At 45.5% G+C, this 121,896-nt stretch overlaps 4 protein-coding genes across 5 annotated transcripts; 3 read left to right on the top strand and 1 right to left on the bottom strand.

Annotated features, from left to right (window-relative positions):
• The first annotated feature begins 307 nt into the window (after positions 1–307).
• On the top strand, positions 308–34,177 carry LOC146207965 (uncharacterized). Its single transcript, XM_084577868.1, has 6 exons — positions 308–346; positions 3,576–3,713; positions 27,563–27,717; positions 29,670–29,746; positions 31,183–31,263; positions 33,985–34,177. Exons 1-6 carry the CDS (start codon positions 308–310, stop codon positions 34,128–34,130), a joined length of 636 nt encoding a protein of 211 aa, XP_084433994.1. The 3' UTR covers positions 34,131–34,177.
• On the bottom strand, positions 13,938–17,225 carry LOC146207966 (uncharacterized). Its single transcript, XM_084596948.1, has 4 exons — positions 17,083–17,225; positions 15,408–15,481; positions 14,720–14,791; positions 13,938–14,151 (listed from the first exon to the last, which is right to left on the bottom strand). The coding sequence occupies exons 1-4, from the start codon at positions 17,205–17,207 to the stop codon at positions 14,000–14,002; spliced, it is 423 nt and encodes a 140-aa protein (XP_084453074.1). The 5' UTR covers positions 17,208–17,225; the 3' UTR covers positions 13,938–13,999.
• An 8,888-nt stretch (positions 34,178–43,065) lies between the features above and the next one.
• LOC146207964 (uncharacterized) lies at positions 43,066–64,361 on the top strand. 2 transcript variants are annotated; one of them, XM_084591678.1, is made up of 5 exons: positions 43,066–43,584; positions 52,065–52,358; positions 56,165–56,462; positions 59,043–59,211; positions 63,641–64,361. In XM_084591678.1, exons 2-5 carry the CDS (start codon positions 52,084–52,086, stop codon positions 63,814–63,816), a joined length of 918 nt encoding a protein of 305 aa, XP_084447804.1. In that variant the 5' UTR covers positions 43,066–43,584; positions 52,065–52,083; the 3' UTR covers positions 63,817–64,361. The 2 variants fall into 2 exon arrangements, with proteins under 2 accessions (XP_084447804.1, XP_084447803.1); XM_084591677.1 differs by lacking the exon at positions 43,066–43,584 and adding an exon at positions 49,550–49,777.
• A 32,086-nt stretch (positions 64,362–96,447) lies between these two features.
• Positions 96,448–121,132, top strand: LOC146207963 (juvenile hormone acid O-methyltransferase-like). Its single transcript, XM_084591676.1, has 4 exons — positions 96,448–96,525; positions 104,951–105,581; positions 111,322–111,487; positions 120,863–121,132. Exons 1-4 carry the CDS (start codon positions 96,461–96,463, stop codon positions 121,039–121,041), a joined length of 1,041 nt encoding a protein of 346 aa, XP_084447802.1. The 5' UTR covers positions 96,448–96,460; the 3' UTR covers positions 121,042–121,132.
• The last annotated feature ends 764 nt before the right edge of the window (positions 121,133–121,896 follow it).

Genomic DNA, 121,896 nt, shown 5'->3' with positions numbered 1-121,896 from the left:
CGCTCAGACGGGGTAAAAAAAAAAAAAAGAACCGCGGCAAGGCGCCAGTCGAGGTGTTTGACCTCTGGGAGCCTGCTGTGCATGGTGCAAGCTGGTGTATCATACGTGGGTTCGCTTGAATATTTATTTACACCTTTTCAATGTCCATAGAAAACTCATGGAGTATATTTTTGACAATAAATAACATAAAACTACGAGTACTAATAGAGGTGATCTGCAGTACTTTTATTGCTCAGGTGAAATCATACGATCTGCAGAAAAATTGAAATTATAAACACTTTTTTTCTAAAAAGGGTGACTGTCCCACATGTTTCAGTATGTAGGTGGCTCTGCCCTCTTGACAGAGGTTGGTCATCTTGTGGACAGTTCGGACATAACAAAACAAATTGCAAGGGTTCAACGCTGTTGAACCAAATATTCAGCGAAAGCATTAGCGGCGGGTGACCGAGCGTTCTTCTCTTTTTCTTCTTCCTCAGCCCACATATAAAGCTCCGCTTTAACCAAGCCGTATGCACGTGCCTTAGTGGCCTATAGGGGTAACGTGAACGCCAGAGTCCTAGCAGGCTGATTTTGACATAACCGTCTCATGTGAAACGAGGGACCCAAGTTGGCAGCTCCTGCCAGTCGATCTCGCTTTTGTGTCACGTAGGGTGTGACGTCACGAGCTGCGCCGTGACTGCGACCGCGCTACGCCAACCGCTTGAGTTGGTAGCCCAACTCCCACCCTGGTGTCACGTGGAGTGTGACGTCACGGCGTCACGAGGGTGCGGCCGCGCTACGCCGACTGCTAGTCTTGGTAGCCCAGCTACGGTAGCCCAGCTCTTGCCCTAGTGTCACGTGGGGTGTAACGTCATATTGTCACGTGGGTGCGGCCGCGCCACGCTGAAGGCTCGAAACATAGAGTAGTATTGCTTTCGCAATAAAAATAAGAAATTGATGGCCGTGAGGAAGCCTAACTGCATGAGGAGCTCCTGCAATCCGCTGTGATGCTTTTAGGGGCTTACTTTCAGAAGCTCGTTCTAAACCTGCTTTCTTCGACACTGTCTCGGCTTGATTGAATGCTGCTACTCTCAATCCTCAGGGAAGAGACGCCACCGGACACCAAAGGTTAGGCAGAGACGTCTTTCGGGACGTAATCATTCATAAGTGAAATACATTTTCTTATTTACGACAATGTAAAATGAAATTTGCGTTTCTGTTGCCAGAAATGGCATATATTGTACCTATATATTGTGAACTTCATCCACATCTGCGTTTACTCATCATCACCCTTCGTTTCATGGAATTTCATCCTAATTTGTGAATCATCATCATCAAAGTGCTGTGTGTTCGTTCTTCGACGCCGTTTTTGGCTGTGCCATTAAAGCTCGGTCTCCAAGCTCACATTATTTATTTTTTTTAGAAATAGTGTCAATCCCACTAAGGAATTTTACAGGGGTGGGAGCTTTTTAATACCTTTATTGCAGGCGCGAGAAGAATATCAGTTCAAGAACGCCGGCTGCTCACATTAATGCGTAGACGCAAAAGTCGGGGGTTGTTCGTCAGTTTATGGCTGTATTCTTCGACATCAAATCAATGAAACATATGCCAGCCTTTTTCATACGCGGCCAGCATAGGTGAATTAAGGCAGCTCGGAGAACGCTGCCGCCTTTTGCGGTAAGCTCAGAAAAATGTCCCTCTGTGTCTATGGAACTTGAAGAAGCAGGATGAAGCTGTCGGCCTTTACCCTTCTCACTACCTTTTATTTAGTATATGTATGGCCCTTTTTGAAGGTATTACCTAACTCCGTTTTACCTTATGTGGAACGGTGTGACTTATTATGTTTAGTTAATAAATCAGTTTCCAACAATTCCTGCCCATATATTTGCCTCTTCGTGGACATTCAGTTTTAATTCACTTCTTTGCGCAATTCGGCTTTCGTGCTTTTCTTTTTGTTGGCAAGCTTTAAAAGCAAAAATTACCCTACGTCTAGTAGATAACACGGTCTGAATGTAGGTATACTTGCAGGAATGGAACGCTGATGTTCGGATTTGACGGGCGAAACAGCACCATCGCGTCCTCCAGGATCTTCATGACGGCGGTGAGGAAACCGCAGAGCATGCATATGCCAAGAAATGAAAGCCAGCAAAGGCGAGCTTTACAGCTGCACCTCCTCCAGAGCGAGTGCATGAGGGGCAAGAACTCGTGCAAAACTAGTCCTGCCCCTTGACAAAACAAGGAGAGAAGTGCAGACGGCAGGTGCGGCACCGGCAAAATGATAACGGCAGTGTCGCACTCTTTCAACCGGTGCATCTGGTACAGCCAAATCGAAGAGACCTTTAATCTCTCATACAGAAAGAACCAGGCATTTTACCACAAATGTCTCAAGAAAGGCAGTTTACCCAATTTTGACCAGTGCCAGCAACAACTAACTCCTGTGCACCTTTCTCCACTGTACAAAACCCTCACAAATACAAATGCACTGTTTTTTTTTCTCTCTTTTTTTTCTCTCTTTTTTTTTTCCACATCTTAACTAGAAAATCTGAAGCTGATGCGGGTAGCCGGAGGTTTCTAAGTACTAACATGAAGCCAATAAAACAGTCATCCAAGTAGATGCCACGCTAGCATAGAACCATAGGGTCGCATGTTAGAAAACTCGAAAAGCGAAGTGTATGCTCTCTGCTTCTTTTTCTGTTCATCCGTAGTCAATTTTGGTCGATCATAAAGATTGTCTCTATGGAGGGCATTTAGGTCCAGGAGAAACAGTGTCAAAGCCTGAACAAGTGTGATCACGGGACGGCTCGTGGAACTTCGTGTCTGTGGTTCAGCGCTTCACAGCATTTTTTTCTCCCATATAAATTTATAAGTTGTTGATAACAGAGGAGCAATAAAGAATGACAATGTGTGTCATGGCTTTCTTCTTCCATCAAAAGTACTCTACACAAGACTCGATGACGGAAAACTATATACTCAGGTCGACCTTTCATCGGCCCCGAAAAAATGTCAGGACCGATTCCGTCCTGAATTTGTGGTGAGAACAGCCATGGCCAGAAAGTAAGAAGGAAGAAGTAAGTAATGTAACTAAAAACAACTTCACGAACTAGTTCCAAATTCTGATTAAACCATTAGCTGACTGTCTCACCATGTTTAAAAACACCACATAAACTACGATAATAACATCAGCCATAGGCTCAGTTACAAACTTCTGTTTCTCTAGCTTTTATTAGCGGGCTTCTTTTCGTCATATACGTTATGTTGCTATACCAGCCCAGAAAACGCATGGTGAGCGTCCACGAGTATTGTCGCGTTTTGCGCGTTGGCGGTACTTCTATTTTCAATGCATTATTTGGAACAGGAAGGCAAGCAACATTATTTGCAGTTTAAACATGTGGGAACAATCTCCCATCGTCCCCTTTAGGGTAGGCTTTCCCTCGCGGTAGTTATTCTAGCTATCGCGCAATGGCGCCAACATTGGTGGTTAACATTAACTATCGAGAGATGGCACCAGCGTCGCAGCAGCACAAGCGCCATCCCTGATCTTGTCACCGCGCACGCGGGCAAACCCAGGTCTCTTCTGCTGGAGATTTCGATGCTAGCGGACGCATCCTCGCGCGACTTCACAGTCGCCGGCGAGGCGAAGGCCTTGTGGAACTTTTCCTGCCTGCTCGCCCTCTCCGGTCTCGAAGTTTATCCCCTGCCCTAGCGTTGGCGAACATTCGCCTGTAGCCTTGCTGGTGAGTCAGACGACCTGTATTCATTAGCGTGTTTTATTGCTAGCTGCCGCTGTTGTTACTGCAGCAATGAATGCCTGTTTATTGTCAGCACGTGTTGTTCCTGTGTTCCCAACAGCAAGGCCTGCAGTGGTCGGCATGCGCTCCGTAGCGCACGCGACCACTGGATGGGGTCGGCGGTTCGGACTGTCTCCCTATGTAGCGCCCAACGTGAGGCCGCTCTTGGAACATTGCACGACTGTTTGTTCTTGGCAAGGGACGTTCTTTGTCCGGGCATGACAATTGCTATGCCTAAGAAAATTTCGATCACTAGGCTCTGAGGCATGCTTTCTTGAGTGCGAGGTGAATTCCGTTGTATAGCGTGTTTGAACTTTTTGACATGTTCAGCGCATTTTGTGTTGTTCCCTTTGGAGAAGTTTATTAAGTTATAAAACCACGTGGTACACATCGAGGGAGCGCGAGGCCTAGCACCCGCGTAGTCGCCAAGCCAGTAGCGAGTGAGTATGGAAGCCGTGTGTGGGGTCCGAGTTTTCTGTACATATTTTCTCATCTATCTCTTTTGCGACTCAGGGAGTCGCGGGCTCTGGGAGCCGAGTCGCCTGGGGCCACGGGTGCCCGATGAGCATGCTGGTATTGCATCTCGGCACCGGGCGTGTCAACACCGCCCGGAACGGTGGGCGCCGACCGCAAATCCGCTTCGTACGGTGAGCGGAGTAAGACCAACCCACCGTGCTGATGTCTCCTCGTGGCTGTGTGCACGTAACCCGTTTTTCAGAATCGTTGTTTCGTTTTTTTTATTATAATTTTTTTAAAAGGCGGTCTTTGTCGTAGTGGTTGTTAGGCTGGAGGCTTTCGTACCTGCCTGGACCGCTCCAGAAGAGACAACCGCCGGGCCCATGCGTGGTGTTGTAGAGCAGGAGCACATGGCTGACCGTTTCTTTCCTTTTTAAGTATCCTCGCACGAACTGAGCATTCTCATTCAACTCTAGAAAGGGCTTTGTTCACTTGAACTTTCATTTTACAGCCGCCTGACACGTTTTGCTAGCGAGTTTTGTACGGAGCCACGAGGCCCGTGCGGATGCCGGTGCTCCCTCCCATGACTTTCGTTAAAGGCATGCGGAGAGCGTTCCGGCAGTTATGCAGGTTCACCGGAGCTACCCCGCCTTACTGGCCTCTGTTTCCTGTTGTGGCGTGCATGCTGCTGCTGCTAACAGTTAATCCTTGGCTTTACAAGCGCCAGCGGATTTCCGTTAGATCCTGTACTTGAGCCTGGGGATGAGGGACTCCTCGTAGTATCCTTCCGACCCCCAACCACCCTCTGTACAGAGGAGGAAGAATGCTCTTCCTTTCAGCCTCTCTGATTCGGACACGCCCACTTGCTTGCATGGAGGCGCCTATGACTACAGTACGCAGGTCACTTATATCTACTTGATAACGTTTCTACGTGTCCATTGGTATTTTGTTTTGGCGTGCCCTTCGGTGCCGCCAACAATCCATCTTTGTTTTTGCAAGCACCAGCGGATGACCTGCTGATCCTGTGCTTGAGCCTGACGGCGGTGGGAGCGAGGGTCTCGTCGGAGGGTCCTGCAGACCCTCTACCACGCTCTGCACAGGCCGGCTTTCCCTCTCGGCCAGGGCATGCTTTCCACGGCCGGTCTCGAGGGAGAGACCACTTCTCTTCTCTTACGGCCTCTCCAATGGGGTCTGTTTCAACCGCCCGCCGCGCCTCGGTGGGGTCGCCACCGCCCCACTGCTGCTCCTCCGCTACAGCCGTTCGCACGCAAGGGAAACGCGCGCTCGCTTTTAGCTTCGCCCGCGTCAGTTGCAACTGGCAGGTCCTGACATTTCGCCCCTTATGGTTTATACAAAGTCCGTCATCAACATCGAACATTTATCGTGTACGAGGAATAAAATACAGCCAACAATCCGCTCACGTGCGCGCTCCTTCGTCAGTGCTGCCGTGCACGGTCGAATGAAGCTTCGGGTACACTTCAACATTTTTTACCTCTAAGTTCTGTACAAAAATAAATTTACCAGGCTATACAATCTGCCTTTGAATGTTTTAAGCAGGTGTAGCGCAACCTGACGTGAGTGCATGGTGAAGTGTTGGGTGGAGATTCTGTCAACCGCGCTACCGTTTTCGTTTATATCAGAAGAGGCACCGGCAAAAATTCATGGCGCGTCTCAGATTCAGAGTAAATAACAAAAATTTACTCATATAGTAAAAATTTCACCTGTCTAGTAGACTGGGTTTTCTAGCTTCGTTCAAAACGTATCAGTCGGTTGAAAGACCGAAGATGTATATGTAGTCTCGCGACTACTTTTAATCAATGAAATGGGCATAAACAGTTAAGCAGAATCGAAAAGAGCAGCAAACAATAAAAAAAATTTCCTTCAAAGTTACACATTGCACTATATATTCATCAATTCATCAAAATGCGACCTGCGTCTAGAAAATTCAGGCTCAAAATCTTCCTACACGGCTTGTGCCCGTAAGGAGTTGGTCTTTCGGTCTTCTCTGTCACTTTCCTGGTATAATTAATTGAGAAGAAGATTTCTGAGAAATTTTTCAAATATCAAAGAAACAGACCTAATAACATAGCTGTTGTAAATTCCTTTCTGGCAACTCAGTGTTGAGTTCTGACATGCTGACTGAATCAGGATCTTAAGTTCTTCGAGAACATTTGTGTGCAGCAGATGCACGGCAGCTTTTTCGAAAAAGAAAGGTTTGCCCAATAGGGCAACAAGCTCTGGTTTCGGATAATGCAGTCCACTAGAACATTGTCCTCGTAGAAGAGCGTACTACATGGGGCTGCAAGCGTCAGACCCGAAGTTGATTAACTAAACGATATATCCAGCGACGTAAGGTGAACCGGAATATGTGACAGTGGAAAATGGGATGGTAAGAGAGGCCATCACTTCCTTCCGTGCCTTGATTTTGCTCTCAGATGAAACGTCCGTCTTGACAATGTAGTCATGTGCCGCTAGCTGTTACGGCCATTGCATCTGGCATATGTCATTCCCTTCAGCACATTAACCTTACTTTCCCGAAGGGAGCCTCAATGGGTCGCTATATAAGGCTTGAAATGAGTCTTCAGTGAGAGTGTCCTTCTTTAACGCTTTAGAAGTTTCTTGCATACTTTCGATATAGCAGGTGAACTCATTTGTAAGTCACTGCATCGAGTATCACCTTCATCATTTATTGGCCTTTTTTTACCACTTCGAGCACAAGTGGTGTCATGAATATCAACCATTTTTTGTTTTCATATTAAGCATAATATCATGTAAAAAGTTCATTAAAACAATGTTTATTTGCAAAATTAAAATAATGTTTATAATACCACACATTGCCAAGTATATGAAACCCTACAACGTTTACTTTGACTGTTATACTAATACTTTATATCATGCAAGCATTTTGCAATTTACATTACATTTTTATGAAATTATTTTCATCTTCGGTGCTACATGAATGGTTTCGCATCTAGCGCTGAAAGACGGTTTTGCTGTTGCAGACGAGTTGCTGTCATGTTAGCCTTGAAGAAGCTTCGATGTGATCACTGCTCATTCAGTTTTCTTCTTGTTCTCATTCGTGTACAGGCTTGGGAAAAATTCGGATCAAAATGAACAAAAGTACCTACCTGTGCCGCAATGTATGCCATGCTTGTCGAACGTTTGCTGAACGACAGTGTTTTTATATCCGTTCACGTGTGGTACGTTGACGACATGCCGCTGCAGCATCTACCTTCTGTTCTCTTTAATTTCGGGGCTGCACTCACCACGAAACTCGCGAGCGACAACACGAAACCAGGCAAAAACCACCCGCTGCCGCTGAAGCTGGCGCGGAGCGAGCAGTGAGCAGGTCGCGCCCCTTGCGGTGGCGGAGAGCGTAGCTCAAGGAGAAAAGTTCCCATTGTTCCCGCAGCGATTGAGAAGGCCGTAAGTATAGCCGTAAGAAAGAGCACGCGCCCTCTCCCTCAAGACCGGCCGTGCACCAGCAATGGTGGTTAACATTAACTATCGAGAGATGGCGCCAGCGTCGCGGCAGCACAAGCGCCACCCCTGATCTTGTCACCGCGCACACGGGCAAACCGAAGTCACTTCGGCTGGGAAACTCGACGCGAGTGGACACATCCTCGCGCGACTTCGCGGAACTTTTCCGGCCTGCTCGCTTGTCCATTCAAGGAGTTTATCCCCTGCCCTAGCGTGGGCGAACATTCACCTGTAGCCTTGCTGGTGACTCAGACGACCTGTATTTATTAGCGTGTTTTATTGCTAGTTGGCGTTGTTACTGCAACAATATATACCTGTTTGTTGTCAGCACGTGCTCTTACTTTGTTCCCAACAGCACGGCCAGCAGTGGTCGGCGTCGCACGTGGTCACTGGGTGCGGTCGGTGGTTTGGACTGTCAACCTCGATTAAGTGGACAAAACGCATTTATCCCCCGATTAGAACCTCATAAACATTAGACAGAGAAATACTAGCACATCTGTGGCCCGAAATCAAGAGAACGTTTGGTTCCCCCTAAATAAAGTTTTTTTTTTCCTAGCCAATAAACAGTGTAAATATCGAGTATTAAACACCCATGTAACCCTTAAAGCTTTGAACAGGAACGAAGAGTCGCGCGTGTCATGCCCCCGCTATGAACATGACCTTCGCCGAGGGAATTCGTGTTATCATTGGGATGAATGGGTCCCTTTCAGGGAAGGTACTTTAGCAGGAAATTTGCTGGGAACCTTGCCTGATCATTATTTGTTCCACGTCTATTGTACATAGCAAACCACTTTACTTCATATCGTATGACACGGTCTAACGTTATGGTTAGCGGTCCTCACATTTTCATTGGCACGTCTACCGTGCAGGGCCGGAATATAAGTTGGAAATAAAGACCATGATCAGGAAAATAATATTTACATAGTGGTAATGGCTGCCTTCCTCGTTAAATTCTCTGCAGAGTCCAAGACCTCCGGTCACGAGGTCTTGTACATCGACTGCCTTCGCTGTAAGGTCATGAAAAGTGCTGGAAGTGGGTACTTATGTGGATTTTATACGTAATGGGAATCAGTTAAACGAGATTGATTTAGAGATCCCGTTATCCAAAAAAATTTCGCGTCGGTGTTGTGAGCGTAACATCAAGGACATGGCTCTGGCACGTGGTAGCTGCAGCTGACGTGGCCTTGCTGTGTTTGGTCGTATGGTTGTGTTACGTCTTGTGGTCGCATTCTGCAGGAAGGGAAAACTCGGGCTTCGCCTTTCAGTGAGATGGGATCGTGAAACCAGATTCCGGCGTTCCAGGAATCTTGAATTGCGAGTTAGACACGCCACCCGCGAGTTAAACACGCAGGCACGTTCACACAACTTGGTTAAATTTTTTTGCGAAAGCAATACTATTCTAGATTTCGAGGCTTCAGCATAGCGCGGCGGTAGCCACGGCTTACCCGCGTGACACAGGGGTGAGAGCTGAGCTACCAACTCAAGCGGTTGGCGTAGCGTGGCGGTAGACACGTCTTACCCACGTGACGCTGTCACGTCACACCCCACGTGACACAAAAGCGAGATATTGGCTTCCAACTCAAGCGGTCGGCGTGGCGCGGTCGGAGCCGCGGCTCAGCTGGCAGGCGCTGCCAACTTGGGTCTCTCGTTTCACATGGGACGGTTATATCAGAATCATCCTGCTAGCACCCTGGAATTCACTTTACCCCTATAGTCCACTGAGGCTCGTTCATACGTCTTGGTTAAAGCGGGGGTTTATATGTGGGCTGAGGAAGAAGAAGAAGAAGAACGGTCTGTCTCCCACAGCTAATGCTTTCGCTCAATGTTTGGTTCAGCAGCGTTGAATTCTCGTAATTGTTTTTCTATGTCGAGTTGTCTTTGACGTATTACGGTAGCTTGCGACTGTACGTGAAGGTCTATGAGTGATATAAGAGACCCACAAATTAAACGATTAGTGAATAAAAGAGGATTCGTGCATGGGCGTCGTTAGCGCTTTCGTGGCGTACCCTTAAAGAAAGAAACCTGAAATAACCTACATATTTTTGTGCAGCTTGAAATTGGTATTAGAAAGTTGGGAGCAAGGTTATACCGCTCCTGCCAGAAGTTTATAAAATCTCCGCTATTTTAATGTGCTCCATTGCCTAATTCCTATAAATTGTGCGATTCTATCCGTTACTCATTGATTTTCTTTCCTGTCGCTATAGTGCCACACTGCTTCCTGTGGGTGCGCCCGACGTCCCTACGAGACAGCGTGGCCCAGTACTGCCACTTCGTGTACGACCTGCTGTGTGGTGTATCGGCCAAGTACACTATCTCGGACGCTAGCTGCCTTAACCGAGCGGCCTGAATCCAGGTTGTTTAAGCTGCAGGTAGATCCTGATATCGCACTGACCTACACGTAAATAGATAAAAGTTCTTCCGGCGAGGCTGCCCGAACTTCGTTTCACGAACAATGTGATGTGTGCCGTTCAAAGCATTAAAGAAGTACGAGGACCAAATTTTTGGTTACGTGCTTTTCTTGCGAAAACAATACTGCGAAAGCCAAAGCGAGACCTCAGGTGGCCGCATCTAAGCCATAGAGAAACAAGTATGTTTCTATACGGCTAAGCCGCGAAGAGGCCGCTACGCAGTGAGGAGGCGTAGCTACAATCTCCTCATAAACAATCAGCTTGCTGTGACATTTGAATTCAGGTTACCTCTATGCCACAGGTAGGAGCAGCCTACTCGGGTCGCTCCTTTCATATGGGAGGGTGATATCAGAATCAACCTGCCAGAACAGTTTGCATTTTCGTTACCCCTACGACACCCATGCACGTACGGCTTGGCTCAAGCGTGACTTTATATGTGGGCTGGTAGCTTACGCTCTCACGTCATACCCTTAAACGATGAACCGAGTGTCCCCAATAATGTAGCACCTTAGAGCACTCGACTGGTGAGGAGGGGTATGAGGGATCGATCGCGGTCGCGGCGACTGCTTTTCGAAGGATATGAAACGCAATAACGCGTTTGAGTACAGTGCGATAGTGAGGGTTAAAGAAGTTCAGGCCACTAATTATTCCCCTACTTATTGCCACTGCTTATTCCCTAACGCACTGATAGTGCGTGATAGGAGAATAATGTAGCAGGCAAAAGAAGCTTCTGTCTTTTCTTTCACAATTAAACCAGGATTAACTAAATATAAACTGCAGCCAGCTTTTATAATTCTTTGAGATGGTGTGTATGAAATTTACACATCTGTAATCACGCCGGCACTGCCTGTTGTCGCAAAATTATCTACAGCTGAAGTGAATTTTCCAACCTGATCTAGTTTCAAGGACAGAAAGGTGGGTATTTTGTCAAAGATTGGGAGAATTGAGACATCAAACACTGCAATTTATTCATTTGTTCGCCATCTTAAATTTCTAGAAAAATTACAGTGGCAGGAGAGATCATTAAGACATGGTATTAATGGCAGGAGAGACCATTAAGACATTATCAATTATATAAGAAAATTTATATCTTAGAAATCGTAAAACTAATTATGACCTCGTAGCCACCGTTCTGTTTTGCCGTGCAGTACGAGAGACGAAAACGCAGGATAAAAAATTTACCAGAAGCCATCCTCTCCGAAGAACAATCCTTCTTTGCATAGTAACCACAAAAAATTTTATTGTGAAATATAAGAACAAGGACCTCTCCGTACCACTATTGTACTATGTACAGGTATCGCGACTCTCTATCTACAGGCGCCCGCAGACTTAACACGAATGACGGAGAGCGTGGCTCGCACTGCCGCCAGCGCCGCGAAGCGACACTAATCGGGTTCGAGATAATGCTCTCGGCCTGTTTATCGCGGATGACGATAGCTGGTGCGCCCTCGCTTTGAATAATTTTTTTTTTACCATGCTTCATCACCGCATTGAAAGAGCGCTCGTTACTGAAACTTTTTTCGACTTTCATTTGATGAGGGATGTCGTCCAGTGTAACTTCGGGCTTGAGACTCAGGGGCACGGTGCGTGTTGTTAGATCCTTGTTTGTGACGCCCTGCGTTCGCCACTTTTCTCTGGTGATCTCGTTTTGCCCACCTGTGTGGCTTCACTCGCCTGGGCAACCAAGTACATGATTCTAACCCTGGCAACCCAAAATTGTGCACCAAGCTGCCGCAGCTCTCACGCTTCGTAGGAAGTACGGGACACAATTTTATGCAACATGTAGTATTATTCCTTGTCAAACCTTATAGGCTGCTCTAGTCCGCTTTTGCTGTGCTGCTTGTTTTTGTAGCGAAAGCTACGCTATTGTAGGTTTTCAAGCCGTCGGCGTGGCACCGTGGCAAAAGCTACCAACTTGGGTCTCTCGTTTCACATGGGACGGTTATGTCAGAATCAGCCTGCTAGGACCCTGGAATTCACGTTACACCTAAAGGCCACAAGGCGCGTTCATATGGTTTGGTTAAAGCGGGGCTTTATATGTGGGTTTGTAGCCTACGCTATCGCGTCATACCTCTTAAGGCGGAGCATGAGTGTCCCCTATACCTAGATGCAATAAACACCTTTACCACCACCACTTAAAACACCGGTGAAATTTGATGCGTTCAACGAAACGCTGGTTACGTTTGATGCATCGCTCGGTCGCCCACATTCAAAGCTTTCGTTCCACACTCGGCTCAGCAGCTTTGAATCCGTGTAGGATTGCTGGGAAACGTATCAACAACCTTAGATATGCGGATGATACCACTTTAATGGCAGAAAGGGAAGTGGAACTCAAGAGATTTCTGATGCGCGTACAAGAAGAGAGTGAGAAGTTTGGGCTTAAACTGAATATTAAAAAGGCAAAGATCATGGCAGCTTGCCCTATCAAGTCCTGGAGCATCAAGGGACAAGAAGTGGAAGCAGTGACAGATTTTCTCTTCTTGGGCTCCAAGATTACCCCAGAGGGAGACTGCAGCCATAAAATTAGGGGACGCCTGCTTCTGGGAAAGAGAGCTATGGCTAGCCTTGACCGCCTAGTAAAGAGCAGAGACATTACACTGCCAACCAAGATCCGTATAACTTGTGCTATGGTATTTCTAGTTGTGATGTATGGATGCGAGAGTTGGACTGTGAAGAAGGCTGAACGCCGAAGAATTGACGCGTTTGAATTGTGGTGCTGGCGAAGACTCTTAAAAGTTCCGTGGACGGCCAGAAGATCAAATCAGTCGATATTGTCGTCCATAAACAGTGACTGCTCATTGGAGGGACAAATTCTAAAGCTAAAGCTCAGCTACTTTGGTCATCTGATGAGAAGAGAGGAGTCGCTGGAGAAAGATTTGATGTTGGGAAAGGTTGAAGGTCATCGGAGAAAGGGTAGGCAGCGAACGCGATGGTTAGATGGCATCCTCGAGGCGCTGCAGGTGAAGTTATGTGATGTTAGGAAGATAGTGAGAGACCGGAAAGCGTGGTGTGATATGGTCCATAGGGTCACGAAAAGTCGGACACGACTGAACTGAACTGAATTTTTTCCTTCCTTGACTACGACACAGCATTTATTTGTAAGATCCGCAGGCATCGCATGAAACTCGGGAGGTGCGCTAGCGCGGGAAGCTTAAGGCGTAATTTCAAGTTTCCGCGGGGGAAAAAAAAAAGAAACTGCAACGCCTGGGCCATGAGTGTGATGGCTGCCGTATCCGCGAGCAAAACGTCAATAAGACTACGTAACGAGTGAGCTGTCTGCGTGGTGATCCGGCCTAGTCGAAAAATCACCCCAAGCAATCTGTGCACCAGCTATCGCCAAGCGCCCTAAATTAACCGAGAGCATTTCCTCCTACCCGATGACTATCGCTTCGTGGCGCTGGCGTCAGTCTGAGCCCCGCCTTCTGTCATTCGTGTCAAGTCTATGGGCGACTGTACATATAGCATGCAGATACCGCGACGTAGTCTATGCTTCATTGACGAAGGGAATGAAGCACTGCACCACTGACGAGCTATGCGTTTAGGTGTGAATCAGAGCGCACTCATTTGCCATAAAGCGCAAATAAGCACTGTAGCGGACACGTAGTTTCTTTTAAGCTGCACTTAGTGCAGTGTATTCGCCTACCGACCACATGTTATCAACCTACGTGATATACCCATGTTTGCTTTATTTGTTTATGGCTCTTACTAGGGTTCACAACATTAGATTTTCTGGCCATATTTAAATGACCAAGCCTTGACGTTTAAACAGACGCACAGTGATAGATCTTGATGACAGTCCAAAATAGAGCAGATTTTCTCTGTCCCCTTTTATTTTCTGCACACACGCGCGGAAAGGTCTTTCCGCGGGGAGCTTTCAGGCGCATGCTGTTATCCCTGCTTCTTGTCGTCTCCAAGACAGCTGGCGTCCGAGACTTGGTACGTGTGCTCAGTCCCGCAGAACAGGTCGTAGAGGAATGCGCAATGCTGGGGAAGTCCATGGCGAAGAGAGCGCTCGGTCACAGAGAGCGTGCATTTTGGGTCTGCGATGGTCAGTGCGGGGCCGTGTTACACCAATGAACAGACTGCACCTTCCGTAGAAAAGGTACGGAGTATATGTTTCTATAAACTCCCATCTAAATCAAAAATTGCGCACATTGTTTGGCACGTATCTGGTTATTAGGCACTAGTAGATTACCATTGTCATCGGTCAGAAGACCTGTGCGCACGATGTCCCATTTTCATCGGTTACGTATGAGTAACTAAAGAGAGCATACACCGCCGAGACTCCGCTACACATCTACGATAACTTTCACTGTTTGTGCCACATTACGCGAACACTATCTGAACGCTACCGTTTGATGCAATGCACATTCGGTTCAAAGCAGCCTGGTGATAACAGCATCAGCAACTGTTGAGTTTGCGCTACATCCTCAAAGGATCTCGTACATCATTTTTCCTGTACTGTACATCTGTACAACTGCGCATTCGTGGGTCCCTAGCGAATATTTCAGTATAAAACTCGGTGAACGCCAAATTTGTGAGCGCTACAATAAAATTATTTCATTGGAGATGTTGGTGTGCAGAGTCAATTCAAGGAACAATACTTACCTCTCTGACTCTTAATAATCCTGCAGTATCTGCAGTCCACGAATAGCAGGTCGTGCAAGGCCGCCTTAGGGTCTAATCAGAGAAGGGAATGAAAATACAATTTATATCATTGCTTTAAGATTTCGTTAAGAAAGTTTCTGAAGCTCGTCGACCATGTGTGCGCGTGCAACAAAGCTGGAAATGAACACTAGAGCCTGCCGAGTAAAATAAACACATTTCGTGGGAGTGCGACTTTCCTCAAGGTGTTCTCCAGAAGAGAGCCATAGGAGTAGCTTTCACAGGAGTCGTTATACATTGACACAAAATCAGTCTAATGCGAAGTCCGGTATTCAGATCATCTGCTTTCACCGAGATACTTGCAAAGGTGAGCCAAGGCACAAAGCCCACTCAAACAGCAGCTACAGCTGAGTGTCGTCTCTAGAATCTCGCAGTACGAGCAACTATAGCACGAGAATAAGAGTATATTAAGCTTAGCTAACAGTCGGAAATCGAAACGAGCTGAAAATAAAAGCAACTGGCATTGCCAGGGAATTGAGAATTGAGGGTAGAATAGAGATTTTGGGCAATATTTAGATTAATTCTTATCTTTTGCCCCTGATTCCCTACATTCTGGCCTCAACTCCGGTTCTCTACTCCCATTATTTACTTGTATTCCTAGTGAACTGCCTACTGTGCAGGGTATGCTTACCTCCGTCGAGCTGAATTTTGATTATGTTTTTGCCTGTTTGTCCTTGAGACGACATAAATGCAAATGTTGCGTTCCTGCAAAGATCCAAGAATCCAATGTCAGTCTCACATCAGTCAGTAACAGCCCTTTTTTGAAACAGCGAGATACTTGTAAAAGAAGCAATCGCAGAAATATAATATGCGCTTAAGGACTGAGTAAACGTTATTTTTTTTTTCGTATTGTAGGACAGCACTTCAACGAACGTCTGTCCTTTCAGGATCACCTGGCAAACAACGCAAGCTACCTCGACCAGCGGCGAGCGATGATGATGGTGGGTCTCTAAAGATGAAAGAGGTTTAAGCTCGCGCACTGCGTTCACAGTATTTTTTTTTTCAATTTTTAAAGCCGATGATTTAAGCCAGAGTATTCACATGAAAGCGTGCGGTGGAAAGAACTTTCAGCCGGAAGCAGAATTTTCTTTCTGCTGTCTGTTATGCTCATCTATATATCAAAATATAAAATAACGTCTATTTGATTGATACATTACTGAATATAAACCTGGCTAAATTAGTAAATATAGGCCTGGCTGAAGTCAATGTAACATTTGCTTTTAATTTAAAGGCGCCAAAATCACATGCATACACACAAGAAAAGAAAAACTGGACAGAGCGCAACTCATAACTGATTTATTTTGCAGAAAACACGTGCATATATACCACTGCCGGCGCATGCGCAAGGAACACATTCAGAATCCTGCAGTACACGTTAAGCAATGCTAAAGAAACGTTTTCTGTGCCTTATACAGATTTATCGACGTGTCGCTGACGTACAAATTGCCTTTTACCGATATAAAACGCTTCAATTAGTTCTCTGGCTATCGTATTACCACTCCTTACCAGAATGCACACATACGAAAAACAGCGTTCACAAATACTTGAAGGGAGGAAAGTGGTATGCTTCGGTAAATTGGGGCCCTATTTACTTTGCTCTACGTTTCGTTCATGTTCCCTGATTCGCTCATTAACACATCGCCCGGTTTGCCCGATGTAGGAACAACGGCAAAAAAGGGGAACTTCATAAACAATCCCTTCGGCACATTTCATGAATGGTCACCCATGCCTGGCACCACAGCCTCATTCGTTTCCTTTTTTCGTTCTTTTTGCTATTCGAGGGCAAATGCTTCCGAGCTTCTGGGTGGCCGAAATGACGAGTGGCACTCCATGCCTACTCGCAACTTTTTTCAGGTTGTGGGCAAACTTGTGCACATACGGCACGGCCACCGGTCTCACCTCTTCTCGAGCGACCTACTCCCTTTTTTCCACTGCTTCTTCTTCATCTTCCGTAGGAGGTGCTCGGCGACCTGTGTCACCGAGAAGGTTATAAATAATCCGAAGGCAAGGTGAGACAAGCGTAGACTGAATGAGCTACTCGGAGCCGGAAGCATGTTAAGAAAAGATAAATAATATCTAATGCTGCCCCCAGCGCCTATTTTTGAAGCATTGCTTGAAAAAGATGACCAGATAAGTGCACAGTGAGGACTCTATTTGCCACAGGTACCTGACTACATTGATGATGCGTTATTTCGCCTTTAAATCTGTAAAAAAAAAACATGCTCAAGACATGTTACGAAGTGTCTGGTGATGAAACGACATCGCAAATGGGTGTCGAGATGATTCAAATAGAGGGAGGCGCCTACCTTTCTTGTCCGGTGCCGTAGCGGAAGCGGAAGCGAGCTTTGTCGTTAGCCACCTCGCTTATCTGGGTGTCCCTGAGGCAGCGGTCACCTGGCCCGAATTTGCCTTTTTCCGCGTTGCGGTACATTACGTACCAGGTAGTGCCTTGGGACGTGCACTGCGAACAGCATTGAGTACATGGAAATTATGAACAATCTTTTACGCAATACTCGACAAGGGCTGCGAAGGCGCCGCCAGTGTAAGTTATCACATTTTGAATGCTTTGAAGCCTGCGGCTATAATATCGAACAACTCGGAGTGACTAGCCTAATGAGCCACCCGGAACTACATTCGCTTTGTGCGTATCTGGTGCGTACGCGTGGTGTCTTTGGCGAAAGCGCTGCGTCAGGAAGCCTAACCGGCTCCCCATTTCCTGCGTCGTCGGAAGGGCAGGCGCCGCCAGCTTGGGCATCAACGTTAGTATGGAAGAGTAAAATCCTGGTCCACCTTTCCGGAATCCTAGTATCCCGGGTTAGACAGGCACGTTCATGCGGTGTACTTAAAGCGGGGCTATCCCGCCTAGCAAATTGCGCAACATACCTCATGGTTATCCCGATCAGCGTGCCTGTGGCAGGCGGCGCCATTTGCATCTACCACATAACAAGATAAACTACGCCAAACTAATTCCTACGTAGGATCCAAGGTGTAGCCGCTTTAGACCTCTGCAGTTCTTTTGTTCATCGCACTCATCCGCAACAGCCTGTCACACAAATGGCAAACAACTATCTCAAGTCACTATTAGGTGAGAGCGGGGAGAATAGCAATAGGAATTGGCAAATGAACGCCTAGCTTTTTGTATTCCTAGAACTGCAAGGAACAAATATAACACTATTAAATGGTATCGTCCTAGCATCATTCTCGGTAGATGCGAAACACCCAGCCGAAGCAAAATACGTGAAACCGTTATGGCCTTGAAAGGAATGAGACGACCTTCAAAAATCGTGATATTACGCGGTCTTTAAGAAATGGACACGAAATTGGTTGCATGGAAGCCTGGACCATCTTTCTGCTCCTATCAGAAGGCCACATACCAAGTAGAGCCAGACTCTGCACGGCTTTGTTCCAAAACCTACTACATAATCATCACATGTATAGCTAGCGTTGAGTGCAGGATAAGTCCTGTTCAATTTCCTTGCTTCGTCGTAACCTCGGTCTGTTTCCGTGTCATGATCCATACTCGTTTGCCTGTCGAGAGTCATGGGATCTGGCTCAAATCAGGAGAGTTTGCGTAGGTAACTGTAGATCATATCGCACAAATCCTGTTTAATTGTCAATTTTCTGCACACGTAACCGTCCTTGCTTCTCGAAAGCACTGCGCGGCTTCCGTTACAGAAGTTCATGGATTTTTGTCTTCTAATATTGCCTGATTTTCTTCACCGCTATGTAGGTAGGTGTCGTTAGGGAGACCAACTCGCTTAGTGACACATGCTTTGCGCCACTCGTAAAGTAATATGTGTCCTTGGTACGCTAAACAATCGTTATTAGAAGTAAAAAAAAAAAAAATTACGAGGGTTCAACGCTGCGGAATCAAATATTGAGCGGAAGCATTAGCTGCGGGTGACCTAGGGTTCTTATTCTCTTTCTCTTCTTCCTCAGCCCACATATAAAGCCCCGCTTTACCCAAGCCGTGTAACATGCCTTAGTGGCCTATAGGGGTAACGTGAATGCCAAGGTCCAAGCAATCCGATTCTGACATAACCGTCCCATGTGAAACGAAAGACCCAAGTTGGCAGCTCCTGCCAGCCCGTGTGTCACGTGGGGTGTGACGTCACAGCGTCACGTGGGTAAGACGTGGCTACCGCCGCGCTAGGCTGAAGGCTCTAAACCTAGAGTAGTATTACTTTCGCAATAAAATCTGGGGGATACCTAAGCTCCGCCTTCAAGGTTATGACGTGACTGCGTTAATGTCTCCCATTTGCCAGCTCCCTTCGCTATTACACTTTCGCTCACATGCCCATTGCTGCTGGGTATAATTAGGGAACTTTAAATCAGTGTATCTATTGATACATTCTTACTCATTAGAGCACAGTCGTAAGCTACCACATTATATAAAACTACCCGATAAACGCAGTATCAACCAACCCTTACAAAGTGCTTACGTAACATACGGGCCACGTGCTTAACTCGATGGGGATCCATGGTTGCTGGAAGGCTGTATTCCCGTCTCACACTCCCACTCGAAGGCGAAGTTCGAGATGGCAGCACCTGTTAGTTCGACCGTGTCACGTGGTCATCTGACGTCACGCAATCCAACAACCATTAAGTGTGCTACCATGTCACCTGACAACCAGCACTTGCTATATTCATGCCCTTGAATCCTGATAATGATAGAAAGTACAATAACCATGACAAAGATGATGGTTTTAATGACTGAAATGAATGTCAACAAATGAGCGTCATTTGTAAAGCACAGTCGTAAGCTACCACATTATATAAAACTACCCGATAAACGCAGTATCAACCAACCCTTACAAAGTGCTTACGTAACATACGGGCCACGTGCTTAACTCGATGGGGATCCATGGTTGCTGGAAGGCTGTATTCCCGTCTCACACTCCCACTCGAAGGCGAAGTTCGAGATGGCAGCACCTGTTAGTTCGACCGTGTCACGTGGTCATCTGACGTCATGCAATCCAACAACGCAACCCAACATCCATTTCATGACTGAAATGAATGTCAACAAATGAGCGTCATTTGTAAAGCCAACCGCGGAGGTGCAGTGGTTACGGCGCTAGACTTCTATGCTCTAGAATGTAGAATCGCATCCCGGTCGCAGCGGCCGCTTTTCGATGGAGGCGAGGAGCAAGGCGCTTGTGTGCTGTTCGATGTCACAACACGTTAAAGAACTCCAGGCGGTCGCAATTTCCGGAAGCCTAAATTGTGAAGTCTGTCGTAGTATGAGTCCCATGGGCTGTTAATCCCCCTAAACCAGCCGATCAACCAAAGGTAAAGTGCTAGCTTTATTAGATATTGCCTGAAGTACCTTTTACTTCAGGTCGTTCTCCTCAAAGATGCCGTGGAAAAACCTGCCCCTGTGCGCTTAGTGTGAGCTGATCCCATTGAAAATTAGAGCCCCGCACTTCCTGCAATCAAAGCTTATGAACAAACCACCAAAATGCTGCTGCGTTAACTTTAAAAATAGGACGAAGCTTGGCGGCATACGAAGAAGGAGAAACAAACAAAGCGCAGTTCGATACCAGCGACAGGAACAGATTTAAACGTGGCAATGTTTCAGCTTTCGCGGACGTTCGAAGGAATTTCCGGATGTCTTGTAATGGAAATCTGCATTTGAACAGGGTCGTGACGCTACGCCCACACGACCACAGGCGTGTAAATCAAGCACCCCAACATGAGCACAAATTACAGCAGTGGTCATGTTAATAGGTATGTCTTCACTGATCTGTAGGGTCGTTACAATTCGTTATGACTCCTAAGAGTGTAAGGTAAATTCATTGCGCTGAAAAGAATGAGGGCGCCAAGCATCAACCAAATCCTTGCTCCTGGGATCGCAAGTAACCACGTTACCCTTAGTCCATCGACATCACTTTCAATAGACATGGTTAAAGGGAAGCCTTGTGTGTATTATCGTATATAAATAAATATTTTGCTAGTCTCTTCACTGTTTGTTTTTGCAAAGAATTGGCGTACTTTGTTTAGGAAGCGGAGCTTTCAGTTGAGGCACTGTCGAATCTAAACGTGCTTATCAACATTTTCGCATTACGCACGCGGACGCTATATTTGCAGTCGTGAATATATGCTGCGCGCAAGTAAATGCTTCCAGGTGTGCACTCGATCAGCAAGTGGGCAACGTTTGCAAAACAGCGCAAAGGCATTCCCCACGCAAGCACATAATCCGAAATGTAGAAGAAAATTGATTTCACCTTGCTGATGTCCTGGTAGATACCAAGATCGGGCCTATCATGCAATAACGTATCAGGATTTATGCCGGCGAGGATGCAGGCGAAAGTAGCGCAGGCAACTGCTACAACTGCGAGAACTGACGTCATAGCCAAGACAGTTAGTACTTCCAAATGCAATAAAAATGATTAAAAATTGACGTTTAAGCTTTCTAGGTATGAGAAATGACGCAGTGGCGTGGAAGTTGGAGCTTATAACGGTGCTGGCAACGCGCTTCAGATTTTATACCGTCCACAAAACAATGTTTTCACTAGCAAGCGTTTCGGTAAGGTTGTTGAACCGCGATGTCGTCTCATCTGCTTAGCACCAGTGCAATTCGTGTGTTTTGCACCACCTGAAATCGTTTTGGCGCCAATGGCGCAAGTGGTGTCACTAACGATGCCTGCGCACTGTGTGTACGCTGTGTGCGCCCAAGGGCGGGCTCTGACGGAGTAAAAAAAAAAAAAAAAAGAAAGAAAAAAAGAAAACGCCGCAAGGCGCCTGTGAGGTAGTTGACCTTTGAGAGCCTGCTGCTCATGGTGCAAGCTAGTGTATCATACGTGGGTTCGTTTGAATATTTATTTTTTAGCGCGAAAAATCACTTTTTCTGGCGCATTAAAAGACGTTGTCCGCGAAGGCTAACCTAAGAGTTAACGCTCTGCTTGTTCCTCAGGGTTCAAATTTAGGTTACCTCGCGGACAAATACGGAGGAGTCTGAATATATTTTCGCAACCATTTTCCGAAAGCTCTCAGTATTAAAAACGAGCGGGCTGAAGTAACTAAAATTGAGAGTAAACTATATTACGTCAGAGTTAACCATGAGGTTTTAAGTGAACTATGTATGCCCGGGATAGCTTGGTGAGGCAGTGATCAAAGTAGAAGGCGGCAAGCATATGTTAAGACTCAAGCATTCCTGTCTTAGTGCAGCTGATTTGAAATCAACAGTGGACTGTATCAGCAGCATTTTTAGTGTGTCTGCAATTTGAAGAGGCACTCGATTCTCCATGGGTCAATACAGTTATCGTTGAAACAAGGAGTGAATTTCCCCCCTAACTAAGCCGATAGATTTACACATGCCGTATTCGTGGCGGAGTTGCCCCACACAGATCAGGAGCTAATCAGTGGAAGCTTCGCTGCCTCAACGAGATTTGTTTAGACGTAATGCTATCATTAGTAAAACGGTCAGCTGGATGAGCTGATAAAGACTGCTATTGGAAAAAGAGCGCTAAAGACGATTGCAAAGAATGAAAAACCCACAGAGTTATCCTTCAGTATTTTCAGCTTATTGTTTTCGCCATTCCAGGGATGGCAAGAGTGCCCAGCGCGCTGTTACCAGCACTTAGACGGTCATGGCCAACTTGAATACATCGCCATGCACTTAAGGTCCTTGTAGTGAAGGCAGATATGATAAGGCAAGCAGAAAAGAAGCATCGAAGCTGGCGTGTGACAGACTGCCGCAGTAGGTTTCACGATGTTTTCCACTGAAATTTGCAAATCGCATTCAATTTATTTGTCGCAGTACTCATGTAATATAATTAATTAATTATTTAACTAGTAATTTAGGTAATTACTTACTCAAGTAAGTAGTAATAGTAAGTAAGTACTCAAGTAAGCCAAGTAATTTGTGTTGGTATGGAGTGGTTAATCAGCCGCCCTGGATTGGATGCGTATAACACGTTTTCAGATTAACAATAGCATACAGTTACCGGAACATTCTCACCGGCTTGAGTAAACGTGAATCAAAGCCTGAATTCCTTCCCAATACACGTTTCTGGCATACAAAGTACAAGTGCTCTCTCTACATCGAATTCGTCAGCTTCTTTCGCTAGTTTATAATGTTTCCTTGCCTATTTCCCTCATATTTCTTACTTATTCTAAAGCCTCACATGATTGTTTGAAGGATTTGCACAGTAAGGCCACAAAAAAAGAAAAATTTGTCAATGATTACGTTACTTCTTGATATGATATAAGACCGCAGCTCATCTGCTGTTTCACCTTTCTGATATATTGAGGAAAAGATTTCGAACAAGACGTGTACAATTACATACAGCTTTTTTATGTCTCACACATATTCCTTCAAGAAACACTCCACTAACAGTTCTTGACTGTCATGAAGGAAGCTTTGTGCTCAGAGAAATGAAGAGAGCAATTAGGTTATCGGGAGATCGCTAGAGGCAGCGCGTGGACCCATAGGAACTTTGCGCTGCGAAGAGATAGCAGCCACTGACTGATGCTGCTGACCCTGCTAGCGAGTCAGGTCAACGTGGCTCTGCGTTTCGGCTTGCATGCACCGTGCCCGCACCGTGATCCGTTGATGACGAGCAGGCGCTTCAGCAACCGGAGAACACCGTCGCCGCCCCGTAGGAAGAAGGGAGGGGGATACACGCAGCGGTGAATGGTGGCGGCAGGAGTGCGCGCTGCAATCGGAGAACACGCGTGGTCGCCGGCACGGAGGAAGGGGGAGGCACACGCAACGGCGAACGGTGGCGGCAGGAGCGCGCGCGGCAACCGGAGAACACGAGGAGGGGGAGGATACACGCAGCGGCGAACGCCGGTGGCTGCAGTAGCACGCGCAGCGAGAACACGAGGGGAGGGGGGAAGGTACACGCAGCGGCGAACGGTGGCGGCAGGGGCCAATGCCACCTAGAAGTACTTCAGAAACGCGCTGCCCCGGCTGCGGAGCTGGTTACAAGGGGAAACAGCGCCGACGACGCAAAGGCAAGAAGGCAAGAACGGGCGCAAAGAGCTGCGCTCTAAAAAAAAAAAAAAAGAGCAATCACACTTAGAGTGTCTCGTTTGTCATTTCGCTGCTTTGCTACTGCTCACAGCAGCAGTAATCGACTGTGATATGCAAACCACCTGTTGTTAACGTGTATTCGTGCTTAGTAAGATGGTTCGTGGTTTATTGTTTATCAAGTTTAACGTCTCAAAGTGACAGCTATGAGGCGCCGTAGTTAAGGGCTTCAGCAGTTTTTTGACCCTCTGGTGTTCTTTATTGTGCCCCGACATCGCAGAGCACACAGACGCCTTGCTTTTCTCCGCCACAAAAAAAAAAAAAAAAAGAGCGGTCGCCACGGCCGGGACCCGATTCCGCGTACTTCGGTAGAGGAGTAGAGCGCCCTAACCATGCGCTGGAACAGTTATATCACTACAGCTTGCTGCAATCAATGAAAAAAAAAAAAAGAAACTTCCTGGAACTCTAGTCATATTTCTGTGTGTAAAGTTCTGTTTCTTGCTCTAGATGTCATAAATTAATAGGAAATCTGTTTTATTGATTCAAAAGTCATAAGTAAAGAAAGCACAAAAGGTCTGGAACCCTTTTCATATTTTTAGATAAAACGTTTACGCCAATAAAAATGGGAGAAACTAGGACAGGGGCAACTCTATCACCAAGAAGAGAAATCTGTACTAAAGCGTTCTTAAAACAAATATACAAACTGTACGCTGCTTGTCACATACGTCTCTGTGCACGTACAATACGTTAGCCGAGTATCCGATGTGTCACAACGGTTGCCTTGCAGGTTTCTCGCATTAACGGTTTTGCGTTAGTCCTTATAGTTTTTATTATTTATCATTGTGCCCCAAGTCGTCACTTGTATATTTTTTTCGCCGCTTTAAGATAATCGACCTCACTTCCGGTTCATCGTACCTGGCTCTCACACTATGCCACGTTTTCACGAGGCAGAGTGCGACACCAAACACTCGTCGCCAGCTTTCGCCTGCCGGTAGCAGAGACCCCCAAATTTCCCGTTCGTTTTTGTACTTTGTTTTTTTTTTTGAACACTTTTCCGTGATGCCAGTGATGGATATATAAGCGCAGCAGCGTAACGAACTGTGAGCATAAGAGCGAGGACCTTTCAACACACCCTTCCTTGAAAAGTAAGGTAATTCTTGGTTTAAGTCAGGCCGCTCGCCACGTCAGCAATGGGCCTCCGATTTTTCGTTCTGCGCTGGATCTGCGTGGTAGCGTTCGCGCTCGCTGCAGAAGCTTGGCAAGAACCTTCGAGTCTGGCGCCTTACCAGGACGTCTCCAAGGTGAGAAACATCGTGCAACATTTGAGGGCTGAAAAGCGAAGCTTAATAGCATTGACGAAACAGGATACACACACGTGACTCTAAAGCACCAAAAGCCTTTGCGATCGAGTCATAAGAATACGGCTCCGTCGGAATTTACTATAGTGAGCTTGAGCCGAAGTTCATTATAAATGGCCATAGCTTCGTATACTGCTCCTACAGACAGATTTGAAATGTATTTAGGGTTGTTAGATTTGCTTTAAGGTTTAGAGCAAATGCTGCTATTTCGACAGCATATGTGTCACCATTCGTGACTGATCGCGATCGGCTTCAACTCCTCGTATATTCGACAGCGAACAGCTTTCCCCTTAACAAGCGATTCTTAAGCTTAGATCATCTCGTTCAGTTTTAGGGAGTACTCCCATGTGTAGTTTGCTTGATCAGGAATTGAAAATAAGAAGGGTGCGTTCCTTTTAGTGAGCGAATCTTCACTTAGAAGCCCATTTGAGAGCCGTGTAAAAGCGACTAGCTTATATCCTTGATTACTGCTTACTGCGAAAGAAAATTGAATCGTCGTGTCCATGTACCGTGCTCTTTGCTGGGCATGCCAAATAAAGGCCCGTCGCTAATTGTTACCGGATTCAGGTCGGAAGCACAGTTCTAGCAACCAGTAGCAAGCCCTAGATCTCCTAAACGTATTGCCTGTTAAATGTTCGTCTTCTCTGCTTATTCAAAATTGGCAAACTCGCGAATACCACAGCCACGTATATCCCGGACGTATAATGCTTTTCAAAGTAACCTCATTCAACTTGTGTGGTATTGTAAAACTATGTGGATCATCTCTGTAATGCAGCTTTGATACTTGACATACCCAGACGTTTTGCACATTTGCTTGGAAAAAGCTTTGAATGTAAATGTTCTACATATTGCATAGCTCCACGACAAGAATCAATATATATAAATATATATATATATATATATATATATATATATATATATATACACGTTGTTTTGCCTTCTACTTTGTGTTTATTTATCTTTCCCCTGAACATATTACATTACTAATTTATGTGATTATCAAGTAAAAATTAAAAAAGGGCAAAGTACACGCGCACGCACGCACGCACACACACACGCACACGCGCGTACACACACACACACACACACACACACACACACACACACACACACACACACACACACACACACACACACACACACACACACACACACACACACACACACACACACACACACACACACACACACACACACACACACACACACACACACACACACACACACACACACACACACACACACACACACACACACACACACACACACACACACACACATACATAGTTCTTTCTTTTGTATCGAAGCCTGCCTTATTTTTTGTGAGCGGAGGACAAACATCAATGACAAAATTCTGCTATGCCTCGGAAAGGTTAACCATTTCTATCACTATGTTTTTAAAAGTATCTAAAGTGATCCTACATTTGCTTCAAAATTAACATGCGTTCATATTCCTGGACATAAACTTGAATAATGCCGTGCACTTGGATCCTATGGTCCATATCAACTGGTTTGTTGTTCTCACGTTCTTGTCGCCACTGCAAATTGACGATACGTTCTAAACTAGTGCTGGAGCGGTGAATGCAGTGGCGACTGTTGGTACAACTAAATCACACTACAAGCTGCTTGAAGTTTTCGCGGGCACGTTTTGTGCAGAGGTTCGCCTATAGATTGCATGAATGTTGCCACCGTGAGAAGCGAACAGCTTCAAGAATGTGGCATTACGGAAGGCAGAAAACAAACGTTTCATCGGTCTTAGCACGTTCAGGGAATTGACGTTTTCCCGCCTTCTTTTCCGTCATGCTCGGATAGCAGCCGCTGAGCGGGCTTGCACAGGTATTTATGCTAGGCATGTATACATAGGAGTCGAGTATTCATAAGGTGCACAACACTGTGCGCCAAGTTCGAATCCGAAACAAGTTTGAATTTATCGAGGCGACCGACAGAACGACAGCGAGTTTTGCTAGTTCCATTAGTGAGAAGCTCCCAAAATTGCGTCATGGCTAACACCAGTTGAGGACTTGTTTCGTGCTGTTATTTCGACTGAACTCGTTAATGATTTGCCGCCTGTCGTTTCGCGACTCCTTCAGCGGACCTTTCTTGGATGCCTATATTGTTATCGTACAGGATGATCTGAATCTGAGCTAGTTGGTTCATGATAGTGTGTAACTACATCCTAACAGTAAAAACACACAAAAGAGAAGACAATGCTAGTTCAGCCTCGTGTCGTCTTGTCTTCTCTTTTGTGCGTTTTTACTGTTGGGCTGTAGTTACACACTAGTTATCGTAACCGGGATGTACGTTTCGATATTTTCAAATACGAACAGAAGGCCTCTTATAAATGACCTTTAGAACTACTTCTATTTGCCCTTCGCCACTATTTAACGTTGAAATCGGTGCATTTTATGCTCTACATGATACCATATCTGGTCTTCTCCGTACCGCGACTCTCAGTGCGGTTGGGAGGGCAGTCCGTGGTACGTGCTCTACCGCAGTGTGGAAGGAAGCCAGTTCGGCAAGGACGCCCGCTGTATCAACGGTCTCCAGGTGACGCCGCTCGTCAACGACACCGCCCGCATCCGTTTCCGGTACACGCCCGATGGAGAAAAGTGCGTGGCTTTGCTGAATTCACTTCGCTTTTGCCCGTCTCTTCGCCTCCGTTTTGCATCTGGAACGAATGCGCATGATACAATTTCTCACAAGTCAGCAAGTAGTTAGTGGCCAGAGCTGGTGAAGAACTTCGATACAAAAATGGTACACTTGAACTAACTGGATATAACGGGTCGCGAAAGAATTAAGGATTGCGCTACTGCATGTAAAAGATCTAAAGATCTGCATGTTGTGTACTTGATCATCAGCACATCTGAATTGCACCCACTAAAAATCAGAATTAACGCTGTGCCCTGCGCTAGTGTAGGAGTATATTTTATTACATCGTGAAGCAGCTAATTGGCCAATACGACTGTTCACTGTTAACACCAAACTTGTACGACACTGCAATCACACCACATTCTTGTTCCAAGAAGACTTAGCGTTGATATGTTGGGATGCGCTGTCGCTAGCCGACAGCGAGTGTCTGTGGTGGGGGTCGCTATCTTGTTTCTTTGCAGAGACGCGACAAACGATTACGCACGTACACAAACGATTTTAGAATTCAATAAAACGGTTCGGTGTTCAATCGTTTCTGTAGATATTAATTATCTTGAATCAACCTTATTCACAAATTATGCACTAACAGGTTGTACAGTCGAGCGCAATTTGAAGGTTATCGCGCGAGCGTCGACTGGAAACATGAACAGCGCCATGGCCCAGAATTCTCTGCCGAGGCGAGGGAGGTATCAGGCCAGCTTCCCTCACTTTTTTGCAGTTCCTTCAGCAGCCGTCACTCCCTGCTGGGCTATCAGTTTCTTTCTTTCTTTTTTTTTTTTTGGTTCTGCGAACAGGCAGTGATCGTAGTGCGCACGAGGTATCCTTTGGTATTATCTGAAATTGGACACTTCATCGCAATAAATGGGAAGCTTAGAATACAGAGTAAGGGCGGTGAGTTTGTCGCGTGGGTGACTGTTGTTGTTTGGAACAGCGAACGAAGGAGAGAAGAGTGCGAAATCATGATTTTTCCTGTTCCGAACCCGGCCGCCAGGTGCCTGGAGTACTAGGCTGGTCGACGCTCGCGCGATAACCTTCAAATCGCGCTCGACTGTACAAGGAAACTTCATCTGAATAACCTCTAGGCCTACCAACACATCTTTCGGTGGTCAAATTGCTCTCATTTGATAGGGCCCTTTGTCAAATAACGTGTTTCCCAGAGCCAGGCACCAAATTTGAGTAAACAGGTCTGCGTGCCGTTCTAGTGAGAAAGAGGCGTACCTATACGGACGAAGAAGCTCGTCGACGACCCCGTTGTTAAGCGTCACGCGCGCAAGGTGACGAATTCTTCGTTCAAATGCATCGCTCGTTTCTGTATGCCAGGCGGACCACGTGAGCATGCGAGCTTCGTGATAACTTCACGATTTCCATAGGGGCTAAAGCAGCCTCAAGCCAATGTGAAGTGAAATTTGGTTTCCTCGCAAGTAAACAAACAAAATGTAATTTGAATAAAAGCCAAGAAGGCCGCAAATGAGGCATGGCCTTACATAACCTACGGAGAAGGGACTTGGGAGATTTGAAAATGGTTTAGCTCAAATTAAGAACAACGCAATGAGCCATGAAAAGGAAAATGCTAGATGTCGAGCGATGAAGGGGAGCAGAGTGGATTTGGGAATAACTTCAAGAAAACGAAGTATGAAGTCGAAATAAAGAATATTAAATTGGCTTGGACAGGTATGTAATATGACGAAAAATAACCAAACTAACCAAAAATAAATAACCAAGAGAAGACAAGCATAGCAAGGGGAGGCAGGTATAATTAGGTTAGTACTAGAAAGTTTGCTGGTGTAGAGTGGCCGAAGCGGTGTCAGGACTGGGTTAATTGGCGAGGTGTGGATTGTGCCTTTCCTGAAGTATTTGAAGCCGCAGAGTGTTCTCATTTTTACGATTAGTAAACATGAATCGCATTTTTCAGGTATGCATCGTTTCATGTAAGGTCGTCCCTCCCAGGAGGTCCGAAGAACATTCTAGAACTGAAGCTAGAAGAAGAAGGTACGTGATTTCTGTTCAAGTTACCGTGTTTGGAAATGCTAGCCGAATCCAATTGTATTACTGCGACAGCTTTCCCCCCAAAATCCGCCGCCGACGTTGCCGGCGTAGACATTGTGGGATACATATTTAGTCGCAGGCATTTAAATCTTATTTAACTGCGGTATGGCGAACGCTTTTCGTGCGACTATCTGCACTCATGTGACCCTTTTTCACTCATTTCCATATTTTTATTTCCGTGTTTTCTTTTTCTCTATTTTCTTGTTATTTTTTCCATTTTTACTCTTTCTACTTGCCTTGTTGTGATTGTTTTCCTCATTTTCACAGTCTTTTTCTATTTTATTACCTTTTTCCTCTTTTACTCTTGACTGACTGTTTTCGACGTTGTAACGCAATGACGCGGCCTGACATTATAGCTCTGCAACGTTTTTACACGTTTTTTTTTTTGCATAATTTTGACGTTTTTGCACTCCTAGGCCACCACCTAGGCACGCACGTAAGGCATTGATGCCAGATAGTCTTTCATATAATGTGGCGAACTACGACTGCATCGCAGTGAGCTTGGGTAAAATTATGGGGGATACTTAAAATCCACATTTAAGTGTCGTGTACTACCCAACATATTAAGCTCCGTTTTTAAACCAAGCCGTGGGAACGTGCCTGCTTGCCCTATAGGGCTAAAGGGAATGCAATGGTCCTGGCAGGCTGATTTTGATATCACTCTCTCATATGAAAAGAGAGCCCCGAATTTGCAGCTCCTACCAAATCGAACATCAGGGAGCCCTAAATGTAGTCCCTATGCTGCCATGTCAGCTGCCAGTTACCCCCCGCCACTGCCATGCTCGTTATCTTTCGTTCACAAGGTCAAAGCGCTCACACCAGATTTTAGGTGAACGTTGTCTTTAACCCAATCGCGTTTTATAAAATAGATGTGCGAAATTAGAATATCACTGATTTGTTCATATTCAATTAATGAGTGTTTTCATATGTCAGTTGGGAAGATGTATCAATTTGTATATAATTTTCAAGTACTTTGTTTTAACAATAGCGGCCACGCATGAAATTTTTAAACTTGTATTGCATTCCTAGTTTTTTTTTTCTTTCTTCTATATTGTGTTCGCCGGTTTTTCCTCTCTTGACTGCGTTTGTTGTACCATAATATCGTTCATAAGTTTATACACCCATCCATAGGAGGTCCCGATACAGCCTTGAGCTCTGGGACCTCCTTCTGTATTATTTATGGAATACCTGTTTTCATAAATAAACAAACTTCTTCTGGGCGAGTAACAAAGTGCATGTACTACGTGAGCGACTATCGGCAAAAGCAGCCGGAAAACGGGAGGCATTAATGATTTCGCTTCATTGCCCTAAATACGGATCTTACGTGTTCCCGCAATTTTTTCAAGCTGCATGATTGTCTTCACACTTTCACTGCGCAGGTTCCATGACTGTGCCGTTTGATGTGCTTTACTCGGAGTGCGGAACTTGCCAGGTTATCAAGTATGACACACCCGACCGCCGTGAGTGTCTTGTGCTGAGAGTCGGCTGTTTATCAGACGATCATATTGTTATGATCTCATCACTCGATCGTTATAATCTGACAGTTCAACATAAAATATGTGACAAAAGCCTTGCCCGTTTATCTACAAACGTTCTTCTTTCGTGCCTTCTTCGTTCAGCCTATACCATGAAATTTTCTTATCTCTCGTCCCCACCTTAATTGCAGTCGCCTTTTGCTTTTTGATTTTTTTTATTCTATTAGCATAATAGATTGACATTTTTCTGAACTAAGATGAAATGTCGAGGGTTGGATCGTATTAATATTTAACAAAAAATGCGAGAAAGAACAATAGAAAGTAATACAGCACTTATTTAAATAACTGTGACAGCCGACGAATTCCTATCAGCTATGGACGTGCACTTCTCGAGACAACAACTAAAGAATTAAAATCGCTACCACGGCTCACGGTTGTAAGGCATGATATCGTGTTTACACAACGCGCCATCTCACCAATATAAAAGCAGGTGTTTGTGTACACGACGAGGGCTTTTTATTTCTCTTTAGCAGTCATTTCGCTACACACACCCTAAGCAGGTTTATACCTTTCCTTCTTTTCTGAAGGCACACATTTAATTTACATCTAATTAATTAGTACTATGTTGACTGGCATATATTGTTACACTATAAGGAAGAATGACGCCGCATAAACATTACTGTGCGCATAACGATACTGAATATTTAGGCCTCCGCACTATTCTTAAATTGGTAAGCATATTTATAACGTATTCTTTAAAAATACTAAATTCCCTTTTTTTCAAGTGTTCTATAGAACACTTTCAAGAATTTCTAAACTAAGCAGTCCGGAATAGCAAAAACAAAAGTATTTTTAGGAATGAACGCATGGCCACCTCAGGTGGAATATATTGAAAAAATATTCGAATCACATATCTAATTAAGACCGAATAACGGCTTTATAATTAAGCCTTTTCGATGCGGGCTGTCGATGAAATGTTCGGAGCCGTGGACAAAGTGATGCCATATCAGTGTTTGAAGAGCAGAAATTTTTAATTTTCAAAGTCCTGTAGTGCGAAGAAATACAGCGCTTTTTACTTACAAAAACGAACCTTAGAGGATTAGACGTGCAAGACGCTCGGTGGTAACGAAACGTCCGCTGCTAAGATATTTCGTGAACTACGGCGTTCAAGTGCAAAATCAGGCACCATTGTGACACGTCAAGTGTACTGTATTGCTTCATCACTTGGTGCAAAGAAATACAAAGTATTCACCACCTTCGCGATTATTATTCTTCGGAGCCATGTAGGGAAATGAAGTGCATTAGGTGGCGCTGTACAGCTGGCAGTTCGAATTTGGCGCCGTAGTCGCAACATCAAGTAAATAGCGGATGTAACGTTCCTACCGAACTTCCATCGTGTCAGGTGCGCTCAGTGGCATTTATGCAAACAACAACAACAACAACAACAACAACAACAACAACAACAACAACAACAACAACAACAACAACAACAACAACAACAACAACAACAACAACAACAACAACAACAACAACAACAACAACAACAACAACAACAACAACAACAACAACAACAACAACAACAACAACAACAACAACAACAACAAAATCGCCTGATTCCGCAGTGCTGTCGGGCTTTAAAAGTTGTTTTTTTCCTCTGACAAACAGATTACGTTTGTCTTGTTCACGGCTTCGAACTGCTTGTTTATTGTAACCACGCATGCAAAAGCGCTGGCTAAACAGTTTAGTGCATTTTAGTTAGTAAGCCACGTAATAAATGGTTTTATGCACTAAACTGCATCCGCCGGGCCCGAGGGTTCGTTCTTGAAAATATTTCTTTCCTGTTTAAAACTCCAGATATTCGAGAATTTTAGTGTTCTCCCAAACACCCGATACGCGACAAGTATACAGATGACGCAATAGTGCGCGAAGTTGATTCGAAAGATATGCGAACCTGACTTCTTAATTGTTGAACTGTAAATGAGAGGAGGGCCATGAACAGTTTTCTCTATATTTGCTAACCAAATAATTTCTACGGCAACTGGGAACAGTTTAGTTTCAGGCCTCTTATGGTGTCTTCTTTCTGCAATGATGTGCAGGTGCGAGGTTTCAGCTTGATTATATCACGTCAACTTGCCCATCAGTTTGTGTTTTTGAGTTTATTCCGCATCAGTTGGTTCTTAATGCACGCGGTTTCCATTTTATTGCAATCTTATACCAGTATATTTTCTGGCCATCTATATTAAGATGTTACTTTCCTACCGTGTCGCCTACGGCCCATTCGCATGACTTTTCAGCAAGAACGAGCAAACTTGCATCAGCATACTGAAACAGCCGTGACGAAAACGAGAGTTGAATGACACTGAGTGGATTGCTATGGATTGCAAATAAAGTGAGGCCTCAATAGAGCCTTGCGGCACTGCATAATTGACTCGTAGCGCATTATGTGTTGTGCTTATTCCTAACTGTAAAAGAATCTCTGGTCAAATTTACTAGTCTCCTAAAATATCTTTGTACTCACCTTTTCCACGAGAATCATCTGGTCAAAAGTATAGTGAAGGCTGCCGGCATGGCCAGAAATAGTGCTAATGCAGTTTCTTTACAATCACTAGTGTTACCAACATGATTGAAGCCTCCTAGAACCATGCAGTGATTTACTTATGGTGTGCGGTTCCCACTTTTTGCAAGTATTTTTATGTGCATTTTCAGGCCGCATCTGCATGCAGTATATCCCAGCCGAGGCCTTCGACAAGGATCTCACGCACTGCCATTTTATCTACAACCTGGAATGCGGCCACCTACCTAAGTATCACATTTCGGACAAAAGTTGCCTCTCACAGGTATTTAGTGGATGACCTTGAGCATTGGCACGATTACGAAGCAGTGTAAGCTACCAGTCAATAAAATGGTGATACTAGCAGCCAGTGTACTTACTCCATTGATTCATATCGGGAGGTGTTACATTTCTACATCATCGAATGAGTGTCATATTCTTAATCACCTTCTGTAGTCAGTTCTCCAATTGTCAATACAGCGAAGGGAAAAGAAATATTGTCACAACCAAACGACAAATACTTTTTTTACCGGCTAATCGAAGTATGGGATTAAATACTAGCGAATACCTGGCAATGTCGTATGGCTAAGTTAATTTTGTCAAAGGAAAGTTCACATTTAATTTGACATCAGCACCCAATGTGTGATGTCCCGGCTATAGACCTCTTTTCGAGGTAGGTAGCAGAAATCACACACGAAATAGGGCCAGTAACAGATTTATTCAGAGCTGGATACCCCCGCTCACCCGACGGTCTTGAAGTGGTGATCCGGTGCTTGAGGTGGGAGATGATGACCATAGCTGCAGGCAGCGTTGATGATTACGGTTTACACGGCGAGCTCGATATACGCGTCGGCAGGAATAGCGAGCCGTCTTCATATTTTCAGGCAGTCGTCCCTCGGAAGACGAGGCGGGGTCAACCTGCCCTAGCGCGTCTCTCGTTCCTCTCTGCCCCGCCGTCCTGCCGCTTTCTTTGTCACCTCGGGTCCTTTCTTCCCGTTCTCAGAACCCTCGCAATCCTCGCAACACCGTCCATGTAGTCGTCATTAGCCCGTCATGCCCGCATTCCAGCGTGTCGTTTAGCGACCCTTCTTCGCATGCGGTTTTCGGACAAAAAAAAAGCGACACGAGCAGGCAAAATTGTGGAGAGGTCGGTGGCTCTCGGATCCCCGCGCTTCCAGGACACAAAGTTCCGGCATTGGCAATTAGTCATCACAAATGCAAGGCGTTCGCTTCATTTTTGGCGTGTGACGTCAATAACATTGATCTCGTCGAAAATGGTCAACCAGAGGCTGCACGAGAACAGTAATTTTACAGCAAGGGATGGCTCCTTGTGCATCGTTATATGTTCGCAGTCATCAGACGTCCGTGGTGGTTGCTTGTCGCTGTGCATTTAGGAAACGTTATAGCAGCCGACCCGTGTACGCAATGCCTCATAAACTCGAGCGTAACTGAATATTGATAGAACTGTATTATTATACTAATACACAAACAAGGGGATGGGAAGAACTAGGAAAATTATCGGCCGTGCAGCTTACAATCAGTTGCTTACTAATTATTTACTAGATACTCGCTGAAAGAATTAGGGAGACCTTATATTTCCCTCAACCGCGCGGCCTTGCTAGCTTCTGGAATGGCAACTCAAAGATAAATATACACCTTCGTACAGCCTTTAGAGAAGTGCGCGGAATATTGCGAACACTTATATCCCCATTATCACAATTACCATTAGCTGGACCGTACCAAGTGCAGGGCGAAGGTCTCTCCCATTCTTAACTCTGCGAATTTATTACCCTGCGAAATTAACCCAACATACAACAGTTGCATCCTACCTGTACTCACCTATGGGGTTGAAACGTGGAGGCTAACCAAGAGGGTTCTGCTTAAGTTGAGGCCAACGCAGAGGGCTATGGAACGAAAAATGGTAGGGGTAACATTAAGAGATAGGAAGTGTGCAGAGTGGGTCAAAGAAATAACTCAAGTTACTGACATTCTAGTGGAAATCAAGAAGAAGAAATGGGCATGGGCAGGACATGTAGTGCGAAGAGAGGATAACCGCTGGTCGCTTAGGGTAGCAAACTGGATTCCAAGGGAAGGAAAGCGTAAGGGGGCGGCAGAAAATTAGGTGAACGGATGAGGTTAAGAAGTTCGCAGGGGTCAAGTGGATGCAGCTAGCACAGAACCGGGTTAATTGGAGAAATATGGGAGAGACTGCCCTGATGTGGGTATAGTCAGGCTGCTGCTGCTGCTGCTGCTGCTGCTGCTGCTGATGATGATGATGAAATTAACCCTGCGAATTTATTAACCTCATCTGCCCACCTGACTTTCTGTCGCATTCTGCAACGCTTTCCTTGCCTTGGTATCTAATTCGTTACCCTTTACGAGCATCGGTTCACTATATGCCTCATATAAATCCATCGTAAATTACCATAAATCATCTGACTCACTCGAAATCTTAGCATTCATGTTGTAATGGAAGAATCAGGATGTTGAGCAGCCGCATGCAAAAGCGCTCTAATATGTAAATAGTTCCTCTGCAGCCTCCGTACAACTACACAGAGAAAATAACAAAATCTCAATATGCAAGGTCAAGGGACACGTCATCTCCAATATTACTCATCGCACGTTTAGACGACGTATTAGAAAATCTGGACTAAGAAGATTTGGGGATAATAGTTAATCGAGACTACATTCATACTGTTTCACTGACTAACGACATTTTTTTGGCACGCGCCTTAATGAAAGGATTGCAAAGATGGATAAATAATCTGAACAGGGTTGGGCACAAGCATTAGTACGCAAAAACCCGAAGTGCAGTTAAACAGTGTGTGAGGCGAGCACTAGTTTACGGAGTATATCTGCTCAGAGCAGATAGCGATCACAGATCTCAACCACGATAATAAAGCAAATTTAGGACTCTCAATATTCTCTTCAATGAAGACGCTGTAGCGCCTTTAATACCGCCTTTCATTCGGAAATTTTTTTTGGCAGTAGAAAAAAACGCACAGAATTTGGCAAACTGTTAAACGTCTTTAGTTGGTTTGAGTTCGGGGAAAACGAAGGCACAGTATTTGTCTCACTTGTCGGAGACACCCAATTGGAATTGGAATACAATTGGAAGTACATATCGAATCGCTATGTCTCCAACTTACTAGAATATGGATGCTAAAAGGGAAGCAAAATGGCGTGAAGTCACTCTTAATGCTGCACACACATACAAAAAAAAAGGAAAAAAAGAACGTTTGCGTCACAATTTTTGTACAAAATCTCGTGCCTATTTTTTTCCGAGACGTTATTCTCAACTATGAGTTACTACGATGGCGATGCCTTTTCGAGGGAACAAGCCTTTTGGGTTATCGCGTAATAAGGAAATGAGATTGCAATAGAGTGTGCTTAGCAGGTACTCTCAGGATAGCAATGGCAGTTTAGCAGTGCACTGCAAAACAAGAGGTTGAACATTGACGGGCACTAAAGCTCCACCTTTAACGGTATGGCACGATAGCGTTAATGGCCATTCTCAGCGGGCCCTACAGTCATGTACTTGCTTAATCGCCAACCGCTTAATTATTATACGCCTCTCTTATTTCGGACATATTCATTAGCACGCCTTTGTAAGCTACCCAGCGATGTGGAAGACCACCTATAGCATAGACACCTATAAAACACCACTCGAGTCCCATCTCTTCCTCTTATCGGAAAGGAGGAGCCTGAGATGACAGCACTTGTCATCTAATGTGGTGTCGTGATATAACACAACCCACCAACCAATCAGTGTCCGCTAATGTTACCTGCCAACCGCCAGCTGTCGGAGCCATGTTGGGAGTTTTTCGCCTACAACGCCGACGACTCTGACGACACCGAAAAAGTCGGCTTTTCTACAGAACGAGCCTTTTACTCTGCTGTTTTAATTATATCGTTAATAAAGGCTTGTTGGCAGGTGCCATGGTTGAGCGGTGATTGTCTGCGGACTGAGCGACATCAAAAAAAGAAAAAAAAAAAGCAAAGGGCCTATAGTCGACTGGATTTGTGGCAGATGACATAGCCAAGCCCTGATTCGTAGCCCAGTTCGTGAAGCTACACGACGTGGTCGAGTTTGCAGGTGCGCTGGCAGTTGAGAGATGGACTGGACACGTGACATGGTCGAGACCGGTGATGGTAGGTTCGATCCATAGCTTCGCATAAGGGATGAAATATTAAAAAAAAAATATATAGACAAATTGGCTGAACAAGCAACAACAATCGGCTTGAGCCGGCAATTGAATTCCTCCTTCTGCGCTCTCGCTCCAGGGCAGGTTTGTTATGGTGAACGTAGTTCGATTCGGCAATACCGGAAATTGATCTGCTCTCTCTGCGCTGTGTGATTACACTCTCCCTGCTGTGAGTCTTTTGGCGCCCGACGTATCTGTTATGTTTCGTACTAAAACGATATGCGCAATGATGGGGAGAGGGCACACCCAGCAGACGACGAGGTGTTGGCCGCCGTTCGCCCATGAATAATAAAATTGATGGACCATTGAGGTGCAGTTCACTTTGCCGTCACCGCGTGTCCTTGGGTGGCGGCTGGCTTTTGGCGAAATGGAGCTACAACGGGCTGTGATACAACTTTGTTCGGCCTTCCATAACAGCCGATCATGGCTCTGAAATATTGCATATATGGTAGTAAGTTTAGTAACCGTTGCAAAGACACATGGCAACAACTGGAACCTGTTGGTCGGTCTTCCCGGGAGAGACTCCCAAATTCGGCAGAGCCGATGGTGCAGAGCACCTACCTAAGACCCGATCCAACCAAGAACACCCAACGAACCTTCGGCAACTTCAGTTTACACCTCGGGTTCACACCCCTTGGCCCGAGCTATCCAATCAATCACTGGCCATAAGCGGCTTGATTGGGCCAAGAAAATTCACCCTCGCCCCGTGCCCGGTCACCGCTGTCTCCAGCGCTCTTCCGACACTGAAACAGTACAGGCAGGTGACCCATGGAGCTTCTTCTTTTTTTTTCTTTTTTTTTTCTTTTTTTTTCTTTTTTAAGTTTAGGGGAGGTTGACCCTGTGAGCACTCGCGAAGATGTTCGTTCCCACGCATCTGGCACGCACCTGTCTGACCATCCGCGGACGACACCTGTCTCCTTCGCTTCTACACAGGAGTGATTAAGAGACGCTACCGACGCTTTGCGGCGCATTCCTTCGAACGAGATAGGGAGCGGCTCCCGCTTCCCATTCAGGAACTCGAAGGGGATTAACTAAGCAATGCGCCGCCACCTGCGCGCTAGGCGCCGCTTTACTCCCCAGCCTCTTCTTGTCGACTTCCAGTCTACAGGGCAATGTACGCCCCCGCGCGCACCTTGACGATCCCTTACAATGGTCTTAAGGACGCAACATACCCATGTAATTTGTTTATTATTTTATATATTAACATAGTAGGAGCTCCTTTAAGCAATGGGTGGGTCATTCTTCTGTTCTGGCTTAATAGATTTTTCCAGGGCTCAGTGCTGCGAAGATTACGAGAGAGCAGCGCAAGGGTGGTATATATAACAAACAGAAAAAAAAATTAGCTGGTGCTTAGCTTTAGTTAAGCCTGGAAATTGCGAAAGCAATGTCCGCTTGGTTACGCAAAGTGTTTCGCTTGTGGTGGTGCACATTGCTAATCTCCTGTGTACCCACGAAATGAAAGCATATTCTTTAGACGTCTCCAAACTTTATTATTCATTCACAGATTCTTTTTTCTGTAGCCCAATTAACCGCAGCAAGGCCTGCGAGCTCTTGCACCTTGTATGACGTCAATCGCGCCGCCGTTCGCAGGTGGTCGACCGGCCGTGGAGCGCAGCTCTGAAGAGCCGACTTGGTCCCCCATCTCTCGCTCTGGTATGACGTCAGTAGTCACGTGACTGACAGCCGCCGCCGCTCGAACGTGGAGCGTAGCTACGGCGCGCCGAAGAGCCGACTTGCTACCCTGTCTCTCGCTCTGGTATGACGTCAGTTGTCACATGACCGACCACCGACCGGAAGGGTAGGCTCCGGTACGGCGAAAAGGCGAAACCTGGCGTAGTATCGCTTTCGCAATAAAAGTGCAGCACTTGGTTGACTTTCACCTCCACAGCTACTATTTCGATATGTATGTGCACCTTCAGGAAATACAAAAGTCTGAGTTAGTTACCTAAGCAATGAAGCCTTTCTTATAACTTCGCGCGCTCATGTGTCTTGCTTCAACGCAAGATTAGCGTGTTGTAGTGTTTGGTAAATGGTACCAACTTAGGTTGAGTGTCCCTTTAAAGAACGACGACAGAAGGCAATGCACCCTATATTATGGCCAATAAAGGCCATCCGAAGGTGGACGTAGGAGGTCGAAATGAATTGTTTGAAATATTGGGACCGCAATTTGATTGTATAATGATTTAATAACATGGGCTTAATTAACGCTCGTCAGTGCTGCGTATGTTATATCTTAGCGCACCTTTGTGAAATGAAGTTTTGAGGTGTCTGGTATTTTCCGATTGAAGCCTTCAGATGTGTGCAGCAGAAAAATGTGTTTGACACGTAGGCGCTTTTGAGTAAAGATAAAGAATAACATTGTTTACGAATCAACAGCCGAGCTTGCACATAAATAGATCTCCCAATTGGACGCGGTGGCGCTGCAGATTCGTTCACGCTAAAGTCCCTCGATGAGAACTATCCCAGGGGCCTTAATTCACGCAGGCAGCAGGTAGACATTCCGGCCATTATTTGTTGAGGGCTTATTGAAGTTTTGATGCTGCGCCAAGTCTACTTTTAGGGTGGGTCAAGTCGGTTTTGAACGTGGGTCACCTCAATTTTCGAATGGCGCAAAGTCAATTTAGGGTGGTGGGTCAAGTCCACTATTCAAACCGTCTCATATTTATTGAACCTTAAGAAGGCAATGCGATAGTGGTATCCTTGGATTCAATGAGCGCGGATTGAGGTTGATGAAGACGGCGACATGCAATGCACAGTGCGAGAGAGTGGTAGTCCCCCCTAGAGCTCGGCACAGGTTTCACATAAGATTCGGGGTAAGCTAACCATGCTAAGATGTTAAGTAGCGCTAAGACTAAACTAGAGGCTATAAATTATGTACAGTTGAAGTTCGTGTCCAGATCGTAGTCCGGTAGGCATGCGAAAATTCATTAAAGGGCTGTTCAGAAGATCGCTTGTATCCAAGAGCCTGGGCCGAGGTGATAAGAAGGCTGCACATGAATCTAAGGAACCTGCCTGTGTTGTGTTTCTTTCTTCGTGTTTGTATACGTTACGTCGCAGTTCTGGGCTACATACGCGGCCATGGGGGCTCCACAAAACAATCCAATCTGCTTACGACGCGTGGCACGCGTGATCTGAAGACGTGGCTATGAAGGAGTTCCCTCGTGTGTCCTCGCGTTGTAATAAAATTGCAGAGGGTGAGAAGAACGCTCTCGGCAAGGAGTCGAGAGATGGGATCAAGTCCGGTGCTGCTGACTGCACCACTTGCAGACCGCCATCATTTGCCAGAGAGTATGGACCGAGGTGGTTCAGAGCATGGCACATCGTTTGGGTTTCGGCAGTAAAAACAACAAACTACACAGTAGAGGTTCGATTGAATGCTAAAATTAACGTGTGTCACAAGCAAGACAGTTGCTCATGTCGATACGGAATCCACTTAAAACCGGCAACAAGTCATAGACAGAATAGAATCGTTGCTTCGCGCTGTGCTATGGTAAGCGGAAAACTCATATGTAGTCCAGGGTCCAGTATGTTGACGAGAAGTTTCAAAAAAGCCTGCGAAGAGTATAGGCTGTGGGAAATTTTGACATTAAATGGTCACATTGGGAGGCCCACGATAAAAGTATTCAAATCACGCGCCTTTCGTGCGCGCGCATTTCTCAGAGAGAATAATTTTGCAGGTCCTCGGTGTGCAATCACGTAACACATGGGTGACGTAGCCTGTCATGTACACGTGTCTCGTGGTTAAATTGGTTCACAGGAAAGGAAAGGCGCAGTAACTGTCACACTTGCTCTGTGGACACCCGAACCGCGCCGCAAGGGAAGGGAGGAAGGTGGGAGTGAAAGTGGAAAGGGAGAAAGGGGAGCCGTAGTGGAGGGCTACGGAGTAATTTCGACCACCTGGGGATCTTTAACGTGCGCTGACATCGCACAGCACACGTACGCCACTTCGTTTCGCCTCCATCGAAACGCAGCCGCCGCGGTCGGGTTCGAACCCGGGAACTCCGGCACAGTAGTCGGGCGTCTTACCACTGCACCACCCCGGCGGGGCAAGAGTTTCTTTTTCTTGATAGAGGCGCGCTGCTTAGTCAAAGGGCGCGATGGTGGAAAATGTAGAGAGAGCGCCGTTATTGTGCGATCGCTATCTTTTGCTGTCGTTATTTTTCTTCCGGTGGTTTTTCGGGGTGACTGGTATTCAAAGCGACGCAGGGACTCGGAGTCGTGAGTCTACTTCTTCGCAGCGCGCAACAGGGATTGGGTGTTTGGTTTCCTCATTGTAATGGAAACGTGCAAAGGTGCGGACCGTATGCGGGGCCTTGAAAACCTGCGCATGAGTACCTCAGTATATTGATTACCTGCGCATGAGTTATTTGCACGTACGTGCGCCGACAATGTAGTTTTGTATGGCGGAAATCTTCTCAGAGCATGTCAAAGTCAACGTTAGTAATTAAGCTGTGAAATTATACAAGATATGTTGCTTAGCTTATGGTTATACAATTTTCCGTCACAATTTTTTTTTTTCACATAATAGGTGTAACTTAATTAGGGCGCAAAAGCGCCCTGTTGAGCCCTATCTCTAACACGTTGCTCACAGAAGCAGTCAGAACGTTAGTGCCCCCTAAGCTGCTGCGCAGGCCAAATCAGCCCATGCCTCACTGTTAGGAAAAAAAAGGTAGGAAGGAAGAAAGCAAGCGAGCGTACATACTGCTCTCTCTACACCGTCACTGGTTTGAAACCGCGCTGTCTGCGTTGGCTAGCCTGCCCGCCCCACACTGCTAAGCAAAAAAAGAAAAGAAGAAAGCGTGCGTGCTGCTGGGTGCTTTGCTCGCAGGACGGCTGAAAGCCCCCCCCCCCCCCCCCCCCCCCCCCTCCAGCGGGAAGCCGCGTTCCGGTTGCCAAGCTCTATCTTTTATATCCTTCCCGCGGATTGGTCTTCAGAGTTCAGAGAGATCTTGCAGCCACCCTCTTACGCTCTCCAGTAAAGTTAAAGCAAAAAAGTAAAAACGCCAACAGGACACACAAAAGTAACCTATACTTCGTCTCACAAGACAGTTTGCAGCACAGCGAAAGGTAGAGGCACCCCGGTCCAATCTAAAGCCCCTCTATAGTCCAATCAGGATCACGAGCACTAACTACAATTGTGCTTCTACGCGCCTCTCGCCCCCCAAATTGGCGGGGTGATAGTGAGAGCACAATTCTCTATTATAGTGCGCAGAGGCAACAGGCACTTGGGAGCACAATTGCAAGGACTCCTCTGCCTTTCTCAGTGCTGCAGATATCTTGTGAGACGAAGTATAGGGGTGTACGTCACTTTTGTGTCACGTGATTGCGCGCCCAGGACTAGCAAAACTATCACCCCATTTTCTTTCACTCCCTATCGCGGTTCCCGTTTGCCACCTCCCTTTCCCGCGCGGGGAGAACCGGTCTTCCCGCGATTTGCATAAAAGTGAAGCACTCTACCGCCTCGCGGTCCTCCGTGCCTCGACTTCTTCCTGGCTCTCCTGCTACTGTCGGCAGTGGCCCGCCCTGACCTCAACTACGGACGGCCGCCATGTGAGAAACAAACCCATTTCTTTTATCTCCGACCTCGGCCTGTCTGTGTGTCCTTGGGCAGAGGAACCATCCACAAAAAGCCCCACTTGGTGTTTTAATTAGCACAAACGTGGTCGATTTCTCTGCCAATTTGGAAGCGTGCAGCCAGGCTGGAGGCGGGCATGCTTTGTTTGATGAGGAGCAATGCCATTTAAGATCAGGGTTAGCGTGAATGATCCGGAGCTGTGTACCAAAGTAATGGGTACAGTGTTTTTTATTTGTCTGTTGCAGTGTGCGTTTCTTTTAGTATCCAGCGGTTACTGTGCAGGTTTTGCTTTGCGTTTTTAGTACAAACACACGAATATGTGTCTTATTAAGGTTGTCGCAGTGATTAGCCTTTGTGATTAAAGCCTCATGATTTGTGATCGGTCTGCTCACGCGGACAAGGTTAGAGGTTACGACTGAGACGCGTTGAGTCAGCGTTGGTGTTTCAGCGTCACTTTCGTCAGCGTTGGTTTCTCCAGTCGTGCGCGGCGACAGGGGCCAATCGGCGCAAAGCTAGATGGCGATCGCCGCCGCGTCGGCCTCGGCACGCTGTTTTTGGGCTTCGGCTTCATGCTTTTCGGCTTCCGCTTGCCGCTTTTCGGCGCGTCGTTTTTAATTACGCTGATGCCGGGCGAAATTGGCGTTCTGCGTGCCGTACCCGAGGAGAAGCGACGGGGCCCAGTCGGGATCCGTCTCTTCAAAGAACTTCGCCAACTTCCCTAAGAACGCAAACAGTGGGTAAGTTAGGAGAGAAATAATCGCTTTCGGCTGTCAACAGCCGAAAGTGATTATTTACCTGTAATGAAGTGCGCGCCGCAGACTCGCAGATTGCGGTTATCCGTGTCCAAGTCGACGCGGCACGTTTAATGCGCGCCAGCCACAAGCTGCGTCGCTTTGAAGTGAGCTCCTTCGTGCGCTCGCACTGATTCTCCACGATTGTCGGTACAGAGAAGTTGCTGTTAGTTGGCTGTTTTGCTCCTGCGGGTATCATTGCGGTTTGAACAGCCAAATATCGCGCACATGACCGCGGTTCAAACGCTTGCAACGACTGCGGGAGAATGGGAGGTTCATAAGCATGGCGAACTCATACCCGGAAACCCCTTTCCGTGACATCAATGCAAGCTATATATATATATATATATATATATATATATATATATATATATATATATATATATATATATATATATATATATATATATATATATATATATATATATATATATAGTCGCTCTCGAGGAATAGTTCGGCCTCTTTCGGCCGGCCACAGTTTTCGGTAAAGAATGCCATCGAGAACAGAGGTGGTGGATAAGGTCACCGCTTCGAATGCCAGTACATCTGGGAGTGAATCTGGAGCCCGTGCAGGTTCCCGACGCGGCCGCCCTAATGAGACAGATGACCGAAATGTTTTCGGCCTTAACCCGTTAGCTCGGCTCGGTGGCTGGCGCCATCAGCTACAGTATCACGCCCCCGGATTAAACGTAGTCCAGTGTTTGACGGAATACCGTCTGGCGAGGAGCAAACATTGTAGAAACAAACACACTCGCCAAAATGTTAAAAAAAAAAGGAAACACGACATTTCGGGGCCCGTACTGGTCTATTGATCACATAGAGCACTGCATGGAACGACAGTGGCCTAATTACGGTTAAAATTGCGTAGTGTTCGAATGTAGATCTCTGGAAGATTTCCGCGTGGCGTGTTAAGAGCATGCTTCGTGTTATGAATATGAAAATATTCTGAAAGAAGGCGCGATGATAAGGTTTTCTCTGTGGCAATGACTGATGCTTCGTCCCAATCAATGATGCGCCGTGTTCCGCCAAAGCATTAGATATGCAGCGGCCGTTCATGACGTCATTCTGATCATCTCTGAGCCTGGGCTATGCTGAAAATATTAGAAAAGTTCGGGGTACGTAAGATTCATGGGCAGTACACAGAATTAAAGCACGCCAGGTGTTGTTGACTCTCCATCTCCAGGGATGCAAAACCGGCCTCGAATCCACTAAGTTGGAAGCGCCAACACGTGCTTGGGGACTGTAGCGATGGCTATGGAAGAAGGTACGTGCTACCTGCGCAAAGGCTTAACAATGCGGAAAAGCGTCCCACTGTACAGAATATGGAACAGAGAAGAATTTTTATTTCCTTCATGAACATAATAAATAAGTATCCAGGAGTAGATCCCGCAGTCAGGCAAACAAATTGGGACCTCCGGTACATAAACTACACAAATGTGTTGAAAATGGTATAGCACTGACAGAAGTTTATTTTTTCGTTCATTTTTTAATTAATTAACCTTTGCCTTCCATATTGCGGCTAAGTTAGTGGAATTCTACAATGCTTGTTGAGTTTCTGAGTAGCCGCACTAAATTTTCAGTAATGCACATTTGTGATGGCCGTTAGAAGCGCAGGTTAATATAACTGTTAAGGCTTAATTGGCCAGAACCAGCACACATTAACTTTCCGATTAAGACAAGTGCACGAACAGCAACATTTTTTCTTAGCTCACAAAAGTTTAGACGATGCGCGTTTAGGATCAAATGGTGCCCTTTACTGCTGCTTACAATATATTTCATTTCTGTTGCATAAAATTAACAAATAAAAGGCAGGTGGTTGAGAGTGACATGAATGGGCTTACCATAGCTCGGAACCACTCGGGACAGTAACAGGCAATCATATTCGCAGCGAGCTATTGATCAAAATGAAAAAATGTCCACTTTGTTTGAAATGAGCTTGCGTGCCTCCCATAAAAAATTTAAACGGTATTATTGACAGCAGTTGCTTGTCCGGACGCACACTTATTACAGCTGTGGTACAATGACACCGGAGGCCTTTTTCAAACGCTTGTTTGTTTCCGACTAGGATGACCATGAAACATGAAACCTGCAAGCATGCTATATGTACGGAATTTACCGATTTCACGCCAATATTGTGCACGTCTGAAAGAAGTCAATCAACAGCTTGTGCCACGTGGTTACGGCGCATACACAGGTCCACCCTGTGTTCAAATTCTGCTGCTCATCGTCCCTATCGGGAAGGCTTGCACGCCATAAGGTCTCGCCCTAATCGATTGCAAGCGGTCGCCAAGAAACTAAACAAAAATCTTTGTAAAAGACAAGCTCCACGCATTACCTTCAAATTTAGCTCGAAAACTCACAAAGACCACCAGTTTGGATTTCTAGAATTAGCATATTTCCGCAATTAGCATCTCAGGTGCCCTTTAATCCAGGTAAAATTTATTCTACAGCTATTGTTGCCAGGAGTCTTCAACATTTTGCCTTTTCCTGGCATAAAGAAGCGAGAAGCGTGGCCGCGGGCGCTACCGCCTGACTTGAAAAGTCGATGTTTCTACGCCAGTCCACGGCGAAGTATGCTTGAACCATTTGGCACAAATTGAACACAGCTCACATGTAACCGGCCATACGCAGGATGCGAAAATTCGTGATTGCAAGCTTGCCGAAGGCGCTTTACCAAAAGCCTCTGTTCCATGAGACACGTGAGTCTAATCGCTGACTCCCATCTGGAAAAGATTGCTTTGATCCTTGCGTAACGTCACTTTTTTTTTCTTTTCGTAAATGAAGTGACATCATTTACCCCAAAGATGGTTATTCAAAAAGCTATTAATGCAGAATTCTGAAGCTTTGTTCATAGCCTACACATAACTTGTTTCCGTATCAGAACACCTCCATTTTTTTTTCGCAAACTTGCCATATGGCATACTATATGAAAAATCATGTAAAGCGTTCTCTTACAGAAACCGGAGAGGGCTTTTGTTTTTAGTGTTTTCCGTTTGGAAATTAGGGAAAGACTCCTTTCTCGTCGCCGACAGTCCTACGCCCTTGTCCCTCCACAAGTCCACAGCAGAACACAAGTCCACAGTTTTCGACCATAGTTTCTTGTTCTACCGGCGGCCTATAGCAGCAAGCTAAAAATATTTCTATTTGTGCCACTGAGCTGTCGACAAAATAATATACCAGAGCACCAAAAATGACATAATCTATATGACACTCTAAGCCTACGCACATCTCATTTCAGGAGTGTGGTTGAAGGCTTTGAAGGAAGCCTCACTCGAGGCATCGACAAAGTTAAAACACAAGGATATAATCTAACATTTGGCTGGGTTTCATGTCACGGATTAGCGGTAATGAGAGATCCGATGATTGTGCTGCGCGTTCTGGGAAGAAGTGAATAAAGAAAATGCGCGGTGCCTACAAGTATTCTTTCAGGTTACTGCAGCCAAAAGATTGACGATACAATCGAATAATAAATTAAATATTACACTGCACCTGCTAAAGCCCATCGCAGGGAAGTGGAACCCATGCACATATTAATAACATTTAATTGAGGCAATTTTACTCCCTTTCTGCGTTAGACACGCATACAAACAACCTGACACACAACGTCTTGCTCAGTAAACGTGGGAATCCTTTTTTTCAAAAGATGTGGCAGTTAGCTTTGTGTTAGGGTTATCTAATTCTACGTGGAACGCGAAAAGATAAGTAACAAACATTTCTTTTATTTCCGCAATGAAAACATTCCTTTACACTTCAGCTCGCATTTTTCACAGTCGTTGAAATTTAACCAGATTTTACTTCCTAAAATATGCAAGGATCATGATTGAGGTGGAACATTTTCATGCCTTTTTTTTCTGTCAGCTGAACAAGCTTAATAGATCTTGCATCTGTTGCTTGATGGCTTCAGTTGTATTGCAATACACACTATTAATAACCTTCCAAATGGAATTCTATCACTCCTGTTTCCTTCTTAGTATATCAAAAAGAAATCAAATTGGGATCGCTGCAAAAAAGCTGTCAATAGTCCCTGAAATTGTTCCGTGTTGAACATGGCTGCCCAGCCATGCGATCTCATCTCACGGCAAACATCTGGCGTACATATTGAGAAAACCACTCCACCGTAAAACACTGCAACGTCTAATGGGAAAGCGATTGGACCCATGTAAACACATTGCACAATTCTGTGTGACCAACCGTGGATAGACGACAGCGAAACTAAGCGTCCGCGGGTCGAGGTAAGTCGGACTGACACTTTTCAGTTCCTTTTCATGCAAGCGTTAGTTCTAAATTGGGATTTTCTCCGGAATATAGTGCAAGTATAAGATTTATTTTCGCCCCACTTGGCTGAATCTAAATGTCTATATTACCAGAATCCCTCAATGCTTGGTGGTCATGAAACGTCCATCGAAGTTTATCATCATAGAGTTAGAGCCGTTCGCTACAGTTGCTCTATTTGTAGAAGTGCATAGAGCTGCCGCAGAGTTCACCGGCCAGTATGCGCAGCTAAATAATCCAAATTTTATACGTTTGTCTCAGTGGCTTACGTTACAATGTGCTCTCGCTGTTAATTTTCAAACGGAAATTGTGGCTTCTATTTTATAATTACTCTAAAACAAGGACGACGCTAATTTTTTAGAAATTTATACATACTGCAGCCCCACGAAGGGTTATTTCAGGAGTAGTACATACAGAAACAAGACAATACAAAAAAATATATATAAGGCGTAGTGGCACATGTTAAAGTACAGAAATCTAAATCATCTTAGAGAATGCAAAAACAGCTAAACAACATTGTCTTTACAGGCATAAAATTATATACCGGTAAAACTAACTAAGCCAGGTAATCAATTCTAATGTTCAATGGTACGCGAAAAAAAAAAAAAAAACGGTTTATAAAGTTGCTGGTGTGACAAGGTAAGGTGAGAAATTAACGTCGTGATATCTTCTTGTAAACGCTGGTTTTGCGCGTGTCAGATACGATAGACTGTGCTGTTATCGGCCTTCCTGGTTTTGATTTTGAAGTAATCAATCCACAGCTATATCCCTTTCTTTTTTTTCTTCTTGAGTTCGCACGCGCACACAAAAAGACGTTTTCGTGCAGGTATAAAAGGGTCGTTTATAACACTGGCTGCTCAGAGCTCTGTGGAAATGAGATATCGACTGTAGATAACCTCGCCTTCCTAGCCTTAGCACAAAGCTCGATTTCCTAGCCTCTTGGCAAAACTCGTACAATAATGTTGGCATCGGTTTTCGCGGTGCGCATTGTCGAAGTCGGGTTTGTTAACCAGACAGCCAATTTAGTCACCAATGTCTTTAACAATCGACACGCAGTTTTCACCTTGCGTCGCTGGGACACCTTTCACTTTGATGTTGTTCAGACGTGAGTATTACCCAAGTTCAGAAATGCGCTGCGTTAGCAGTTGGTTTTCTCCTTTCAGTGCTTTGTCTTCTTCGGTGAGTGTTTGGTTGTGTTTTGTTATCGTTTCATAGAGGTCATTGAATGTTGCTGTGGTTGTCTTCATCGTAGTCATTTCATCCCGATGTGGCTAAATTTCCTAACAAGTTCGGTACAGGCATGGTTCAAACAGGCATGGTGCAGCTGCAGCAGCAGAAAAAAACAAGCCTTACTGTAGCAACCTAAATAGTGGTACACCAACCTGCACAAAGCAGGTGAGACAAGTTGGTGGCTGTGTGAGGCTGCAAATATTGAGGGGTGCTTGTCTTGTACACTGTGGTAAATCTGCAAGATTGATGCAAACGCACTTTTGGGAAACACTTGATGCCCGGGTAAACATTGTTGGCGCCGCTTACTATCAGCGCTTCCAGCTAACTGTAGCCGCTTTCATCAATGTGCCCAATACTTATAGTTTAAATTATTTTGTCCAGCACTGGACTGCTCGAATTAACTAAAACTGCCAAATATAAAATTCGGCACATTTTCCATTTGAAAACAACCAGGTGCCGCAATCAAGCACTGGAAAACCGTTCCTCTTGAAAGAAAGGAAGAAAGAAAATAGAAATAAATACTTGTGATTTCAACCAGTTAAGGGCATTGCTTCAGTTTATGCTACCGCGTGTCGTTAAGGTGCAGGCGAGTGAACAAAATAGAAGATTCATACTGAAAACAGCGCAAGAAAACCAGGGTTAGCTTTAAAGATTTTTCGCTACTTAGATGACTACATCGTGTTCACTCACAAGAAAAGCATCACCAAGAGGCTAATAGGCGTATTGAAGGTTTTTAAAGAAAGCGCGCTAGGACTCACATTTACGGCAGAGCTTCTAAAAGATGGGGCACTCCAATTTCTCGACTTAAGACTTCACTTAGAAGCGCACCATGTGTGCTGGTTATACTCTCCTCGGTCTACCAAGTCTCTCTTGAACTACAAGTCTGGTCATACAAAACTGGTAAAAAAAAAGCATTATTTTTTTGAGCCTTTAGTCCGCCATTTCTAAATCCTGTGAAGATAGAATTAATGCGAGTGTGATGTGTCGGGCTGCCCGATATAAGGTCTAGCGGTTACCCCTCCCATTTGGTTTCTCGGGCATGTGATAAATATATTGCATGGGTGAAGAATGGCGATAAGCCGAAACGGAAATGAAAGAAGTTTGCGGTAGTGCCGTACACTCATATGGCGTTGCGCATGGGTTAAATAATGTTGCAGGAAGATACAATGTTGACGTTGTGTTTTCAGCACCGAGCAAACTTCACCGCGTGTGCAGGCAAGTGAAGGTAAAAGCGAAGGGAACATTCAGAAAAAAAAAAGAAAATGTGTGGTTGCCAGATAAACCATCAGAGTCGCTTTGTACCATGCAGTGGGAGGGGGGGGGGGTGCAGGATGCCTTGTAGTTGAGGAGCGGTTTATATAGGCTAGACGGGGCGTTGCATAAATGTTAGTTTGAGTGAACGTTACAACTGCCGGTCCAGTGATTCTTCATCCAATCTCACCCATCGTTGGAAGAAAGGTACATGCACTTCTCTTTCCTCTAACACCGTCATCTTCGCCAAGCATAAAGATAGGTTAACACGTGAAATTATAGAGGCATTTCGTATTCGCGATAACAGTGGCGGGTGTATCAGCGATCCTTCTATCACTCCCAATGATAAAGAGTTCTCTTATTTATCCGGAAAAGACGTCTAACTGTCTCACGTGTACACGCCATGGCCATGGTGTGTGTCTTGTCAGCATCATGTTTGATTAGTAATTTTTATTGTCTTTCTTTGCTTTTGGCCTTTTCCTGGTTAGGAAAGCATTTAAAGAACGTTTTCTTCAAATAAAAAAAAATCAGTTGTGAGTCAGCGCTTGTGTTGTCTTTCTTCGTTCGTCTCGTTTTCCCTCACTGTTTTCATTATGAATCAGTACCAACTCTCCTAAATCGCAGCCTTAATTAAAAGACAAGGACAGTTCTCTTCGAACTACATCAATTTACTCTCAGCCCCACCGCGGTGGACGCGGAATTAGATCTCGGCTGCTGCGGCGGCTTTTCGATGGAGGCAGAAAGCAAGACATCCATGTGCTGTGTGATGTTTTTGCACGGAAAAGAACCCCAGGTGGTCAAAATTTTCGTGACCTACGTCGTCTCTCACAGCCCGAGTCGATTTTGGATGTTAAGTTTCATAAACCAATCCAAACCAATTCACTCTCCCATTCTTTCTTCTATTACGTTAGCGCATTCAAGAATTCAAGAATGTGGGCATCGAACCACACGAAGCAAGTGTCGAAAGTGAGGAGCCTGCTGAATAATTGGCATCTCGGCACAGAAGCCTACCAGGCACTTGAGACATGCGTGTACAAAGAGAACCTCAGAGCGCTCAACATGGTCCGCTTCCTCGAGTCGTCGGGTATGGCAGCCCGTGCCAGACGCCAGTACCTGGACCTGGGCTGCGGACCGGGAAGCTTCACTAAGAAAGAGCTGCTACCTCGACTTCAAAAGACGTGCAGTCGCATCGTAGCGGTGGACAAGTGAGTCTTCGAAAATGGCGATACCTCGCAGATAAGCATTCATCTGTAGTTAGTCTGCACCTCTGCTCCTAACGAAGTGAAAAAAAGAGGAAGGGGAGAGGGTAGTAGCTTAAGTAGTCTATCTACTCTTGCTATTACTGCCATCTGTGTTTTATATTTTTAACATTTTAACATTTTTTAATCAAATGCATAGCATTTCGCCGCAATAAACATAATTGTACAACAGTATAGTTTGTCTTTGACGCGCACATGACTGCTCGTTACATGTAAAAGTAAAAGCTGGTCTTGAAATTGAACACTTAATTGATCCCTGAAAGAAAAAATACTTGGCTGAAACAGGTATAAACTTAGTTTTACGATCGGCATGAACCAGTGGCAAGGTGGGGGTGGCGGCTGATTCGCTCTGACGCTTTCTGTTCTCTCGCTCCACAAATTCGCTCGCTCCTTCACCAATTTTGTTTCGAGACAGAAGTTCCCAAAGTCGAACCCCCGCCCTTTACACGTTGTTGCAGGAATTCACTGCGCGCTACACCTGTCTGCTACGTTCGGCTTCTCGCTCAGCACTGAGCAGGAGACAGTCTTGCTTACGTCTACAGCAAGCCTTGTAGTTGCGACGAACGCCTCCCCCTTTTAGGCACAGAGCTGCGATGCCGTCCACGCACCCTCGGTTTCCGGTTTATACACCTAAAGTTTATACTGCTCCTTCGGTCGAAAAGGTGACAAAAATAATCTGTGACCTCGCAAAATAGTTCTAATATGGTAATTTGTCGATCTAATGATTGATTGTTGCGTGATAGGCGATAACGAGGTAATAAATAATTAACTTTTTAATTGATAATTTAAAAATGAACAATAGAAAATGTAGAAAAATGGAGCTCAAAGGTGTCAAAATACTAGGACTCTGGTGAAAAATCTCGCATCACGCCAAAACAATTTTTGAATCTCTAAATCCGGTATAAATTTCATACCGGTGTGACCTGTCCTGTATATGTGCAAACAGCATTATACCGGACCTTTATACCATTATACCGGCCACGTATAGAGCTTAACGAGACAGACCATGTCTGGTATGGACCTCAGACTAGACGCACCGATCCGGATTGCAGCATACACCAGACAGACCATATGGATCTTAAACTGGACTGACCGGTCCGGTATTGAGCGATTACTGGACAATGTCCGGTCTGCAACTCAATCCGGGCGTGCCGGTACAGAATGAACCTGACGCCAGATGGATGGGTGGGTTATGAAGCACTTATACCTGCAGGCCATGTCCAGCTCAGAACACAAATCGGACGAACGCATCCTGCATAGAATTGATACCTGACAGAGTATTTACATTTCTCACTTCAAATCGAACCGATCGATGAAGCTCAACAAGAATGACTGTTTCGGAGCATTCCTGCCCGATAAATAAGCAATAAGCATAAAAATATGCGCAATATACTATCGGGTCAAAAGTCCGTGGACCACGAAAACTGCAACCAAAACGAATAGCCTTTCGTATCGGCCAGTAGTTTCGGAGCATACTTGTCCATGTCAAAGTTGAACTTAAGCTCTTTCGTACGTGATAGAGGAAAAGGTGATAATCGTAAAATCGCCAGACGTGTGGTCCAGAGACCTTTAGAGCCGATAAAGTGCTAGTACTGTTTTGTATATATGCGGCACGTGTTTTTCGTTTTCACAAGTACCTCGAAACTAGGAAGATATAGAAGTGTACCCTATCATGTACATACGCGCATCACATTGCTTTTGCGCACCATTCCCCGCGAGAATATGCGTTTATTACAAGCAACAATCGCTACAGCTCGTCCGATCTTGTGGTGTACCTCCTTATCTGCGACTGAAGAAGAGCTTTCAACGCGAACGTGCCAGGAAGAACATAGCGTTGCAGCAGCGACAACAAAAATATGCTCAAGCATAACTGGAACATATCGCTGACCACCAAAATATACATTGCTAACAGCATACCAGGCGACGGTTCCTTGGGTAAAGTTTACTTATGCAAAACACTCAGAAGGAAGTGCGTTCATTGGCGTCGCTGCTGCGTTAGCAGCAGATGAAGCTAAAAGATGCAATGTTTACGCATATTATTGCGCCAAGTATCTTAGTATGTAGCAAATACATATTTCACGCGTTCTAAGATGATCACAAAGCATCTAGCACTACTAAATTATGATATCGAGAGATTCTCCAGCGAAACCCTGATTCCTTTAAAGATACGAGACATTGCTAAAAAGATCCAGCGTGTTTATAGGGCAATCGATCATCTGCGACCACAATTTCTATAACAGAGATAAAGATACACAGTGCGAAACAGCAATATTAACTAGATAAGGAGAAATATGAGCAGCGTAACCAGCAGTCTGTGAAAGTCTTATGTGCAATAAAGGACACTGAAGTCTCCGTGTAGTAGTGGTTAAAGTACCGAGCATAAATAAGGAAGGACCGTGGCGAGAATTCTGACATATGCAGCAATGTTTTCACCTAAAGTTTCTTCTTTTTGATATGTATTTCAGTTGTTTCATAGCTCTGAACATATTTTCATATTGTGGTGTCCAGCGTTTCATGCCCCATACCTGTGTCTGTGTTCATAGTCACGTCATGCATTGCATTTCTAGCAATCGATCGGGACGATCGCTCGGTGGCCCCGGGTAATGCAACAAAGATGACGAAGCGGGCAGTGGCGCGGGGCAGAGCGCTCGCGCCAGGCCCGCTGGCCATTAAAGCATATTTCATCGTCATGTCATCACGTCATTCCGTGTCTGTTGTGTCGCCGTGTTCCATCGCTTGTCATGCCACCACGTAACAATATATTTGAAAATGCGTCTTAAGGTGCCAAATTATACAGAATGCAAAGTCCATTCCTGATGCTAATTAAGATGATGCTAATTAGGAAAATTGAGAGCGTGTGATTGAGCGATGAATTCAAATAAATAAAAAAAGTGAGAAAAATGCATTGAAAGGTGTCAAATTGCTCACAATAGAAAGCCGATATTTGCTGATGCTGTGTATTCGTGCATAAAAATTTAAAAATGGAATAAAAAAGAAAATGTTGAAACAAATACACAAAAATAAAAAGTTAAAAAAATGCCGTCCGCGCGTGTGAAATGCTATCGCGTCATACCCTTAACGACGGAGATTAAGAGCCCCTAATTATTTTGTTTCTCCGGTCGGCTGTAGAACTATATAGTGTTTTTCTTGTCAAGCTCTTTCCTTTCTGAGAGGCAGGCTTTCAGCTATGCGATGATGAAATTAATGCACAAAGCTAGGAACGGGGTAGGAATGCGAGCGCGGAAAGCGCCAGGCAGCACTCGTACTAGTGACATTACTCGAGAGCCCCGCGCAGCGTCGACAAAGAAGGGCGAGAGCGATAAGGTGACATTAAAAATAAGATTGGTACGCTGTACCTGTGCTGGGTATTCTTTTCGAGTCGGTGAAATAACTACACTTAAAATCAACACGAAATGCCCACTAAGACAAAGCCCAACAATCAACATAGAAAACGCCACGTACGCTGTAAGAAACTAATTGCGGATGAATATTGTAGAATGTAGAACAGTAAATAAATTTTAGCAACAAAGCACCAGCCAGGTCTCAAAGCCACTATGTTTGATAGGTGTGCTTCTTCTGAAATTATGCCCAATATGTAGCAATGCATTTTATCTTCATTCACTTAATTTAATAAATGATAACACTATCATAAGATTGATTAAATAATAAGTCTGCAGTTCTGTAAACGACTAATATTTTAAGCATGGTACAGCACCAACATAATTTTGCTCGTTTTCGCTCTCTATTCAAAGGTGCCCTCTTACCGTGAGCTACGCCAGGACCAACTTCGCTGACCATCACATAGTGTACGACGTCCTCGACGTGGAGCACCCGGATATCGAGACTATTCTGCCAAAGTACGGCGCGTTCGACCGCATCTACTCTTTCCTGACGTTCCACTATGTGGCCGACGCGGCTAGGGCTTACGCCAACGCGGCCAACCTTATGAAAGAGGGAGGCGAGTGCCTTGTCTCCTCTATCGTCAGCGCTGAAGCCATTGACGTTTGGGACGAATCATATCAGATGAAAGAGTGGATGGGCCTGATTATCGTGAGTGCTCACTGGTAACACTTTCTTCATGATCACACCGAACACTAACCCCCTGTAAAATATGCTACGAAAATCACCATGCAACGTTTTTTTACGGGTGAAAAGTGACGTAAGGACATTTCGCCAGACGCGCGTTTAAGTTTGTACATATAGATTCCATGTGGGCGAGTTAGTGCAGCCATAACCAACCGATGTAGTATTTGCATCCCTTGAAAAATGTTAGTTGCCGAGTGCACATCGCACTCGCTGCAGAGCGCGCACGCAAGGGAGAGTGGATTTGATGCTTTTGATTAACTGAGCTTAAAAACTCGCTCTGCACAGCATTAAAAGTTACTGCAATCAAGCACGACCACGCAGCCTTTTACGCCGTGAGCCGTTATACGGAGCTCACCCAGAACCAATGCATGCTTGAAGTCTGTCCATGGTCAGAACCTGCACTGGTGACATGCTTAATCCTGAGCGTTGCCGCTGCTGTTTTTACACTAGGCGCGCCTGTTTCATTTTTTATTGGATACGCTTATGTGTATATTGTATTCACTTAGGTTAAATGAAGAAGTATGCAGATGGAACATCATGAATACGACGATGCTCAATGCACAGTCCGAGAGTGTTTCGCTGTTGAAACTTGATAACAACGATGTTTACTTCATGGTTCGAGGGTGTGTTTCATTTTTACATAGGCGTGACCGGCTGCGGCGTTAATATAGTGCTCATAAGACAAGAAGGTATTTGGCCTTAAAAGAGAGATGGAGATTGGCAGCGGTAAGAGAAAGCAGGGAAGAAATATGGGAGAAAATTGCGGGACGCTTTCGCCAACATGGGGATAAAAAGCTGAGAAAAATAAAAACGTTATGCAGGTTTAGGCATGGTTAAACCAACGTCCGCGGGAAAGGGGTAAGACGTTTCGGTTGAACAGCGCGTAGTAATACGCGGTTGATTGCGTTCGATTAGAGTGAATCCCTAGCCAGACACACTAAGCACAGGTCATAAAGACCTTGTTTTCCATACACGGTGTTTATTACACGAAGGTAGGTTGAGGAAGGGCCACATATGCCAGTAATTTGGAAGCATTCATGTAATGATCGAGCTGCACTCGGTTGACATAAGTTCTCTTTGCTGTTGATGCCACGAAAGCACCTTTGTACGGATTGGTCAAAACGGTGCTTTATATCTATATGTGGTGGTCGTTCACAGAATGTGCTAGCTAGCGACTCTACCCTAAAGAGTGCGTGTGTTGTCATAGAAGCATTATTTGAGGAAGCAGTTATTTAGTGATTTGCCAAGTGATTTTCACGAAGAATGAATACATGGAAACGCGGATTCGCGGAGGTATCGTCTGTCGGAAGCCACATTAAAGCTCTCTTGTCTGCCCTTAAAGGCAGAGCTTAAATTTTTGCATGCTTTTTTTCTGCTCTAGATACTGTCAGTTCGCAGCACGCGAATGTGGCTCTTTTCACGAGAGCTCCCATCATGACACCTCGCAGTAGTCCAGTAACTGGGACGTTGGACGCTCAGCATAATTTCGCTGGTATCTTTATGGGAGCTCTCAGCATCAATAAATGCAGTATTTCACTTAGACCAACTTATTCTTCCTGTACTACGTCTTCGTGTTTGTCAATTTTCTATTTCGTGCTGACTCGTATAACATGGATAGGCTACCTGCCTCAATTCTAGCATCCCGTGATTGTACGCGGTGTACGTATTTAAGGCTACATGCGCTTTTTGCACTCACCCAGGTGGGCAGGGAACTGCATTGCACCCCTGCACAGCTGTTCCGTGCATACGAAAAAAAAAAAATGTCGCAGTGAATGTCTGATGCACGAGCCCTGCATTGAGATTCTGCTTTTGCATATACAGGCTACGAATTCGCTTAATGGCCGGCCTTTTTGTTTCTAATTTTTTCACGACCAACAACAAAAAACTGACATGAGGTGTAACAACGCGATGGGACAAATCTATGTAAACAATAGTAGTTTGCATGCTTCGGCTTTATTTGATCGCTTTCGCATTGCCTTTTACTTAGATTCATCATTCAATTTCTCATCTTGTAGAAGTATAGTAAAGCGTAAGCGTAAGTGTGAGGGTAAGGGCACTTTCAGAGGGTAGAGGAGGGTAAGTGGGCAGCCCTTAGCTAGGGCGGTGAAGTGGATAGGTCTGACGCCGTTTGAAGACAGGCCTTCTTTCATCCATACTTCACGTGCCGGAAAGTGGAAGCTTCACAGGCGACTGCTATTAAGGGATCTCGCTCATAATGCTGAGAGAGAAAAGAACAATAAATTCTAACTCGATGCCTTGTCTTGGCAGCACGTTGCAAACGAAGAAACGTCTGCTCTGGTCGATGAAATTTTCCGCAGGAGTTCATTTAATAAGGGGATGCGTGCATAAATCGCTTACTCCCGATTCTTGAATCCATTGGTTGGGGACAGATATATCTGCACAGGATGTTGCGGGCGAATATCCACGCACTGAATTTTGCCGATAAGAATTTGTGCTCCCGACAAAGGCACATTAGGTGCCATATACACGTGTGCTGGAATCCGTTTATAACTTTTTGATGCCTGTGTTCTTATGCTTTAACAGAATCCAAGAGAACTATTCCCAGGTACCTTGAGAATCGACCAAGCCACGAGGTTGAATGGACAGCTAGAAGCCAAGACAAGGGACAGCGTCGCAGCGGCTGGTCTCAAATGTGTCGCCTATAAGCAGTATCGGAGCCGGTGGACTTTTCGTCGCTTAGAAGATTACGTCGGTAAGGAAGTCGCTCATGCAACTCTATTGTCTTTCCTTTTAAGGACACAATGATATATTGTCGATCAGTAGTGCCAACCTTCGCTGGATCATGGAAAAAGCAAGAGAGTTCCAGAAACCCACCTACTTCTGCTTTATTGATTATGCGAAAGCGTTTGACTGCGTAGATCACAGCAGATTGTTGCAAGTTCTCCAAGAGATGGGAGTTCCAATTCACCTCATCTGTCTCCTCAGGAACCTGTATGAAGGGCAAGAGGCCACAGTCAGAACTGGGCATGGTCTTACTGATTGGTTTCCGATTGAGAAAGGAGTGAGGCAAGGCTGCATACTGTCGCCCTGCCTATTTAACCTATATGCAGAGTGCATCATGAGGAAGGCCGGTCTGGACGAGTCTTCAGCTGGAGTGAAGATTGCTGGAAAACGTATCAACAACCTTAGATATGCGGATGATACCACTTTAATTGCAGAAAGTGAAGCGAAACTCAAGAGACTTCTGATGCGCGTACAAGAAGAGAGTGAGAAGTTTGGGCTTAAACTGAACATTAAAAAGACAAAGATCATGGCGTCTTGCCCTATCAAGTCCTGGAGCATCAAGGGACAAGAAGTGGAAGCTGCGACAGATTTTCTCTTCTTGGGCTCCAAGATTACCTCGGAAGGAGACTGCAGCCATGAAATTAGGAGACGCCTGCTTCTGGGAAAGAGAGCAATGGTTAGCCTTGACCGCCTAGTAAAGAGCAGAGACATTAGTCTGCCAACCAAGATCCGTATAACTCGTGCTATGGTCTTTCCAGTTGTGATGTATGGATGCGAGAGTTGGACTGTGAAAAAGGCTGACCGCCGAAGAATTGACGCGTTTGAATTGTGGTGCTGGCGAAGACTCTTGAGAGTTCCTTGGACTGCCAGAAGATCAAATCAGTCAATATTGTCGACCATAAACCCTGACTGCTCATTGGAGGGTCAAATTCTAAAGTTAAAGCTCAGCTACTTTGGTCATCTGATGAGAATAGAGGAGTCGCTGGAGAAAGATTTGATGTTGGGAAAGGTTGAGGGTTGCCGGAGAAGGGGTAGGCAGCGAACGCGATGGTTAGATGGCATCCTCGAGGCACTGCAGATGAAGTTATGTGATGTTAGGAAGATAGTGAGAGACCGGAAAGCGTGGCGTGACATGGTCAATAGGGTCACGAAGAGTCGGACACGACTGAACGACTGAACTGACTGAGTGCTATCCGCTTTACGTCCTTAGCCGTGGGCGAAAATCTTATTGTACGCTGGATATATTGCATCAAATCCTCTCTCCTATCCTAAAAAAATCTCCCGTGGTACAAGAAAACACTGATTATTGAAAAGTGAATGGAATGTCCTTGGGAAAACCAGAGCTTAGTGTAATCATAACCTAAATCAGGTGCTTGAATTTTGTCTTACTAACCACTAAATGCGAAACACACCCCCGCCCCGGGGTGGCGCAATGGTTACGGCGCTCGATTACTGTGCTCAAGGTTGCGGGATCAAATCCCGACCTCGACGGCAGCTTTTAAGTAGAGGCGAAAAGCTAGGCGCCTGTGTGCTGTGCGATGTCAGTGCAAGTTAAAGAACAGCAAGTGGTCGAAATTTCGAGAGTCCTCCACGATGGCGTCTCTCATGGCCTGAACCGCTTTGGGACGTTAAATCCCACAAACAAATAAATACGAATAACACTTTCAGATATCTTTATCTCGTTATTTGTTATCAGCGAAGATAAGCAAAGTCGAGGGGTCACCTGAATGTCACTAATAAAACTTTCCAAATAACGCGTGACTTGCAGGCTACCGCTGTCCTTCAGGGGAATGCAAAGACAGACCCAGACTACCTTAACAGTCATTTTTATTTAATACAACCTGTTTGGCCGCCTGTGAGGGTTTGAGTTCCAAGCGCATGCTAATGTACCGTGAGTTGTGCTTCTGGCGGGCTGCATCCAGAAAGTGGACTTAAAGATGCTGCATTGTTACTAGCACCCCCCTCCCCTCTTTTTGTTTCTTTTACAGTAAGCATATAATCATGATCAACACTTCTGTTGCAAAATCTTACGGTACTCTCCGCGTGCTGTCTGTCAGTCGCGTTTCATTGAAAACAAGGCAGATGAGCACAGTGCACTCAATTATAACTGCAATGGACTACGCCAGAAGGTACTCCGTTACCTATAACGCACTACTGCTGCACATGCATGCAGTGTTGCGCCTGTAGCGGCGCACGTGCTCAGGCTTCATCATGAATACACGCCTAATAGGGCACGAAACCTGGACACGCCTTTATAGCCAAATTGCGAACTGTGGTTTGTGATCTGCTCTTGCCACGTAAACAGCCGTCTGTATATACACTTCATGGCGACTCCAAAATATTTAACTCTCGTTAAGGGCATCAGAAAAATAACAAGAACGCTTTGACCAGGTTCGTATACATCACCTTTGAGCAGTTTACACAGAAACTGTGTGCACTGTCACAATAACAACTATTGCTCTACAACGTCAGCACATTTTCCCATGTGCCATCCGAGTTGCGATGAAAGTTAGCCACTGTTGCTGCTACTGCTACTGCTACTGCTGCTTCTGCTATATAGCTGGCCACTCCACATATCGGTTGTATGCAAGTATCAGGCATGACAACAAATAAATTTTAGCGACGTATGGGTGCCTGGAAACCTGCAGACCTACCGCTCATGTAGAACCACTTTCTAATCTACACCCATTGCTTTCATCGTAAACACCGTTAATTGTGACAAAACACTCTGATGCTGGAGTACGACCGAATCTACATACCTCAACTTACAGCCACAGCACAAAGAAAATTTATTGTGTACATGCGTACATGCGTACATGCATACATGCATACATGCATGCATGCATACATACAAAAACGCGCATTACTCACAGACCAAAGCACTATATAAACACTATAGGTAATTATACATAATAATGATTCCACAGAGAGGGGAAAACAATAGAAAGGAGGAGAGAGGGGAAAACAATAGAAAGGGGGGAGGGGGTTCTAATGAAGTATTACAGGCATCTCAAGTCTGCTCCATCGTACAACGTAGAAGCGCATGTGCCAGCGCCGCAGAAACCGCGCCTCGCTGTCTGTTTCTAACTATACAGGCAGATACTTTCAGATGACGAGGCGCAGCCTCTGCGAAGTTGGGTATATTGCGCGAGCAGGAGTGCGGCGCGCGCCTCAGCGATGCACCTGCGACGCCATAACACAAACAGAACCACAGTGAACCCAAAATGTTTGAAAGGGTTGCGCCGGTGCCTGGCGCTGGGGTTCATCCGGACTTTAAACACCCTATATGCGAGCCACCACATTGTTCTCGCCACTACACATTCGAAAAAAAAAAAAAAAAAAACAAGCGAAAGCTCTCGGGAGCACCGCAGTTGGCAGACTGGTCATTGGGTACAATACCTCATCTGGCAAGGCGCTGTGGGGAGCACGCCCCAGTGCCTAAGCCAGTCAAAATCTCGCACTTCATTTGGCATCCGACAAGCTGCCCAGGCTAGCCATTTGGGGACAGCGGTCTCTCGTTGCTCATCAGCTCAAAAGCCTACGAACGGCAACTAGTTCGCTGATGAGCATGGCTGGTAGGTCGCCTACATTAACATCTGACAGGTGTGCATCGAGAGTCGACTTTGTCTCGGCAAACTTGCGGTAAAAAGATGTCGATACTGTGGAGTTATGAAGGTGACCCAGACTGCGAAGCCAGAGCGTCATACCCAAGCTCCCTTTAAAGATATGATAATAATCGCCTCTCAAAGCAGGCGGCCGATATTTGTGGCCTGTGCTTCCTGCCCCTGAAACCCGCATTCTGTGTGGTCAATTTCACTGTGATTTCTATATTTCGTGTGACTATAATAGGTGAAACCAAATTCGCACAATGCATCCGAATAAATTCGGCGTACTTGGTTTTACGAAGAATTAGACAAACAAGGTGTACAATATATGGCTACAGTGTGGCTACTAACAATGTGTACAATGTGGCTACAAACAACGAATAAGCGGAAGCAATCGAAAAACAAAACAAAGAGCAGATGCAGTTGACCTCGACCTTTATCATCCTCCTCCCAACCTCCCACCTCAAGCTTTTGTGTGCTACATTATTTTCCACAAACACACTTGTTCTCCGTGTCTTCTTTGTAAATATTGTAAACGACTAATCAGCCTTTCAGTAATCTCAATGCTGAAAAACAACACAGGCACAACTTAAACTAAAACAAAAACAAAAGCCACTGCGAAAGAATTGGAACAAGGCACACTTGAGTACCTCAGATGCTTGCATGAAAGTTGCGTGCGGCATTAATTTGCGAGCGCATTGAAAGATACACTTGCAAGCGATCTAGTTGTATCATTTTTGGTAACTATTCCCATACAAGCATTTTTTTTTCGTTTTTTTTTTATACGCCCAGATCCCTTCATGGCTGCATTCAGGGCATACGACGGCGTGCCTCCAGAAAGATGGGTCGCTTTCAGGGAGCTCTGGATCGACCTGCTTCGGGAGAAGACGCACTATGTACCTGGAGGACAGTGTCATGTCAGCTACATCTTCAGCGTTGTTCATGCGCAAAAGCCACGAAAGCACTGATCAACAGCCCAATGTGCGAGTGTAGTGGGTTACCTTTTCTTGACTATTTATAGCAGCGGCTCGAAATCTACCCGCTCGTACGCTGACCTCTCCTTTCTGTATTACACGAACATGGGAAATTCTCACAACGAAAGGATAATGCCCCCATCTCGACTAACCGCTCAGAAGAGTCGTGCTGGAAAACGGTGAAGGAGACATTGAAAGAAGAAATAGGCGCCGTAGTGGAGGGCACCGAAATATTTTCGTACACCTTGGGGGCCATTAATGCGCACTGACGTCACACTGTAGAGAGATCACACACTGTAGAGAGATCGTCACACTGTCTCAAGAGCGGCGGCTTTCATTAGAATTTTAATATACTTCACTAAGCGCCTCTTTCTGTCTTCTTCTTTTCACATTTTCTTCGTAATTTTATCTAAGACACCGTTGAATGTTTTATCGAGAACACATGTTTTTTAACTTTAATTTCCTGACTAGAAATCTGTGCTTTTGGACAAACAAGGAAATAAACGAAACCACGGTCGTCCGTGGCAATAAAATATTGACTGAGTGCCTATGTTCTCATATCTCGTTTTGTTGTGCCTCCACTTATTCACTCTTTTAAATATTTCAAGCCCGATATTTGTATACGGAATATACTTTGCGGCATAATGGCGTTCTCATAATTGAATGGCACAGAGAGCTTTTTAACATATCGATGTTAAAACAGTATAAAATATTGTTTCTTTCCTACAGCCTTCATTCACTAGGAATTTAAATTAGAATGTCCTTACGGGCGTATAGTTTTCCAATTCCCTCGATCAGCGCCTGCCCTTTTTATGAAAATATCTGGACGAAACTGTACATATGCGTGGCCAGGAAGAACGCGTATCCACGGGCCCTGGCCGACTGGTTTGGTTGGTTTGTGGGGTTTAACGTCCCAAAGGGACTCAGGCTATGAGAGACGCCGTAGTGGAGGACTCCGGAAATTTTGACCACATCGGGGTTCTTTACCGTGCACTGACATCGCACAGCACATGGGCGCCTGGCTTTTCGCCTCCAGCGAAAAGCGGCAGCCGAGCCCGGGATTCGATCCCGCGTCCTTGGGAACAGTAGCCGAGCGCCGCAACCACTGCGTCACCTCGCTTTTTTTTCCTTTATTGCATGAATTGGTACAAATACATCAGTAAAAGATCGTGGTTGCCATGCCCCTTGGCTAACAACCGTGTCTAATGGACTTTCATTACCACAAGTTCGCCCATCAGACTCAAGATCTCCTCCGCAGCGTCTTGCTGCTTCAAAATTTCTTTTAGTTTATACACTTGTTCAACAAAATTATCACATACAGATCGTGCATCGACATCACAGTGTCTATAAGCCATCCTACTCCTCCAAATACTGTGAAGGCCCAATAGCATGATGAGGTCATACTGAAAATCATCATTAACAGTTGTCAAGTACCGAATTCCACGTGGCGTCAATGGCAGGTCTTTTTTAAGTGTCATTTGTAACACATCCCAGTAAAACACCGCATCCCAACAATCCAGGAACACGTGCTCAACTGTTTCAGGTTTCCTACATAGTAGACAGTTTGAGCGCCAAGGTACAAAAAGGCCCTTTTCTTCCATCCATGTTTTGACTGGGAGGGTTCCTGTATGCAATTTAAAAAAGAATGTTTTTACGCCCGGTGCAACAGTCATGTTTTTAACTCGCTTGAGCACGTCTTTCCCTGGGCCTTCACAGTATAAGGTTCTGTACAATGGAGCTGGGAACAATTGTGAAATCAGATCCTTGTACAGCCGCTTAGGTGGTACTGTCGCTAAATACTCTACAGAGTACCTCACGCGCAGAAACTTGAACGACCACACCACTTCTCGCAGGAAGCGTGACACAGTGTATCCCCGACCAGAGCATGAAGATACTATAAACTCTGAAATTGCACTGGATAGCATGATTTGCATAAAGGTTCTCAGGAATGCATCTTTTTGGTCACGTAGGAAACAAAACCTTAAAACCATCTGCCGCACATATAGATGCATTAGAGACAACCCTCCGTTGCGGGGCGGATGACTTTGGGGAGGATGACTTGAACCTATTTATATGAGAGAAAGCTCTGCTAGGCATGTTTCCGCAACCTGCCGCGGCGGATGAGTGGGCAATACAAAATGTGTTAAGTGCGTTCCTGGCTTCGACACAATAGATGAGCTAGCGGCTCTTTAAACGCTTTTCGATGGAGGCGAAAAGCAAGGCGCTCGTGTTCTGTGCGAGGTCAGTGCACGTTAAAGAACCCCAGGTGGTCGAAATTTCCGGAGTCCTCCACTACGGCGTCTCCCATAGCCTGAGTTGCTTTGGGACGTTAAACCCCACAAACCACAACCACTTTTAAGGCGAAAGCCTTACTTGGTTCATGGTGATGATAGTGTGAAGCGATAGTTTCGACTGAGGCGCGCGGCGCGCCGCCTCTATATATGTTCGAGATTGACGTCAGCGATCATGTTTCTTGTAACGCAGCTGCTTACGCGTAAGCCACTTCCCACGCCAGTTGACCTTTTTCCTTGACTTTGACCTTTTGTTGGAACATAACTACCCAAAGTAGTCGTAGCATAAGTTCCAACTTGACCTCGAAGTTGTTTGAAGGTCACCAGAAGCATAGGGTGACCGTGGCTTTACCTCGTGTAGTGACGCTATCGCTTCAATAATCGGAGGGGCACTTTGGACCCCTAAAGTGTGGTGAAGTTTTAGTAAAGCCTTTACGGCGCGGCGGTTGGCGAGTCTTTTGTGCGGTATTTATGGGACTGTGGATGGCTACTTACGGATTCTAGCATCTGTTAAGTGATTTGACAAAGTATGACATTAGAGGTTTATAACGTTTATTCATGTAAGTGATGCTTTCTGCGGACGAACGCATGAATGGAAGCACATTCATGAGCCTATAAAGGCTTTCGCCTTGCGTGTTCTTTGCAGCGATCATTCACGTGCATCATTGGACGTATGGTGTCGATCCTACCGCGCGCGTTTTATAATAATAATAATAATAATAATAATAATAATAATAATAATAATAATAATAATAATAATAATAATAATAATAATAATAATAATAATAATAATAATAATAATAATAATAATAATAATAATAATAATAATAATAATAATACCTTTATTTTCCATCAAGGTGATGGAGGAGGCAGGGAGAAAAAGCCGAGCAATCGGCTTGACGAGCTCCCACCCCCCCGAAGAAAATACAAAGTAAAACTACACAGGCAGAGCAGTGTAGCGTCCGCAAAAAACAGTAAAATCAAATAAATACAGGTACATTCGACGAGACATCGCGTTCAATGATAGCGCATAAAAAATTGACAAGAACCAGCACCTCATTGCACATGAACAGAGAGTCGGTAACAAAGAAAAGAAAAGCGAGATCGCAGTATGATCAGGCAAAGTAAAACAACAGAAAAGGACCAATTTCTTTCCATATAGCAGTAGTAATAATAGCAGCGTCAGCAATTCAGCAGTGATAGTAATAATAATAGCAGTGTCAAACTGTCGCACACAGAAAAGAAGAAGAAAAGACAGCAAAACATTTAAAAATTGAGTTCTTACACAAAAGAAAAACAATCGCAATCAATTCCCGTCACAAAGTTAGTACGTCAAGATAACAACTTTGAAGGCTTCAATTAGCATATCAAAGACAAACAGGTTCAGTCGCTGATAAAACTACTCTGACGTCATCTTTCGATGACTGTTCGAGTTGAAAATCATGCTTATGCAGTAAGTTTAACAATTTCGGAAGGCGACATTGAATCATCTGCTCACCTTAATTTGTGCGGCATTGAAATTCGTTCCATATATCTGAGTTACGAGTAGGGTAATGCACTTCCTTTCTCTGCAAGCAAGCCAGTTCTCTCAAAAAGCTGACATTGTTACGTATTTCCTTTTTATAGGCTAAAGCTAAGTGATAAGCGTACATATCATGTATCGCCATTATGTTATGTTTCTGGAAAAGTGGAAGAGATGGATGGTCATAAGGAACGTTAGATATAATTCTTAACATTTTTTTCTGCAGTCGATGTATATTTATACATGTTTCTTAGGGTGGTCGTTCCCCACACCAAATGAAAATATTTTATGTGCGAGTGAAACAGTGCATTGTATATAAGAACTTTAAACTTGAGTAGGGAAGGTGTGTTTGTTGATATTAGTCACGCCAACAGCACGTGACAACTTGTGTACAATGTAATCTACCTGGGCGTCCCATGACATCTGTTCTGTGAAAACGACACCAAGTATTTTAAATGAGCTAACGATATCTACTGTTGAATTATTATATCGGATATCGTCATTGATAAACACGTTTCTATTTTTCGGACGAAAGAGAATAGCTTTAGTTTTATTGGCATTTACTGTTAACTTGTTTCGTTCAGACCATTCTTCAAGCCTTATAAGCGCTCTGTTTGCCTGGTCAATTAAATGATTAGGCGAAGTCGCCGAAAAAAGTAATGTCGTGTCGGCTGCATAATTGACAAATTTGGCTTGGTCGTCTATGTCAACAATATCATTTACGTATATATTAAATAAAAATGGCCCCAGGATGCTACCCTGAGGCACGCCAGATAAGATTGACTTGGTGTCAGAAAGATAGGGCCCAAGTTGAAGAAACTGTCTACGGCTAGCCAAGTAAGATTTTAAAAGTGAGAGGGCAGTTCCACGGAAACCATATATTTCCAACTTTTTTAAAAGTATATTGTGATATGTAATCAAAAGCTTTGGAAAAATCTACGTAAATTCCTAGAGCTAACTGTTTTTCTTCGAACACTTTCATTATAAACTCTTTTTGTGTCAATAGAGCAAGTTTCGTTGATCGATGTTTGCGAAAACCAAACTGTGCAGAGTTCAGTATCCCGTACTTATTGCTGAAACTTAAAATTCTGTTTATTATTATCTTTTCCAGCCCTTCAGAAAAAACGGACAACACAGATATGGGTCTGTAGTTCGCGATATCATTTTTATTCCCTTTTTTTTTGTGCAAAACTGTCATTTTAGCTATCTGCATTCACTTGGGGAATCGGCCTTGAGACAAACAGAGGTTGAAAATATGGCTTAGGCATGGTGATATTAAATCCAGTACAAATTTCACAGGCTTAATTTTTAGACCATCGGCATCGGTGCTAGCACTGTTGTTTAATCCTGCGAAGGTTGAAGTCACTTCAACGTCAATCTCAGGACCTAAGAAAATGGATTCATCATTCGCTGACCCAATATAGCTCAGCGAGTGGTTATCACTATTAGGTGAGCCTACTTCAACAAAATAATCATTAAACGTGTTAGCTAAACAGGACCCACTTAGCTGCACATCCTTCGATTTAATTTTCATTTGTTCACTTTGGCCAGGACTAGGATTTATTAAATAAGTGAGCTTTTTCCATGTCAGGTCAGTTCTGGTTCCGCAAGAAGAGAATTGATTATAGAAGTATTGTTCTCTTGCACGTCTAATTTCTTTTGTTAATTTATTTCGAAGCGACTTGTACGACTTCAGAGTTTCAAGATCACGCGTCTTCAGGAATTGTTTGTACAGGTTATATTTAGCATTTATTCTGCTAAATAATTCAGGTGATATCCAAGGTTTCCTAATTTTTTTCCTGTTTCGAAGAAATTTATACGGAAAACACTCCCTGTAGGCTTTCAAGAAATGATCCATGAACACATTGTAAGCGGAATCTGCATTGCTTTCTTCACGAACATCTTCCCAGTTTATGTCGCATATTGTTTCTCTGAAGATGCTCAAAGTGCGCTCCGAAATCTCTTGAAACAGTCGCGGTTCCAGTTTATATTTAATGTGTGCAATATTTGGAAGACACAGATATATGCCATAGTGATCGCTAATATCAGTACATACTACTCCTGCTTTATGGCCAGTCCGGTGAATGTTTGTTATAAACATGTCAATTAAAGACGATGACCTGTGAGTTACCAGCGTAGGAGTTTTTATAACGTTCTCATATCCAAAAGGCTGAATTAGCTGCTCTAGTTCCTTTTCTGCTGGAGTGTCGGAAAGCATGTTTATGTTATAGTCACCACCAAGGACAACACTGAGCTTATTTTTATCTGCAAAACCGTGAAGAGACTCAAGAAAACTGAAAAAACTTTTACAGTTTTACAGTTTCACAGCCACGTGGCATTCTCACACAAGCCTGAAGCGCCTGAACGGATTTGACGCGCACGACCTTTTTATTGTGTTGCAAAAAAATTATTGTCAGCATTGAATCATATGTGGGCACTACACTTAGATGGTCTGGAGCCTGTGACTCTCGGCGACCTTACGACCCCACTGGGTGGCCAGAACTTGCGTCAATGGGTTTGAGCTGGACAGCTGTTGTTGTTAATGCGAACGCATTACTTCGCTATGTTCACAGATTTCTGTCCGCAGACCGTGTCCGCAGGCTGTGTCCGCATGCCGTGGTCGCATGCAGTGGTCGCAGGCCGTTTCCGCATGCCGTTTCCGCATGCCGTGTCCGCAGGCCGTGTCCGCAGGCCGTGTCTGCAGGCCGTGTCCGCAAATCGTGTCCCCAGAACGTGTCCGCAGTGGTTGTGAGCAATTGAGAAGTGGTAGAGGTTAATGAGTGGTGCCAATTGATAGAGGCTGACGTTATGTGGTTGCCAAAATAAGTAGGCCAATAAATTAATCAGGTAAATAATTACAATAACTGGCTCACAGGAAAGGAAAGGCGCAGTGTCTGCCACACTTGTTCTGTGGACACCTGAACCGCGTGTAAGGGAAGGAAGGAAGGTGGGAGTGAAAGCGGAAAGAGAGAAAGAGGTGCCCTAGTGGATATGACGTCAAGGATGTGACGTCACGCAAGTTGCAACCGAAAGTAGAACCAAAAAAAGGACATAGGAAGGAATTGGCGCGCAATTTGAAATACCAAAGACTTGAGGACGTGACGTCGCGCAATCGGAAGCAGAGCCGATAAAGGGCATAAGAAGGAATTGGCGCGCAATTTGAAAGTACCAAAGACTAAAATGGGCAAACAAGAAGTCAATTAAGCAACTAGAAGCAACAAGAAGCAACCAACACCAGCATCCGTGCTTTCGCATTGCTGCAATGTAGATTCTGCAGTGCTCTTTAATTTTTGCGACTGTAGGAAGAAGAAAAAGAAAATCCACTGGCCTGCTACTGGCTCTGTGGCTGAGCTATCACCGTAGGCTTGTGCGGACAGACGAGAAAATAGAGAAGAAAAGAATAAAAGCAAGGGGAAAAAACGCGCCTCGCAACAGCCGTCGTCCGCCGATGTGGTGGCAAGTGCAATGACGGACTGCAACAGGTAAACCTCTGGTGGCAGGCTGGTCCCCGCCTTAAAGAGTGGGGACCTACCAGTCGCAGCCCCGTAGGGCCAGAAGCATCCACCCTCCGAGCTGGCCGGTATAGCCTCCCACCGCTCTAGGGAAGGGATTGGTAGTAGGTCCGCCGGTGCCGTCGCTTTTTTGCAGCTCCATAATACGTGATCGTAGCCGGCTATGTCGCCGCATTTTTTGCAAGTTGGATTGCATTGAGTTGGGTATATGTGTGCTACTTTTCATGAGCTGAAGAACTCTCGCGTACGGAGCCGACGTCAGATTACTCCCGGCTTTTTGTCAAGTTTCTTGTCTGATGCAGGATATATCCGCCTTACTAGCTTTTAAAAGATCAGTATAGCTGTGAAATGATAGAATTGCATCTCAAGAATTTGGGGGATCGACCTGGCTCACTGCTCGGCTGAGAAAACCTCGAGCTATACTTTGAGCCAGTTCCTTTCCTCTGTTCCCTGAGTGTGCCGGCACCCATATTATTTCCGCCGGTTTTTGGTTCAAATATTAATATTGTTACGGACGAGCAAGGAAGAGAAGAAGCGGGTAGTGGCGCGGGCAGGAGCGGTCGCGCTAGGCCCGCAACATTCATTAAATGTCATCTCACTGTTCTTAAAGGTCTTCTCTATTCTCTGTTCGCCTGTTTTCATCGGTTTGCCGCTTCGTAAAAATATAATAAAATTAGCTATGTCTCCTTGTAAGTGATGCCCTTCGAAAAAGTGTTTATAACAGCTTTGGCGTCGCTAATTACTATAACGGATTTGGTGCTGACCATCGCCATGACAATAGCCGCCTCCTCTGCCGTTCCTGAGTTGTTTGTTTTAATCGAACTAGCCATTCATGCTTTACTCGAATAATTCACACCCACGATCGCAAAAGATCTTGTTGCCATTTTTGTATTCCGCCGCGTCGACGTACAAAATGTATGCGGAGTCTTCTAACTTGTTCTCAAAGGCCTTTGCTCTCGCTCTTCACCGGCCTTCATGAAAAGCAGGATTCAAGTTTTTGGTAGCGGTATAATAGTGAGTGTGTCCCTCACTTCGGTCGGCAGTTTTACTTGTACATTTCTTTCCGGGGATCTATCTCGTAGTCCTGGGTTATCCAGGATCTTCCATCCCGTGAATGTGGTCGCGAGCCTCCTTAATTGTATTATGATAAGTGCCTCGCATAGTTCAATGGTGTTATTGTAGACCCTCTGTTCAAGAAGTCTTTCCGTATGAGATGCAGTAGGGTAGCCCTAGTCCTGCTTTATATGCCTGCCTCATACTTCCTTCTATTTTGCTCTTTTCTGCCTCGACTAGCTTAGGTATGGTATATACTATTCTGCTTATCACTAAACCCTGTACAATTCAGCACAAATCTTTCTCTTTTACTTCCCGTCGTTAGTTGGCTATTCGTTTTATTAAAATGGTTATCATGTTAATTGGTGATTTAAGCCCTTTTATTATTTCTTTGTTCTTTCTATTGTCTTGGATGATCAGTCCCATGTCCCTGTTTTTGTCCACTCTGGTTACCGGTGTGCCGTTTAATTATACCAGAATGTCTTCTGCATTGATATTACATCCCTCGGATAACCACAATTTCGGATGTGCTTGGTGAGCATTGTAGCCCTACCGACCCTATGTATTCTTCAATGCTCTCGATTTCCTATTGGAGATTTTCTACTTCCCCATCGTTGCCTGTGCGTGTCCATATTGTGACATCATTAGTATATAGCGTATTGTAACACTTTTGATGGCACCACATAAAGCAACGTTACTCAGACAAAACACAGTGCACACGAGCCAGAGAAGCAGATTACCCCAGTAGGAGACGTCAAGCTGGTGCAGCACTACAGCGAGGGTGAAATGAGGTGTAGTCACGCAACATAATGGGAGTGTGGGGCTCCAGGAGTGCTGTGACGGAGGGCAGAGTGCCAGGAGGGACGTTCTGGATATAGGCTCGACGCTCGATGTTCTGGATGTGGGCTCGACGCCGCGTCAGTCATGCATCGCTTACCTGTCCTGATTGTGCAGGATGCTTTCCTCTGTGGTGTCGCTTGCTGGCCGGCCTTCTACCGCTAGACTGGTCATATAACATCGCTACCACCCGTTCCTGGTTCTCTGCCGCCTTCGCTGTTTTTGGACGCCACCGACACTTTCACCTGGCAACACCCATCGTCGATAACAGCCCATGTCACAGACAGCTTGGGATATAACAAGCGACAGAGCTGCAAGTGGGATTGGGCTCTACGCCGCGTCAGCCATGCATCGATTACCTGTCCTGATTGTGCAGGTTAGTTACCTCGACGGTGCTACTTCTCCCAAGAGTGATGATTGTTGCCTACTAGCGGTGTCGGGCCCAAGCGAGTTCCGTGTCGCGAGTTGTCTGTGTCGCGTTGTTGGTGCTTTGCCCGATCTTTGTTGATTTTACTTGCCGGTGACGCTGAGTCAAACCCAGGCCCTTTCATTGAGAACCTGCTTTCCTCGGATTTAGAAACTGTGCAGAGGCTCGAGGCTGGTCAAGCGGAAATATTGAACGAGCTTAAGGGTGTTAAAGAAAAACAAGATGCTGCAGATGTGACGATTAAACAGCTTTCCGACAGATTTTCAGCACTGGAAACCAAAATAGAATCGCTTGGCCAGCCTGACGCCAGCCCTTTTGATCGCGGTTTGCATAACATTGCTGAAAAATTGGCTCAAGTTGCAGAGAGGTGTATTGATGCTGAAAACAGGCTTCGTCGGTTCAATTTGCTGTTTTTTGGGCTCACGAACGATGTTAATAAAAACTGGGACGATTCGGAGCAGAAAATAATTACCTTCTGCCAGCAAAAACTAGGAATTACTGTCACAAACGCCTAGTTTGAACGTGTACATCGATTGGGAAAGTTCGATGTCGATAAGAACAGGCCCATTATAGCGAAACTAACTTTTTTAAAGGATAAACAGCAGATTCTTCCTTCCGCGCACAAGCTGAAAGGCTCGAGTTATTCTATTAGAGATGATTTCTCTTTGCCAACAAGGCAAGCCCGGCAAAAGTTACTTGAGTTTGCCAAGCTTCATGATAAGAATGGCAAACTGGTTGTTGATAAGCTGCGCATTGATAAAAATACTTATGTATATGATAGCTCGACAAATTCTGTTATCTTATCAACCAGATAGCTCAGCAACAGCTATTCCGAAAAAAGCTCTGCTAAGCTCATGTTGCCCCAGTTCACGATTATCAATATTGTTTACTAACATCCAAAGCCTGCTGTCTAAGCATGAATAGGTGTTTTCATTTTTAGATGATACTCATAGTGATATTGTTGCACTAACCGAAACTTGGTTGCACCCAGACTTCGCGGATAACGAAGTTTTATCCAGTAAAGTTAACTATAGCATATATAGCGGTGATTGCTCCGGCAAAAGAGGTGGCGCTGTCCTTATCGCCATCAATAAAGCATTACATTCATTCCACATTAATAGCGGCTCTTTGCTCGAAATAGTCTTGGCTGCTTGTACATTAGCATCGGTGAAGGTACTGGTTGGTGTCTGCTACCGTCCGCCGAATTCCGATCATTCATTCATTACCGAACTCCATAGTAGTATTACGTCATCTATTCATAAATGTCCAGCTCAACCCATATACCTGGTTGGTGACTTCAACTTTCCGCAGATAGATTGGTCCTTTTGGTCATCATCGTGCCACACCTCAACAGAGCTTGTCAACACTATGTTAGACTTTAATTTCTTTCAGGTGATTAATCAACTCACTCGCGGTTCAAACACTTTAGATTTAGCTTTCTTCAATGCGCCTGAAACGGTTACCGAGATCATAATCCATGACGGTTAGTGATCATAAGTTCATCCATCTACAACTTAATGTCCCATTAGCATTTCAAGGTCTTGCATTCAGGAAAATTCGTGATTACAATAGAGCCAATTATAATGATATGAATATTGCATTTAGCGATTTTTTTATTCAAACGTTCTTGCCCTCATTTGCGGACAGGTCTGTCGAACAGAACTGGGTGCTTTATAAGAATATGATGTTTAATCTAGTTTGCAAATATCTTCCCTTGGTTTACATCTCAAATGATAAAACAAATCCACGGTTCAATAGATCGTTTCGTCGCCATCGAAACAAAAAAAAGCGTTTGTACAGAAAGGCTAAATTGGTGTCTACACCGGAGGCTTGGAAAAATTACATCGATTGTCTGAAATCTTACTGTTCGGCTCTTCGGGCCACGAAGAACAAATTTTTGTCATGGCCTACCCGCCCTCCTAAAATCCAACCCTGAAAAGCTTTGGCGTGTGATATCTCCCGACAGTACTACCAACCAATTTCCATTATGCAACGATGATCACGTACCGCTTTCGGAGAGTGAACGTCCCCAAGCATTTAACAAATACTTTGCATCAGTGTTCACGAGGGAACATCATTCCAACGCACAATTGTTCCCGATCATGATTATCGACATATGGCCCCTATTACCGTTACTGCTGAAGGAATCGCTCATCTCATTGCAAAGGTTCCTTCAACTGCTGGTGTTGACAACATTAATTCTAAAATATTAAAAAACACTGTGTCGATCTCCAGCGAAATTCTTTGCCTCAACTATCAGCAATCTTTATCTTTTGGTTTGCTTCCTACTGATTGGAAAATTGCTAAAATCGTTCCAATGTTCAAAAGTGGAAATAGAAATTCACCGCAAAACTACCCCCCATTTCGCTAACTTGCATTTGCTGTAAACTACTCGAGCACATTATCGCTTCTCACATTTACTGCCACCTGGAACTAAATTCTTTCTTTTATCCTAATCAGCACAGCTTCCGGAAAGATTTTTCTTGTGACACTCAACTACTGATTTGCACGACTGATTTGCATTTCAATATGGACGCTAACCTACAAACTGACTGTATATTTTTAGACTTTGCTAAAGCATTCGACTGCGCTGCTCATTCCCGTTTGTTCTCAATATTGTCTGGGTTGTCCCTAGATTCTTTAACACTGCCATGGCTTCGTAATTTACTTTTCTTTCGCCAGCAGTTCACTACAGTTAACAACTTCCTCTCACCACTCTGTGATGTCGCATCTGGCGTACCTCAAGGTAGTGTTCTTGGCCCATTATTGTTTCTAAAATACATTAATGACCTGCCCATTGACATGTCTTCTTCCATACGACTATTTGCTGACGACTGCATCATTTACGGTTCAACTAATTCTGTAGATGATCACTTCGCTCTCCAAACTGACCTGCACCTCATTTCAAATCGGTGTAATAAATGGCAAATGATGCTCAACTCAGCTAAATGCATGGTTATCTCTTTCACTCGCAAGCGTACTAATTCTAATTTCTCGTACACCATTGACGGTACTCTAGTGTCTCGGGCATCATCTCATAAGTATTTAGGTATTCACCTCACGCATAAATAGTCTTTCATGGACCACGCATATTCAATCCATTTGAGCCAAAGCTTCAAGATCACTTGGGTACCTGCACCGGAACTTGCGAAACGCTCCTAATAACTTGAGAAACGTGGCTTACTTGACAATTGTGTGTCCTCATTTAGAATTTGCTTCCCCTACGTGGTCCCCATATCAAAAGTACCTATTCAACTTGCTTGAATCCGCGCAAAATAGAGCCGCTCGTTTTATCACTTCAAAGTTCAGCCCCGATTTCAGTATAACTACGATCAAACTCGATATCTCCCTCGAACCTTTAGAAATTCGTCGCTCCACCGCTCTTTTATGCTTACTTCACATATATCGTCAAAGCTACAGGCCGTCTCCCTTGCCCATCGAAGAACCTACACGCATTTCCCGCCGCGTACATAACCAGTACAGTATTAAACGCATTCGCAGTAGAGCCCAAGCCTTCAATTCATCTGCCCTTCCACGTGCTATTGTTCTTTGGAATGATCTTCCCGACATTATCGCATCCATCAGCAATCACAGACCATTCCAAGACCAGCTGCACTAACATTGTCTTTATTGACTTTGTGTCATTTTATAGAATTTACTGTCCTATAAGTAATTTTTCTCAACGTTACTAATATATTATGGTTTTGTTTCTTGTGCTGTTTCATCAATTCGATTTTTTGTTATGGCATCTGCTTATTCTATAAATGTGTACTCAGCACATGCGATGCAAACTTCCCACTTCTTATGTACCCTTTACTAAACTTTTGCTCGCGGTGAGGTATGTCTTGTCATTATATTTACCCTGTATAATATTAATTGTTTTTACTCTGTCTTGTACTGCGCGTTGTATTTAACTAATTGCTCCTATTGTACTTCGCTATTTTGCCCCCCTTACTCAATGCCCTTCTGGGCCCTGTAAGGCATTTTGAACAAATAAATAAATAGAGCCGCAGTGTGCTCCGTGAGCCGCGGAACCCCCTACAGTTCCACTGCCAGAGATTAAGGTGCAGGGAGTGCAGACCATAAGGAAGGGTAAAGTTCTTGAAAGCGGTTGGTGTAGATCCCAGAATGGGTGAGGAGGGGAGCGAGAGCTGAGCAAGGGCTGCCTCAGTCGCGCTCTGGCGGGTCTCTATGGTCACGACCCTATTTTTCTAGGGTAGTGAGGTGGAATTCAGAGCGGCAACGCGGGTGTCGATACTGGAGACTCAGTACTCAAGCTGCGCAAAATGAGCCATGATGCGCTGGCCAAACGCCTCCAAGAAGGAGGATGTTTGGCGAACAGTATCACGCTCGGACGCAACAGCATCGGGCGAAGGGGACTGGTGTTTGTGCGGGGGGCTGCGGGTTCGGGAGGAGGCGTGCGATGAGGCAACCGAGGGCCATGTTCAACGGCTTCCTCCTCATCACCAATTCTAAACTCTTTCGAGGAGGCATGCCAGCAGGAGTGACAGTGTGTTCATGTGATTGACATTGGAGCGATGACACTCCCTCCACGACTAGCCCGACCTCAACCTAGGGAACCTGGGGAACACGAACCCTATAAAACCGGGTGTGTGTTCGGGCAGGATACGTCCAGCGGCACCCGAATCCCACCTCTAACACCATGAAGCCATTGCCCGTGCCGACCATGCTCGTCAAGTTTCTCGGTAAGTGTACTACAACAGCCGCCACTTCGACAGCTCCTTCTTACCTGTGTCCCTTCTGTTGCATACGGAATATTTTTTGAGTGTTAGAGAATGTAGTTGTGCCCCAGACAAGTTGGCAGTAGTTGACGTGCGAATAAAAAAGAGAATTATAGACCAATAGTTTTGTTTTAGTAGAGAGCATGTATCGGAGACGACCGACTACACCGGTTATCCGAGCAAGTTTGGTTAATACAAAATTCACATGAGTTTCCCAGGACAGATTGGCAGTGAATATCACACCTAGACATTTGAAATGATCAACAATGTCAACAGGATGAGAGTTTAAAACAATATCGGCATGAGGAGGCACAGGTTTATTTTTCGGCCGGAAGACAACAGCTTTTGTTTTATTTTCGTTAATCTTCATGCAATTGGATGAGGACCATTGCTGCAGTTGGACTATGGTGTCATTACAATCAGAGATGAGTTTATCGATATTAGTGCCAGAAAAAAATATGCTAGTATCATCTGCGTATATAATAAATTTGGCGTTCTGATTAATGTTAACAATGTCATTAATATACAGGTTAAATAGCAAGGGGCCCAATATGCTGCCTTGTGGAACACCACGAAGCAGTGGCAGGACTCGTGACCGCGAGTTGTTGATTTAGACTACTTGACATCGATGGGATAAATATGATTGTAATAACTGTAGTCCACACCCACGTATACCGTAAAAGTCCAACTTCTGCAGCAGAATGTCATGATTCACCAGGTCGAATGCCTTGGAAAAATCTACAAATAGGCCGACTACTATTTCCTTGCTTTCGAACTGCGTTAAAATATACTCTTTCTGGTGAAGCAGGGCTAACTCTGTAGACATTTTCTTGCTAAACCCAAACTGGCGTTTCGTTATTAATTCGCAGTGATCAGCAAAATTTGCAAGCCTGCAGTGTATTATTTTTTCGAGAGGCTTAGAAAATATAGGTAAGATAGACACCGTACGGTAATTGCCCAATTCATTTCTGCTTCCCTTTTTAAAAAGCACGACCACTTTTGCAGTTTGCATTTTCACCGGAAATGTCGATGTCTTCAGACATTTATTAAATATATGCATTAGAACTGGTGCTCTGACATCTGCGACATACTTTACGGGTTTTATTTGAATTTCGTCGATATCCCTACTGCTGCTGTTCTTTAAATTTTTTATTGTTGAAATTACTTCCCGTACACTCACTGGCTGTAGAAATATTGATTGAAGAGAGGCAAGATCCGAGGCACACGAAAGAAGCCTCGCAGGGAAAAAAAAAACATATTGTACGTCGACGCGACCACATACAAAGAACAACGCGGAGCGGTAGCCAGTGTGGTTGATCACCAGCTTAAAGAAGTCAAATGCGCCTCGATCAAGAGCAACAGCATTCTCGAGGCTGAGGAAGCGGCAATCGCTCCCGCTATCACCCACCAGGGTGAGGAGGCTACCACAAAAATAATTACGGACTCGCAAGAAGCATGCAGAAGGTATAGCAGCGGACACATATCCACTGTGGCCATCCGCATACTCAAGGAAGATGGTTGGTTGGTTGGTTGGTTCATGGGAAGGGAAAGGCGCAGTATCTGTCACACTTGCTCTGTGGACACCTGAACCGCGCCGTAAGGGAAGGGATGAAGGTGGGAGTGAAAGTGGATAGAGAGAAAGGAGGGCCGTAGTGGAGGGCTACGGAGTAATTTCGACCACCTGGGGATCTTTAACGTGCACTGACATCGCACAGCACACGGACGCCTCTTCGTTTCGCCTCCATCGAAACGCAGCCGCCGAGGCCGGGATTCGATCCCGGGAACTCCGGCACAGTAGTCGGGCGTCTTACCACTGCACCAAAAATCAGCTTTTCGAGATGCTTCATAACGTAGAAACCAAGCCATGAGACTGTCAAAGGTAACCAACGTGCCGACGCCAATGCCCGAGCATGCATACGCCAACCGCGGGGCGCACAACCACGGGGAACCGGACGCAGTCACTAGACGCTATGGAGCCATCCTTGAACATCAAAGGGCCTTAAGGAGGATCTATCCACCTCCCCACGAAGACCTCAATAGAGAGCAGTCGGTTGCCTGGAGACAGCTACAGACTAACACATACCCCAATCTGAGTCTACTCATTAAAATCCACCCCACTACATATGAAAATAAATGCCCACTATGCGGAGAACCCCCTACACTCTACCATGTTACATGGGCCTGTCAAGAAACACAGGTAGCACCAATAAACACCACACCAACACCGGAGCAGTGGGAGGCTGCGCTGTCCTGCTCGACGCCTGACGACAAGCTCAAGCTGATTGACAGAGCGCGCAAGACGCTACTGGGGCCCTGGACTGAGGGCCCCACCAACGCCGGGAGAATTCCCTTTGTGTAAATAAAGTTTTTCATTCATTCATTCTACTACAACGCAACTTCAGAACTAATCGTGAGCGTGAGCAACGTAAATCGTATTTTATTCATAAATTTAATACAGTCGATTGCGGCATGAATGAGCATTCGGGAATCCTTTAGGCCTTTCGGGGTCACTAACCCATCGAAGCATTCCAAGTAATAGATTCACTGTGAAGATAACCTTAGCCCTGTACACCTGCATTTAGTTAACTGCCTTCACGAAGAGACACAGCCGCGCCGTAGTCTGAGACCGTATCGAAAGTGTTTTGTTCATTTTCTCCCCATTCCACCCCCCTCTCACTTTTCTTCTCCCCCTTTCCTCGCATTCAACAGATCCCCAATAGCTATCTTTCTCCTCTTTTTTTTTTTAGTTGCTCTTCTTTCCTGCGTCTGTACAATTTTCAAACCTTTAAAACTGAAACTCAAGCAATGTAACCACAGTCTTGAGAAAGATCGGACCCTTGTCGAAACGTCTACGAAGAATAAGTAAAGTGGTAATCATCTTCGCCACACACACACGCACACACACACGCGCAAATACACACATGCGCACATACATACATACACACACACACGCGCAAATACACACATGCGCACATACATACATACACACACACACACGCGCAAATACACACATGCGCACATACATACATACATACACACACACACGCGCAAATACACACATACATACATACGCACATACATACACACATACACACACGCAAATACATACATACATAAATACATACTGTCACGTAGGGGAGACAAGGTCGACGCCACAAATGAAGGGTCGATGATTACACTGAAGAAACTTTATTTGGCTGACTTGCGCCCGCAAAAGAACTAAGCAACTCGTCGGCGGCAATAGCAACAAATGTGCTCGTCGGTCGTCGGACAAAGAATGCCCGTCACACTCGTCAACGCTCAATTTAAAGGCTGCTCAGAACAATCTAGGTAACGTCGCAAACAGCTACCAGCACAAGCTGGAACATTGTAGAAAGACCCACGAGTGGCCGGAATCTTCGGGACAGATCTCGGTGCATCTTGCGCTACAACGAAACTGATAAAAGTGTGACTCGCGACATCGAGCATTAACAAACAAAGAATACAGAACTGATACGCGATCCAGAATCAGAGCGATAAGGCCATATGGCGGCGGCTGTTAAAAATCAACAAATACAGTTTTGAATGTTTCGCGGCATTACTCACCCCTTAAAAAAAACATCGCCTCGATATTATAAAACAAAGAAACTTAAACATAAACACTGCAAAGTTTAAACGCCACAAATTTTTTAACGCGCGTAATATGACTTCGGTCGTACAACGCACAATTTCTGAGCGTGCGCGTCGCCGTTGCGATGCTGACATTCCGTCGGGAATGACTTCATAGTCCAATGGTCTGATGCGGCGAATGATTTTGTACTGCCCAAAGTATTGACGCAACAACGATTCACTGATGACTGAATAGTCAGCTCCGGTGTCTACTAGGGCAATGACTCTGCGACCGTCGACATCAACTTCAAGGTCGCTTGTTCGCGTCCTCGCATTGCACGTAGGCCTTAGTGTCCGATCTCGGCTGCGTCGTTTCTTCAGGTCATGGCCGTGGCATACCGTTGTTACTTTGCTTGGCGGCGGTGTCGGTTTGCACTCTGGTCGTGTTGTCGTCTATGTCGTCGTGTGGAGCAGCGATGAAATGGTTGCGTCGTCGTTAGTGGTCGTCGGCGGCGGATGACCTTCGTCTTTTCGCCGTTGAGCAACCTCACATCCAAAGATTGCTGCTTTTAGTTTCCCCTACGGGGGCTAGCAGACCGTCCTTGCACGTAACCGCGGACCGGCGACGCAAATCGGGCATTGTACGGTGATGGGGAGCGTGAAAGACGCCTTGGCGACGAGTGCTCTCCGCTGCGCAGGAAGTCGTTGATTTCCTGTAGTCGCTCGTCAGGACGGGGTCGTGGGGCGTCGACAACGAAACCACGCAGGCCGATCCGTCTGTACGGGCAGTGACGGAGGATGTGTCCTGCCTCACCACAATGGAAGCAGAGGGGTCGGTTGTTTGCTGTCCTCCAGGCGTCGCACTTTCTGGGGCTTGGGGGTCGTTGGTAGGCTTGGCGGGCGGGGACGAAGGGGCGGCTTTCGGAAGCAGGATGGTAGCGACGAGGGCTTGGGAGGTCGCTTCGGGGTGCAGGACGACATAATGCAGCTGCATAGTCCATCGCTGCTGATTCATGCTCTGGAGCCGTCGGAGTCGTCGCTTTAGAAACGCCCAGCGCCTGCTGAACTTCTTCACGGACGACGTCCGCGAGTGTCGCCACCTGGGGTTGTTGCGATGATGGTAGCAATCGGTGGAGTTCCTCTCGCACGATCTCCCGGATGAGGTCCCGAAGGTTCTCTGCGCTTGCAGATGCGTTGGGGTAGTGGGTTGAGCAGTCCGGCTGAAGTGGTCGCTCGTAGTGGCGCATCCGGGTGGCCAACGTCTTCTCGATAGTAGACGCCTCCGTTTCAAATTTTGCCACGGTTTTTGGCGGATTTCGGACAAGACTTGCAAAAAGCGATTCTTTGACGCCTCGCATTAAAAATTTGACTCTCTCACCTTCGGTCATGTTAGGGTCGGCGCGGCGAAAGAGGCACTTCATCTCCTCAACGTATGCCAGGACAGGCTCGTCAGTAAGTTGAAGTCTTGACTGTCAGCGTCGATGCCTTCCGAGATCGAATGGGGTCAGGTAGCAGACCGTGTTCGGGTTGTAGGCATTGAAGTCGGCGGCTGGCTCGGTGACCTGTAGGCTGGTCTTCCAGGGCGACAGGAACACGGCTTGGGTCTTCGTTTGGAGGATCAAAGGCAGCACCTCCACCAGATGTCACGTAGGGCGGGTGACAAGGTCGACGACACAAATGAAGGGTCGATGATTGCACTGAAGAAACTCTTTATTGGGCTGACTTGCGCCCGCAAAAGAACTAAGCAACTCGTCGGCGGCGATAGCAACAAATGTGCTCGTCGGTCGTCGGACAAAGAATGCCCGTCACACTCGTCAACGCTCAATTTAAAGGCTGCTCAGAACAATCTAGGTAACGTCGCAAACAGCTACCAGCACAAGCTGGAACATTGTAGAAAGACCCACGAGTGGCCGGAATCTTCGGGACAGATCTCGGTGCATCTTGCGCTACAACGAAACTGATAAAAGTGTGACTCGCGACATCGAGCATTAACAAACAAAGAATACAGAACTGATACGCGATCCAGAATCAGAGCGATAAGGCCATATGGCGGCGGCTGTTAAAAAACAACAAATACTGTTTTGAATGTTTCGCGGCAATACATACATACATACATACATACATACATACATACATACATACATACATACATACATACATACATACATACATACATACATACATGCATACATGCATGCATGCATGCATGCATGCATGCATGCATGCATGCATACATACATACATACATACATACATACATACATACATACATACATACATACATACATACATACATACATACATACATACATACATACATACATACATACATACATACATACATACATACTGATCATAATATAATAATGAAGATAATGCATTATGCATCTAAATTAATTAGCTATTTGAGAGGAAAATGAAAGTACAAATGCTCTATAAATATGTCGTTTGCCTCAGCCAGCTACAAGCTTCGCTTTTTGAAACCCTTGGTTGAAGTCACGTGAAACACCTTGCGTATATATTTTTTTCTGCTCAAGTAGCTAATTCAGACTCATAGTGCATTATCTTTATCATTCGGTTTTGGGCCAAATTCACTTCACTAAATTGTAGAGGGCTCTAAGAAACAAACTTCCCAGTTTTTTCCATTAACCTGCCTGCTACGTGATTGTTTTTTCCAGCATTTAAAGAAAGCCAGCAAAATATGAACGCTACCGTATTGCCGCGCTGCAAAACATATTTTGAATTAACGACGTCTACCCGTTTTTCGTATCGAAATGACGGCCGATGGACGCCACTATCAGCACAGTATGAAAACTGAGTCAACACATTCTGCCGGAGAACAGAAAGACCGAGCCAAACCAGCGATAACCGATTGGTAGGCTGCCGATAGCAACCTTGGACAGATATTTTATCGAGCTATCACACTGACGAAAAAAAGAAGAAAAAGCGCTCAAGCCGTATAATTCAAGGCAGGCTTGCTGGTGTTTTTTGTGTGTTTGTGTGTGTGTTATTATGGAGCCCGTAAAATGAGCGGCAGCCGCTCAATTGGGCAAGGTTTCCCTGTATGCACGTTTTGTTCGTTGAAACGATGTTAGGAGCGGTGCAATATTAATACGCATGGGTGGAGTCACGTGACTTTTTCTCTATATTCCGCAGACCTTTTTCAAAAGCAGGAAAAAACGGTCCCGTCATAGGTACGTTGGTAGAAAGAACTTTATATATTGGTTGCGAACTCCCGTCCAAAACATGATGAAACCAATTTGGCCACGATGTGAATGATATACATTTGCAAAATTTTTCTTAGTTAATTAACTAATTAAGTGACTTGTAAAAATACTGTACGAAGCACTACATGACGGGATATTATGTGCTGTTGGTTTCATCAAGCTTCGCTGCACCGTTTTTGTATAATTCTTCATGTACTTTGTTATGACTAAGTTTGTTCATACATTTCTGGCGAACTTTATTTTGTAGGATTAAGTCCTTTTTTTTTGAAGTCTTATGTTTGAAATTACACTGATACTCTGACCCACCGGAGGACCTGAGTGTTCCTAATTTGGACCTCCATCTGGGAAATTCGATTCACATGCTAGATATGTACCACATGAAGAGTAGTAAAAATTAAATAAAACTATGCAAACAAAATGTACCCAATTTTCTCACGAAAAACAGACAGCAGAATTCACCACTAACTTTCACCACTACGCATAACTCGCCCTTCCATGAAAAAAAAAAAAAAATAAAATAAAAAAAAAAAAAACCTCCAGCGGAGCGAATTCAAAACGAGGGATTTGGTTTACGAAACCTCAGCGCTGCGCTTTTTGAAGGAGAGCGGTGGACCTGTATAACGTGTGTGTGACTTATAGAAAGTCGGTATCATATCATATGAAGGAGATATAAAGCCTCGAAGCAAAAATAATAACACTGTTCGACGAATATCACACGTGGCTGTCCTCTTCAGGTCCGTTAGCAACAACGGGAGCAGCAGCGGCAATAGCGGCCAGTGTACGCCAGCGTGCGCGGCGATAGAGCTTGTTTCATCCTTTTCGTCGACATATATCAACCAGCCTTTATTCGACTGCTTCCTAGCAGAAGGGCGGAGTTGACAGCATTCAAAGGTGGCGCGCCCTCCTCCGCTCTTCTACCCTCCCCATTTCCCATTCCCCAGTGCAGGGTAGCCAACCGAAATTATTTCTGGTTAACATCCCTGCCTCCCGACTTCCTTTTCTCCTCCTCCTCCCTCCAATAATTATTAAAATACGTTAATAAAATAAAATAATAAGTGATTGTTTGAAATGAAAACAAAAGCATCTTGCAAAAGTTTGAAAAATAGCCACGCAGTCGTTAGTGTAGTTAGCTGTTTAGTAATGCATTCAAACCTTGCTCTTGCAGAGCAGGGCCTGTCATTTTTTTTGTTCTTGTCTAGTTTTCTAGTGGTAGTATATTAAATCTGCCAAGCCCTGATAGCCGCCTTGCGTGCAGGAGTAGTAGACCGATAATGGATGGGGCCACACGATAATTGAGACCTAATCAGCAGCAGCCAGTAAAAGGGCGCCTACTTTCTGGGCTTCCGAGAAATGGTAGCGGCGTAAAGGCGTTCATGATTTGTGCTGCAACGCCATATTAAGCTGTGTACGTATGGCATCCGCATGGCTTTGCTGATTCGAATAGCACTTACTCCTAGCCATAGTGCTGCCCATTTGTCGTGTTCCTTGACCACTGCCTTCTGTTACGCCCAGATGTTTTATTGACTGCCTACGAAGCATGGAGGGGGCAGGAATTGCAGACTTGCTGTCACAAATAAATCCAGTTGAATGCAGAAACACGCTCTAAGGCAGATTAAGACCATTTGTGTTTTTGTAATCATGCTTTCAGTACCATGTGAGCTGTGACCAAGGTAATTAATTATAGATGAATTTAATGAAAGGAGTTTAATTGAGATAAAAAGAGAAAGAGACGAAAATAGTATAGGTGTGACTTCGTTTACATGACCGCTTGATTTTTTTTCTTGTGTTCGTATGTCGACATCGCAGTTACAGCATTTTTGTTTCATGAAAAGCATTTATTGCAGTTACGTATTTGGAAACTGGCGAGGAAACTAATTGATTTGTTCTAGTACGGCGTCTTCAATTCAGATGCCGGCAGCTGCTCCGATATCCCTCTCCCCTCCCCGCTCACACAGTCAGTCGCCTTTGGGCTTAAAAATGCGTTTTTCAAGATAAAGAAGCAGTGTGATGAATCTATGGACAGCCTTTTACTTCGAAATATGCCCAAATGAATAGATATTTGCGAGATTCATCAAACACATGCCCCTCACCCACGCGTCCTACATACGCGATACTAACTAATTTCTCGAAGAGTTAACGAAAATAAAAGTTCCCGAAGGCGCGCAACTTGTAACCCTAGATGTGGTTTCCTTCTACACTTATATTCCACACGATGATGGTATGCAGGCCCTAGTCACAGCCTGCGAAAACACAGCTGCAAAGATTCCCCTAGCCCGAGAGCAATCATGACACTCACCAAGGTATTATTGAAACTAAACTCATTCTAATTTAATAATAGCTATTACCTACAAGCGAGCGGCACGGTCATGGGAACTAAAATGGCACCAAATTACGCCAATTTATTTATGCATCATATTGAGTCAGATTTCCTTTCTTCAAATCCGTTTAAATCGGCCTTTTACAAGTGATTCCTTGGCGACATATGATATGAACAGATACGGAACACAACATAAACCAGTTTATTGCAGTATTCAACAACGCCCATCAAACTACACCTTTCACACACACCTACTCCGCGCACCAAATAAGCTTTTTGGACCTCACGATCCAAGTAGATGGGGGCACACTACTCACTAGCGTCTACAAAAAGCCCACTGACAGACAACAATACCTTTATTTTAAGAACTGCCATCCACGACACTGCAAAACATCTATCCCCTACTCCAAAGCACTTAGATTTAAGCGCATTTGCTCACGCCCTGAGGACTTTTAGGAAAACGCTAACCGCCTGCGGACGGTCCTTAAAAACAAACACTATCCGGCTCCCATCATTAACGACGCTATTAATAAGGTTACTAAATTAAGTCGTGAGAATATTGTCAGGAAACACGAAATTGCACCTCCGAATCCTCACCCCTAAAACCTGATTCTAACTTTCACAAATAACGCCCCTAACATATGAATAAAATTTTGAAGAAACACTTTAATATTATTGAGCAGAGCGACCGACACTTTAAAATATTCCCAAATCCTCCATGGGTAACCTACAGACGGCCACAAAATTTGATCAAAATTGCGTAGTTCATATTAAAGTAAACAAAGCACCTCCCGCAGGTTGCCTACCTTGTGGAAAAAGTCGATGCCAGTTGTGCAAACACATGCAGAAAGCAAAACAGGCTAACAGCACACATTCAGCTTTCAAACATGACATTAAATAAAACCATAACTGCGACTCGGGCAACATTGTATACCTACTGGAATGTGGCCACTGCCAGATGCAATACAGAGTTCAAACCCACACTCCCTTCAGAATCAGATTCAATAACCATCACGCACACACCAAGTCACTACCTAACCTTCCGCTATCCAAACACACTAATAAAACAGGTCATGGATTCGAAAAACAGTTACTCTACTGCAAAGCAACAGAACTGATCGTGAGCGTGATCAATATGAATCGTATTTTATTCATAAATTTAATACAGTCGATTGCGGCATAAATGAGCACCCGGGAATCCTTTCGGCCCTTCGGGGTCACTAACCCATCAAAGCATTCCAAGTAACAGATTCACTGGGAAGAATAACCTTAGCCCTGTACACCTGCATTTAGTGAACTGTCTTCATGAAGAGTCACAGCCGGCGCCGAGACCATACCGAAAGTGTTTTGTCCATTTTCACCCATCCCCCCCCCCCTCTTTTTCTTTCTGCTAGTCTGCTTGCCTCTTCTTTCCCGGCCTTCGGAAACTTCACGCTCCCCGCAATTTCTTCGTTTGGCCGCCCACCCGTACTCATGTTTTGTCGTCTCCCCCTTACCTCGCATTCAACAGATCCCCCATAGCTATCTTTCGCCTGTTGTTTTTTTTTTCTTTTAGTGGTACTTCCTTCCTGTGTTTGTACAATTTTCAAACCTTTGAAAATGAAACTCAAGCAATGTAACCACAGACTTGAGAAAGACCAGACCCCGGTCGAAACGTCTACGAAGAATAAGTGAAGTGTTGATTATCTTCGATATATATATATATATATATATATATATATATATATATATATATATATATATATATATATATATATATATATATATATATATATATATATATATATAGGTATAATATTATATTAATAAAGAAAATGCATCATGGATCTAAATTAATTATGTATTTGAGAGGACAATGAAAATAAACATGCTCTATAAATAAGTCGTTTGTCTCAGCCAGCTGAAAGCTTCGCTTTTTGAAACCCCTTGGTTGAAGTTACGTGAAATACCTTGCGTGTGTATTTTTTCTGCTCAAGTAGCTAATTCAGACTCAGTGCATTATCTTTATCATTCGGTTTTGGGCCAAATTCACTTCACTAAATTGTAGAAGGCTCTAAGAAACAAACTTCCCAGTTTTTTTCTATTAACCTGCCTGCTACGTGATCGTTTTTTTTCAGCATTTAAAGAAAGCCAGCAAAATATGAACGCTAGCGTATTATCGCGCTGCAAAACGTGTTTTGAATTAAAGATGCCTACCCGGTCTCCGTATCGAAATGGCGGCCGATGGACGCCACTATCAGCACAGTCTGAAAACTGTGTTAACACATTTTGCCGGAGAACAAAAAAGACCGAGCCAGAACCAGCGATAAACGATTGGTAGGCTCCCGATAGAAACCATGGACAGATATTTTATCGAGCTATCCCACTGACGAAAAAAAAAAAAAAAGAAGAAAAAGCGCTCAAGCCGTATAATTCAAGGCAGGCTTGCTGGTGTTTTTTTGTGTGTTTGTGTTATTATGGAGCCCATAAAATGAGCGGCGGCCGCTCACTTGGGCAAGGTTTCCCTGTATGTAAGTTTCGTTCGTTCAAACGATGTTAGGAGCTGTGCAATATTATTGCGCGTGGGTGGAGTCACGTGAATTTTTCTGTATATTCCGCCGACCTTCTTCAAATGCAGGAATAAGTAGGTTGGTAGAAAAAACTTGATATGTTGGTTGCGAACTCCCGTCCAAAACATGATGAAACCCATTTGGCCACGAAGTGAATCATATACATTTTCAACATTTTTGTTAATTAACAAATTAAGCGACTTGTAAAAATACTGTACGGAGCACTACATGACGGAATACTATGTGCTCTTGGTTTCATCAAGCTTCGCTGCACCGTTTTTGTACAATTCTTCATGTACTTTGTTATAACTAAGTTTGTTCATACGAGAATTTTATTTTGTAGGATTAAGTCCTTTTCTTTGAAGTCTTCTCTTTGGAATTAAAATGATACTCTGACCCACCGGAGGTCCTGAGCGTTCCTAATTGGGACCTCCTTCTGTGAAATTCGATGCACGTTTAATATGTACCACATGAAGAGTAGTAAAAATTAAATAAAATTGTGCAAACAAAATGTACCCAGTTTTCTTACGAACAACAGGCACCGGAATTCACCACTAACTTTCACCCCTTAGCATAACTCCCTCTTCCCTGAGAAAAAAAAAACCCTCCAGTGGAACGAATTCAAAACGAGGAATTTCGATTACGAAACCTCAGCGCCGCGCTGTTTTAAGGAGAGCGGTGAACCTATAGCATGCGTGTGTGTCTGACTGATAGAAAGTCTGTATCATATCATAGTAATACACTCTGAAGGGCTAGTTGGTTCATACTAATTGAACGAGTAAAACTGCGCGAAAAAGACGGGACGTAAGAAACACACTGGCATATATTTATGCGCCTTGTTTGTGCCTGTGTGTTTCTTACGCCCCGTCTTTTTCGCGCAGTTTTGCTCGTTCAATTATAGCATATGAAGGAGATATGAAGCCTCGAAGCAAAAATAATAACACTGTTCGACGAAGATCACACGTGTCTGTCCTCGTCAGGCCCGTTAGCAACAGCGGGAGCAGCAGCAGGGTACGCTGTTGTGGCTGTAGGAAGGAAAAAAAAATGCACGGGCCTGCTACTGGCTCTGTAGCTGAGCCACCTCCGCTGCCTCGTGCAGGCAGAAGAGAAAAACTGATTTATTTATAGGAAGGGAAAGGCGCGGTAACTGTCTCACTTGTGTTTTGTGGACACCGCAACCGCGCCGTAAGGGAAGGGAGGAAGATGGGAGTGAAAGTGAGAAAGAGGAGCCGTAGTGGAGGGCTACGGAGTAATTTCGACCACCTGGGGATCTTTAACGTGCGCTGACATCGCACAGCACACGACGCCTCTTCGTTTCGCCTCCATCGAAACGCAGCCGCCGAGGTCGGGTTCGAACCCGGGTACTCCGGCACAGTAGTCGGGCGTCTTACCACTGCACCACCCCGGCGGGGCAGGCAGAAGAGAAAATAGAGAAGAACGAAACGGAAGAGGGAGAGAAAGACGCGCGCCGCAGCAACAGCCATCGTCCACCACCGCAACGGTGGCGGGTGCAATGACGGCCTACAACAGATAATTATGTGGCAAGCTGGCCCCCGCCGCAAGCGGCGGTGACCCACCTGTCCCAACCCCATCTGGGGCGTACGCGGCGATGTAGCTTGTTTCATCCTTTTCGTCGACATATATCAACCCGCCTTTATTCGACTGCTTCCGAGCAGAAGAGTGGAGTTGACAGCATTTCAAAGGTAGCGCGCCCTCCTCTGTTCTTCTACCCTCCCCATTACCCAGTGCAGCGTAGCCAACCGGAATTATTTCTGGTTAACATCTCTGCCTTCCATCCTCCTTTTCTCCTCCTCCTCCAATAATTATTAAAACACTGTAATAAAATAAAATGATAAAATAGGTTGTTTGAAATGACAACAGAAGCATGTTGCAAAGGTTTGAAAAATAGCCACGCCGTCGCTATTGTGGTTAGCTGCTTACTAAAGTATTCAAACCTTGCTCTTGCAGAGCAGGGCCTGTCATTTTTTTTTCTGTCTAGTTTTCTAGTGGCAGTATATTAAACCCGCCAGTGTGCTTAACCAACTAGCCCTGATAGCCGCCTTGCGAGCAGGAGCAGTAAACCAATAATGGATGGAGCCGCAAGATAATTGAGACCTCATCAGCAGCAGCCAGTAAAAGCGTGCCTTCCTTTCTGGGCTTCCGAGAAATGGTAGCGGCATAAAGGCGTTCATGGTTTGTGCTCAAACGCCATATTAAGCTGTGTACGTGTGGCATCCGCCTGGCTTTGCTGATTCAAATAGCACTTACTCCTAGCCCATAGTGCTGCCTATTTGTTGTGTTCCCTGACCACCGTCCTAAGTTACGTCCGGATGTTTTATTGACTGCCTACGAAGCATGAAGGGGGCAGGAATTTCAGACTTGCTGTCACAAATAAATCCGGTTTAATGCAGAAACACGCTCTAAGGCACATTAAGATATCTGTGTTTTTGTAACCATGCTTTCAGTGTCAAGTGAGGTGTGAACAAGGTAATTCATTATAGATGAATTTAACGAAAGGAGTTTAGTTAAGATAGCAAGAGGTGAAGATAGTATAGGTGTGACTTCGTTTGCACGACCGCTTGCATTTCTCTTGTGTTTGTATGTCGGCATTGCAGTTACAGCGTTTTTGTTGCATGAAAAGCCTTCGTTGAAGTTACGTATTTGGAAACTGGCGAGGAAATTAATTAATTCGTCCTCGTACGGCGTCTTCAATTCAGATGCCGGCAGCAGCTCTGATATCCCTCTCCCCTTCCCGATCACTCAATCAGTCTCTGCTTGGCTTAAAAATAAGTTTATAGCGATAAAGAAGCTGTGTGGTAAGTCTATAGAAAGCCTTGTGCTTCGAGATATGCCCAAATGAATAGATATTCGCGAGATTCATGAAAGATGCAATCGCCTCGTGGTCCCCTCCGGAACTTCGGTGAGATGATACCCTCGAAAGCTTGGTTTTGTTTGCGGGGTTACGTCCTAAAGCGACTCAGGCTATAAGAGACGTCGTGGTGGAGGACTGCGAAAATTTCGTCTCCTGTCCGGTTGTTGTTTTGCCAGTTAGCTGTCCGGAGAAACTATTGCGCTTAGTGTTGCTTTTTGATACACAGAAACCGCATCTGGCTAATGCAAAATCTCGTTAGCGTGCAAAGCAAAGCACGCAATATGTACACAACACATAACATTAACCTCATGTTCTGCATTTCACTCTGATCGGTCTGCGCGGTCAAAGGCGACGTAAAACCGCATGCATGCGTTCTCTATAGACTTTAAGTTCGAGAAGAAATGTTTAATCATATTAATAAAAATGAGAAGCATGCTTGAGCTTCGCCTTGAGAATCGATGTGATGGCGTGTGCACTCATTGTCTCAGTTCTAATGCTCGTACCTCGGCATCTCACCTTCGCTTCGGCCGTTAGCTGCCCCGAACCATGCGTTCTTATCTGGCTCTTCGGCATCCATCTTAAAGTCTCCTTGACAGTCGAGTACCACCATCACTAGAAGACATACTCCAAGCGAAGTTCTCAGACTATATTACATGCATCTGGTGGAATGTCAGACGTCATTGTTTGCACTAGTAGCAGCTGCAGCAGGTTTCATCACATGTGTTCCAACTGAGCCACACACACATGAGATTATTTGCCTCCACCACGCTGATTTCAATGTATAATTACCAGTAGTTCCTACTCATTAATCAATCAGCTAACTAATGACACTATTGAATACACTCAATCAACGAACACCATATATATCACATGCACTCGACGCAAAGCATCCATCATTTTTGCGGTAAGTTTTTCGACTCTTTCTACATCGAGTTTGACTGGCGTAAATTGGAAAGTATCACTGAGGGCATCGTTATTTAGCAGTAAGCACATGACCACAGACGTAGCTTGCGAGAAACGCAACAAATCGATTTCCTGGGTGGTTACTTGCGTACAAAGCTCACTGCCAGTACTTGTCAGATTCGCGAAAATTCCGAAAGCGTGCAGAGTTTTACAGAGACGGAAAACTGCCCCCTTAGCGGTGTACCCGCAGATATTATACGTGGCACTGATAAAGCAGTATTTATAGTTTTTCTTTATTGCCATCGCTACTTTGTTTTATCAAGTGATCGGTGCTGAAAAAATGTTTCCGTCAATGTGGTGGTAGTGGTTGATTTATTACTATTTTTTTAAATAATCAAAAAGAAGGAAAAGAGTATTGCCGGCCGCGGCAACTGCTATCTAAAAAACTGAAGCACTTGAGCTGCGGCCGGCGGGAAAGAAAAGGGGATAGGGAGAGGATAGCGAGGGGAAGTAGGGAGGGAAGCGATAGGAAGAAAGAACAGGGGGAGCTTTGTACATTATTTACTAAGTACAGACGGTCAACGAGTTCGCATCGCTTGCGCGCAAGTGTCCGAGCACTGTACACAAATGCCTGCGCGCGAGCGGCCACTGCAATTGGTTGGTTGGTTGGTTTGTGGGGTTTAACGTCCCAAAGCAACTCAGGCTATGAGAGACGCCGTAGTGGAGGACTGCGGAAATTTCGACCACCTGGGGTTCTTTAACGTGCGCTGACATCGCACAGCACACGGACGCCTTGCTTTTCGCCCCCATCGAAAAGCTGCCGCCGAGGCCGGGATTCGATCCCGCGTCCTTGGGAACAGTGGTCGAGCGTCGTAACCACTGCGCCACCCCGGCGGGGTCCACTGCAATTGTTTACAATATATATATATATATATATATATATATATATATATATATATATATATATATATATATATATATATATATATATATATATATATATATATATATATATATATATATATATATATATATATATATATATATATATAATATCATTGATGTATATATATAGCCGCGCGCACGTAGCTTCCTGTCGCAGGCAGATCGCGCGCGCGACACAATGCACCAGCTGCCGGGGTGGGGCGCCCGGCCGCATACGTCCACGGTAGCACACACAGAGCGTTCAGGTCTCGCACGCACTACCTGGTGAAGAGCAAGCGAGGCTTCAAGCCCACCCGCTCGATGAACGCACAGAGGCTCACCATTGCCCTGTCACGGGTGCGCGCACTGCCTCGCGGCCATAGGAGCGTCTCGATGCTGTCCGGGATGATTCCGAGCGCCCTATAAGCCGCGAGCATCTCGCGACGTGGCTCTGCGGATGCGGTACCACGTCGCGAGTACGTTCACAATTTACGGCAATCAATAACCTTACTAATCAGCAGTGCTCTAAAAGATATCAGTCATGCTACGCCGAAATCTGCAGGGCTCTGCAGAATGTCTCCTGTTTTGTGTCTGTGCTTATCAGGGCAGCCAGATGCGACCGCGCGTACGCTAAAGAAACAGGCCACTGGCCGCAAGCTCGGGACACGTGCTGCGTTTCGATGAAGGCGAAACGAAGTGGCGTCGTGTGCTGTCAGCGCACGTTAGAGATCCCCAGGTGGTCGAAATTACTCCGCAGCCCTTCTCTCTTTCCACTTTCACTCCTACCTTCCTCCCTTCCCTTACAAGTGAGACAGTTACCGCGCCTTTCCCTTCCTATAAATAAATCAAATCAGTTTTACGGCACGGTTCAGGTTTTCACACAGCAAGTGTGACAGATACTGGGCCTTTCACTTCTGTGAAACAATTATTATTATTATTATTATTATTATTATTATTATTATTATTATTATTATTATTATTATTATTATTATTATTATTATTATTATTATTATTATTATTATTATTATTATGTATGCGCACCATGCACATGAATGCACACTTGACGACATACGGATATGCTACCGAACCGACGAGCACGAGAAAGCTAGGACACAGGTGAAAATTTTCTGAACATCCCGTGTTTGCTCTTCTGGTACCTGTCAGGTGCTTCTCCGCCGCCTTTATTCCCGCCCTTAGAGCCGCTCTCGGTACGTGTCGCACCTGCGTCCCATTCGCTATCAGCAGCCGGATGCTTTACAGAAGATTCTGTATTTCATCGTACTGTAGCACAAAATTTACCTACGCGGATAGCTCCGCTATCCGCAAAGCAGCGTTCCCTCACATCAATACAACCATTGTGAGGCCTGAATTAACCCTCTGCAAATGGGCATATAGATTTCATGAGCATTTTAACTCTGCTTTAGCTAGTGCAGCACAGCACAGCACCAGAGCTGCCCTTACTAGTAGCCTCCTCTATAGCTTTTAATGCTTAGGTCGATGACCTTTTTCCCTAGCATTTAACCCCAGAGAAGCCGAGCCCCAGGCCAGGAAAAATTTTGTAGGCATTGGAAAACTGGTGAGTACCCGGCGGCACCAGAGATCGTACCTGCAGCGGCACCTCACGAAAGTGAGGTGGACGCTCTACGACATGGTCACATGCTTTTCGCGGCCACAAACTGGCCTTATCCCCGCGTGTTTTGCAGTGCTTTACGCATTGCAGGAGAGCGGTTTCACCCTCAATGCATAGCAGCTGGAACGTGAACGTGCGCTATATGAAGACTGTCATAACAACGGTATCAAATTTGAATAGCCCGAACAACACCAGGAGGCAGACAGGTGTGCTGCGACGGCTTTAAAAGGGCCTGCAGCGGAGTATGCAAGCACTTTGCGGCAACGCACCGCGCTTGGCCTCGCATTTTATCTGCTGCACGCGTTGCAGGTTGGTGTACTCTTTATTGCTCTTTCTGCTGTTTCTTTTTTATGCTGTTTTCGTTCCTGCCGCTGCCGGAAATGTATAGCCTGTCTTAAGTTTCTATGTGTTCTCTTAGTCTGAACGGAGTATCTTTTGTGTTGCTGTGAGTGGTCTGAATTAATCCACTCGTCCGGCATGATGCAAATAGCTCAGCGATGAGGACCAGCTCATATCTTGTACAAATGTGGCTAAGGGTACTGAAATCCGCTGTAGGCGAACAATGTCTTAACTTCGGTAGCAAAAAGAAGCCTGACAGAAAGCTTGAAAATGTTCTCCTAGCGTGGACATTGCGCCAGAAACTAGTCAAAGTAGGCCTGAAGTGAACGGCGATGTCCTCACTATGCTGACTGCGATCGATGCGAAGCTAGAAAGGATTATGCTAGTAGTGGAGGCTGTTGGTAGCATTTGGCAATAAACTGAGCATTTATCTAGCACATACGAAGATGTGCTGAAGAAGCTTTGGACATGAAACACTGCTGCCATCCGTAAAAAAAAGTCTCAGCGTCGTTGACAAAGCTGTATTGTACGCTTCTGCAGAACAGGTAAAATTCCATCTGAACGAGGCTGGGCAACAGCAATCTGGGAATATATGGAACTCAAAAAACGGAAAACGAGAATCGCCATGATAAAACGAATGAAGTTGTATCGAAGTTAGATGTTCTTCAGCTGCAAACAGGCGAGGATGCTGCGGTGCTTGGACTTGCAGAAAATTAAGGAAAATGACGTAGCGCGATTCTCAGGTTTGTCAGCCGAAAAAATGGAGACAACTGGCTAAAAGAAGGAAGAAATCTGAACGTATATACATCCAAGCTATTTGTTTTTTTACGATATAACGAGCGACTAAGCATGATTACCAGTACCTGTGGAACGAAGGTGGCCGAGTGCAGTACGTCAGGCGTCAGATGTGGAATAGATGTATGCTATCAAATGAAGCGGACTAGTACGTCTTTTATCCGATGTTTCCTGGCCGTGGCAATGTTACAGTAACTTTCGAGGCAATACCAAACTGTGAGCGAGTTAGAAAACGGTTGTTTTGTTTAGAACCTGCCTTCATTGCTTTCACCTGAATGTTAGATCTGCTGTGAATAAAGCTACTGCTCTGGAGAATACGTTCGTTGAGTAAGATATGACGCAAGTCTTTATGTGCAGAGAAACATGGTATGATAATGAACAAGGTATTATTCAGATAGAAAATTACAATATATAGTTTGTAAGTCGCACTCACAAGAATGTTGGTGATGTCGGCATTTTAGGGCGCAAGAAATGTGGAAGGCGTCTTATGACCAAGTTATCTTTGGTAACTGCAGATTATGAAATTGTGTTTTTGTTATCTGGTAGTACTTCGCTTGCTGCCTTTTATCGTCTAGCTGATGGCTGCCTCGACCCATAGTTTTTACGTTTTAGACCGATTATTTCACTGCCGAAACAAGGAAGTATGGTGTAATTTTATGTAGTCACATGAACATAACCTGTTCATTGATAATGTGACATTCGAAAATATTTTCTGCTAATGGACGCACGGCATCCATATCCAAGAGTAATATCCGTTTTCCTGTCCTTTTTTTTTTTTCCGTAGCAAATTTCGGCACTGACAAGTTCCATTCTACTGCTTTTCGCTACGAATTTACTGACCACCCACCCATTTTTCTTCGGTCAAAGCAAGTGTGAATTAGGTACCACAGTGCCCCATGTTTTGTTTTTTATAACATCGCTAGCCGAAGTCTTGCGGCTTTAGAGGAAGGCATTGCTGATGCAAACTGGCATGATATTGTGAAGTTTGATTATGCAGAAATGGCATGCAATTAATTTCCTACAAGTTGATTCACATTTACAAAACACTTTCCGAATATGGAACATGTTAGAGCAAAGAACGCCTGAAAATAACTGTGCCGGAGTACCCGGGCTCGATCCCGACCGCGGCAGCTGCGTTGTGATAGAGGCGAAACAAATTGAGGCGTCCGTGTCCTATGCGATGTCATGCACGTTAAATATCCCCCGGTGTCGAAGTTACTTCGTAGCCCTCCACTACGGCTCCGTTCTCTCTTTCCACCTTCACTGCCACCCTCCTCTCTTCCCTTACGGTACGGTTCAGGTGTCTATTGAAACAAGTGTGACAGATTCAGCGTCTTTCCCTTTCTGTAAACCAATTATTATTATTATTATTATTATTATTATTATTATTATTATTATTATTATTATTATTATTATTATTATTATTATTATTATTATTATTATTATTATTATTATTATTATTATTATTATTATTATTACCACACTTACTACGAAATATTGAAATAAAGATTATAATTTTTATGTCCTTCCTTGGAACACATGCGTTAGACCTATTCGCAAAGTTTAAAACCTGCAGAAAAACTGAATAAGAAATTACAAGTTGGAGATTGTTACTAATTTTATGCGGAGTTCGAATCCTGTTTTTGCGACTTGAGCAAGGCATGGGAAAAACTAGACAGTGTAATACCGTGGAAAATAATCTTTCTCCGACTGATCGTTATTGATGGTAGAAGCGCAGTAGCAACAGACTGGTGTAGGTAGAAACATCCCAGAAAAAAAGGCCCCCGAAAAAGAAGCCTCCCGAAAGAAACGGCGCCTGAAGAAGCGGCAACTAGGAAAAAACGTCCCCAAGTAAAAAATCGGCCCTAAAAATGATTTCTTCCAGAACCCACATAAAAAAATAAAAAAAAAAATACACATTTTGCGCCAGTCTTTCTTGGCTTTGAGTTATATGTAAATATCATTTGGAACCTGCGTCCTCTGGGCGCCCAGAATGTTCACAAGAACTGCGTACATGGCGAAAGAGCCATCTGGCTGTATATACGTTGCGAGGTATCGAGCTCCGCAGCTCGTTAAGCAGTCATATGGCAGGTCTAATACGCTTGGTAATACTGCCCACTGAGAAAGGTACAAGCGGATCGACGTATGGCTGTCTCGGCGAACCGCCCAAAGCAGAAGACGTCATCATAATCCGTTTCATACATCAGATGCAACGCAGCGAAGGCTACGCAAGAAGTTCGCAAGAAAAAAAAAAGTGGAGGCGTAGCCCTACGCGCTCGTTTGGTTTGGTTTGTGGGGTAAACGTCCCAAAGCTACTCAGGCTATGAGAGACGCTGTAGTGCAGGACTCCGGACATTTCGACCACCAGCGGTTCTTTAACGTGCTCGTTTCGTGGCAGAGTGGTTTCTGCGGAAACGGGCTGTATTCCGAGCATACACGTTTGTAATAACTTGCTTCGCGTGCTTGGACATCTTCGCAGTGCGGTTCTTGTAGAAAAAATCCTCTCCGAAGAGGCAGTCGAGGTCGCTGCGTTGCGCAGCGCAGAGGGCACAGCTGTCAGGGTTGCGGGGCAGCAAAAACGCGACACGAACGAAAACGACACACAAAGCTAACAAATTCACCGAATCCGGTCCTTTGTCCCTAAAAAAAGGTGCCTTTTATGAAGTTGATGGCAAATGTAGGATGTATTAAGCTTACAGACAAAGCAACTATTATTTCCTCTCATTAAGAGCAGGCACTATTTTTCATCGCGGATGCGGAGAGCCCAAATTGCGCTCCATCTTTGGTAGTGTGGCACTTGATGTATGAAACGGAGCATAGAATTACCTCCCAGATATTCTGGTGACGAGGCTCAAATCTGATGATGGTGATGAGGGTGATGATGGTATAAGCAGAACGAGGCTTAACCGGTCGTACATCATGCACATATTAAAGCATCGCTCCAAGCTTCGCCGGTGAAGTCGGTGGGGTGTCAGCTCGCCTTTTCCCCGTAAACAAACCGAAGACGAGGCGCTGTTACTGTATTATTGATGCCATCATTATTATTTTTTTTTTGCTATGAATGCCCGCATCTATTCGATGTTCGCGGTCAATTCAAGCAGACAGGTGAAACAGCTGTAAAAATATGCATCATTTATCATTGCAGCTCGCCACGAGAAAACGTAGTCTGCGTTTTATAGCGCAAGGCATCAGTACCCGTTCGGAGACAATTTTGCCTACTTCGCAAATAGGGACATTTCTTTCGGGAACATTTTTTTTTTCAGGGACATTTGCTCCGGGGCCGTTTTTAACAGATCCCAACAGACATATGTGGAGCCTTCAAATCCTCTTTATTATTTTTTTTTTTTAGAGCGAAGCGCGCAATCTAACTCATCTGTTCTTGAAAGTACAATTGTTTCCGATAAGTCCCTGTCAATTTCTATAAACCCAAGTATATTCAGTGAACTGTTTTCGAATTCTGTGATTATGAAACACAGTAGATCGCGGGATGTCGATGATGAACAGAAAAAAAAAAAAAACATTTGAAGTTTGTGGTAGATATTTTAGCCCTGTGCTGACTGATATAAAAGGTCGCGTTTTAGATTGTGGTTTCTGCCGGTGCATACAACTAGCTATAGTCGCTGCTCTTTAAAAGAAAAAAAGTGATGCGAAATGTTCATCTAATTACAGACAGTGTCCGTTTTACCAATAAATGAGTCTTATTTCTGCCAAGCTCATCATATAATCTCTGATTCCAAATTTGGTTTTAGAAATAGTAAACATATAGAGCCCGTGCTAATAAAGGCTAGTTGTTCGGCTAGTTTGTCCAGAACGATTTGAAAAAACTTCAGCGCAAATTAAATAGCCCGAAGGCCAGAAGAAGGGACAGGAAAGAGCACTGACTGACAGCAATTCTTTGAGTAAAAACGTGCGCAATAAATACGAGAGCGGTGGCAGAACAGTCAGATGCATCCAAACGTCACTTGATGTAAAGGGCCTTAAAAGCGTTAAAAAAAATCGGGGGATAAGGCTAAAAGATGCTGGAACTCAAATATAATGTTACGACATTCAGTTGATATGGACGCAGGAGTTGACAATAAAGCGACATAGTAAAAGGTCATAAAAGCGATAAAATGATAACAAGGCGAAAAGCTAAAACAAGATGGATTAAATACATTCTGTTCATAAGAGAGATAAAATGAAAACAAGATGGACTAAATACATTCTGTTCTTGACAAAGTTTACAACTAACAAGTACATGGGCGATGAATGAGTCAGGCATATGCGGTCAGTAACTAAATTTTAACAAAGGGCTTCTGAGAAGACAAGATCGTTCTCATAGAGCGATTTAGACGCTTCGTTCTCACACGCTGAGCCTTTTAGAGTTAGAAAGCTTTCTTCAATTCACGGCCTACGCTATCTCGACTTCTGTCCAGAATCACGGTTTCAGGTAACCGAGCCATACATTTACATTTTCTGCAATGAATCGCAAGATTGGGCTCGGTTCCTTTTCCGAGCTGGCGTTCGTGTTCCCTCAAACGTGAAATAAAGGAAGCTTTCTTTATAACCCTAAAAGGTTCAGCGTGTGTGAGTGAAGCATCCAAAACACTCAATGAGAGCGAACTTCCCTTATTAGAAGCCCTTTGTTAAATTTTAGTTACTGACCGCGAATGCCTGACTCATTTATCGCCCATGCACTTATGTGTTGTACACTTTGTCAGGAACGGAATGTATTTAGTCCATCTTCTTTTAGCTTTTCGCCCTATTTTCGTTTTATCGCTCTTATCACCTTTTACTATGTCGCGTTGACTCAGCTGGTTTTTTTTTTTTCTGACAAGGATTCCGGGAATGCCTGATTCATTTTCGTCCGTGTTTGTTTATCGTTAAATGCTTCGTCTATATCAACTGAATAGCTTAACATTGCATTTGAGTTCCAACATCTGTTAGCCTTATCACTTGTGTGAAGTTCGGTGAACTTTCGCGCCATTCGGTTTCGCATACAGAGCGTACGAACCGAGATAAATACTTTGAGATGTGCACCTGTCCTCGGTCACGGCGACTGCCAATTTGATGGAACCGCGGACGCACGACGGAGACGCGAGGGCAGCTATATTGTTGCCGGCGTCACCTGCCGCTGCAGAGCACTCATTTCATTCTCGTCTTGCCTTTCTACCATAGCTGTCACTCCAGCGCGCAGCTTTGTGCAGTGTACAATGTCGAATGTCATATCGGGGACCAGTGGACGTTTTCTTTTGTATGCATTCTTGTATTGGTACGTGCGCGTTTTTCCCTCTGCTCATGTGCATACAGCCTTAATGGGGTAGCAGATGTGGGGTGGCTGACCAGTGCAGGATGAGTCATTCAGCTGCAGGTGCTCAAGAGAAGGGCTTGGTCAAGTTGGAATTTCCACATAGCGTTTGAGCCCTCATTGACAGCTGTTTTGTTTTATAAAGAACTTCAGCGGTTGTTCACGCGACGTACGTTGGTCCCGCATGCACGTGTGCGAAAGAAAAGAAGGGAAAGCAGAGGTTCGGAATGTAGTGACGTCAGTGCCGTTCATATGTTTGCTTGGGACCTCTCCTTTCCCAAGTGTTTGTTTAGTTAATATCCTTTCCACAGTCTATGATTGGTGAGAAAGGTTGCCTTATTGCTTATTAGGTTGCTGTCCCCGCCAAGGGTGGAGACAGATGGCTCAAAAGTAAGCGCTCCGGGTTAAACGAGGGCTGATTTCGTCTGACCAACGGGTCAGTCATGTAAATAGTTTTCTCTTGCTTGTGTCTTCTTGTTTTTCCTATATGTAAGTAAATAGTTAATCGTTCTGTCGTGCCATCAAGTAACGCGATTTTTGCGAGTCTGAATCTTCAAGTTCTTAAGAACATGATGTCAAGTGTTTTCTCACCTGGCCACCTGAAGGGGAAACTCAACTACCTGTTTTGTGTTTTATCGCTTTTAAGGCCATTTACACTATGAGACGTTTGACTGCATCTGACTGTTCTGCCACCACTCTCGTATTTATTACGCACGTTTTTGCTCAATAAATATTAGTTAGTCGGCGCTCTTTTCTGTCCCCTCTTCTTTTCGCCTTCAGGCTATTTCATTTGCGCTGAAGTTTTTTCAAACCGTGCTACTACTATATATAGGACAACATATATGAAAGGTTCTTTGAGAAGATGGAAGTTGTAGTTGGCGTATTTAGCGAATTTAAGTAGGAGTCTGACTGCATTAGTAATAGCCAACTTCTAAATAAGCTAGATAAATATGGTTAATAAGGACCTGAACATGGTGCCATAATACCTCGGCGGAACAAGCAGCTATCCTTTTCAGTTCCGGAAAGCGACGATTTGCCGCTAACTGTTCAGCGCCATCGTAGACAAGAACACACAGACAGACAGTGTAGAACCAGACTCGTCTCCAACATTCCGATTTTAAAATCTTGCTCGCTCGTCTGGCGTGACCACAAGACGGTTCCGATGTGCCAAATATGGCTTTTACTTGCGGCGGGATGATCTTAATTCTCGTGCAGTAGTTAAAATCGCGGGACTTGCACGTGGAGGCTGCTATGTTTGATGCACAGAAAGTTACTGCTTGGTTGTTGGTCATGTTACAAAGAACAAAGACCAGGGTAGGAGATATGGTAGAAGAAAGGGTAGGAGAAGCGGCGTGGTGGTGGTGGCGAAACCGTCGCTTTGCGGAACTGAAAAGGACGGCTGCGTGTTCCACCGGGTACCTGTCACTCACTGCTTCCTCTTCCCTAGCATACGATGCCCTACACGGCCTTTTTAGCCGTTTTCGAAACCATTGGTAGAAATTCTAGAGGCGATAACAGCAAATATTTTTCGCAATACAAAGCGTTTTAAAATGCATGCGAATGGTAGCTGTAGTCACGAAATAAACAACTAACGATGTAAATATTTTCTCCACATCTGAAGAAAGCTTGCGATTACTCATTTTTTCAAACTTTTTGAGGTCACTACGCTGTATTAACATCGTTTACGTCTCGATATGGCTAGGAACTGAACTATCAACAGCGCAATAATTCAGACATGTGAGCTGTATGTAAATGGCTTATAATTATGACTGCCAGAGAAAGGAACTGCGTTTATAACAAATATATTGCGTATTAAGCCCTCACTCTAAATAACTTCTGTTTTGGGCGTGAAAAACTTGCTCTTTCATAACAACGACGCAATATAAACGGCTTTAGCCTTGCTTATTACATTACTGGAGTCTAAAAGGTGACATACTAAAACACATGGACCCGACATTCAAGGGTAGGTGAAAATTCTGCGGGCAGTATGCTGACTTATACCCCATGGTGTGGGCCTGCCAACAAAATACAAAACTAAAAGCAATAAAACAGCCAACTAGGGAGGGCTGGGAGGCGGCCCTGTCTAGCTTGAACCTGGAGGCCCAGCGTGTCCTGGTCCAGAGAGCTCGGGCAGCGGCGGTGGCGAATGACGTCCCGGAATAGGGTCTGCCACTCAGCTCCACAACGAAACGCACCTCCCTTCCCTAATCATATCATCGTAAATAAATGCTTTCTCCTCCTCCTCCTTCCTTTGTGCCTATTCGGTTCGGTGAGTTCAGGCATTCAACATGATTTTTCGTTATTTTTGTCCAGGTGCAGCTGTCCAGCACGCTGTTCCATTTCCGTACTTTCCGTGCGCTTTCCGATAAAAGCTCGCATCCACATACGCTATTTAGGCATCATGCCGAACCGCGAGGAAAGTTATCATACGGAGCAGAAGACATCTGATCTTGACCCGGAGTCATTCACCTGGCTTAAGAGGCTCTCCTACAAGGACAACCTAAAAGCTTTGGAGAGCATCCGCTTCAGGCAACCAGCGAGCGACCACAACCAATATCTGGACATCGGCTGCGGACCCGGAAACTTTCTCATGGAGCATCTGCTGCCGCGACTGCGTCCCTTGAGGCGTTTTGTCGGAACTGACATTTCCCAGGAAATGCTGCATTACGCTCGATCTCATTGCGAGACGCTGGAAGTGTGCTTCGAGCTCCTTGATATTGACCACGGAGATCCCCAAGTCATCGTTGACAAGTACGGCCAGTTCGACCGCGTGTATTCCTTTTTAACGTTCCACTACGTGTGGGACTTGGACAGGGCTTACCGCAACATCCACCGACTGCTGAAGGATGGTGGTGAATGCCTGGTTGTCTCCTTTACAAGGACCGGCATCACGGACGTGTGGCACAGGATGTACCAGGACGAAGAGTGGAAGCATTACATACCGGTAAGAGATCGATTTCGCTCTTTTTTAAGAAACATTGCGAATGCCATCAGCTATAAGAAAGGGGTGGAGGATGTGCAGGGTGACCCGTGAAGCTCAGTACGAGCGTTCAAAGCCAGTGAGCAAAAGAGTGCGCATAGCGGACACAAAGATCATCGCCCAATACTCATGGGGTAGGGGGTGCACATTTTCTCTGAACAGATGGCACCATGGACTTTTCCCCGCGCTTTTAGAGGGTCATATGGGCGACTTTGCTTATAACATTTAAAGTGGCACAACATATAGCAAAGAAACTAAACATCAATATCAGAGGCTGTCTGGCTCAGACATGAACATTTTTAATTCATAGAGGCTGAAATATGTAGTATAAAATCAGATCGCACCCGAGTGACCAGAATATTGTTCACCTTTGTGGTGTCTTGCTTTAGATGTTTAAGGAATACACAGCAAAAAGATCTCTCTCCGAACATTTGGGTATTAGGGCCTCTCTTTCACGCGAATTGGTGAACGTCAATTGTAGATAAAATACCCGGAAGTGGCAAATGGACGAGTGGAAAGCGTGCGCCTGCTCAGTGTAAATAACTTGTATATCTGCTCCTTGATTTAAACTATGATATTCAATATCTTGAACGGGGCTCCAAATACTCTCAAATGAATTTGCTACTGGCGTGTACTGGCAACAGCACTTGGTTACTCTTTCTTTCGCAAAGTAAGACGGTTATACTGAGTTCTCGGAAATAAAAAATTGGTGGTGGCTTAGCTTGGCTAAGCGTGGATATCAGAAGCGAAAAACGTCGGCAATGCCATGGTTTAGCTTATGGTTCCTTGGCGTTGTTGTGGCTTGCATTGTTGTTCACGGCTGCACCTTGTATATATTCAATGGCTTATCATCACGGTGAAACATTGATTACAGCCGTACATCACATAAGATTAAACTTTATTCCGATTACACATCATCATTACCGTTACACTTTTATAAAGACATAAACACAGCCCGGTGAAAGCGCGCGGCACTGGCTAAAGGTCAACTGGCGGAGCCGCGGCGGCGACATAGTTGCGGCTGCAGCGGCGGCTCCGACCACCTGCGCCTCTCCTGTGACGTCACTTGGTTTATGCATGCGCAGCTGTGGCTTTTATTACGAAAGCAATACTACGGCAAGTCTAACCGCTCGTCGCTGTGTGCCATGTTCGTGTCCATGACCGTGGTCCCCTGGCAGGAGCTGCCAACTTGGGTCTTTCGTTTCACATGGGACGGTTATGTCAGACGCAGCCTGCCAGGACCCTGGCATTCACATTACGCCTATAGGCCACTAAGGCACGTTCTTACGGCTTGGTTAAAGCGGGGATTCATGTGTTTTTCTAATGACGGAGCACACGCAAGACTCGGAGTTGACTAGCCTAGCTTTTCGCTTCAAAATTACCACGGGGGGGGGGGGGGGGGGGGAGGGAGAGGAGGAGAAAGAATAACTTTATTTGATGTCCGTCAGGGTTTAACGCGATCGGGCATAGGTCTCCCACGGGGGAACGTCGAGACCTTGTCTCTTCGCCGCCACGAGGGTCTGCTGGACGGCACAGAGTTCGTTGAGGTTAGAGCTGCGCAGAGTGGCGAACCACTTCGACGAGAGGGTCTCGGGATTAACACCTGTCAATTGTACCTTGCACTCCCAGAGTATGGGCTTAAGTGCTGCTATGTTTGTCTTGCAGACATTACATGTGTTGGTGCTATATACTTCGGGGTAAATCCTGTTGCACTGCAGCGGGTTTGGGAATGAATTTGTTGGCCTCCAGGCGATTGCTTGAGCTCTGCATAGTTTGCTGCTAGGCGGAGGAAAGGTCCGGGGGCCATGTAGAAGGCTTTGCTTAAGTCATTAAAACTTGTGAGCCTCTCTCTGCCCCCTTCTTTGCCATGGCTTTCTCCGGCACGGTATGCGAGACCTCGTTCGGCGGAGTGAGCGACTTCGTTGGGGTTGGTGAGATGCGAAGAGACGTTCCCCATATGAGCTGGGAACCAAATTAGCACGACCTTTCTTTTTTTTTTTTCAGTGAGATTTTCAAGTTCTTGATTATTCGGTAGGCTTCCACGGATATGCTCCACTTGGCATAATTCTTTATGGACGTGTGCGTGTCGCTGACAACCACACCGCAATTAGGATCATATATGGCAAGTGCGATAGCTAATTCTTCGGCCACTTCAGCGTGTCGAGACTTAGCGCTGGCGGAGTGGACAAGTATCCCACTGTGATATTTTCGCAAATTATCTTAAAAATGTTTGCATGCTCATCTAAGTTTCCTCTTTTCTTGTAAGGAAGAGCGCGTATCCATGGCTTTCCGTGCGCACTTCCCCACTCTGCAGTTGTGCCGGAGCTGTCCGTCCCGAGGTGGAGCGGCGTCAATACCGGCTTCACGCGTTGCGGTGTGCTGACAGTGCATAAGATACGGCGACACAAGACGCAGCAAATCGGCAAAACTGCGGCTTCGATAAACCTATCGGCGTGTTACCACGAGTGGCTGGTATCGGCACGCTCGGCAGGTTTGAGGGGCATCGCCGGCGCGCGCAGCTTGGTTCGAGGTCAGTTGTTATGCGTCCGTATCGGAAGTCTCAACGGGTTTGTAGAGCGGGCTACTTCTTAAGTTCAAGCGGACTGTAATCGTGTTGGCTGAATATGTTGGCTAAATGAATTGTTCTATCTTGCGCGCGTCTCATAAAAAGGGGGAGGGGGGGTGGGGGTGGGTGGCGCATTTTTAACTAAGCATCCCTCCCCACTTTGGGCATCACGATTTTGAAAAGGGGGCTGCTTAGAATACAGTAAGTACGGCAATTCTTTAATAATGATACTCATTATATTCAAAATTATATGCCATAAATCTGAATTTATACCAGAATGTTCCGCACTAAAAACGCCTGTATTGCATGCAAGTGCCAAACATTATCTGGGCAAATGGTTTAAGAGAACGTGTAGATGGGCTAGGTGGTTTTCAGCTTCAGACGGCATTCTTAGTGCTAAAAAACAGACACGCACACGAAAGAAAAGAAAGGACACGGGACATGCGCTATCTACATCTGATGTATTGCACTGAAAAGGCCTATATATAGCAATGATCACACATGCGCAGACCAATTAACCAAACCCGCCCCCTTCACCGATACCGCTCAAGAAATCTCATTTCTGCTCCCAACAGCGCGACAGACGTGTCACTAACACACCCCTCCCCCCTCTTTCTTATATGAAATGCTTCAAGCAGTTCGCGGGCCTTCTTACCAACGCTTCTGCCCAGAATCCGTTTCTCGTTCAGCCGCGGCTCACACCCATTGCACCGAGCACAGTACTCAGGGAGCCATCAGCTAAAGGAGCGGAAACGTGGAGCCGCGTGGTCGTTAACACATTTGCCTGTCTGGCCTATGTAAACCAGTGAGTAAAGTTGGCTTCTGGGTCAGGTGGTACGACATGATTTACAGGGAGGCTTAGCGTGAGACAGACCAGAACATGAGTGGCACACAGGGTGAGCGCTAACTTGTAACTGAAATTGGAAGCGAAATAAATTGTACGAGCTCGAAGAAATAAGTACGCACGCTCAGCTATGCACCGAATTTGGATGAAGGAGATAGATAAACCAAACTTAACCAAGATAACCTAGGGCTACCCGAAGAAAGATAAAACATGAAACAAAAACCGGAAGCAAAACAAAATTACACAGCATTTAGAAATAAGGCTTACTTTTTCAACAGGTCAACCAACGTATCACTTACGCACTTATCGGTTACTAACCTATGAATAAATGATGCCTCAAGAAGCCTTTTTGCTAGTTGTCCTTAAGAATGTCCAAGAACCTTTCTTTTTCCGAAACGTGGATGGCATTTGCAACTAAAAAAAGGTTGGCAGGTTGTTAAATTGAGACGATTTAAAGGATATGCAGCGTATTCCCTTAAGCGCTCATTAAGGCATCGAACAGTCTGGGCTATATAGACGCGGCCGCAGCTTAGAAAGACTTCGTATACAGCACGTGTTGCGCAAGCAACGAACTTAATTATATATTTGACGCTACAAGCCGGTTTCTTATGGCTTTGGTTCACTAGTGCGCAAAGACTTGACAGTTTTCGAGGTGCCATAAAAACTACGTCTACACCCGACTTCCTTGCTGTCCTCATTATGTTATGCGATGCGCGGTGAACGTAAGGCACCGCCACGTATTTCTTTTTCTGACTAGCATCAGTGGCAATGCTGGGAACAGGTTCATTCTTTTCATATTTCCGTAACTGCTTAAGCAAGCCTTCCGCGACAGCTGTCAGTACAGAAACAGGATAACCAGCATACTTGAGGCGTGCGGTCTGAAGTGCAAAACTCGATTCCACTTGGTGAATACACGACTTGGACAGCGCGGACCTAAAATACAAGGAGACGATACCACGCTTCACGAGTTTAGAATATGATGAAAGACAGAGGGATCTTCTTTGTGCGTGGCATATAGGCCCAACAGATTTGGCTGGTCATGTTAAAACACAGTCTTAGATTAAAAAAACTGAAGCCAGGTTTTTGTGCCAGCTCAAAGGTACAATTAATTGAACTAGTGACGGCAAAAGATCACCCCGGGACTGAGTCAGCAAATATCACTTATTTTCCTTTAGTTGTAAAAGGACCAGGAAACCGTCAACCGTTCTGAAAACATGAACCACACAATCTTTACTCCCATTCTGGCTTAACTCGCGGTCAAATGTTGCTAAAAAAATTTCGCGCAAAACAGGAGCCCCACAAGAGCCGAGCCGACACAAATTCCTTGTTTTTGAACATAACATTCTTTCTCACAGCTAATAATGTTAGAATTAAGGCAACAAACAAGAAACTCCGAAAAGTCTCCACTGTCAGGCCGCACCCGTTCTGAAAGGCAAAACTACCGAACAGATAAATGCTGTCACGAACAGCAACAAGGAGCTCATCGTGTGGCACCGAGTAGAAAAGTTCCTTAATGTCCACCAGGAAGGCACTGTTTGCTCCACGCAGGTCTTCACGCAGCACTTCAACCACTTGGTCCCCACTGCTCACTTTGTATGGATCTTCAATTTGAAGCATACTGAGGTGTTGTAAGAATTTGCTCGCTTCTGCTTGCCAAGAATCTCACTATGTAACTAGCTCCTAATGGGCACCGGAGCTTTTGCGTCTTTGCACAGAAGAGCGAAGGCTTAGCTAGCGCTGTACGTTTTCTTGCTGCTGTTCTCCTTGTTTCTGCTCGCATTGATCTGTCTGATAGTCGCCTTTCAGAAAGGGTGCGGCTTCAAAGTGGAGACTTTTTTAGAGCTACTTATGTTTTACCCTAACTCTGCCAATTAAACCTTTAAACACTTATAAGAAGCAAGGGTGCAATGCTCGTAGGCCATATTTCAAATAAATGATCAGACGAGGTCGTGTTAGTCTGATTTCCTGAGGAGTAGAGGCTATGCCAATGCTGATTCCAGGCGGAGGACAATCACTTCAGACTGTCTCCGCTGTGGCAACAAGACCGTCCATAGCACGCAAGCTGCAGTGAGCGGCGCGCTTCACTTGGTTAGACGACCAAAACTCAAGCTCGCCAGCTACGGCACACAAAAATTAGTGGTTGGTCGTTAGATATGTCTACACACTTCTATTTTCGGAACGCGTTTAAAGCATCGCTCCGCAGTGACTTCCTTCTTTCCTGCTGTCGTCACGTACGTACTTTAGCATGGGGAACTAAAGCTGACTGCCGTAACGTGTTTTTCCCGGTGTCACAGGATCTGGCCGCGATGTTTTCTGAACGCTACTGCATGGACAAGCCAGTTCCCGAGGAAGAGCTGGTTGCCCGCGAGCGGAGCGCTATGGCTGCGGCGGGACTGGACTGTGTGGCTTGCCGCACTTATTCCAGCATCTGGACCTTCCCAAGTGTGGATGCCTGCCTCGGTGAGTGAATGTGGCTGCGCACAAAAGTGGAGACTGACCAATTCGGTAGATGTTCGAAACGCTGAAGTCAGCGGAACAATGTGACATATACAACGGAGCGCAAAAGCTTGGGGCAAGGGTTGGCTTCGGTTGATTATTAAGGCGAAATCCTTTTGCGGCTCATGGCTAGCCAACGTGTTCATCCGTGCGCACACGAGAACTACACCACTTCTTCGCGAGATTCCACAGAATTCCACTTGTCAGTCATTCAGATGATGTCATCGGAAAAACAATCCTGTCTCCACAGGGTATTCCATCCTTTGGATTCCCAGTCGAGCGCTTTAACCAACTGCATTACGCCGGGGATTGTGAAGCGCACATATTCTCCTTGTGTACCGTCATCTGATGAGAAGAGAGGAGTCGCTGGAGAAAGCTTTGCTTTGATGTTGGGAAATGTTGAGGGCTATAGGAGAAGGGGTAGGCAGCGAACGCGATGGTTAGATGGCATCCTCGAGGCGCTGCAGATGAAGTTATGTGATGTTAGGAAGATAGTGACAGACCGTAAAGCGTGGCGTGATTGGTCCATAGGGTCACGAAGAGTCAGACACGACCGAAATGAACTGACCATGAGGATAATAGTAGCGGGATTCCATGTAAACCACTCATAAAACGCCGATAAAATTTGATGCGTTCAACGGAACACTGGTTGAGTTCAACAAGGGGTGGCGGTAGTGAAAAACATTTATTAACACGTAAGAATTACATGGCTATGTAGCGTGTTTAGCGTGGGTATAGCCACCATAGCGTGGGCAAGACTTTGTCGGCGCTGTAAAAGAGTAACTAGTTCGTATATCGTAAAAAGAACGGTACCATATGATAGAGCGTCAAGGAAAGTAGCAGAACGGACAAAATGGTTGATGTGGCAAATATTTAGAGCCAATAATATAATTAATTGGTTCACAGAAAATGAAAGGCGCTACGCTTGTCACACTTGTTTTGTGGACACCTTACCCGTGCGGTAAAGGAAAAAAAAACTGATTGATTTATAGGAATGGAAAGGCGCGGTAACTATCTCACTTGTTTTATGTGGACACCTCAGCCGCGCCGTAAGGGAAGGGAGGAAGGTGGGTGTGAAAGTGGAAAGAGAGAAAGAGGAACCGTAGTGGAGGGCTGCGGAGTAATTTGGACCACCTGGGGGATCTGGGGATGTTTAACGTGCTCTGACATAGATGTGGCTGGGACAGGTAGGTCACCGCCGCTTGCGGCGGGGGCCAGCCTGCCACAGAATGTTTATCTGTTGTAGGCCGTCATTGCGACGGCTGTTGTTGCGGCGCGCGTCTTTCTCTCCCTCTTCTTTTTCTTTCTTCTCTATTTCCTCTTCTGTCTGCACGAGGCAGCGGAGGTGGCTCAGCTACAGAGCCAGTAGCAGGCCCGTGAGTTTTCTTTTCCTTCTTCCTACAGCCACAACAACAACTCTGACATATCGATCCCCTGATGGGGCTGGGACAGGTAGGTCACTGCCGCTTGCGGTGGGGGCTAGCCTGTTCGAATTTTTATCTGTTGTAGGCCGTCATTGCGCCCGCCACCTCTTCGGTGGTGGACGACGGCTGTTGCTGTGGCGCGCGTCTTTCCTCAAGCTATGGGAGGCGAGACGCGGGCTCACCAAGCGGTGGAAGAGACAAAAACTCAGCAGGAAGCTAAAGAGGAAAATTGCCGATATAACCAAGCAAACAGAGCAGTACGCGACGCAGCTGGCCAGGCAGGGGTGGCAGCAATTCAGCAACTCGCTGAACGGCACCCTCAGCACAGCCAGAACGTGGCAGATCCTCAAGGCCCTCATGGACCCGAGCAAAACCAAATCCGAAGGCAGCAAGTCGATACAGAGGCTGGTGCACTAATACGAAGGCACGGACGAACAACTACTCGAAGAGGTCCGGATCAAGTGCTACGGCAAAGATCAGGTCGAAAGCTACCGAGAAGAATACCGTGGCGAGGAGAACCCGGCCATAGACCGACCCATCACGAGAGAGGAGGTCGTCGAGGCGATAAGATCGGCCACGAAGAACACGGCGGCGGGGGCGGACAAGATCCGGAACTCGCTAATAAGGAACCTCAGTGACGAGGCGATAGATCAGCTTACGACCTACCTCAACAAGCTCTGGCAAGAGGGAAGAGTGCCAGCGGAGTGGAAACACGCCGTCGTCGTGATAATTCCGAAGCCAGGCAAAAAGCTGCAGATCGAGAACCTCAGGCCGATATCTCTAACGTCGTGCCTGGGCAAGCTGTACGAGAAAGTGATCACGAAAAGAATCCAGTCACACCTGGAAAACGAACAATGGTACCCGGACAGCATGTACGGGTTCAGAGCCAACCTCTCTACGCAAGACGTGCTGCTCCAACTCAAGGAGGAAGTGCTCGAGGCGATGCCGAAGGCGGGCGAAAACGTCGTCATGGCTATGGTGGCTAGACCATAGTCATGGCCCTCGACATAAAGAGGGCTTTCGACAACGTAAGCCACGCGGCCATCATCGAAGGCATCAACAACACCAACTGCGGGAGGAGAACGCGCGATTACGTCAGAGCTTTCCTGAGCGACAGAACGGCGAACGTGGGGCTGGGCGAGCTGAGAAGCGACGTCTTCCCCACGCCGTGCAAAGGCACACCCCAAGGATCCGTCATATCGCCCGTCCTCTTCAACGTGGCAATGATTGGACTTGCAAGACGGCTCAAGGAGATCCAGGACATCCAACACGCGATGTACGCCGATGACATCACGATATGGGTCACCCAAGGATCACTCGGGGAGAAGCAAGAAAAACTACTGGAAGCGGCAACTTGCGTAGAAACTTACACCAGAGAGAGGGGCCTAAGATGCTCGACGGAGAAGTCGGAACTCCTCAGGGTCGGCAAGCATCCCACCCAAGCGACACTGGAGGTCGTTCTCGAGGGACAGAACATCCTGGAAAAGAACATGATAAAGATCCTGGGCATGTGGTTGCAAGGAAGCCGGAAATGCAGCCGCACCATCAGTCTGCTGAGTAAGGCGGCAGAGCAGGTGGGCCGTATGATCAACAGAGTCTCCCAAAAGAGATATGGAATGAGAGAAGAAGACACTCTCAAACTAGTTAACAGCCTAATTGTCAGCCGAGTCACGTACTCCCTGCCGTACCACGTGACGACCAAGGCGGAAAGAGAGCAAGCCGACATCATTCTCAGGAAGGCGTACAGGACTGCTCTGCACCTACCCAAGCACACATCGAACGAAAAGTTGCTCCAGCTAGGCATCAGCAACACCTTCAGCGAGCTCGCCGAAGCTCTGCTGGGAACGCAAATCACGAGACTCAGAGGCACCCCCACGGGACGAGCGCTCCTAAGAAGGTTGGGTCGGGACACGAGCGGATTGGTAGACAGATACGCGGACGTACCGGACCACCTTAGGAAAACCATTAACGTGGGACCATTGCCGAAAAGCATGGACCCCAATCTTCACGAAAACAGACGAAAAGCGAGGGCCGAGTACTACGTTGAGAGAACGCTAGTCCAGTTAGACAACACCGTATACACGGACGCTGCCGTATATCCGCGCGAGAAAGAACGCGTAGCCGCGACGGTAGTGGTAAACAAGGAAGGAAACATGATCACGTGTGCCACGGCAAAGGTCGCCTGCACAGCGGAGGCCGAAGAAATTGCCGTTGCGCTGGCGGCAACAGAAGGCTACAGAACGGGCCGATCTCTCAACATACTGACGGACTCGAAGGAGACGTGCAGGAACTACACGAGGGGCAGGATCAGCAGAACAGCCCTTAAAATACTCAGCGGGGTAACCTCCGCCGAGGAGAAACACAGACATAACCTAATCTGGATCCGATCCCGGGCCACACGGGCATAGGGGGGAACGAAAGGGCAGACAGCCTAGCTCGAGGTAACGCATTCCGAGCAGGGCAGTGAAATGCTCCGGAGCTCCGCCTACAGGCTTGCGAGGGGGGATACGCAGAGATCTTGCACTTGCATAGGGGAGCTAGAATGAGATATCCACCACCATACAAAGCCCTAACAAAGGAGGAAGTGACTGGCTGGCGCAGATCACAGACCAACTCCTTTCCTAACCTACACATACTTAATAAAATGTTCCCGACACAATACAGAGCCACCTGCCCTTGGTGCGATGCCACACCTACACTTTATCATATACCCCGCCGGGGTGGCGCAGTGGTTACGGCGCTCGACTACTGTTCCCAAGGACGCGAGATCAAATCCCGGCCTCGGCGGCAGCTTTTCGATGGAGGCGAAAAGCAAGGCACCCGTGTGCTGTGCGATGTCAGTGCACGTTAAAGAACCCCAGGTGGTCGAAATTTCCGGAGTCCTCCACTACGGCGTCTCTCATAGCCTGAGTTGCTTTGGGACGTTAAACCCCACAAACCCACCAACCAACACTTTATCATATCACGTGGGAATGCGAACGCAACAAAACATTCCACCAACATGAAGACCCGAGTGCGGAGCAATGGGAGAGTCGGCTCACCAGCGGCGAGCTCGCGACCCAAAGGGCCTTAGTGCAGCACGCGACTGATGCAGCACGACTCAGTGGAGCCTTGGAATAGGGGCCCACCCTTGCTGACGGGAAGCCTCAAGTCGCCAGCGCCAGTGAAGACGACAGAGACTTCACAACCTCGAAACCCTTGAAATATCCAATAAAGTTTTCACTCACCCACTCTCTCCCTCTTCCTTTTCTTCTCTATTTTCTCTTCTGTCTGCACGAGGCAGCGGAGGTGGCTCAGCTACAGAGCCAGTAGCAGGCCCGTGCATTTTTTTCCTTCTTCCTATACAGCCACAACAACAACAACTCTGACATCGCACAGCACACGGAAGCCTCTTCGTTTCGCCTCCATTGAAACGCACCCGCCAAGGTCGGGTTCGAACTTGGGTACTCCGGCACAGTAGTGGTGCGTCTTGTTGTGGCTGTAGGAAAATGGAAAAGAAAATGCACGGGCCTGCTACTGGCTCTGTAAATGAGCCACCTCCGCTGCCTCGTGCAGAGAGAATAGATTGCTTGATTTATAGGAAAGGAAAGGCGCGGTAACTGTCACTTGTTTTCTGTGGAAGCCTCAACCGCGCCGTAAGGGAAGGGAGGAAGGTGGGAGTGAAAGCGGAAATAGAGAAAGAGGAGCCGTAGTAGAGGGCTACGGAGTAATTTCGACCACCTGGGGATCTTTAACGTGCGCTGACATCGCACAGCACACGGACGCCTCTTCGTTTCGCCTCCATCGAAACGCAGCCGCTGAGGTCGGGATCGAACCCGGGTACTCCGGCACAGTAGTCGGGCGTCTTACCACTGCATCACCCCTGCGGGGCAGACAGAAGAGAAATTAGAGAAGAAAGAAAAGGAAGAGGAAAAGCAAGTCTGTGAACGCAGCCTAAAGGTAGCATACACTCACTGAAGGCAAGAAATGAATACGGTGAAGGTTAATTGGTTAGTGTCACCGTTGTCATGCCATTACCTCGTGGCTCTGCTCAGAGCTCATTTTGCTGCTTTTAAGAAATAAAAACACTACTTATTGTAACCTAAAGGGGAACACTCGCCAGGAATGAGCTTGGTAGTTTTTGTAATGCTTCCTTAAAAACAAAACTAATAAAGAAGGAAACAGTTATTACAGGATTCGAACATCTGTTTTACGCGCTAGAGCTGAGGTAGGTAGTGTCAATCTATTGCGCCACTAAAGCAACGAGTTTGGCATGTTTTACACCCGCTGTTATTCATTTTTGCAATATTTCTGCTAACTGTCGCCAGGTGACGCTGCTCAGAGGGCCCTACCGTTGAGGCAGAGTCCTTCAATGCATTGAAGGACTATGGTTGAGGTAACGGAATTACGCGTCCCAGCCCCAGCAGGGGAGTCTCTAGTGGTGCGTCTTACCACTGCACCACCCGGGCGGGGAAGGGGATTATGCCGGAACGCAATTAATTCCGATGGCTCTGGGTGCCATCTATCCAACCTCGTAGCTTAAATGGCAGGCTAGTCAATGAAAACGTATTCGGCGGAGGTTTGAGTAATAGCGATGTTAATAGCTACCACCTTGGCCTCGAAGGGGCGGGCGATGTACCGTCTGCGGCAGCAAAGTTGAATAATAATTATTATTATTATTCAACGTTGAGGCTTTCGCATTTCTCCACTACAGATTCTGCAGTGGCCTCGCATCGCATCGCACAGTACACGGACGCCTCTCCGTTTTGTCTCCTCTGCAGCTGCAGTGGAGGCGAGACGGAGAGGCGTCCGTGTATGCGATGCCAGTGCACGTTAACAATCCTAAGGTGATCGAAATCACTCCGAAACCATCCATTATGGCTCCTCTTTCTTTTTTTTCACTTTTTTATTTAATTGCTTCAATGAGGAAGAAAAGCACCTTTCGTGTAGGACGAGCCAAGAGGGCATCTAGTGTCGGTGCCCCGACTTCACAGGATAAGGGAAGGATGCCGGGCTGAAATCTTAAAAAACAATGCAGCATTAAAGTGTAAGTTTAAATGGCAGATTGGTCATAGGGACTCTTATCACACCTCGAGAATGAGGCAATACAACAAATCAGCGAATCACGTAGCCTAAAGCACTGATAAACAAATAAGCGGGGATTCCACCAATGTTCATATATCTGGGATTGTCATTGTTCCCGCATCACACAAATATTGCAAGAGAAGTAGAATAGACCAGAAAAACTTGAAACATTCTTTTAGGTCGGTCAGCTAAACCTGCACTAAGCGATGCGCTCGGCACAACAGGAGGTACGCAACTTTACTCCCTTGTCATTCAAAAGAATGTGAAACTGTGCACACAAGTCTTAGACCAGTAACCTCCGCTAAAATATTAGGCTCGTTACGATGTGTAACGCTGCAAAACAGGTGATAATAAGTTATTCCGAAGTTGCTTGAAGTTGTTTATTCATATTTTTAGGAGTTAGCAGCGAAAGAAAATATTAGGGAATGTTTAAGATACGATTTTGAGCATAAGACGCGACAACCTACCTTGTTTGCTCCAGTCTGTGGCTCCACTTGAGAATAATTGTGTGCGTACATGCACTATGCTACGCTCTTCATCACTAATCCCTTCGAATCCCGGCCTCAGCGGCAGCTTTTCGATGGAGGCTAAAAGCAAGGCGCCCGTGTTCGGTGCGATGTCAGTGCACGTACTTTAAAGAACCCCAGGTGGTCGAAATTTCCGGAGTCTTCCACTACGGCGTCTCTCATAGCCTTAGTCGCTTTGGGACGATAAACCCCACAAACAAAACCCAAACCCTAATTTGTGCTTTTGGTGTCTCCCACAGCCTCACTAGCATACATTCGTTCGCTATCATTTTGTACAGAACGCCGGCCAACATAGATATATAAAGCCACTGTTTAACTAAGCAGTGCGAACTTGCCTGCGTGACCTAGAGGTAATATGCCTGACTCTGGATCCATAATGTGCCTCGGTTTTATTCAGATCTCGGTCATGTCATGTGATATTGTGATGTCACGCAATCCACCAGCCATTCAATGCTCGACCATATCACCTGAACACCTACCAGAACCATTCCCTCATATTGGCCTCACAACGTCGACGGCGGGGTTATCACTGAATGGGAGTCAGTGAGTGAGTGCGAAGACATTATTTACACCAACATGGACCTCGGGGCAGGGGCTCAGTCAGGGGGAGGGTCTCCTTGCCACTCTCCTGCGCCATGGCCGCAGAGGTCTTGGAGTAAGCCTCCTCCGCCAGGCGTAGGACGATCATTTTTTCATCCACATTTGGGCTGCGGATGTAGGCCTTCCAAGTAATTTGATCAAGGGGATCAGTTTCTTTAGCTCCCGGAGAATCGGGGCATGGCCAGATTAGGTGATTTTGACTCAGAGGTACGTTGCAGAGATTGCAAGCCTCTGGGTCCCCTGTCAACTCATTATGCAAAGTAACATGAGAAAAGAAACGATTGGCCTAGGGTTTTCGCCAGGCCCTGCATTCTGAGGGCATTGGGGACCTATCTGGTGGTGGATATATCCTTCTGTTTAGTCTGGGAGTCTCAGAGAGCTCCTTGTAGGTGATGAGGGGGTCTTTGGTTCCGGGTAACGGGGTCTCTATGGTCGCTCTGGTGTATACATCTCGAACGAGGCGATGGGCAGCCTCATTGCCTGGTAGACCCTCGTGCTCTGGAACCCAGATGACTGAAAACTCCCAGTTTAGCGGGTGCTTTCTCAGTAGACTGGCCTCTCGCTTGGAAATTAGGCCTTTGCCGAAGTTCTTAACAGCCGCCTTATTACCTGAAATGATAGTTTTGGCTTTAGTGCTTGTACATGCTAGCGCTATCGCAGCCTCTTCAGCTATTAAAGCGTTACGCGTATTAATGGATCCAATTACTTTCTGGGAGTGGTTCCCATCTACCACTGCTATGACCGCCGCCCCTTCTAGCCCACAGGCAGCAGCGCAATAGGCTGATTCTTCGGGAGGGTCGTTTATTAGTTTGCTTTGAATAAATTTTGCTCTATGCTGTCTTCGTTCCTTGTCACGAATCGTGTGCATAGCTTAGGGATCGGTGCAATTTTGAATAGGGTCCGCGTCTCAAGCTCCAGGCTTTCAGCGACATAGGGTGGCTCACCTGACTGAAGCTGTAGTTCTTGTAGTATTTTTCGGCCCACTACAGTGGAGTTGAGCCGCCAAATCTGGGCCTCCCTGACCGCTTTAGTAATCTCTTCCAGGTATTAGGCATTCCCACAGCTAGAAGCTTCTCTGTCGACGAGTTGGGGGGAGGCCTAAAGCCCTTTTGAATGACGTTCTAATCTTTTTCTCTAACTTCTCTACTTCTCTACTTCACCAGGATTGATTAGAAAAAGGGCGTGGCATAAGCTATCCTGCTGATTACGAAGGCACGAAGCAGTTTTATTAGGCAGTGTTCTCTGAGGCCTTTGTTCCTGAGAGAGATTCGCTTGAATATCCTCGTTTTGAATGGTGTCTTTGACTATCAGTTTAAAAGCCACCAGCTACGCGTTTCTATAGCTGTCACCGGCGGCCTAGCTAAGCGTTACGGTCGGATAAAGCCCTGAAAAAACGCCCGTAGCCAATGCCTCAGTCCCTCAGTTGTGCATCGTTAAACGTCAGTATAATATCTCTCGCTGTAAAATGTGCAAAATAATGAAGCATCAAGATACTAAAGGAACAGTGCGCCAGCTGCTTCTGGATGGACACCTGATTGTTATCAGGGAGTGGGATGATATGAAATAGGTGAAGAGAAAGATTTCGTGTGGAAGGTTAATGTGCCCGGTTAGAATCACTGTGCGCGGGATCTGTAACCAGCGTTGTTTAGTCCCTTGTACAGGCGAAACTACTTGACTGGCCCAGTTACACAGGCGTTCCACGCTTTCTCTTGCCTTACGTGCAGACACCTACGTGCCATTCTTCAAGTTGGACGCCAAAGTCCCGACGGATAGACTCGATGCCTTTTGGGACGCCTGGAGGCGAGCCCTCCGGGAGGGGTCCACTACCACGTCGTCGGGCGGCATCGCATTCAACTGCGAAATCATAGTGGCGCATTCGCAGAAGCCTGGCGTTGCTGCCTGAAGGAACACTCAACTGGATTTTTTTCGCTGTATATATATTTTTTTGCTGAAATCTAGATCTACTAGGCCGAATAAACTAATATCTTTCCCTTCCTGTGAACCAACTATTATTATTATTATTATTATTATTATTATTATTATTATTATTATTATTATTATTATTATTATTATTATTATTATTATTATTATTATTATTATTATTATTATTATTATTATTATTATTATTATTATTATTATTATTCGGGAGCGTCACTGCGAAACACAACAAAACGCTATAAAACGCCTTTTCTTTCCATTTAGGGCATTACTTTCACTAGGCAGTCCGTGTATACGAACCCTGACATAAGGGGTACCATACCACATGGTGTGGGCCTGCCGGAAAAAACCCATCTTTGCCCCTTATCCCCAACCCCACCCGTGAGAACTGGGAGGCGACCCTGTCCTGCTGCTGCACCCTAGAGGCCCAAAAGGTCTTAACGCAGCGCGCCCGGGCTGCGGCAAACGCCAATGGAGTGCCTGTCTGGGCATCCCACCTAGTGTATATACCTATATGTATTATAATAAATGTCTTCCCCACCACCACCACCACCGCCCATGCTGCGTGCAATAAAATAGTAAGCATGACATCAGATGCAAATGTTGGTTGGATTGTGGGGTTTAACGTCCCAAAGCGACTCAGGCTAAATGAGACGCCGTAGTGGAGGACTCCGACCACCTGGGGTTCTTTAACGTGCACTGACATCGCACAGCCACCGCCGCAAGTGGCGGGGGCTGGCCTGTCACTGAATTTTTATCTGTTGTAGGCCGTCATTGCACCCGCCACCGCTTCCGTGGTGGTGGACGACGGCCGTTGTTG

Source organism: Amblyomma maculatum, chromosome 1 (genome assembly GCF_055883805.1).
Source record: "Amblyomma maculatum isolate TAMU_Amacu chromosome 1, ASM5588380v1, whole genome shotgun sequence".
Classification (NCBI taxonomy): domain Eukaryota; kingdom Metazoa; phylum Arthropoda; class Arachnida; order Ixodida; family Ixodidae; genus Amblyomma; species Amblyomma maculatum.
The sequence above is the reverse complement of the archived record's forward strand: the minus strand, read 5'-3'. Positions and strand labels throughout refer to the sequence as shown.

Coding starts and splice junctions, on each gene's coding strand:
- LOC146207965 (XM_084577868.1), top strand. CDS start 308: ATGTTTCAGTATGTAGGTGGCTCTGCCCTCTTGACAGAG. Junction 27,718..29,669: donor TACACGCCCGATGGAGAAAA/GTGCGTGGCTTT, acceptor CGCATTTTTCAG/GTATGCATCGTTTCATGTAA. Junction 29,747..31,182: donor ACTGAAGCTAGAAGAAGAAG/GTACGTGATTTC, acceptor TTCACTGCGCAG/GTTCCATGACTGTGCCGTTT.
- LOC146207966 (XM_084596948.1), bottom strand. CDS start 17,207: ATGTACCGCAACGCGGAAAAAGGCAAATTCGGGCCAGGTGACCGCTGC. Junction 15,482..17,082: donor TACGGCACCGGACAAGAAAG/GTAGGCGCCTCC, acceptor GGATCTTTGCAG/GAACGCAACATTTGCATTTA. Junction 14,792..15,407: donor CAAAATTCAGCTCGACGGAG/GTAAGCATACCC, acceptor TTCTCTGATTAG/ACCCTAAGGCGGCCTTGCAC.
- LOC146207964 (XM_084591677.1), top strand. CDS start 49,632: ATGTTGGCATCGGTTTTCGCGGTGCGCATTGTCGAAGTCGGGTTTGTT. Junction 49,778..52,064: donor CACTTTGATGTTGTTCAGAC/GTGAGTATTACC, acceptor CTATTACGTTAG/CGCATTCAAGAATTCAAGAA. Junction 59,212..63,640: donor TCGCTTAGAAGATTACGTCG/GTAAGGAAGTCG, acceptor TTATACGCCCAG/ATCCCTTCATGGCTGCATTC.
- LOC146207963 (XM_084591676.1), top strand. CDS start 96,461: ATGCAAGCACTTTGCGGCAACGCACCGCGCTTGGCCTCGCATTTTATC. Junction 105,582..111,321: donor AGTGGAAGCATTACATACCG/GTAAGAGATCGA, acceptor CCGGTGTCACAG/GATCTGGCCGCGATGTTTTC. Junction 111,488..120,862: donor AAGTGTGGATGCCTGCCTCG/GTGAGTGAATGT, acceptor CCTTACGTGCAG/ACACCTACGTGCCATTCTTC.